Source organism: Pelophylax lessonae (assembly GCF_965119305.1).
Source record: "Pelophylax lessonae genome assembly, chromosome: 1".
NCBI lineage: Eukaryota > Metazoa > Chordata > Amphibia > Anura > Ranidae > Pelophylax > Pelophylax lessonae.
In genome coordinates this window covers 533,278,349-533,422,527 of record NC_138768.1, presented here as the reverse complement: position 1 = coordinate 533,422,527, position 144,179 = coordinate 533,278,349, and the positions used below count along the sequence as shown (strand labels likewise).

At 45.0% G+C, this 144,179-nt stretch overlaps 1 protein-coding gene across 9 annotated transcripts; it reads right to left on the bottom strand.

Annotated features, from left to right (window-relative positions):
• Nucleotides 1-23,695: 23,695 nt before the first annotated feature.
• SEC31A (SEC31 homolog A, COPII coat complex component) lies at nucleotides 23,696-138,254 on the bottom strand (the record flags this gene model as incomplete). 9 transcript variants are annotated; one of them, XM_082243636.1, is made up of 28 exons in its annotated part: nucleotides 23,696-24,254; nucleotides 38,214-38,285; nucleotides 40,185-40,304; nucleotides 44,696-44,956; nucleotides 52,183-52,238; nucleotides 59,309-59,359; nucleotides 61,693-62,019; nucleotides 63,690-63,822; nucleotides 64,357-64,452; nucleotides 86,381-86,539; nucleotides 86,666-86,839; nucleotides 86,922-87,067; nucleotides 88,339-88,465; nucleotides 90,434-90,612; nucleotides 91,410-91,485; nucleotides 91,726-91,803; nucleotides 96,520-96,558; nucleotides 97,669-97,743; nucleotides 102,250-102,483; nucleotides 105,839-105,991; nucleotides 108,071-108,232; nucleotides 116,007-116,106; nucleotides 116,299-116,441; nucleotides 116,527-116,667; nucleotides 121,395-121,490; nucleotides 123,597-123,795; nucleotides 126,035-126,158; nucleotides 138,176-138,254. In XM_082243636.1, 28 exons carry the CDS (start codon nucleotides 138,252-138,254, stop codon nucleotides 24,075-24,077), a joined length of 3,780 nt encoding a protein of 1,259 aa, XP_082099762.1. In that variant the 3' UTR covers nucleotides 23,696-24,074. The 9 variants fall into 9 exon arrangements, with proteins under 9 accessions (XP_082099762.1, XP_082099763.1, XP_082099764.1 ...); XM_082243637.1 differs by having other exon boundaries at nucleotides 59,309-59,347; XM_082243638.1 differs by having other exon boundaries at nucleotides 61,738-62,019.
• Between the last annotated feature and the right edge of the window lie 5,925 nt (nucleotides 138,255-144,179).

Here is a 144,179-nt window from a genome sequence, read left to right as displayed (position 1 = left end):
CTGCGGGTCAGGAGAAGCCAGCTCTAGGCTTACCAGATCATGGTTGCTTGGAACCTCTTGGGGAAGATTTGAAAGATCTATTTCCCTTTTTCTCAGTCCCGGAAGCATGGAAGTATTTTCTATGAGCTGAGAAGGAGGGCCCCCGTCTGCGACAAGGCTCCTTCCCTTTCCTAGACTGTGGCAGGAAAGTCCTCCCCCCCCCCCCGTGAAACCTTTAATGATGTCATCCAGGGTAGCCCCAAACAGGTGATCACCTTGAAAGGGCAGATCAATGAGGACTTTCTTTGAGGCTTTGTCTGGAAACCAATTCTTAAGCCACAGCACGTGCCTAACCACCACCGCAGAAACATTAAGTTTGAACAGCACAGGTGCTGTATCCAAAGCTGCATCACAAATAAACTGCAGGCCATGGACCAACTGGTCCGTTAAATCAACATAAGCAGTGGGACCCTGCTCACTCCCCAGGCCCTGGCGCAAAAGCTTGGCCCAGTCAGTCACAAAGGATTGCTTTGATTGCTCCCATTCCTTATAGATAAACCTATCAAAATAAGGCAGGTAAAGGAACACCTTAGCTGTACGAGGTGACTTGTGTGTACCAAAAGAGACAGCAACGTCTGTGGCCACATCAACCACACCCTCCATTTTTAAAGTTTCATGCACTGCAGTAATAAATGCGTCTACCAGCGCTTTCACATTCACTGCTGCAACCATGGAGGAATGGAGGAGTCATCCTCACTATCGGACAGATGGGGGGGCCTGATATCAGGTACCCCTGAACCGGCCACATCCACAGCAGCACCAGGCTCAGAATCAGATGAGACAAACTGAGCAGGAGTAGGCAGGGGAAGCTTCCTCCTGGGCCTTTGCCCACACGCCATTTCCACCCGGGATACCAAGGACTGTAGGACCGCTGTCAGCGAAACCATGGGAGCTGGGATTCCGAGGGGGTCAGTGGGGTAGATGTGACCCTGAAGCTCCATCAGGATAAGGGAGACTCTGCAGCACAAAAAGTTTTTTGGCACTAAAGAATCCCCCCTATGCTCAAGGTACTTATTAGCAGAGAGAGAAATCTATAGGGACCCCCAGAGGAGCGCTGCAATTCCGGCCCAGCAACCACCATAAATACCATCCTATTCATATATCCTGGGCAGAGAAAGAGGAGGAAGAAGAGGAGCCCAGGCATCACCATGCGGCTCTGGCCGTCTCCAGCATGTTGCCAGACTAAGGGAAAATGGCCCGGCTCAACTGAGGTTACTGTAGGGTGGGAGGAAGGAATCCGCAGGCCTGACCATTCCTGGAGTGTACCCACATCCACCCCAAACCACCAATAAGGGGGAGAGGGGGGACTTTATTTACCATTGCATGCCCATAGATTCGTCCCTTCTGGCATCAGGTACTACAAATCGTGCACAAACTCACAGACTACTCTCTTTTTGACAACCCCGCTGCAGTGCCTCTTAATTTGACCCCTATGTCGAGCAAGGAATATCATAAATCCCTACTGACGCATCTGCTGAATGCCGCTAGGGCATGTATTCCCAGTATGTGGAATCAAGCCTCCCCTCTGATATTCCAATGCTTTGCCAGGGTGAACGATTTTTAACATATGGAACACCTTATTGCGGTCATCAGAGACAAGACTATAAACACTGGCTATATTGGGACATGTTTCATTTCTTGGATGAATACTTAACATTTACTTAACTAACTAAGGGTATTCCGCTCTGAAAGCTCAGTTTCCTAAGCGTAGTTAACCCCACAGAGGTCCCCTTCCTTTCCTTGACAGCTAAATTCTAAGATGGAGTTCAAAACTCTTTGGAACCTCTTGGAGGGATTAGAAATTAAATTATTATCTTTTGACATGTCTTATTAGGTTGAACGGCAACTCATCTATATGCTGACATGGAAACATCGGGAAAGATAGTTTGCAGGATGTTAAACGGAAAAAAAACATGGCCAGTACATTATGTACAGTGTGCCACATCCTAAAATAGTCAAGAGTGAAAGAATAGAGGGAAATGGACTTTCTAGGCACGATAATTTAAAATAAAACACTTTTATTAATGATTGTCATAAAATCAAGAAACAGAACCCCCAATAGGGGGAAATACTGGTGGGTCAAAATAGGTGGGTCAAGGTTATGGTGGTTTATCCTCATCCGGGGGTCCTGATCTGCGGCGCATACACTGAAGATTCATTGGCTGGTTCCCTTCTATCAGAGGGACTATGTCTATCTTGGACTTAGTTATCCAATTATGTTTCTGCTCCCCAGTGGTTACCGCCGTTCGGCCTAGCATGCAGACAAATATTCTGTCTAAAACCTATCCACAGCAATTTATCTCTCAGTCTCGCCTCTGCAGATCATCAGCCGTATTTGTTTGGTATCCTTTCTACCTCGTCTTTTGTTGATACTCTGGCCACTGTGATTATCACATCTGCCTGTATAGGGAACTTGTATCCTAATAGCTCCGGAAGAAGCTTGAATTTTAAGCGAAACATGTAGGGCATCTGGCTACATGAACCTTCCCCTATGTGCAAGTTGTATCCACTCCACCAAAGGACGCTCTGCGTTGCCCTTGACAGCGGCTTTGAGTCATGCAGGACGTAACGTATAGCGTCCTTACTTACCATCTTGTTTGTATCATGCATTTTGTGTAACACTATTTGTATGCTTATGCCCTCCTGGCATGGTATATTTGTCCTGTTGTACATGTATTTTGACCCACCAGTATTTCCCCCTATTGGGGGTTCTGTTTCTTGATTTTATGACAATCATTAATAAAAGTGTTTTATTTTAAATTATCGTGCCTAGAAAGTCCATTTCCCTCTATTCTTTCACTCTTGACATTATCAGTAGAGGTTGCTAGTAGGGTTGAGCGGACACCTAGATGTCCGTGTTCGACGGGTTCGGCCGAACTTTAAAAAAAAGTCCGGGTCCGTGTCCCGGACTTTTACCGAACTTTTCCCGGACACCGAACCCCATTGAAGTCAATGGGGACCCGAACTTTAAGGCACTAAAATGGCTCTAAAACACCAAAGGAAAGGGCTAGAGTGCTGCAAATGGCAGCAAAACGTAATTAAGAGCATGGCAAGTGCTCTGCAAACAAATGTGGATAGGGAAATAACTTAAAACAACAAAAAAAAACAGAAAAATAAAACAATGTTCTTCTTCATCTCTGAAGGACGAGGCCCATATGGAGTAGGAGGGAGGTTGAGGTGGTGGTGGATGTGGCGGTGACATAGGCGTGCGCACAGGGTGTGCTGGGTGTGCCTGGGCACACCCTAATCACCTAGGGCACATAGCATTGCCAGTGAGGAGATGGGAAAGATCTCCCTGGGACCTGCTCTGCTCTATTTCTCCTTGCCTACAGGTACATGGCCCCGATACATTACTCTCCCTGCTGGCAAACACATGCATGTGTATTTCAACTTTGGGGTGCACACCTTAATGCAATAGGCTGCGCACACCTATGGGCGGTGTAGGTGGAAGCGGCGGTGGAGGAGGACCAGGGCCGGATTAACAGCATCATGGGCTTGGTGCTGAGGATTTTGAAGGGCCTTAAGGGCCGTGCCTTGCCATGCACCCAGAGGAGGAAGGGTGCAGCCATGCATGCCTAATTCAACATGGGATGCTGTCTCTGAAGCCCATAAACACATCCATGCATCGCCAACTGTCCCTCCTTGTCCGGCCTTCACGCTGTGTGGGGAGGTTCTGAGGGTGCTGCCTGGGGAAGCGAGCATAGAAGCCAGACTTCTGTGTTTACAAGTGACAGAAGAGCGGTAACAGTGAATATGGCCAACCCGGGGCCTATATAAAAGGTAGGGGCCTGGAGCTGCAGCTCCAATAGCCCCTACATTAATCTGGCCCTGAGGAGGAGGACGAGGTAGCCAACACTGCTTCTTTTCAAAAATTTTAAATGAGGGTACACCCCAAAAGAGTGAGAAAGAGCAAAAATGGAACAATGGGTGGGTAAGGTCGGTATCCATTGCTATTCTGCATAAGGTACGGAAAAGTCCCGTGGGATCCATGCCTGGTTCATTTTAATGAACGTGAGCTTGTCCACATTGTCTCTGGACAGGCGGCTGCGCTTGTCTGTTATAACGCCCCCAGCCGTGCTAAATACCCGTTCAGATAATACACTGGCTGCAGGGCACGCCAGCACCTCCAAGGCGTAAAGGGCAAGCTCAGGCCATGTGCCCAATTTGGAGACCCAGAAGTTGAAGGGGGCAGACCCGTCATTCACTACATGTAGGCGTGTGCACACATACTGCTCCACCATGTTGGTAAAATGCTGCCTCCTGCTAAGACGTTCCATCTGAGCTGCTGGTGCTGCTGTTTGTTGTGGCGTGCTGACAAAGCTTTTCCACATTTCGGCCATGCTAACCCTGCCTTCTGAGGTGCTGGCGGTGCCCTGGTTGCGTTGGCGACCTCCTCCTCCTCCTCCTCTGCCTTGTGCTTCCACTGTGGCCCCGCTGTCAGATGGGAATGCCAGCAGCATGGCGTCTACCAGCGTGCGCTTGTACTCGCGCATCTTGCGATCGCGCTCCAGTGAGTGAATTAAGGACGGTACGTTGTCCTTGTAACGGGGATCCAGCAGCGTGGCCACCCAGTAATCAGCACAAGTTAGAATGTGGGCAACTCGGCGGTCGTTGTGGAGACACTGCAGCATGTAATCGCTCATGTGTGCCAGGCTGCCCAGAGGCGACGAAAGGCTGTCCTCTGTGGGAGGTGTATCGTCCGTGTCCTCTGTATCCCCCCAGCCACGCACCAGTGATGGCCATGAGCTGGCCTGGGTGCCACCCTGCTGTGAACATGGTTCCATCTCCTCCTCCAGCTCCTCCTCCTCCTCATCCTCCTCATCCTCCAGAACTGTGCCCCTGCTGGACAATTGCGTCCCTGGCGTTTGCGTGTGCAGGAACCCACCCTCGGAGCCCCTTGCGAATGACTGCCCTGAAAGCCTTGGAAATGTTACCTCTTCATCCTCCTCCTCCTCCTCATCCTGTGCCACATCCTCTTCCATCATCGCCCGAATTGTTTTTTCAAGGAGGCATAGAAGTGGGATAGTTAAGCTGAGAACGGCGTCATTGCCACTGGCCATGTTGGTGGAGTACTCAAAACAGCGCAACAAGGCACACAGGTCTCGCATGGAGGCCCAGTTATTGGTGGTGAAGTGGTGCTGTTCCCGCAGAGCGACTCACGCGTGCGTGCTGCAGCTGAAACTCCACTATGGCCTGCTGCTGCTCGCACAGTCTTTCCAGCATGTGCAAGGTGGAGTTCCACCTTGTGGGCACGTCACATATGAGGCGGTGAGCGGGAAGGCCGAAGTTACGCTGCAGCGCTGCCAGGCGAGCAGCAGCAGGGTGAGAACGCCGAAAGTGCGCACAAACGGCCCGCACTTTCTGCAGCAGCTCTGACATATCGGGGTAGTTTTTAAGGAACCTCTGCACCACCAAATTCAGCACATGCGCCAGGCAAGGGATGTGCGTTAAACCGGCTAGGCCCAGAGCTGCTATGAGATTTCGCCCGTTATCGCACACCACCAGGCCGGGCTTGAGGCTCGCTGGCAGCAACCACTCATTTGTCTGCTGTTCCATGCTCCTCCACAACTCCTGCGCGGTGTGTGGTTTGTCCCCCAAACAGGCAAGTTGTAAAACTGCCTGCTGTCGTTTACCCCTGGCCGTGCTGAAGTTGGTGGTGAAGGTGTTACGCTGTCCGGATGAGGAGGCGGTAGAGGATGAGGAAGCGGAGTAGGAGGAGTTAGGAACAGGAGGCAAACTGAAGCGCCCTGCAATCCTCGGTGGTGGAAGGACATGCGCCAAATTGCTATCCGCCTCAGGCCCATCCGCCACTGCATTTACCCAGTGTGCCGTTAGGGAGATATAACGCCCCTGACCGTGCTTACTGGTCCACGTATCCGTAGTTAGGTGGACCTTGGCACAGATGGCGTTGCGCAGTGCACACCTGATATTTTCCCCCACTTGGTTGTGCAGGGAAGGGATGGCTTGCCTGGAAAAGTAGTGGCGGCTGGGCACGACGTACTGTGGGACAGCCACCGACATAAGGTTTTTAAAACTGTGCGTCTCCACCAGACGGAATGACAGCATTTCAAAGGCCAATAATTTTGAAATGCTGGCATTCAGGGCCAGGGATCGCGGGTGGGTAGGGGGGTACTTCCTCTTCCTCTCAAGTGTTTGGGAGATGGAAAGCTGAACGCTTCCACGGGACATTGTGGAGATGGTTGTTGGTGACCCAGGTGGTGGTGTTGCTGACAGATCGTCTGTTTGCGGGGTGGCAGGTGCCGGTATCACTACAGATGTGGCTGGAGCGGCCGAGACTGCAGCAGAAGAGGAAGCAGGATGAGCCAGAGACGTTTCTTGGTTTTGAAGGTGTGTACTCCACTGCAGCTCGTGCTTTGCACTTAGATGCCTGATCATGCAGGTTGTGCTCAGGTTGAGAAGGTTTATGCCTCGCTTCAAGCTCTGATTGCACAGGGTGCAAACCACTCGTGTCCTGTCATCAGCACATTTTCTAAAGAACTTCCACGCTAGAGAACTCCTTTGAGCTGACTTTGGTGCGCTCGTTCCCTTGCTGCGTTGGGCAGTAGCGGGCGTAGTGTCTAGGGCACGGCCGCTCCGCTTCTGCACCCTGCTCCCTCTTCTGCTGTGCTGGTGGCTCTGTGCGACCACCGCCTCTTCCTCCAAACTACTCAGGTCACCTGCATGACGTTCATTCCATGTGGGGTCGAGGACCTCATCGTCCTCCACATCATCTTCCACCCAGTCTTCACCCCTGCCCTCCTTGTCGGTCTCCACAATGCTGAACGCCGCAGCAGTTGGCACCTGCGTTTCGTCATCATCGGAGACGTGCTGCGATGATCCTTGCATGTACTCATCTTGAGAAATAAGTGGTTGGGCATCGCTGCACTCAATCTCTTCCACTTCTGGGGCAGGGCTAGGTGGATGGCCCTGGGAAACCCTGCTGACAGAGTCCTCAAAAAGAATAAGAGACTGCTGTATGGCTTGGGGCTCAGACTGCTGGCCTGATTTGCAAGGGGGTGAGGTGAAAGACGGTTGGACATTGGCTGCAGGTGCCAACTCTGACCTTTCTGCAGTAGACTGGGTGGGAGACAATGTGAAGGAACTGGAGGCACTGTCAGCAGCAAACCAATCTACTATCGCCTCAACTTGTTCTGGCCTCATCACTTCTAGGGGCGTTTGATGCCCTACCAAATACTGATGCAGGTTCTGTCGCCTACTCACACTTGAGGAAGGTGTTTCACTTGTGCGTGTAGCTGGCACAGATCGACCACGTCCTCTCCTTGCAACAGGAGCTCTACCAGCAGCACCACGACCCAGGCCACGGCCCTTATTTGACGGTCTCCTCATATTTCTGTAATTTAAGATCTTGCCCTAGAAAGGTTTTTATTGAATAGCGGAATAGGAAATATGATCCAAAAAAGTGTATGTATCTCGCACGTACAAAACCACACTAGGCCCCAATTACTATTGTTTCTACCCCTAAAAGGATGGATGAGGAGTAGGAGGAGTATGGAACAGACAGCACCCTCAAATCTTCAGAAGTATGAGATGAACCCCAAAAACTTGGAAAGGTGGATCTCACACGTACCGACACAGACTATCCCGCAATTCAATTGATCCTCAAAGGTTTTTATTGAATAGCGGAATAGGAAATATGATCAAAAAAAGTGTATGTATCTCGCACGTACACAACCACACTAGGCCCCAATTACTATTGTTTGTACCCCTAAAAGGATGGATGAGGAGTAGGAGGAGGAGTATGGAACAGGCAGCACCCTCAAATCTTCAGAAGTATGAGATGAACCCCAAAAACTTGGAAAGGTGGATCTCACACGTACCGACACAGACTATCCCGCAATTCAATTGATCCTCAAAGGTTTTTATTGAATAGCGGAATAGGAAATATGATCAAAAAAAGTGTATGTATCTCGCACGTACACAACCACACTAGGCCCCAATTACTATTGTTTGTACCCCTAAAAGGATGGTTGAGCAGTAGGAGCAGGAGTATGGAACAGGCAGCACCCTCAAATCTTCAGAAGTATGAGATGAACCCCAACAACTTGGAAAGGTGGATCTCACACGTACCGACACAGACTATCTCGCAATTGAATTGATCCCCAAAGGTTTTAATTGAATAGCGGAATAGAAAATATGATCAAAAAGAAAGTGTATGTATCTCGCACGTACACCACCACACTAGGCCCCAACTACTATTGTTTGTACCCCTAAAAGGATGGTTGAGCAGTAGCAGGAGGAGTATGGAACAGGCAGCACCCTCAAATCTTCAGAAGTATGAGATGAACCCCAAAAACTTGGAAAGGTGGATCTCTCTCACACGTACCAACACAGACTATCCCCCAATTTAACTGATCCCCAAAGGTTTTTGATTAAATAGCGGAATAGAAAATATGATCCAAAAAAAGTGTATGTATATCACACGTACACAACCACACTAGGCCCCAATTACTATTGTTTGTACCCCTAAAAGGCTAGATGAGGAGTAGGGGGAGTATGGAACAGGCAGCACCCTCAAACCTTCAGAAGTATGAGATGAACCCCAACAACTTGGAAAGGTGGATCTCTCTCACACGTACCAACACAGACTATCCCCCAATTTAACTGATCCCCAAAGGTTTTTGATTAAATAGCGGAATAGAAAATATGATCCAAAAAAAGTGTATGTATATCACACGTACACAACCACACTAGGCCCCAATTACTATTGTTTGTTACACCTCTAAAAGGCTAGATGAGGAGTAGGGGGGGTATGGAACAGGCAGCACCCTCAAACCTTCAGAAGTATGAGATGAACCCCAACAACTTGGAAAGGTGGATCTCTCTCACACGTACCAACACAGACTATCCCCCAATTTAACTGATCCCCAAAGGTTTTTGATTAAATAGCGGAATAGAAAATATGATCCAAAAAAAGTGTATGTATATCACACGTACACAACCACACTAGGCCCCAATTACTATTGTTTGTACCCCTAAAAGGCTAGATGAGGAGTAGGGGGGGTATGGAACAGGCAGCACCCTCAAACCTTCAGAAGTATGAGATGAACCCCAACAACTTGGAAAGGTGGATCTCTCTCACACGTACCAACACAGACTATCCCCCAATTTAACTGATCCCCAAAGGTTTTTGATTAAATAGCGGAATAGAAAATATGATCCAAAAAAAGTGTATGTATATCACACGTACACAACCACACTGGGCCCCAATTACTATTGTTTGTACCCCTAAAAGGCTAGGAGTAGGGGGAGTATGGAACAGGCAGCACCCTCAAACCTTCAGAAGTATGAGATGAACCCCAACAACTTGGAAAGGTGGATCTCTCTCACACGTACCAACACAGACTATCCCCCAATTTAACTGATCCCCAAAGGTTTTTGATTAAATAGCGGAATAGAAAATATGATCCAAAAAAAGTGTATGTATATCACACGTACACAACCACACTGGGCCCCAATTACTATTGTTTGTACCCCTAAAAGGCTAGATGAGGAGTAGGGGGAGTATGGAACAGGCAGCACCCTCAAACCTTCAGAAGTATGAGATGAACCCCAACAACTTGGAAAGGTGGATCTCTCTCACACGTACCAACACAGACTATCCCCCAATTTAACTGATCCCCAAAGGTTTTTGATTAAATAGCGGAATAGAAAATATGATCCAAAAAAAGTGTATGTATATCACACGTACACAACCACACTAGGCCCCAATTACTATTGTTTGTACCCCTAAAAGGCTAGATGAGGAGTAGGGGGGGTATGGAACAGGCAGCACCCTCAAACCTTCAGAAGTATGAGATGAACCCCAACAACTTGGAAAGGTGGATCTCTCTCACACGTACCAACACAGACTATCCCCCAATTTAACTGATCCCCAAAGGTTTTTGATTAAATAGCGGAATAGAAAATATGATCCAAAAAAAGTGTATGTATATCACACGTACACAACCACACTAGGCCCCAATTACTATTGTTTGTACCCCTAAAAGGCTAGATGAGGAGTAGGGGGGGTATGGAACAGGCAGCACCCTCAAACCTTCAGAAGTATGAGATGAACCCCAACAACTTGGAAAGGTGGATCTCTCTCACACGTACCAACACAGACTATCCCCCAATTTAACTGATCCCCAAAGGTTTTTGATTAAATAGCGGAATAGAAAATATGATCCAAAAAAAGTGTATGTATATCACACGTACACAACCACACTAGGCCCCAATTACTATTGTTTGTACCCCTAAAAGGCTAGGAGTAGGGGGAGTATGGAACAGGCAGCACCCTCAAACCTTCAGAAGTATGAGATGAACCCCAACAACTTGGAAAGGTGGATCTCTCTCACACGTACCAACACAGACTATCCCCCAATTTAACTGATCCCCAAAGGTTTTTGATTAAATAGCGGAATAGAAAATATGATCCAAAAAAAGTGTATGTATATCACACGTACACAACCACACTGGGCCCCAATTACTATTGTTTGTACCCCTAAAAGGCTAGATGAGGAGTAGGGGGAGTATGGAACAGGCAGCACCCTCAAACCTTCAGAAGTATGAGATGAACCCCAACAACTTGGAAAGGTGGATCTCTCTCACACGTACCAACACAGACTATCCCCCAATTTAACTGATCCCCAAAGGTTTTTGATTAAATAGCGGAATAGAAAATATGATCCAAAAAAAGTGTATGTATATCACACGTACACAACCACACTGGGCCCCAATTACTATTGTTTGTACCCCTAAAAGGCTAGATGAGGAGTAGGGGGAGTATGGAACAGGCAGCACCCTCAAACCTTCAGAAGTATGAGATGAACCCCAACAACTTGGAAAGGTGGATCTCTCTCACACGTACCAACACAGACTATCCCCCAATTTAACTGATCCCCAAAGGTTTTTGATTAAATAGCGGAATAGAAAATATGATCCAAAAAAAGTGTATGTATATCACACGTACACAACCACACTAGGCCCCAATTACTATTGTTTGTACCCCTAAAAGGCTAGATGAGGAGTAGGGGGGGTATGGAACAGGCAGCACCCTCAAACCTTCAGAAGTATGAGATGAACCCCAACAACTTGGAAAGGTGGATCTCTCTCACACGTACCAACACAGACTATCCCCCAATTTAACTGATCCCCAAAGGTTTTTGATTAAATAGCGGAATAGAAAATATGATCCAAAAAAAGTGTATGTATATCACACGTACACAACCACACTAGGCCCCAATTACTATTGTTTGTACCCCTAAAAGGCTAGATGAGGAGTAGGGGGGGTATGGAACAGGCAGCACCCTCAAACCTTCAGAAGTATGAGATGAACCCCAACAACTTGGAAAGGTGGATCTCTCTCACACGTACCAACACAGACTATCCCCCAATTTAACTGATCCCCAAAGGTTTTTGATTAAATAGCGGAATAGAAAATATGATCCAAAAAAAGTGTATGTATATCACACGTACACAACCACACTAGGCCCCAATTACTATTGTTTGTACCCCTAAAAGGCTAGGAGTAGGGGGAGTATGGAACAGGCAGCACCCTCAAACCTTCAGAAGTATGAGATGAACCCCAACAACTTGGAAAGGTGGATCTCTCTCACACGTACCAACACAGACTATCCCCCAATTTAACTGATCCCCAAAGGTTTTTGATTAAATAGCGGAATAGAAAATATGATCCAAAAAAAGTGTATGTATATCACACGTACACAACCACACTGGGCCCCAATTACTATTGTTTGTACCCCTAAAAGGCTAGGAGTAGGGGGAGTATGGAACAGGCAGCACCCTCAAACCTTCAGAAGTATGAGATGAACCCCAACAACTTGGAAAGGTGGATCTCTCTCACACGTACCAACACAGACTATCCCCCAATTTAACTGATCCCCAAAGGTTTTTGATTAAATAGCGGAATAGAAAATATGATCCAAAAAAAGTGTATGTATATCACACGTACACAACCACACTGGGCCCCAATTACTATTGTTTGTACCCCTAAAAGGCTAGATGAGGAGTAGGGGGAGTATGGAACAGGCAGCACCCTCAAACCTTCAGAAGTATGAGATGAACCCCAACAACTTGGAAAGGTGGATCTCTCTCACACGTACCAACACAGACTATCCCCCAATTTAACTGATCCCCAAAGGTTTTTGATTAAATAGCGGAATAGAAAATATGATCCAAAAAAAGTGTATGTATATCACACGTACACAACCACACTGGGCCCCAATTACTATTGTTTGTACCCCTAAAAGGCTAGATGAGGAGTAGGGGGAGTATGGAACAGGCAGCACCCTCAAACCTTCAGAAGTTTGAGATGAACCCCAACAACTTGGAAAGGTGGATCTCTCTCACACGTACCAACACAGACTATCCCCCAATTTAACTGATCCCCAAAGGTTTTTGATTAAATAGCGGAATAGAAAATATGATCCAAAAAAAGTGTATGTATATCACACGTACACAACCACACTAGGCCCCAATTACTATTGTTTGTACCCCTAAAAGGCTAGATGAGGAGTAGGGGGGGTATGGAACAGGCAGCACCCTCAAACCTTCAGAAGTATGAGATGAACCCCAACAACTTGGAAAGGTGGATCTCTCTCACACGTAACAACACAGACTATCCCCCAATTTAACTGATCCCCAAAGGTTTTTGATTAAATAGCGGAATAGAAAATATGATCCAAAAAAAGTGTATGTATATCACACGTACACAACCACACTAGGCCCCAATTACTATTGTTTGTACCCCTAAAAGGCTAGGAGTAGGGGGAGTATGGAACAGGCAGCACCCTCAAACCTTCAGAAGTATGAGATGAACCCCAACAACTTGGAAAGGTGGATCTCTCTCACACGTACCAACACAGACTATCCCCCAATTTAACTGATCCCCAAAGGTTTTTGATTAAATAGCGGAATAGAAAATATGATCCAAAAAAAGTGTATGTATATCACACGTACACAACCACACTAGGCCCCAATTACTATTGTTTGTACCCCTAAAAGGCTAGATGAGGAGTAGGGGGAGTATGGAACAGGCAGCACCCTCAAATCTTCAGAAGTATGAGATTGTGTTCACTGTACCCCACAAAGATTGAGTTCACTGCACCCCACAATGATTGTGTTCACTGCACCCCACAAAGATTGTGTTCACTGCACCTCACAAAGGATTTTGTTCACTGCACCCCAAAAAGATTGTGTTCACTGCACCCCAAAAAGGATTTTGATCACTGCACCCCAAAAAGGATGTTGTTCACTGCACCCCAAAAATGATTTTGTTCACTCCACCCCAAAAAGATTGTGTTCACTGCACCCCACAAAGATTGTGTTCACTGCACCCCAAAAAGATTGTGTTCACTGTACCCCCCAAAGATTGTGTTCACTGCACCCCACAAAGATTCTGTTCACTGTACCCCACAAAGATTGTGTTCACTGCACCCCAAAAAAGATTGTGTTCACTGCACCCCAAAAAGGATGTTGTTCACTGCACCCCAAAAAGGATGTTGTTCACTCCACCCCAAAAAGATTGTGTTCACTGCACCCCACAAAGATTGTGTTCACTGCACCCCAAAAAGATTGTGTTCACTGCACCCCAAAAATGATTTTGTTCACTGCACCCCAAAAAGGATTTTGTTCACTGCACCCCAAAAAGGATGTTGTTCACTCCACCCCAAAAAGATTGTGTTCACTGCACCCCAAAAAGATTGTGTTCACTGCACCCCACAAAGGATTTTGTTCACTGCACCCCAAAAAGATTGTGTTCACTGCACCCCAAAAAGGATGTTGTTCACTGCACCCCAAAAAGGATTTTGTTCGCTGCACCCCAAAAAGATTGTGTTCACTGCACCCCACAAAGGATTTTGTTCACTGCACCCCACAAAGATTGTGTTCACTGCACACCAAAAAGGATTGTGTTCACTGCACCCCAAAAAGATTTTGTTCACTGCACCCCAAAAAGATTGTGTTCACTGCAGCCCAAAAAGATTGTGTTCACTGCAGCCCAAAAAGATTGTGTTCACTGCAGCCCAAAAAGATTGTGTTCACTGCAGCCCAAAAAGATTGTGTTCACTGCAGCTCACACACAGAAAAATGGATGTGGATCACTGACACCTGCCTATCTCCAATCCCACACCACACAGCAATATCGATTGTAGTTTGTAGAACACAGTTTCCCTAAAATTCAGCAGACTCTGTCCCTAACAGGATTGAGAAGAGATCGTAGATCAGGATTGAGTGCAGATTCACCCCACCCCCCACACAGCAATATCGATTGTAGTTTGTAGAAGACACTGACCCTATAATTCAGCAGACTCTATCCCTAAAATGCCTACAACTCGCCCTGCCTAAACACTCCGACCTGTCCCTCAATTCTATCCGGACACAAATGGTTTTTTCCTGCCTATCTTTCCCTAATCAGCAGCCAGCACATTGATGTGTGCTCTGTCCCTTAGCTAAGCAGCAGAATGACGCTGCTGCGGCGGCTGCCTCGAACTTATAAAGACTTGGTCACATGCTTCAGACGGCCAATCACAGCTACTAAGACATTTGCAGGCATGGCTGGGATGGCTTAAGGCACACCAGTTAAACGATTGTTGATTGGCTGTTGAAAGCCCGCCATGAAAAGAGCGCCAAAGCATGCAAAACCCGGAAATAAAACGACCGAACACGGATTTTTACCCGAACATACAGTAAAGTGTCCGTGTCCGTGTTCGGGTAAAAAAAATCCAATTATTCGGTACGAACACGAATAATACAGTCCGTGTTCGCTCAACACTAGTTGCTAGTATTCTGGCTTTAAACTAGTACAAAGTTTAAAAAGGAACCCGGAAAAAATGTATAGGAGCTGCTATAGTTGACTTTACTTTGAAGGTGCATGTTGGGTCTGTCATATTTATCATTCTTTCCCTACTGGAGTGAGGTACTGAAAAATATGTTTATATCAATTGTCAGGATACCCAATATCTGAAAGCTTGTTCCAGAGTAATGACCCCCGATAGTAACTAGCTAGAGCGATTATATAGGTAACACAGCCTACAGTCAGTACCCAGATAAACAAGGCAGCAAGAGCTACTTGCCCCCCCCCCCCTCTTATTTCTTTCCTGAAAGATTCAGAAAATCCTCTTCTTTAAAGAAAATATCTTTTTTTTTTTTTTTCAAACGCGCTATAAAAAAAAAAAAAGAAAAAATGACAGTGTAGGATTTAGTAAAGATTCTTTAAGATCTAACATTTTAATTTCCCCTTATCCCGATTAGATGTTTGATGGCTGTCTTTTCCAATTAATAAAGACAATTTCTAGCAGTGATTTAAAGGTTACCCTTCAATGAAAGTGATAGGGAATTTTCTGCATTTTTTTATCTGATTTCAGTAGCTTTAAAATAATCAGATTGAAAAATTATTTGCATATGCTTGTTTATATAAACAAATCATTTTACACAAGTTAAAAGAGAACAAATAACATGCATAGAGGAAGGATTTTTTTTTTTTCTAATCTATTTTGGACATTTATAGGCCAAACGGTTTCTGCGTGGGTAATGACAGGGAAGATGCCTGTGACTACATTGTATAACAAAGGGTCAGACTACCCAAAACTGCCAATTCAGTTTTGGTAGCTGCTAGAGAGATAGATCACCTGCCAGTTTCTCATATCTCTCCAAGACTAGATTGGTGGTATATGTGCACTTGAGGTCCTGGGTCTGGACATTTGTCCGGGCCATTTTAAAGGTTTCTAATGCTCCCTGTTGGGTTTACTATTTAAAAGGTTTGTAACCCTAAACCATTGCCTTGCTGCCAGCCCCTCTCTTTTAATCCCCTATCCTGCATTGTATAACTGCTTGTAAGAAACAATGCCTCTAAATACCTTTTAGAGAAGTGTCTTTAGGTCTGTCATGTGACTCACGGCCGTTCTGATAACACAATCCAGGGCTACAGCAGGAGGAGCCGAGCTCTCCCTCTAAAGTCAGCCAGGAGTTACGTGACCGCCGAGCTGGCCGCTTAGCTCCTCCTGCTCTAGCCCTGGATTGTGTTATCAGAGTGGCTAGGAATCACACGACAAACCTAAAGACACTTCTCAAAATGGTATTTAGAGGCATAGTTTCTTACAAGCAGTTATACAGTGCAGGATAGGAGTTTATCAGAGAGGGGCTGGCAGTGACATTTGACTGGTTTATTATCAGTATGGGGGGGGGGGGAACAGACACACGGAGCTGACAGGCAAGGAGGGGAGAGGGGAGAGGAGAGCTACGGATGATAGGGGCATGCAGGCTGACCACGGTGATCAGGGCTCATTAGCCATGATTATCATGGTCAGCACAGAGAGGAGGACACAGGAAGTGGCAGGATCAGCCAGGTTTTTTACAGTTTCCACAGGGGCAGGTTAGACAGCACAAGCACTGTGCTGTTTAACCTGCTATAAAGGGAACAGGCTCTTTTTTTTGGGGGGGTAACAAACACTTTAGTATTATTAATAAAACAACAAGGGATCTCCCCGCTAAAGTGTGAAAAGCACCTGAAAAGCCTAGGGATAACTCAATCCACTATTTATTTTTGCCAGAGTTAGAGAGATCGGTATCAAACGGCATTGCTCAAATATCATCACTTGGGCTGCAGTGACTATTTTATAGGCACATTTTAACGGAACAAACAATTTATATTTTATTTAATTGCAGCACCTCAACTGCAGCCACTAAAATTACACCTATTGACAATATAAACTTTTTGCAAACCCTCGGTGTGTAAGTGAGGCACTCAGGCTGCAAGGAAGTGTAGTCCTGTGGTTGTTGCTGTGAGTGCTGGCTGGTAAGAAGCCCACCCACACCCCAGAAAATAACAGATAAGAGCAGAAGATCCCGGGAGCGCCACATCAGAATAAGACCTGCTGTGTGTAGACAAGTGGCAGTCTCAGCCTAGACCCCTGTCAGGCCACGACCCCAATGCATTTCACCCCACCCCCCATACATACATACATACATCCCCATGAATAAACTCCAGTGAAACGCGTTGGGGACGTGACCTGGCGGGGGTCCAGGCTGGGACTGCCACTTGTATACACACAGCAGGTCTTGTTCAGATGTCTAGCTCCAGCGAACTTCTGCTCTTATCTGTCAATATAAACTTTTTATCTATCTTCCACCTAAAGTTTCCTAGAGGAGAAAAAAAGGGGGAACAAGTTACTTACCAAACCTTCGGAGACCGCGCGGGCACCACTCCAGGCAGAACACCTCCCCATCTTGGAATGAGGGGAGCTGCGGGCCAGGGGTACGCTGCAACTCAGGCTGTGACCTGGCTGTGTGCGTCCTTGTGAGGTGTTCCACTCGCTGCCCAGCCCCCGTCCTGTGGGGCTGTGTCGCAGCTGACTGAGCGCGGAGCTACAGTCTGCACGTGCTCGCTGGCCAGACTGGGGGGACTGTAAAGATCTAGAATATCCAGTGCGTCACCCAGTCCGGCAGTTGATTGTAGTTCTCACAGGAACAACTTGATTGTAGAAGGAAAAAAACAAAAAAGGAACAAAGTTCCATCTAAAAATAGAAAAAAAAGGCTAGGACCAAAGATCCCAGCAAGGAGACTAGGCAGAAAAAAAAACTGAGATCCTAGAGCAAGAAGTGGGAGTATACTCCCTGGGACTGCCCATGGGCATAGTCAAAGCCATGTTAACTTTTGTTAACCCTTTTTCCGCCTTGTGTCCAACTCCTAGGAACAGCAGCATAACCAAATGGTCAATGAAAATATGAAGCTGTGTCTGTCGATGAACAAAAGAGAAAGTAAAGTTTTATCAGCCTAACAACAGAAGATTGGGACTCAATGAAGCAAGAAAATTAGATTTCAGACATGGGGTTATTGTATAGTCTCTTATGACATGGAGATGGCCTGAGGTGGATAATGCTTGTCCAAGCCCTAAGATTGAACATTACCTAGAGAAAGATAATATATTAAAAGAATTACTATATACATTTTTGAGAATGAAATTCGGTACACCAAGGCAAATACCACACCTTAGTGTCCTTTTAATGGGAGTTTTGTGGGTGCTTGTGCTTTGACTGACATTATTACTATCAAATTGTATTACAGAATGTGTTTACCTGTGCTTGAAATGTACGAACTGGCATTACACTATTTAGCACTATTCCTTAGTTTCAACAGGAATTAGCTTGTAAATTGTAGTAGGACAAGCATCTAGAACCGGAAGCATTAATACACCATACAACAAGCTTTATGCTATTGTCCTAAAGGAGTTGCAAAGGTAGAAAGTTTTTAATCTTTATGCATTCTATGCATGAAGATAAAAAGCCTTCTGTGTAAAGCAGCCTCCCCAGCACCCCCTAATACTTACCTGAGCCCCATTTCTATCCAGCGATGTCCACGAGTCCCTTGACCGTCTGGGAATCTCCCTCCTCATGAGCTGAGACACAGCAGTGGAGCCATTGGCTCTTGCTGCTGTCAGTTAGCCAATCAGGAGAGAGGGGGGGCATTGCCAAACGGCAGCTTCGCGTCTGACTGGACACATGGAGCTGCAGCTCAGGTCGGGTGCCCCCATAGCATAGGGAGGGGCCAGGAGCAGCAAAGAGGGACCCAAGAAGAGGAGGATATGGGCTGCCTTGTGCAAAACCAACTGCATAGAGGAGGTAAGTATAAGATGTTTATTTTAAAAAAAAAAAAAAAAACCCCAAGACTTTACAGTCACTTTAAAGCACACATTTGGGGGCAGACCTGGAGTGCTGAATTCAGATGTTAATGGGCATGCAGGATGTAGCCTTAAAACAGCTTTTAACATGCTTCAAGCAGTCCAGAAGTTTGTTAAGACACTGAAGTCCTGCTAAATATGGTGGTTTAAAGCTTCAGCCAAACCATTAAGATTGGTATTCAGCAGGCAGAATAGAGCTAAAGGGTGTTTCAAAACAGCTTCACAAAGCTACTTGAAGTTTGTAGAGTGCTTTGAAGAGAATCAAGTATGACACTGTCTCACAAACTGGCATTTACAAGCTACAAGTAAACTACAGTATCTCACAAAAGTGAGTACACCCCTCACATTTTTCTATTTTATACCTTTCATGTGACAACACTGAAGAAAATGACACGTTGCTACAATGTAAAGTAGTGAGTGTACAGCTTGTATAACAGTGTAAATTTGCTGTCCCCTCAAAATAGCTCAACACGCAGCCATTAATGTCTAAACCGCTGGCAACAAAAGTGAGTACACCCCTAAGGGAAAATGTCTAAATTGGGCCCAAAGTGTCACACCTGAGACCTTGTAACACTGACAAGTCACATGATACCGGGTAGGGAGAATGGCTAATTGGGCCCAATTTGGACATTTTCACTTAGGGGTGTACTCACTTTTGTTGCCAGCAGTTTAGACATTAATGGCTGTGTGTTGAGTTATTTTGAGGTGATTGCAAATTTACACTGTTATACAAGCTGTACACTCACTACTTTACATTGTAGCAAAGTGTCATTTTCTTCAGTGTTGTCACACGAAAGGTATAAAATATTTAGAAAAAAGTGAGGGGTGTACTCACTTTTGTGAGATACTATATGGTTGACTCTGTTTATTAGGATTCAAGTAGTGTATTGTTTCAGTACCCTTCAAAGAATACACATACAGTATTTCACAAAAGTGAGTACACCCCCCACATTTTCGTAAATATTTTATTATATCTTTACATGTGACAACACTGAAGAAATGACACTTTGCTACAATGTAAAGTAGTGAGTGTACAGCTTGTATAACAGTTTAAATTTGCTGTCCCCTCAAAATAACAACACAGCCATTAATGTCTAAACTGCTGACAACAAAAGTGAGTACACCCCTAAGTGAAAATTTCCAAATTGGGCCCAAAGTGTAAATATTTTGTGTGGCCACCATTATTTTCCAGCACTGCCTTAACCCTCTTGGGCAAGGAGTTCACCAGAGCTTTACAGGTTGCCCCTGGAGTCCTCTTCCACTCCTCCATAACGATATCACGGAGCTGGTGGATGTTGGAGACCTTGCTCTCCTCCACCTTCTGTTTGAGGATGCCCCACAGATTGCTCAATAGGGTTTAGGTCTGGAGAAATGCTTGGCCAGTCCATCACCTTTACCCTCTGCTTCTTTAGCAAGGCAGTGGTAATCTTGGAGGTGTGTTTGGGGTCGTTATCATGTTAGAATACTGCCCTCCGAAAGGTGGGGGATCATGCTCTGCTTCAGTAGGTCACAGTACATGTTGGCATTCATGGTTCCCTCAATGAACTGTAGCTCCCCAGTGCCAGCAGCACTCATGCAGCCCCAGACCATGACACTCCCACCACCATGCTTGACTGTAGGCAAGACGCACTTGTCTTTATACTCCTCACCTGGTTACGGCCACACGTGCTTGACACGATCTGAACCAAATACGTTTTTCCTGGTTTCACCAGACCACAGGACATGGTTCCAGCAATCCATGTCCTTAGTCTGCTTGTCTTCAGCAAACTGTTTGCAGGCTTTCCTGTGCATGATCTTTAGAAGAGGTTTCTTTCTGGGATGACAGCCATGCAGACCAATTTGATGCAGTGTATGGTCTGAGCACTGACAGGCTGACCCCCACCCCTTTAACCTCTGTAGCAATGCTAGCAGCACTCATACGTCTATTTCCCAAAGACAAACTCTGGATAGGACGCTGAGTACATGCACTCAACCTTTGTTCGACCATGACGAGGCCTGTTCTGAGTGGAACCTGTCCTGTTAAACCCTGTATGGTCTTGGCCATAGTTAGTCAGGTTGAAAAAAGACACAAATCCATCTGGCTCAACCAATAAAAAAAAAAAGAAACAGTAAAGAAAACCCAACCATACAATCCCATATACACAATCCTATACCTGCAGTTGATCCAGAGGAAGGCGAAAAAACCCCAGCAAAGCATGATCTAATTTGCTACAGCAGGGGAAAGAAATTCCTTTCGGATCCCCCGAGAGGCCATTGGATATTCCCTGGATCAACATTACCTATAAGGTCAGCTTGTGAGTTGGGGACATTCTGTAAGGAAGTTATTTCACTGCAAAGCTTGGTGCCATCTGCAAAGACTTATATGGTACTTTTAATCCCAGACCCTATATCAAGATATTAAAAAGTAGGGGTCCCAACATTGAATCTTGGGGTACACCACTGATAACTTTAGACCATTCAGAGTAAGAATCATTAACCACTACTCTCCGAATGCCATCTTTTAGCCAGTTTTCTATCCAATTACAAACTGATCTTTCCAAACCTGTAGACTTTACCTTACACATTAGCGGTGTGTGGGTAACTGTGTCAAATGCTTTTGCAAAATCCAAGTATACTACGTCCACAGCCACCCCTCTCCTCTGTCCAAGGTTTTACTTACCTCATAAAAAGAAAATCAGGTTTGTTTGACAACTTCTGTCTTTCATGAATCCATGCTGTCTGTTGCTTAAAATATTTTTTTTCCAGCAAGAACTCATCTATGTGATCTTTTATTAAACTCTCCAGTATCTTCCCGACTATAGAAGTTAAACTAACAGGTCTATAGTTACTTGGCAAAGACTTTGATCCCTTTTTAAATATAGGCACCACATAGGCCCTACGCCAATCCAGTGGTACTATTCCAGTCCTTAACTAGTCCCTAAAAAGTAGAAACAAAGGCTTTGAAATTACAGCGCTCAATTCTTTTAGGATGCATGGGTGGATGCCATCTGGTCCAGGCGCTTAATCCACCCTTATTCTGTCTAAATATTTCTGAACCATATCACTTTTGAGCCATTGTGGATCATTTAGGGCTGTGTCAATGCCGTCCTCATTATGGCCATGAGCTCCCCCATGCTCCTTTGTATACATAGAGCTGAAGAAAGTATTTAATAAATTTGCCTTCTCTTTGTCCCCGTCACCCACTCCAAATTATTTTGTAAAGGGCCTACATGCTAAGACCTAACCTTTTTACTATTAATAGATTTGAAGAATTTTTTGGGATTTGTCCTACTATCTTTTGCAATCTGTCGTTCATTTTGAATTTCTGCATCCTTGATTTCCTTTTTACATATTCTGTTATATTCTTTGTAACAATTAAACAATGATGGTGTTCCTTCATTTTTATATTTTTTAAAAGCTCTTTTCTTATTTATAGCTTTTTTAACTTTGGCCTGAGCCACATAAGTATAAAAGGCTATATACTGCTATATAGGCCAATATTGCCTCCCAGTCTAAATCCTGGAGAGCAGCCCTCATCCTTGAAAAATTTGCTCTCCTAAAGTTAAGTGTTTTTATATTTCCTGTATGCGTTGTTTACAGCTTACATTAAAAGAAATCATATTATGGTCACTGCTACCCAGATGTTCTTTTATATGAACATTATTAATAAGCTCTGCATGGTTTGAGAATACCAGGTCCAACAAAGCATCATTTCTAGTAGGAGCCTCAATAAACTGTACCATAAAATTGTCTTGTAACAGGTTTATACATTTTTGCCCTTTAAATGTTCCAGCAGTAAAATCCCCCATTATCACTGTCCCAGCCCTTTCCATCTGTGCCAGGAGCCGAGTCTCCACCTCCTCAATAATACTGGGAAGTCTATAACAAACTCCAGTGATAATCTTTGTATTACGCACACTCATGTATATTTCCACCCATACTGCTTCAGACTCATCACACTCCGTGCTGCAGCTCATTTTCAGGGTCTTGGCAATCTTCTTATAGCCTAGGTCATCTTTATGTAGAGCAACAATTCTTTTTCTCTGATCCTCAGAGAGTTATTTGCCGTGAGGTGCAATGTTGAACTTCCAGTGACCAGTATGAGGGAGTGAGCGCGATAACACCAAATCTAACACACCTACTCCCCATTCACACCTGAGATCTTGTAACACTAATGAGTCACAAGGAGTGTGCTCACTTTTGTTGCCAGCGGTTTAGACAATAATGGCTGTGTGTTGAGTTATTTTGAGGGGACAGCAAATTTACACTGTTATACAAGCTGTACACTACTACTTTACATTGTAGCAAAGTGTAATTTCTTTAGTGTTGTCACATGAAAAGATGTAATAAAATATTTACAAAAATGTGAGGGGGGTACTCACTTTTGTGAGATATTGTACATTATTAAATAAGAACTCCCAATTTTAATTAAAAGCATATTTCAAACTGATTAATTGTTAAAATCACTAAATGACCAGTAACATTTTTGTTATAGGCAGTCTAAGGTGACACCCTTAAAAAAAGCTGTCTGTGCCCACCCCTACATTATATCTTGGTAACTACACGGTTAACATGCTGCAGTGTAGTAGCTATTTCATCACTGATGCCGAGGTCTAGTCAATTATGACATACTAAAGAAAAGCAGGCCACACTCTGGAACAAAAATGTAAACCCTTGTACAGTATGTGAGATAAATATTTAAAGGACACCACCATGTATGCTGGCTTAGAAAGATTGTAGTTTTCTAAAAACTATAACAAGATTAAAGTATACATAAAATAGTGTTTAATGTCACTTTTCTGTAGGAGGATCACAGTTGCATCTAAAAACAGAATTCAAAGTGGAGCAGAATTCCCCTTACAGAATCAGAGATCACTGTGTTTGCCCTGATAACAAGTGTGTCATGAAAAATATATTTTTGCACATTTTGAATAAATGAATCACCTACTCAAGTAAACAAAATGACAGTAAAGCATTTGATATTTGATTTGGATCACATACTTTATTGTAGATGGCATGATTGGCAACCAAATTGTTTTCTGAAATGTGAACCATTAAATTAAAAAAAGCTCTGTTCAGATATTAGATAGCATAAATCTGGAAATCTGAATAGAGCGTCATGCTTTGAGTATTCTGTCAAATATAATAAAGCTCAGAGAAATATCACGGTGTGAAAATAAAAAACTCCTCACAAAAAAAAAAAATAATAATAATAAAAGGTGAATAATAATCTTCAGGAGTCACTGAGGTTTGAGTTCTGACACTTTTAAAAACATGCTAGTCCTTGGTCCGTCAACTATTACAAGGTGCAGAAGCTTGGTTTTCCTTAAGAAGCGCTGAAGTCTTTTGAGAGGAGAAAAATCACACTCCGAGCTTATTGGCTTGGGTAAGGACTACTTTGAGTACTGGCATAAAGGCAGACGTCTCGCTAAAGTTACTGGTGCTCACTATGTGGGTATGGATGTTAAGTCCCTCTGTGTAGTTGCGTGACTCAATACTTCTGGCAATGTTGTGTAAACCTGCAATTATTGCAGGGGATAGCTGTAAAAATGAAAAAAAATGGTTAATTTAAAATAACACTAAATCAACAACTCCACTTCAGTGACTACATTGGCCAGGGACTGATAAGAAGCTCTTGTATAGCTAGTGTGTTGTTCTGTGCATACTGGCCAAAAATGGAGAAATCAACTACATAGGCACTGTTAAATTCTTCTACACAACGACTAAACTGGATACAATAAAAACACACTGCAAAGAAGTCACTTTGGGGGAAATTGACTGGAATACTCAGAATCTGGTGCAGGTGTGCATGGTAACCAATCAGCTTCTAACTTCAGTTTGTTCAGTTAAAGGGGTTGTAAAGGTTCGTTTTTTTTTGGAATAAAAACAACATGTTATACTTATCAGCTCTGTGCAAGGATTTTGCACAGAGAAGCCCCGATCCTCCTCTTCTGGGGTGCCTCGGCGGCGCTCCTGGCTCCTCCTCTTCATCTGGTGCCCCCACGGAAAGCCGCCTTCCATGTGGGCCCCAGTGCGGGCGCGTTCCAGAGTCCTGCTGCTGCGTCCATTGACAAAGACAGCGGGATTTGGCCCTGCTTCCCACATCACTGGATTTGATTGCCCGCAGCAGGAGCCAATGGCTGTTTACCATAGAGAATTCTGCAGACCAGTTGGTCCCCGGCAATCTCAATGACCTTTGAAAGCCAGGCGCGATGTTATGATGTCATGTCCGGCCTCGGCAAATGTTTTTTTTTTATCAGGAAAGGCTGAGATCGCTAGAGGAGAGATGTCCTCTAGACCCCAGATCTCTCTGTAAAGAGGACCTGTCATGCCCTATTCTATTACAAGGAATGTTTACATTCCTTGTAATAGAAATGAAAGTGATTAAAAAAAAAAACGGGGGGGGGCGTGGCCGGATGTGAGCGAGGCTAGACGTGTCTGCCCGGAGCTCCCTGGATTATCCTGAATATCTCCGTTTTCGGTGGGCGGGCGACCCCCCTTTTTCACCCTGGTCGGTGGGTGAACCTCCGGGTGTGCTGGCGATGCCATCCTCGACCCCTAAATCGCAGCGGAAGCCGCCTACGGACCAGCGCCAGACCCGCTCTGCTAAGAGCTCGGGCTCCGCCTCCGCCATTTTGGCGCCGCCGTCCACCGCGAGGTGCTGTGGCGCTTGTGCAGGCATGGAGGATCGTCAGGCTGCGGATGTGCGGAGTCCCGGAGCGTCCCCACATACTGCTCCGGCTCCGGATACCGACCAGAGGGCGATTACCACACCGATCCTGGAGGCTATAGACGCATGCAAAGCGGCGCTCATGGTCAGGATTGATCATCTGGCATCAGAATGTACTCTCATCCGCCATGACCTTGACAAGATCAGGGGTCGCCTCACTACAGCGGAGGATAGGATCTCTGAGGTGGAAGACTGTTCTCATGCCCACTCTGCCCAATTATCGGAACTACAGGGCATAGTGAAGTCCCTGCAACACCGGGCTGATGATGCAGAAGACCGTCAGAGGAGGAATAACGTAAGAGTGGTGGGGCTCCCTGAAGGGGTGGAGGGGAAGAAGCCTGCTCCTTTTGCTGAACAATTCTTTAAACAGCTGCTCTCCCTGGAGGATTTACCCCCTACTTATGTGGTTGAAAGGGCTCATCGGGTCCCGGCCGGGGCCAGGCCGCCGGGAGCCCCCCCGCGGCCATTCCTGGTTAAGTTCCTAAACTACAGGGATCGTGACATGCTCCTCTCGGAGGCGCGGAAACATCCTGAGCTGCGCTTTGAAAATGCCCGTGTGATGTTGTTTCCTGATTTTTCTGCGGAGACCCAGCGGAAGAGGCGATCGTTTACTGAGGTCAGGAAACGCTTGCGAGCCAAAGAGATCACCTACAGCATGCAGTACCCTAGCAGGCTCCGGGTTCAACATAATGGCTCGGTCAAATTCTTTGATTTCCCGCAGGAGGTGTCGGAGTGGTTGGATGGCCTGCGTTAGCATCCTTATTGCTCTGTCTGGCTGCTATGATTCTGGTTCCCTACGTGGCTTCTATATGCTTTCCTGAGACTCCTGGCCCTATTTGTGCGACTGTCGCTGCATACCTCCTGAGTCCTTACCCTTGTTTGTCTTTCCCTATTTTTTATTTTTTTTTTGGGGTTCAGATCCGTTTTTTTTTTTTTTTTTTACTAACTGGATGCTGGCACACCGTCCCCCTTATGTGCCCTGGGTTGCCTGCGACGGTGGGGTTGTTCTGATTGGACGGCCCACTGCACTGATCACCATCCGCCAGGTCCAGGGGCTCCATGTGGGACAGTGACTGTCATCTAACTTGCCGAACTGTTGTTCACACTGGAGGACCATTGCACTTGTCGTTTTTTTGGGTTGTTCGGGATTCAAGCCACGTACCGGACTGTTTTTTCTGCTGTTTTGTTTTTTTTTCTTGTTTTATTTCTTGTTTTTGGGGTTTTTGGTATGATGGCACGGGTTATGTTACACCAGCACCTGAACTTGAATGCTCATTTATGTCTAGAGGTCATTATCAGTATTTGCTATATTTTTCTGCAGTACCCCCTAGGGTTCTTATTGCATTGGGCCTCGCCTCGGGTCCCACACCCATTTTTTCTCTATGCTCATGGCTGACAATGTTAGGTTCCTCTCCTGGAATGTGAGAGGTTTAAATAATAAGTTCAAGAGGGCCAGGGTCTTTCAGTACCTGAAATTGATTAAACCACATATCCTCCTCCTGCAGGAGACCCACTTGGACGGTAATATGATTCTTGCTCTTAGGAGACCGTGGACCCAGAGGGCGCTGCATGCCACCTATTCCACCTATGCCAGGGGGGTCTCCATCCTCATAAGTAAATCTTTGCCCTGCACGATCCAAAGGGTGATCTCCGATCCAGGGGGCAGATATGTGGCGGTACTACTAGATATTTACTCGGTCACAATGCTGCTGGTGGCGATCTATGTGCCTCCTCCTTTTGGGATACAATTATTGTATGATTTGATGGACAAATTGATCGATTATTCTCATCTTCCGGTGTTGTATATGGGTGACTTCAATGCCATCCTGGATAGTACGATGGATTCTTCCAACCCCAACCGCTCTGCCTCGGTGGACCTGTCCGGGTGGGCGTCCGCGGTGGGTGTACTTGAGCTTTGGAGGTGGAGGAATCCTATGTTGCGGGAGTACTCCTATCTCTCCACGACGCACAAGTCGTCTTCCCGAATTGACTTGGCGTTTGGGAATGCCTGCTTTCAATCCCTCTTGGTCGGAGCGGAGTACCTATCGGGGGGGGTGTCTGATCATAACCCGTTGCTCTTGACAGTGAACCTCCAATTGGGGGCTAGAGTGCGGGGTTGGCGCCTGGCGGCTGGCTGGCTCCAACAAGATCAGGTCGCCTCCCACCTGGGTGATTCGATCCGATCATACTGGGAAGAGAATGAGGATTCCGCGGACCGGCAGATGGTCTGGGATGCATTCAAGGCAGTGGCGCGGGGGGAATGTGTTTCAGCCATTAAGACGGCCAGGAAGGATCATAATAGCGAGGTCAGGGAGCTTCAGGAGGCGGAGAGACTGCGGGCGAGGGAACATGCGGACTCGCCATCTGATGCCAGCTATGTTGCGTTGCTGGAGGCGAGACGCCTTCTCTCCCTGCATGTCTCCGATCTTGCTCATACTGCGATCAACCGGACCCGGGAGTCGGTTTTCGCTCAAGGGGATAAAAATGGTAAATTATTGGCGATGCTGGTGGCCGACCAGAGGACCCCTGTTAACATCCCGCTGATCAGGAATAGGGATGGGGTTGTGCAGACTGATCCCCGAGACATACTGGCTACATTCCATGACTACTTTGAGACCCTGTATGCCCCGTTGCGGGATGTTGACCCCTCGGTGGCTGATGGGCTGCTGGGGAGTGTTGCCCTTCCAACTTTGACATCTGAGGATAGCGCCATGTTAGATGCACCGATTACGTCCGCGGAGGTGGAAAAGGCCATTGCGGCATTCCCGCCACATAAGGCTCCAGGCCCTGACGGCTTCCCTGCAGACTTTTATAAACAGTTCTCTGAACAGTTAGCACCCAGACTGAGTTCTTTACTACAACATTGCTTGGAGAGCGAGTCTCTCCCTCCCTCTATGCTTGAGGCATATATGGTTCTGTTGCCTAAGCCTGGTAAGGATCCTATGGATTGTTCCTCCTACCGACCCATAGCTCTACTGAACATGGATCTCAAGATCTTGACGAAAGTCCTGGCCACCAGACTGGCGGGAGTACTTCCTTCCCTGATCGACCCTGACCAAACGGGCTTTATGCCCGGTAAGTCGGTTGACACGAATATCAGACGACTGTTCACTCACCTTCAGATCCCAGGGGGGGACTCAGGCTCACGGGTGGTGGTCTCTATCGATTTTGAAAAGGCCTTCAACTCGGTCGACTGGTCCTTTATGCTTAAGACTTTGGAACTTATGGGCTTTGGGACTAAATTCCGGACGTGGATTAGGCTTTTGTACACCGGTCCTAAAACGGCTATCCGTCTGGGATTTCTTACGTCTCCCTACTTCCAGGTGGGCCGGGGAACGAGACAGGGGTGCCCCCTGTCACCGTTCCTGTTCGCCCTCACGCTGGAACCTATAGCTATAGCGTTGCGCAGCTCCCCGGCCGTCAGTGCCATCAGAGTGGGCTCCATTAAAGAATGCCTTGCCCTATACGCAGACGACATGTTATTATTCCTGGACGATCCGGGCCCCTCTCTTCGAGCGGCCCTGGCTGTGTTGGATGACTTTGGCAAGTGCTCTGGCCTTCGGGTCAATTGGGGGAAGTCCGCTATCCTGTCTGTAGATGATGGTGCCCGCTCTGCTGCGGCTGGGGACCTGCCCCTCTGCTGGGTTGATAGCTTTACCTACCTGGGGGTCAAAGTGACAAGTAGCCCTCAGGACTATTACCATCTTAACCTCCTACCCTTGTTGTCTAGACTACAGCAACATGTACAGTCTTGGAAGAAGCTCCCGCTGTCCCTCTTGGGTCGTATTAGTGTCCTTAAAATGAAATTTTTGCCAGTTGTATTGTACTTTCTCCGTAATTCCCCCTTATGGGTTCCCATGTCATTTTATAAAAAACTGGACAGTATCATCAGTTCCTTCCTTTGGTCACCGGGGGCTCCCAGGATTGGCCTACGGGCCCTCAGGGAGCCCTGGGGCAGTGGTGGTCTGGCACTCCCTGACTGGCGTAGGTATTACCTGGCGGGTCAGATGGTGTTTGCAAGACGATGGCTGCGGGCGGATGAAGGGGATTCGGCCACGATCCTGGAGGCAGCTCATCTGGGCTCATTTGAGACTCTCCGGTTGGCCCTGTTTAGGGGACTTGGCTCGGATCTCCCGTTAACGTTGACCATGAAAGCCACGGTGAGAGCTTGGGCGCAGACATTGCGCTTGACCTGTCCTAGCTATGTTGGCTTCTCTCCGTCTACCCCCCTGTGGATGAATCCTACCCTCCCCCACTTCCATAAGTTTCTTGACCCGGTGGTATGGGCGGTGAAAGGGGTTAAGACCTTGGGGGACATTACAGCAGCGGGGGATCTTCTTCCTTTTGACCGTTTGAAAGAAAACTTTGACCTGCCCAATCATTATTACTTTAGATATCTCCAACTGCGACATGCTTTCCGAAGCCAGTTTGCCACGTCTCACGTGGAAATGTGCCGTTCGGATCTTGAGTGTGTGTTAACTTGTGACACCTCGCTCAAGATCCTTTCGACTGTGTACAAGGATATGTTTAGACTGACCCCCCCTAGCATTACTAAATGTAGAGACAGATGGACGTTGGAGGTGCCTGACCTGCAAGGTGACGACTGGGATGAGGTCTGGACTGAACCCTTTAAATATCTGGTGTCCGCTAGGGACCGGCTCATACAATTCAAATTCCTGCACCGGATCTATTACACTCCGGCCCGCCTGGCCAGGATTTATCCGACCTCGTCCGCTGAATGCTGGCGTTGTTCTACTTCTCCGGCAGACGCGACTCACGTCTTTTGGGACTGCAGCCAGATCCAGATGTTTTGGAGGGCTGTGACTGACTGTATTAACGAGGTGTTGCTGACCCCGATTCCACTGACCTCGAGGGTCTGTCTCTTGGGTTTGGTGGAGGAGGTGGTCCCTTCGGTGGCCCACAGAACGTTGCTCAGTATACTGCTGTTTTATGCCAGGAAGGCGATCCTGCTCCATTGGAAGAAGGAGGCTCCTCCCTCGCTTTCTTTCTGGAGGGGCTTGGTCAATGCTAGCTTACCGCTCTATAAGGCGACATACTTATCTAGGGGTTGTCCCAAAAAATTTGAAAAGGTCTGGAGGGCGTGGGTTGACTCATCTTCATCAATTGGTTAACTTTGCACTTTTTGGGGGAGGAGGCTTGACGCTGGCCCTGCGTCCTGTTATCATGTTATGCCATTTGCATGTTGATTTGCTGGATTTATGTACTTTATTTTATATTGCTGCCTAGCCTGAACTATACTGCATGACAGCTGTGTTTTGGGTGTGCACTGAGGGGGGTTTGATTGGGTGCTACTGAGGGGTGCTCTTCTCTCTGGGTCGGAGCCGGCCTGCGTTTGTTTCTGGCGTGGGCCGGTGCTGACCCTGCTGGCCTCGGTCATCCGGGATGATGTTGGGGTGCTGGTGTCTGTTTTGGGGGGGGGGGGGGGTTTCTGGGGTTAGGTAGATGTTTTTGTTTGATGTCTGCCTTGTCTTATTGTAACCGTTGTTACTGTTTTCTTTTTGTATGTTCTTGAAAACTGAATAAAAATAATTTTCCAAAAAAAAAAAAAAAACGGAATTTTTGTAAAATCTTACCTGTAAAATTCCTTTCTCCGAGTCCTCCGACAGTCGCCGCCTCTTCATATTCGTCACAATGGGGTATTAGACTTTGCTCCGAAGGAGTAGCTAGGCAACAGAATATGTTAACATTAAAGCTTTTAACATATCCCACCCTCAAGGGGTGGTCCCCTCAGTCAATACCCTCCTACTTCCTGCAACCATATCTCAGTTTCAGTGGAATAGCAGTACAGTATATAACCAAAACCCCAAAAGAGGGGCGGGGGCGGCGACTGTCGGAGGACTCAGAGAAAGGAATTTTACAGGTAAGATTTTACAAAAATTCCGTTTTCTCTTACGTCCTCCGACAGTCGCCGCCTCTTCATATTCGTCACAATGGGGACGTCCCAAAGCAGTGCAAACATGAGGGGTGGGAAACGCATCCGCGCCGTAAGGCAACGCAGTCTCCGCATCAAAGAAAGGAACCTTACCAAAGGAAGGAAACCAGCTGGGCAAAAGGAAAAAACTTGCTCAACAGGAGCAACAACCCAGGAAAAACAAATAACCAGGGGATAAAAGACATATCCCAACAGCCAGGGATCCCAACAGGTGATCCTAGGGAACAGCCGCACTAAGAACCTTGCGGCCAAAGGAAGCATCCGCCGATGCCTGAACATCTACCTTGTAGAATTTTGTGAAAGTGCGTACGGTCGACCAGGTCGCCGCCTTACACACCTGGGCTACAGAAGCCCCATGACGACAGGCCCAAGACGTACTCAGAGATCTAGTAGAGTGCGCCTTCACAGGCACAGGGGGAACCTTCCCCTGCAAAGCATAGGCCTGTTCAATGGTCTGCCTGATCCATTTGGCGATGGTAGAGGCCGACGCCGCCATGCCCTTCCGAGGACCCTCTGGAAGAACAAACAAGGAATCAGTCTTTCGAAAAGACTCAGTCGATTTAAGGTAAACCCTTATCGCCCGAACAACATCCAAAGAATGTAGTCTCACCTCTTTCGGATGTTTAGGCTTCGGGCACAGCGAAGGCAAGACAATATCCTCATTGAGATGGAATTCCGAAACTCGCTTCGGAAGAAAAGAAGGATTAGGTCGCAAGACCACCTTATCCAAGTGAATAACCAGATACGGAGACTTGCAGGACAAAGCCGCCAGCTCCGACACTCTGCGAGCCAAAGTGATCGCAACCAAAAAGGCGACCTTTTTGGACAACATAGACAACGAGATCTCCCTGATCTGTTCAAAAGGAGCACGTTGTAACACAGATAGAACGAGATTCAAGTCCCAAGGGGGCAGAGGATCCCTCCTAGGAGGAACCAGATGCCGCACTCCCTGAACAAAAGTGCCAACCAAGGAGTTGGAAGCCACGGGACGTTGAAAAAGAACGGCCAGCGCAGACACCTGACCCTTTATCGTAGCCAGCGCCAAACGCTGATCGACACCTGTTTGAAGGAAGGACAACACTCGGGAAACCGTGTTGCGGGGTGAAAACCCCCTGGACTCACACCAGGCAAAATAGGCCTTCCAAGTACGGTAGTAAACCTTCCCCGAGGAAGACTTCCTCGCGTTGATCAAGGTATGAACGACCTCAGGGGAGAGACCCCTCTCCTTCAGGACCTCGGTCTCAACAGCCAGGCCGTCAAAGCCAGCGACTGTAAAGCAGGATGGTATATCGGCCCTTGAGACAGGAGATCGTCTCGAAGAGGCAGACGCCAAGGGGCGTCGACCGCCAGATTCACGAGGTCTGCGTACCAGGACCGGCGTGACCAATCCGGCGCCACAAGAATCACCGTGCTGCGTTCCGAGTGTAACCTGCGAAGGAACCTGGACAGCAACTGAATCGGTGGAAACGCGTACATCAGCTTGTACTGATGCCACGGGGCCACTAACGCGTCCGACGCGTCTGCCCGAGGGTCGCGCGTCCTTGCCACGAACCTTCTCACCTTGTTGTTGAGACGAGACGCGAACAGGTCCACATCTGGAAGACCCCACTTCGCGCACAACATCTGGAAGACAGCCGGGTGGAGAGACCATTCCCCCTGATCCAGGGTCTGGCGACTCAGATAGTCCACCTGCCAGTTCTCCACCCCCGGAATGTGAACCGCCGAGTCTCGGCCCAGGACAGAATGTCGGCCACTTCTCGGGCCGCTCGGGCACTCCTGGTGCCCCCTTGGTGGTTGATGTACACCGCCACCGCCGTGGCATTGTCCGTCTGCACCCGAACCGGGCAGCCCTGCAGCCGGTCCGTCCAACGATGAAGACAGAGATTTATCGCACGCAATTCCAGAATGTTAATCGGAAGGGAGGACTCCCCCTCCGACCAAGTGCCCTGGGCGGACAGAACGCCCAGAACACCACCCCAGCCCGACAGGCTGGCATCCGTGGTGATCACCGTCCACGAGATAGGACGAAAAGACTTGCCCCCCGACACCATCGGGGACTGGAGCAACCACAGAAGGTCCCTTCTGGTGCGATGGCCCAACGAGATTTGAAGATCCAGAGATTGAGGTCGCCCGTCCCACCTGGACAGGATCTCCGCTTGGAGACCCCGCGTGTGAAACTGGGCGAAGGGAATCGCCTCGAAGGCCGAGACCATCAATCCCAGACATCTCATGCACGTCCGCAGAGACGAGTACGGAAAGTCCCTGAGGGACCTGACTTCCTCCTGAAGAGTTCCGAGTTTGTCTTCCGGCAGGAAGACCTTCGCCTGAACCGAGTCCAGGATCATTCCCAGGTAGGGAAGACAAACCGACGGACTCAGTGTCGACTTTGGAAAATTTATCGTCCAACCAAACTCCTGCAGAGTTTGCAGCGTGACAGACAGGTCCTTCTCCAGACCCTGGCTGGTCGCAGACCGAACCAGAATGTCGTCCAGATACCCCAGGACAGAGATGCCCTGGGCTCTCAATAATGCCAGAACCGGTGCAAGCACCTTGGTGAAAACCCGCGGAGCCAAGGCGAGACCAAAAGGTAACGCCACAAACTGGTAGTGATCCTCCGCAATGGCGAATCGAAGGTACCTCTGGTGACCCTCGAAAATGGGGATGTGAAGATACGCATCCTTCAAATCGATGGAGGCCATGAATTCCCCTGGAACCAGGGCAGCCACCACCGACCGCAGGAATTCCATGCGGAACTTGCGAACCCGCACAGAGCGGTTTAGAGCCTTCAAGTCCAGAATTGGACGAACCTTGCCCTCCTTCCTGGGCACGGTGAACAGATTGGAATAAAACCCCCGAAATCTGTCCCGATGAGGCACCGGAACCACCACTCCCTGAGCCCTCAGGTCTCGCACCGCCAGGTGCAGGTCCCGTAAACGCTCTGGAGACAGTTGAAGATGTGAGGGAAAAAATCTGCTCTCCGGCCGAGAGAGAAACTCGATCTTGTAACGATCTCCTGAACCCACCTGTCCCGCACGCGGGCCAACCAGGGTTGAAGAAAACCGAGCAAGCGTCCCCCCACCCCAAAACTGGGTAAGGGCGCCCCTTCAGGCCGCACTGTTATGGGCAGCGGGTCCGGACTGACCGGACTTCTGTTTACCAGACCAGGGCTTCTTTTGAGAGCCTTGTCCCTTGAACGGTTTGCCCTTGTAGTGCGACCGAAAGGCACGAAAGGACCCCTGAGGGGGCCGAAAATTAGCATGCTTCTTCCCAGAAGCCCCCTTAGCCTTGGGGAAATGGGGCAAGAGAGTGCTCTTACCTCCGGTGATCCCCTTAATCAACACATCCAAGGACTCCCCAAAAAGGCGAGACCCATCATAAGGCAGATTGGCTAAGGTCTTACGTGAAGATTGGTCCACCGACCAACACTTCAACCAAACCAGGCGGCGAGACAACACCGCCACACTGTGTACACGTGCAGCCAATGGGACTAAGTCCAAGTCCACATCACACAGATACATGACACCCTGGTGGATGTGATCCACCATATCCAGGGTCGCCGGCGAGGCCGAATCGGCCACTAGGACGTGCCTAAGCATCTGCGTCCAACTTGCGACAGCCTGGGCCGCCATGAGAGAGGCAAACAGAGCTTTAAGCATAGAACCCGTAACAGAATAAGTATGACGGGCAAGAGACTTCATTCTTCTATCCGTGGCATCACGGAACACCGGGGAATCCTCTGCAGGAATCGCAGTGGATTTGTTCAAAACCGCAATTGCGTGATCCACCGGGGGTGGTACACACCACCGTTCATCAGTGGAAGGCGAAAAAGGATAACGCAGCTTGAACCTACTTGGCACAGCAAAAGGTTTGCGTAAATTGTGCCACTGTTCCTTAACAGCGCGCTGAAAATCATCATTGCAGGGAAAAACCTGCGGCGTCCTGCGTTTTCTCTGCGTCCCATAAGCCGCCAAGGCAGCGGGGGGACGCACCATCCTGCAAACGCAGCGTTTGTTTTATGGAAGCAATCAAGTCATCCATGATTGCAAGCTCTTCAGGCGAGCCAGGGGGAGAATTATCAACCCCCTCAACCTCAGCCTCCACCTCGGACCCCACTAGATCCAGGGAGGAGTGGGACCCCGATAAGGAGACCCCTGCCATAACAGCCCCATCACCTACACCCTCAGAATCAGAGGAAATAGAAACTCTGGGTCTTTTAGTAGATTGAGCAGCCACCAGCATCTGCACCTGAGCAGCAAGGCCGGCCACAATAGTGGCCAAATCCCCCCCTGGGGGGGAAACAGCGGTCCCCTGGCTTTCCACCAAGGTGGCAGGAAATTTGCCCTCCTGAGAATCCATTGCCCCAATATGATATGCCGGAGAATAAAGGGTTAACTGCCCCTTTAACAAGCGCGGCGAGCGCAGACCACCGCACCACACACAAGCACAATGAGACCCCCACAGGGAACAATAAACTGAACACAGGCAATGGATAGCAAGAACAGAAGGATAAAACCTGAGGAGACCCTCGCCGCTGCTGCTGCCTCGATCGGTGTACCCAGGAGAAGAGGAAGTGATGAGACCAGGGCGCTCTATTAAAGCCTATGGAAGGCTACAAGAAAATGGCCGCCATGCATGTAGAACATGCGGCCGGAGCGAGTGCAGGCAAAATGCCGAAACCGCCGCTCCTACAGTACAGTAATGCACATAACACCATCCATATATAAAAAAACATGGCAGATCGCCGCAGCGATCGCTGTATTGTGCCCAAACATGCCACAAAACATGCCCCACAGCACACAGCTTCTCACACTGAACAAGGCTGACACAGACAGTGTCACACAGCTCCCCCCCCCCCCCTGCAGCCCGCAGCATGCAGCAGAGTGATAGGGAGACAAACAGTGTGAACAGAGGCAGGATACACAGTCCCAGACTGACACCCCCCCCCAGACAGACAGGTCCCCACATAGATACACTTACCTCTCAATGGTGTGGGGGACCCGCACAGGCGAACAAGCCGCTGCACATGAGGCAGGGAGAGTCGCATACAAGACGCACAAAATGGGGGTTAAGAAACCGCACAGCGTCCAGTGAGGTAGCCACCTCACCAATCATCCCTGCACCGAACAGGGATGGGTCGTTCACTGTGCCAGGAGCGTTACCTGGCTGAACGCTCGATGGCAGGCTGGGAAGCCACCGATCCACGACCTGCGACCAGGGGGATCAGCCCGAGACCCAGCCCGCATGATCCTCTTCGTCAGAAGAAATAACTAATGCTGACAAAAAGAACAGCTAAGTAAAGAGAGAGAAAAAACTCAAACAAAAAATCAAAAAAGAAGAAAGAGGCTGGGGCACAAAGCCCCAGCACAGAGAGAACCAGCTACTCCTGACAAGCTAGACATTGAAACTGAGATATGGTTGCAGGAAGTAGGAGGGTATTGACTGAGGGGACCACCCCTTGAGGGTGGGATATGTTAAAAGCTTTAATGTTAACATATTCTGTTGCCTAGCTACTCCTTCGGAGCAAAGTCTAATACCCCATTGTGACGAATATGAAGAGGCGGCGACTGTCGGAGGACGTAAGAGAAAAATAATAATTTGAAGGGAAAGTGTAAAAATAACAAATAAAAATTAAATTAACAAAGAAAAAAAATTTACAGCGCAGAAGCGACCGCATACGTACGTCGCGACCACATATGTAAACGGAGTTTAAACCACACATGAGGTATCTCTGCGAATGTTAGAGTGGGAGCAACAATTCTAGCCCAAGAACTCTAACTCTAAAATCCACTCAAAAATCTAAATCCAATGTGCACTTGGAAGTGCCGCCGCTGTAGTTCTGACAGGAGGCTCTGCTGATTTCAATCATACAATCATGTACAAGCAAAAACTGTGATTTTTATTTTCATTGCATGCCCCCTTCAGATCTACAGCGACTGCACTTCCAAGTGCACTTTTAGTGCACAGCGGATTTGCCTTTAGTAAACAAACACCACTAAGTTTTGGTGAGTTATTGAATTCACATTGAGGGAGTGGTGGTCACAAGCACTGCATGACGGAGGAAATCATTTAAACATATGTGGACACTATTGGCGATTCATAATATGCACAGTTGTGGAAAAATTTTTGGGACTTTCATTTGCTTCTACTTCTCACTCCCTTATACAAGGTTATTACTTTGGATTGAATTGTATATGTATTTATTTTGTATTTATATTGGAGGTATGAGAATTTTCAGCACCGCCTAATGTCTGTTTATTTACTCTTTTTCAGCCACGGATTTGATTTAGTAAGCTTTTACAATAAGGCTATGTTCAAATCTAGGCGTTGCTATTTTTACAGGCATTTTTGTGCAGGCGTTTTAGGTTGACAAGTAGTGACCAATGAAAAAAAAAATAAAAACGCCTGTAATCTGCCAAAAAAGAAGCTCATGTACTTTGAGTGGAAGCGTTTTGCTTAAGGTGGCAGAACGCTCAGATGTGAACAGGAGCAAATTAAATTAAATGGGATTTGTCTTGTGCATTGGGCATTATTACAGCTGAGGCTTAGAGCAGAAAAAATGCCCAAAAATGCTTGAATGTGAACAGAGCTTAAAACCTGGAAGCAGATTGGTTTTCTATGCAGTACTGCACCAGATTTTGCACGCTCCAATTTTAGTAAATCCCCAACTTTGTGTCTCGCTACAACTAACACCAGGCAAAGGGAGTGCCAAATTCTATTATCAGGTTTAGTAAAAAAATTAAACAGCCCATTGTTAGTTTTTAGAGGAATTCACAGATCCTGATGCTTATCCCATCTATATAATAACATGCAGACTTACAGTTTGCTCTCTGAGCTTGTCGTACAGAGACTCCAGTCTCTTATTTGCATCATCCAACTTCCTTTTGGTTTGCTGGAAAGGCATACAAATATATTAAAACATGTAATAAAAGGTAGAGGAGTAGGATTCAAGAGTGGAATCAATACAACATAAGATCAGCAGATATTCATGACCCTGGAATCCACTGTGATTTAGCCAAAATCAATAAAGGACATGACAGAAGCTGCAAATGGCTCATAAATCCTTCTGACTAATGTATACGGTCATGCAAAATACATTAACATTTTCGTGTTCAACCTAAAACAAAGCAAAATTGAACTCAACTGTTTTTAAAAATTGCAGTATACTATGTGTCATAAATGACAGCAACTATAAGGCCTCTTTCACACATACAGATGTTTCAACCATTTTTCATCCATCCGTTGACAGATGAAAAAACGGAAATGAATGCATTCCTAAGGAAAAACAGATGTAAATGGATGATCATCCATTTATAATCCGCTTCCATCAACATCCATCTTTTTGAACGGATGAAAACCCTATTCCCTATTTCATCTGTTAAAAAAACGGATGAGGATAAAAAACTGATAACGGACGAAAACGGGTGACAAACAGATGTGAAACAGATGCTGACTGAAAAAAACTGATGAAATGAACAGTCCGTATGTGTGAAAGGGGCCTAAGCATTATTTATGATGATTATGCCATGTAATTATGTTACAAAAGAATGATTACTTAAAGTGATATTAATCCCTCAGTTTTTAGTAAGCACTTTCAGGAACTGATTTAATAACTTACCAAGTATGCAGTTGCTTTATCTTTTAATCCTTGCCTAGGTTCCCGTTCAGACCACTGCCCCAGGTTTGCAGTTTCAGGGTGGCTCCTTTCTCTTGAAGCTTTCTATGGATTCACCTTTGTATGCAGGGACTAGAGTTGCATCTCACTACACTGTGTGCATTAACAGACAAACATAGCCCCATAGGCTAGAGTGGCATGCCACTCCCCCTGTCCTTGCTCCTCCCTCCATCTCCTCCCTGCCGTGAGTTGAGACTGCACTGTCCACTGTTAGTGGTTGTAAATGCTCACATATACCCAGTGAAGTGACTGGTCTCAGGTAATATGAAACAATTCCTCCTACATAAGTTGTACCTGTCTATCTGCTTTTCTGTACATCCATTCAAAGTGCTAAATATTTAAAGAAAAAAGGGGATGGAGAGCTGACATTACACTCTGCAGAGCTCTGAGAACTAATTGGTGGGAAGGGACACACCCCCCTTCACACAGCACACAGGAACAGAGCTGAGGCTGTCAATCAGCTGGAGCTCCCTCCCAGTCACCTTTTTTCTTTTAGTGTCAGGAAAACTTGAAGCAGCAGACAGAAATTACACTCACTGCTTTTAATTGAGACAAGTACACACTATAGAGGGATATGCTTTGTTCCGATTTCATGTCTGAGGTTTACAACCACTTTAAACAGCCTTCTGCCATGCACAAATATTGCATAGTATCGCACATACCAACGTATGCAAATACCAATCACCAAAAATGACACTTAGTGCTCTAGATTGAGACAAGTACACACTATGGAGGGATATGCTTTGTTCATATTTCATGTCTGAGGTTTACAACCATGTTAATTCTTTTCTGAGAAGACCAGAAGTTCAGAGAATCAGATCCGAGAGGCAGTAGCTAGCATTGTAAGTTAGAAACTGCAAGTGCTGTGGTAAGAATTAGAAAAAAATTGTTTTAAACAGGTCTGGACTTGGGATGAAAAATAAAAGTATATTAGCTGTCATCACACTGGAACAGCAATAGTTGTGGGCAGAAAAAATGCCTTTTTGCAAGGACAAATAAACATGTCAAGGAATTTTTTTAGTGTTTTACATTTTGGTAAAGGTGCAATAATCATTTCCCTCTCCAACCCCACTCTTATTTCGAAAAATGCTCCAAAAGAAAGCCAATGTCACTTACTGGGTCAATGGCAGAGGACAAACATCTTTGGATCAGAGCCTCAAATGTAGTCTTCAAAATAAGATGTTCTTCAGGAATTGGGTTCTTGGTGATCTTTTCAGTCGAGAGGGTCTGCATTGTCTTAAAAAAAAAATGAACATTCAAAAACACTGCTAAAGTATACCATGCAATATATATATATAATACTACTATTGATATTATAACTCAATCACCATCATTAGTAAAATGAATATCCTTTTTTAAGCTAAAAAAAAAAAAAACATTACTAATTTACAATTACACACATTTATTTAAATTGTATTACTAACTTAACACATTTAAATCATGTTGTCTTTCTTTACTGGGATTTGATTTTTTTATTCAGTATTCTAAACTACGTATTCTACTTTTTTATTTTCTGTGTTACATGTTAGCCCTGATGAAAGGGGCAAAGGTACAGCCCACAAACTGTATTGACTTTACAAACAATTTGTAATTAAAATGAACTTGTATTCGAACGAAAAAATTACAGTGTGGTGCTTGAATTCTAAATAAGGGCTCTTTCACACGGTCCGCCTCCGTAGGCGGATCCGTGCTGCTCAGCAGGGATCGATCCGCGATCCCCGCTGAGCCGGCGGATGACAGCTCTGTCTCCGCTTGCAGTGCCCCCGCTGCTCTCTATGGGGAATCCCCAGGACGGATGGAAAATAGGGTTTCCATCCGTCCGGATTTCACGGACAGGATCGGATGCGGATGGCAGCGGGTGTCAGCGGACGGCAGCGGGTGTCAGCGGACATGTCTCCGCTGAAATCCGCTGCTCCATAGGGCTGAATGGGGCATCCGATCAGGTCCGCCTAAAAAACTGACAGGCGGATCTGATCAGACCGCCCGTGTGAAAGAGCCCTAAGGGACCGGAATATCAGTACATGGGGATAATTTGGAGGTACACGTGGAAAATTTGGTGGAAGATTCATCATTATATGGACTTCACATTTTGAACTTTATTGTTCATTTATAGTGAAGGTTTGTGGGTTGCACGGCATCTTTTGTTGCACTGATTAATCAGACACAGACAAGATTGTCCTGCAGAAGGAAGGTGTCATGAAGGACTATGGTACCTGAACAATAAAAGTTTAGGGAAATACAATCCTAGGAAGGAGGAAAGGTACAGCCTTAAGACAATACAGAAAGCAACAGTACCAGATGCAGGAAATCATGCTTAGGAGGCCTATGGCCACAAATCTTGGAAATGCCGATAATCCAGAGGGCAAACTGATCTAATCTGTAAAGTAGGGGATATTCAATCCAAAGAGAATTGTGAATAATGGGGATTAAACCCTCTCCCCTCAGCCTCTCAGTAGCTGCCTCAATTAGTTCCTTGAGGGAATTACCAAAGAGAAGCTTGCAATCAAAAGGCATGTAAAAAAAAAAAAAATGGGATATCTGACTTACTATAAAATCAATTTTTCTGATGTTCATTGACGGACACAGCTCCTGATTTTCTTAACCATTGGGTTATACTGCCCCTTACAGGAGTAGGACACTAGGCAGAAAAAGAACTTGGCTAACCCTTTGGGAAGTCCCAGGAGGTATACTCCCCTCTCTGCTATAGGTACTCAGTTTTGTTACAAGCAGTGTCAGAAGAATTACAACTCCAAAGAGGGGTGGGTGCGGTGTCTGTCAATGAACATCAGAGAAATGGATTTTACTGTAAATCAAAAATCCCATTTTCTCTGCTGTTCATTGACTGACACAGCTCCTGATCTCCTTAACCATTGGGACGTCCCAAAGCAGTGTTAAACATAAGGGGTGGGAAAAGCAAGAAAAAAAAAAACTCCCAAGGCTAAACCGTAGTCAACCAGGTAACAGGAGCTCAACCAAAACAACTGGAGCCCATCTTAAAAACATTACACCCCCAAAGAGGGAACAAGCCCCCTAAACAGCAGCCTGCAAAACCTTGCAGCCAAAAGAGGCATCCGCAGATGCCAACACATCCACGTTATAAAATTTTGTGAAGGTGTGCACCGACGACAAATTAGCCGCTTTGCACACCTGCGTTACTGACGCCTGATGAAGGAAAGCCCAAGAAGCACTGAACACCCACATAGAGTGCGCCTTCACAGGGAAAGGAGGAATCTGACCCTTAATCGAATAGGCCTAAGTCACAGTCTGTCTGATTCATCTGGTAATGGTCACCAAAGAAGCGGATAGTCCTTTTCGAGGCCCATCCATAAGCACAAATAGCGAGTCTGACTTCCTAAAAGATTCCATAGCTGCCAGGTACACCCGAATAGCCCGACCACATCCAAGGAATGCAATGCAATTTCCTTAGGATGTTTTGGTCTGGGACACAGGAAGGCAACACAATGTCCTCATTCAGACGGAAATCAGAGATCGCTATTGAAAAGAAACGACGGACAGGGGCGAAGAACCACCTTATCTTTGTGAATCACCACATAAGGGGAATGACAAGACAACGCCGCCAATTTCGACACCCTGCGCGCAGAGGTGATAGTCACCAAAAAGGCCGCCTTCTGTGATAGCGTAAGCAGGGGAATCTCCCAAATATTTTCAAAGGGAGGCATCTGTAGCGCTGGAAGAACCAAGTTGAGATCCCAAGGCGGTAGTGGGGACTGCACTGGTGGAGTCAAATGTCGAACCTCCTGAATAAAAGTACGCACCAGGGAGAGCGTGGCTAAGGGTCATTGAAAGAAGACCGCTAAGGCCCGACACCTGGCCTTAAATGGTACTCAAGGCCAATTTCTGCTCAACACGCCGTAAAGGAAGGTAAGACCCCAACCACCGAAAAAGAGCGAGGGTGAACACCAAGCGACTCACACCACGAAATGTAGGCTTTCAACGTACGATGGTAGATCTTCCTAGAAGTAGACTTCCTAGCTTTCAGTAGTGTAGGAATCACTGACGAGACAAACCTCTATCCTTCCAGTTCCTGGCTTTCAACAGCAAGCCATCAAAGCCAGCAACTGTAAAGCAGGATGGAAGATTGGCCCTTGGGACAGCAGATCCTCTGAGAGGTAGTCTCCAAGGGGCGTCGCGACCAGCTACACCAGGTCGGCGTACCAAGACCGGCAAGGCCAATCCGGGGCCACTAGAATGACTGGAATTCCTTCTGCCTCGATCCTGCGCAGGAGTCTCGGCAAAAGCTTGAGAGGAGGGAAGGTGTAAATCAGACGATACGTGCCCCAGGAAGCCACCAGTGTGTCTCTGGCATCCACTTGCGGATCCCGTGACCGTGCCACAAACCTGTGCACTTTCAAATTGAGCCAAGATGCCAACAGATCCACCTGGGGGGTGCCCCACCTGAGACACAGCTGATAAAACCCCTCCCGATGCCGACTGAGATAATCTGCCTGCCAATTTTCCACTGTGTATGGGGGAGACGGTGGGAACGAAAAGTTCTGCCCACCGAAGAATGCCGGCTACCTCCAGAGCTGCAAATACACTTCTTGTTCCACCCTGGTGATTGACATAAGCCACGGCCGTGGATATGTCCGATAGGATTTGCACCGGACACCCCTGTAGGCGATCCATCCCATGATTCAGGCACAGCCTGATCTCTCCGAGTTCCAGGACACTGATCGGGAGTCTGGACTCTTTCAGTGTCCAAGTTGCCTGAGCGGAGTTCAGACCCAGGACACCTCCCCCACCTGGACAGACTGGTATCTGTGGTGACCACTGTCCAATACAGGGGGAGAAAAGATTTGCCCTTGCAAAGAGCGGGAGAGCGAAGCCACCAGATCAGAGACCCTTTTGTTTTTCAGCTCAGCTGAATTTGATTGTCCAGAGGCTTCGGACACTTGTCCCATTTGGCCAAGATCTCCCTTTGCAGGGACCTTGTATGGAACTGTGCAAACGGGACCGCCTCAAAAGGAAGAAACCAGCAGGCCTAGCACCCTCATGCAAGTCCGGAGGGACGACCACCTGCTGGACAGCAAGAGATGAATCGCAGCATGCAACTTCTGGAGCTTGTCCAAAGGAACAAACTGGCAGAGTCCAGAGTCAGACCCTGATAGTCCAGTTTTGTGGAAGGAAGCAGCCGAACTCCCTCAGAGTTCGTATAGTGATGTCCACGTTGTCCATCAGAGCAGTAGGAGACTCTGCTCGCAAGAGGTAGTCATACAGGTAGCCCAGCAATGCAATCACTGTAGATTTGAGGGGGGACATGCAAGGAAAATAAAAAAACAGCATTTTTTTTCTTGCACGTGTTTGGATGATAGAAATCAGCAGCGCTTCCTCTCATTTCAGATCTCCCACTCAGATCTACGGCGACTGCACTTTCAAGCGCACTTTAGTGCACAGTGGAATTGGCTTTAGTAAATCAACCCCCACTGGCCTTATGTATCAAAGTATCCAGAGAAAGACTATCAGATTTTTTTTGATTTCTCGCAGTTAACTTAGAAAATGAAAGAATTTATACAAATGGCCGATATGGAAATCAGTTTTCCTGTCAGCCAATTTATTTGAACAAGTTCAAAAGTACATAAGTTTGTATGCTAAGTGAACATAATGACCTGAATGGTGTTCCCAATTGGTGCACCAGGAGCTCCCTCGGTACTCGGTTTTGAGGGATCAAAGTGCGCCCCAGGTTGTCCAGTGGGGGGTGGCACAGCAGAGAAAGCATTCTGTACTCCTGGTTGGCCACGAGGCATCTGAGAGGGCTGATAAGGAACTGAAGTGTCAGGAACTGGAACTTGCTGCTGAGATCGTGGGTCCGCCAAGGGGGTCATAATGGGAGCCGTTATTGGTGGAGGAGGCATGTAGTTATCCAGAACCTAAAGGGAAAAAAAAATAATAAAATACACTAGCAACAATAAGTTGAACAAACAGTTTCATAAGCCCTTTCTTTTTATAATGGACAGCAAAGCAAACACTATGCCGATCTTCAAATTTGAAGATCCTATTAAAAACTTGAAAAATAAAAACAATGTTGATACATTTAACAGAATCATATTGTACGGTTTCAGAATATTACCAAGTGGACTTTGATTGGCTCCTACTGCCAACACTTCCACAAGAACTGTACAGTTTTATATTTGCCTGTGATTTCATTACTCATATAAGATGTTAGTCCACATAAAACTGAAATCTCAGTTTCATATAAAGTAGTGATTTTAGAAATCTACATGCTTGCTATATTTTTTAGGAACTTTAGTTATAAGATCTCTCTTCTAGCCCACCTTGGAGCTATATGTGTTTCTGCCAACTGTAGGGTGTTTACTTTCCTACTCTTGTACAATATGCTACATAAAATTCAATAGAGAGACCTTGTGCCCTGAGAAACACAAGGCATGGCAAGATGATTAAACTATACAGCAGATGCTGACTCCCATGAAAAAAATTAACAAAACAGGTTAAGGTAATTCAGCAAGTGCTGAACAGAATAAAATGAAACAAGCAACAATTGAAGCACAAAATGAATCCTAAAAATGGGATCTTTGAGTTACCGTAAAATCCATTTCTCTGATGTTCATTGACATACACAGCTCAGATCTTCAAAACTGTTGGATTATACTGCCCCCTACAAGAGAAGAACACTGGGCAGAAAAAAAGTCTGGCTACGCCTATGGGCAGTCCCGGGGGTATACTCTCTCTCCCCGGCTATAGGCACCCAGTTTAGTTACAAGCAGTGTCAGAAGAATTACAACTTCACAGAGGGGTGGGTGCTGAGTCTGTCAATGAACATCAGAGAAATGGAGTTTACGGTAAGTCAAAATTCCCATTTTTTCTTTCATTAATTGAGGGACACAGCTTCTGAACTTCATAACCGTGGGGATGTTCCAAAGCAGTGTTAAACATGAGGGGTGGGAACAGTAAAAAAAATTCCCAAGGCTAAACAGTAGCCAACCTAGCAACAGGGGCTTAACCAAAACAACTGGAGTCCACCTGAAAAAAAAAACAATACACCCTCAAAGAGAATCAGGTCCTCTCAACAGCAGTCTGCAAAACCTTGCGGCCAAAAGAAGCATCCGCAGATGCCAACACATCCACTTTATAAAACTTTGTACCCGCGACCAAGTGGCCAACCTTTAAACCTGCATCACTGACTCCTGATGACTCAAAGCCCAGGAGGCACTAAGCGCCCGAGTAGAGTGTGCCTCAACAGGGAAAGGAGGAACCATACCCCTGATGGAATAGGCCTAAACTACCGTCTGTCTGATCCATCTGGAAATGGTCGCAGAGGACAACCCTTTACAAGGCCCATCCGTGACACAAAGAAAGTCTGACTTCCTAAAACACTCCGTAGCTGCCAGGTACACCTTAATTGCCTGGACCATATTCAAGGCATTCAAGGCAATTTCCTTCGGATGTTTAGACCTGGGACACAGGGAAGGCAACACAATGTCTTCATTCATTCAAATGGAAATCAGAAACAACTGACGGACAGGGGCGAAGAACCATCTCTGTGAATCACCAGGTAAGGTGAACGACTGGATAACGTCGCCAGTTCCAACACCCAGTGCGCGCAGAGGTGATCGGCACCAAAAAGGCCACCTTCTGGGACAGCTTAAGAGGGGGAATCTCCTGAAGATTTTCAAAGGAAGGCTTTTGGAGGTCCCAAGGCAGCAATGGAACCCGCACTAGAGGAACCAAATGTCAGACATCCTGAAGAAAAGTAGGCATCAGGTAGTGAGTGGCCAAAGGTCATTGGAAGAAGACCGCCAAAGCAGACACCTGGCCCTTGATGGTATGCCAAGGCCAATTTCTGTTCAAGGGCTGGAAGAAACTGTTTGGCTCACCTTACAATGCCGGCTAACTCCAGAGCCTCCAGGACACTTCTTTTGCCCCCTTGGTGATTGTCCAATTGAATGTGCACTGGACAACCCTGAAGACGCTCTGTCCAATGGTCCAGACACAGTCTAATTGCTCAGAGTTCCAAGACATTGATCTGTAGTCTGGACTCTTCCAGCATCCAGATCCCCTGAGCAGAATGCTTGCCGAGGACGCCTCCCCAGGCGGACAGGCTGGCATCCGTGGTGACCACTGTCCAATACAACGGGAGTTAGGATTTGCCCAGCCGAAGCGCCAGAGAACGAAGCCCCTAAATCAGAGACTCCTTCGTTCCCTGATTCAGCCGAATCCGATTGTCCAGAGAATGCGGAGTCTTGTCCCATTTGGTTAGAATCTCCCTTTGCAGGGACCCCATATGGAACTGTGCAAACGGAATCGCCTTGAAGGTAGACATCATCAGGCCCAGCACCCGCATGCAAGTCTGGAGGGATGACCATCTATTGGACAGCAGGAGATGAATTGCAGCCTGCAATTTCTGGAGTTTGTCCAGAGGAAGGAGCACTCTGACTAAGGCAGAGTCCAGACTCAGGCCCAGATAGTCTAACTTTGTGGACGGAACCAGGGCAGACTTCTGAAAATTCAGAATCCAGCCGAACTCCCACAGAGTTCGTATTGTTAACTCTAGGTTTTCCACCAGAGCAGGAAACTACGCTTGCAGGAGATAGTCCAGGTATCCCAGCACCAAGATCCCCCGTTGGCAAAGCAAAGCTAGCACCGGGGCTAACATTTATGTGAAGACCCTAGGAGCAGAGGCGAGACCAAAGGGTAATGCCACAAACTGATAATGCTCCTCTCCTACAGCAAAGTGGAGGAAGCGCTGGTGACTGGCACATATTGGAATGTGAAGGTAAGCATCCTTGATGTCAGTAGAGGCGAGGAAATCCCCCTGGATGCAGGGATGCCACCACCATGCAAATGGACTCCATTCTTAACTTCTGCACTTGCACAAAGCAGTTTAGCGCCTTGAGGTCCAGGATTTGAAGCACTTTGCCTTCCTTCCTGGAAACTGTGAACAGGTTTGAGTAAAAACCCTGAAAAAGTTTCGAAGTCAGAACTGGGACAATCACCCCTTTATGTAACAGGTCTTGTACCGCCTCAAACAGACCCTGTAGGCGGTCCGGGGACAGGCACAAGTTGTCCGGAAACAAGTGAAGACCTTCCCCCCCACCCCCGATACAGATGAGAGCGCACCATCATGCTGCAGGAGCCTTGTCCGTGGGTCTGGGAAAGCCCGCTCTCAGCTTGCCAGACCAGGTTCGTTTGGATCCTGCAGAGGAGGCCCTGAAAGGCTTAGAGTCCTTGTCCGTCAACCCAGAGGGACAAAAAAACTTCTTATGAGCTGAAAAGGAAGGCCCACATCTAGGACGAGGTTACTTGCCCTTAGTAGCCTTCGAAAGAAAGGTACTCTTACCCCATGCGAGACCTTTTATGATGTCATCCAGGGTAGCTCCAAACAGGCGATCTCCTTGAAAGGGAAGATCAGTCAAGGCCTTTTTAGAAGTCTGGTCTGCAGACCAGCATTTAAGCCAAAGGAAACGCCGAAGGACCACTGCCGAAAAGAGCCGAGCCACTAGGGGAGCCGCATCCAAAGAGGCATCACAAACTGTAGCCCCTGGACCAGCTGGTCCGCCAGCTCGCAAAAGGAAGGGGGGGGGGGAACTGTTCTCCCTCCAGGTCACAGTGTAAAATCTTAGCCCACTCGGTCAGAGTTTGCGACACTAGGGCAATGGTGAATGACGGCCTCATTTCCGAACCAGCCAAAGTGTACATAGTGCGGGCCACAGCCTACGCCTTCCAGTCAGCCGGAATCATGGTTGACTTGTTTAATCTGGAAACCGGAGGGTCCACCACCGGTGGCACAGTCCACAGTCCATGAGAAGGGACTCATCATAGGGGCAGTAAAGCGCTTAGAGACCCCACGGAGACATTTTAGTCATCCCCACTCTTTAGCAAAATTCTGTCAATATAGGCGGGGAAAGGAAACACCTTTGCTGCTCTAAAATGGCTTGTGAGTGCCAATGGCAACCTGTGCCTCCGTCGCAGCTGCATCCTGCATCTTCAAGGTCTCACGCACAGATAAAATCAATGCTTCCACCAGCACCTTTTCGTGCGTTGTTGCAGATATGGAGGAAGCATCCTAACTATCAGAGGATTCCAGGCGCGTGGTTGCAGACCCAGCAGGGTGACCCACGTCCACGGCGGACGAATCAGATTCAGGATCTGATGTGACAGATAAGGCAGGGGAAGGCGAGGGGGGCGCTTTTTGCTAGCTCGTCGCCCGAAGGCCACCCCCACCTGGGACACAAAGGACTCCAGGACCGCCGTCAGTGCATCGATAGATGGTTGGGGCCCGGAGGGCCCTGCAGCCTCAGAAAGGGGATCAGGTGGGGAGATGTGCTCCAAAGACTCCGTGAGTCACCTGGGGGACCCCACAAAAAGTGTAAAACACTGCAAGGGACAACCCCCATCGTGCTGGCAGCACCATCTGGTCGACAGGCACAAGCACCAAGCGATCTTTAGCAGAGAGGGAGAGAACCCCACCAGACTCACCACACAGCAGAAATAGGCATCTGCAGCCACCAGGAAAATCTGCACTGCACATGCGGCGATCAGAAAATGAAAGGATCCAGGAGTCAGCACCAGGGGATAAGGAGGGGCTCCCACCACCGAAATCACCGCCCACGGGGCTCCACTGTCATGGCTGCCGCTATTTTCATTGGCAAACCACTGCAAAATGGCCACCAGACTACACAAACATGACCGCCTTGTATAGAAACACTCAGGCTACAACAAATACAACAAAATGGTGGTCCCACACGGTACCACCCAGGCTTTAAGGACAGACCCATGCAGGACCGGAGGCCCCACCATGTACAACCCCCCCCCCCCTGCACAGTCAATGGTCCGGTCGTCTGGGGCATATCTCCCGGTCCCCATCTTCAGCATAGCACCCTGCCCCCACCCCAGGAGGTGGATTAGACCATCCAAGCAGCCCCAACATATGTGGAGGGGGCAGGTAGATGACAAGGGGGGGTGGCTGACGGGAAGGAGGGGAACCTGGGGGTCCGACCGTCCCAAGGAAGGGCCCACGTCCACCCCAAAAGCCTCCAGGGGGAGAGGGGGACAGCTACTCACCATACTAGGAACTAGATGGGCACCACTCCAGACAGAGCCCCTCTCTATCAAAATGGGGGCTGTCGAGCAGGAGGAACGCTGCAACTCGGGCCGAGACCCGGTCATATGCAACCTCGCAAGACGTTTAACTCGCAGGCCAGCCCCCATCCAGTGGGGCTATGTCGCGGCTTATCTAGCGCGGAGCTGAGGTCTGCGCGCGCTCGCTGGCCAGACTGGGGTGATCACTGGATCTAGATTATCCAGCCCCTCGCCCAGTCCGGCAGTTGACTGTAGATCTCACAGGAAAAATCCAGGAGAAAAAATCTAAACAAAAAAAATTGCCAGGACCAAAGATCCCAGCAAGGAACTAGGTCCTTATTCCTGACTAGGCAGAAAAAAAAAAAGAGTGCCTATAGCAGGGAGAGGGAGAATACCCCCTGGGACTGCTCATAGGCGTAGCCAGACCTTTTTTCTACCTAGTGTCCTACCCCTGTAGGGGGGCAGTGTAACGCAGCGGTTATGAAGATCAGGAGTGGTGTCTGTCAATGAATGGAAGAGAAAATGTATTTTATGCAAAACATACAATTTGTGTCTGATTATTTTAATAGACAAAAAGTCTTTCCCCACTCCAAACAAATTACTTTTGTTACATGTTTACCATGGTCTGTTCAACAGGAGCCCATCTAACAACCGCCTTTTGTTAACCACTTTAAGACCGGGGGGATTTGGCTGCTTAATGACCAGGCCCTATTTTGTGATTCGGCACTGCGTTATTTAATGGACAAATTATTGCGCGGTCGTGCGACGCTGTACCCAAACGAAATTGACGTCCTTTTTTTCCCACAAATAGAGCTTTCTTTTGGTGATATTTGATCACCTGTGCAATTTTTATTTTTGCGCTATAAACAAAAAAAGTGCGACAATTTTGAAAAAATAATATTTTTCACATTCTTTTATATGAAATTCTCAAAAAAATAAAAAATTTAAAAAAACAAACTTTTTTAACATTTTAGGCCAATTTGTTTTCTGCTACATATTTTTGTAAAAAAAAAAAAAAAAAAAATCGCAATAAGCGTATTTTGATTGGTTTGCGCAAAAGTCATTGCGTTTTCCAACTATGGGAAAGATTTATGTCATTTTTTTTTTTTTTTTTTTTTACTAGTAATGGCGGCGATCTGCGATTTTTTTGCGGGACTGCGACATTGCGGCGGACAGATTAGACCAGTGTTTCTCAACTCCGGTCCTCAGGGCACACTAACAGGCCAGATTTGCAAGAAAACTGAAATACATCGCAGGTGATATAATTTGCTGCTCAGTGATTTCAGTATTCTACTCTACATCTCCCCAAGGTAATACCTAAAATCTGGCCTGTTAGTGTGCCCTGAGGACCGGAGTTGAGAAACACTGGATTAGACCCATAACTGACATTGACACTTTTGGGGGTACCAGTGACATTACCACAGTAATCAGTGCTAAAAATATGCACTGTTACTGTAAAAATGACACTGGCAGGGAAGGGGTTAACATTACTGGTGATCAAGAGGTTAAGTGTGACCCTAGGGGCGTGATTCTAACTGTAGAGGGGCGTGGCTTGTGAGATCATCACAATATATGTAGCCTATATAGCAGGATCACATAGCCTCTGTGATAATCTAAGGGAGAATGACAGATGGCTGTGTTTACATCAGCCGTCCGTCCTTCTCTCTCAGCTGCGGGTGATCGCGAGTGGCCGGCGGCCATCGGAGCTGCCGGTCACACGCACTGGCTCCCCAGCTGACCAGCGGGAGTGCGCCGCCGGCGCGCTTTCCCCCTAGAGTCTCCTAAGCGAGCGATGTAGTACTACGTCGCTTTGCCCAGGAGCGGCTGCCTGCCGCAGTAAAACTGCGGTGGGCGGTCGCAAAGTGGTTAAATGGCCTTGCTTGAAAATCAGCAATCGATCAGCGCTTGCAGCCACCATGTCTGAATACAATAGCACAGCGGGAGAGATCCCCGCATCACACATTGTAGTGGAGATTTTTTTTCCCCTTCAACCCACTGGTTGAACTGAACAAGCAAAAAAACAAAAAAAAAAAAAAAAAGACAAAAAAAAACATACCTTTTTCTTTCCAGTTTTGGTCAGGGCAGGGGGATCATTCCATCCATTCAGTGGCCCTGTAAGAGAATTCTGTGGTCAGGTTTTAAGGCAAGTAATCAACTGTAGCAGCAACTAATTAAAAAAGATCCAAAAAGATCCTGAGAACAAATTTAAATGTGGGGAACAACAATGTAGGGCATTCGTTTGTTCACTATGTAAGGAAGCAGCTGGTCTTTTTGGGCTCTTGTAAACCATGATAAGAATTCACACCTGTGATTGTACTGAAACAGCTGCAGCAAGAATAAGTTTGTGGACGTTGGGAAGTGCTATAATAAAGTTGCACTGCTCCGATTGGGTCTGCTGCCTAGAAGTTAGCCCAGTCACAGGTAAAGACTGGTATAGGATATACTGTAAAAAGGGCCAGAGATACTATTAGATTGGATACTGGTACTTTCAATACAACGTTCAACATTCCAAAACCTGAAAACAGCAGAAAAGCATTCTACCCATAAAGTAGTGGAAACCGGTGGCCTGAATAACCCTATTTTATATCTCTCAGATGTAAGTGGCTGTATCCCCAGTCCAGTGTTCCCAAGTACTGTACTTGCACTTTGGAGTCTTGCTGCTGTTTTTGCATGGAACCTCAAAGCTTTTGCTGCAAGTTTTAAATTAAAGGATAAGTTCACCTTTAAAAAAAGAATAATAATAATAATAATAAATGCACATTTTTTTGCAGGCACATAAAAATAGGATTTTTGACTTACCATAAAATCCATTTCTCCGATGTTCATTGACAGGCACAGCTCCTGATATTAATTACCATTGGGTTACACTGCCCCCTACAGGAATAGGACACTAGGCAGAAAATAATTCTGGCTATACCCATGGGCAGTCCTAGGGGGTATACTCCCTCTCTCGGCTATAGACACTCCGTTTTCTTACAAGCAGTGTCAGAAGAATTACAACTCCACAGAGGGATGGGTGCTGTGTCTGTCAATGAACATCAGAGAAATGGATTATACCGCAAGTCAAAAATCCCATTTTCTCTTTCGTTCATTGATGGACACAGCTCCTGATATTCATAACCATTGGGACTTCCATAAGCAGTGTTAAACATGAGGGGAGGGAACAACAAAAAATTCCCAAGGCTAAACCAGGCAACAGGAGCTCAACCAGACAACTGGAGCCCACCTGAAAAAAACAATACACCCCCCAAAGAGGATCAAGTCCTCTAAACAGCAGCCTGCAAAACCTTGTGGCCAAAAGAAGCACCCGCAGAAGCCAACACATCCACTTTGTGAAAGTGTGCACTGACAACCAGGTGGCCGCCTTGCAAACCTGCGTCACTGACGACTGATGACGGAAGGCCCAGAAGGCATTAATCGACTTAGAAGAGTGCGCCTTGACAAGGAAAGGAGGAACCATACCCCTGATGGAATAGGCCTAAACCACCATCTGTCTGATCCATCTGGAAATGGTCGCAGAGGAAGCAGACAACCCTTTGAGGTCCATCCGTGAGCATAAATAAAGAATCTGACTTCCTGAAAGACTCCGTAGCTGCCAGGTACACTCTAATTGCCCAGACCACATCCAAGGCATGCAAGGCAATTTCCTTCTGATGTTATGGCCTGGGACACAGGGAAGGCAACACAATGTCTTCATTCAAATGAAAATCAGTGACAACCTTTGGAAAGAACGATGAAAAGGGACGAAGAACCACCTTATCCCTGTGGATCACCAGGCAAGGTGAACGACAAGATAACGCCGCCAGTTCCGACACCCTGGGAGCAGAGGTGATAGCCACTAAAAAGCCCACCTTCTGGGACAGCATAAGCAGGGGAGTCTCCCGAATATTTTAAAAGGGAGGCTTTGAAAGGGAGGCTTCTGTAGAGCTGAAAGCACCAAATTAAGATCCCAAGGAGGCAATGGAGCCCTCATTGGAGGAACCAAATGTCAGACACCCTGAAGAAAGGTACGCACAAGGGAGTGTCTGGCCAAAGGCTGTTGAAAGAAGACTGCCAAAGCCGATACCTGGTCCTTGATGGTACTCAAGGCCAATTTCTGTTCAACCCCCCCTTGAAGGAAGGTTAAGATCCAAGCCACAAAGAAGGAGCAAGGATAAACCCCCAAGAGACTCAATGTAAGTCTTCCAGGGCATCCTTGATATCGATAGAGGCAAGGAAATCCCCTTGATGCTTGGATGCCACCACCGTTCAAACAGACTCCATTCTGAACTTCTGTACCCGCACAGAGCAGTTTAGCGCCTTGAGGTCCATGATTGGACGCACTTTGCCTTCCTTCCTGGGAACTGTGAACAGGTATGATTGAAAAATCTGAAAACATTCCGAAGGTCAGACCCGGGACAATCACCCCTTGAAGGAACAGGTCTTGTACCGCCCCCCAAACAGGCCCTGTAAGCAGTCTGGGGACAGGCACAAGTTGGAAGGAAAAAACCTTGCCGTGGGACAAGAGCAAAACTCGATCTTGTAGCCAGATCGAATGACCTTGTGGACCCACTTGTCTTGCACCCGGGAAGTTCATGGGTCTGGAAACCAGCGAAGACATCCCCCCACCCCCGATACAGGTGAGGGCGCAACTTCATGCAGAAAGAGCCTTGTCCACGGGTCTGGAGAAGTCCGATCTTGGCTTGCCAGCCCAGGTTCGTTTGGATACAGAAGAGGCCCTAAAAGGCTTCGAGACCTTGTCAGTCGACCCTGAAGGATGAAAAAAAACATCTTATGAGCTGGGAAGGAAGGCTCGCGTTTACGACGAGGTTCCTTGCCCTTAGTAGCCTGCGGAAGAAATTTACTCTTCCCCCCTGTGAGACCTTTATTGATGATATCCAGGGTAGCTCCAAACAGGCGATCTCCTTGAAAAGGAAGATCAGTCAAGGCCTTTTTTGAAGTATGATCCGCAGAGCAGCACTTTAGCCAAAAGACATGGCGAAGGACCACTGCCAAAACAGAGAGGCGAGCCATCAGGGGAGCATCACAGAAACTGCAGCCCCTGGACCAGCTGGTCCGCCAGCTCAGGGGGAGCCGTTCTCCCTCCAGGTCACAGCGTAAAAGCTTAGCCCACTCGGTCAGAGTTTGCGACACTTGGGCAATGGTGAATGCCTGCCTCATTGCCGAGCAAGCCAAATGTACATAGTGCGGGCCACAGGCCCCGCCTTCCGGTCAGCCGGATCCTTAAAGGTCGGGGACTCTTGAACCGGAATCATGGTTGCCTTGTTTAATCTGGAAACCGGAGGGTCCACCACCGGTGGCACAGTCCACTTCCTAAGGGACACCTCCTAGGGGTAACGCCTAGTAAAGTGCTTAGGGACTCCATGGAGACGCTTTGGTTGTTCCAACTCTTTAGCGACAATTCTGTCAAAATAGGCAGGGAAAGGAAACACCTTTTGAACTCTGGATGGCTTGTGAGTGCCAAAGGGCATCTGCACCTCTGTCGCAACTTCAGCTGCGTCCATCTTCAGGGTCTCGCGCACAGATACAATCAGTGCATCCACCAATGCCTTTTCGTGCACGGTCGCAGACGTGGAGGAATCCTCCTCACTATCAGAGGATTCCAGGCGCCTGGATGCTGACCCAGCAGGGTGACCCACATCCGCAGCAGCTGAATCTGATTCAGGACCTGATGAGACAGAGGAGGCAGGGGAAGGCGGGGGGGGGCACTTTTCGCTAGCCCGTCGCCCGCAAGCCACCTCCAGCTGGGACACAAGGGATGTCAGGACCGCCGCAAATGTATTGGAGGGTTGGGGCCTGGAGGGGCCAAAAGGCTTACAGAGAGGATCAGGTGGGGAAATGTGCTCCAAAGACTCCATGAGTCACCAAGGGGAACCCACAAAAAGTGTAAAACACTGCTAAGGGACAAAACCCCCCCCCCCCCCACTGCGCTGGCAGCACTACCCGGTCGCCAGGCACAAAGCCCCAAGCGATCCTCAGCAGAGAGGGAGAGGACCCCACCAGACTCCCCACCCACAGAAACAGACACCTGCAGACACCAGGGGAACCTGCACTAAACGTGCAGCGATCAGGAAGTAAAATGATCCAGGAGTCAGCACCAGGGAATGAGGAGGGGCTCCCACCACCGAAATCGCCGCCCACTCGGGCTCCACTGTCATGGCCACCACTATTTACAATGGCAAACCACAACAAAATTGCAGCCGGACTACACAAACATGGCTGCCACACAGGCTACAACAAAATGGCGGCCCTGCGCCGCACCACAAGGCTTACAGGGATCCAAGAGGGAGACCAGGCCTCAAGGACAGATCCAGGCAGGATGGTGGGCCTTGGCAGAGGCCCCAACCAGGTACAACCCCTCCCTCGCACAGTTGATTGTCCGGTCCCCGGCGGCGCACCCACCCTCCCACCTCCCTTTTGCCAGTTAGCGCCTTGCCCGCATCCCAGGACAGTGGCCAGACCGCACAAAGAGCCCCAGAGGGAAGGAGGGGAACCCGAGGGTCAAACCGTCCCAGGAAGGGGCCCACGCCCCCCCAAAACCCTCCAGGGGGAGAGGGGGGGACAGCCTTTCACCATACCAGGAACCAGGCGGGCACCGCTCCAGACAGAACCCCTCTCCATCGAAATGAGGGGGAGCTATAGGGGCCAGGAGGAACGCTGCGACTCAGGCCAAGACCCAGTCAAGTGGGACCTTGCAAGGCGTTTTAACTTGCAGGGCAGCTCCTGTCCAGTGGGGCTAGGTTTTGGCTGACCTAGCGCAGAGCTGAGGTCTGCATGCGCTCACTGGCCAGACTGGGGTGACCACTGGCAGTTGATTGTAGATCTCACAGGAAAAATCCAGGAGGAATATATTTTCTATCTACAAAAATTTGCCAGGACCAAAGATCCCAGCAAGGAACTAGGTCCTTACTCCTGACTAGGCAGAGAAAAACCTGAGTGGCTATAGCAGAGAGAGGGAGTATACCCCCTGGTATTTTTGTTGTTCCCTCCCCTCATGTTAACACTGCTTTGGGAAGTCCCAATGGTTATGAATATCAGGAGCTGTGTCCATCAATGAACGAAAGAGAAAATGGGATTTTTGACTTGCGGTAAAATCCATTTCTCTGATGTTCATTGACAGACACAGCACCCACCCCTCTGTGGAGTTGTAATTCTTCTGACACTGCTTGTAACAAAACGGAGTGTCTATAGCCGAGAGAGGGAGTATACCCCCTAGGACTGCCCATGGGTGTAGCCAAAATTATTTTCTGCCTAGTGTCCTACACTCCTGTAGGGGGCAGTATAACCCAGTGGTTATGAATATCAGGGGCTGTATTAGTCGATGAACGAAAGAGAAAACTGCATTTATTATCTGTTTTTTTTTTGTAGGAGCCTGGAAAGCATTGCCCTGAACTGCAGCATCCTTTCAAAAAGTGACAGCTGGTACGAGGAACTTCTCCCCACTACTGCTGTCACAGGGAGAAAGGGGGTTCGGTGAGCAGCTGCTGCAGTGGGAACATGTTACGTGTTCCACCCATTTTAAATGTTCCGAAAGGTAAACTTATCCTTTAAACTTAAAATTAAGTGGTTTGCAGCTGATCAAAAAAAAAAAAAAAAACTGGCTATACAGGTGCAGAGATACAGCTAATATGTACACAAAACTGAATTTTATGTGCCTGGGTTTAGGTAGACTGATCCTTTGAATAAACCAATTTGTTAAACATAGAACCAGGTGAACCTTCCGTTACACTCTCCATTTTCCAATGTAATGTTAAAACATTAATGACCCTACAGAGAGGTTAACAAAAAAGGGTGGCAGAATTCCAATGTGGATCTAAATGCTAGAATATGCATACAAAGCATTTGAGTTTGAGAACATCTGGTGCATTAAAGTAGTAAGTATGTAAACAGCATTGGGAAGAGTGAAGGTGTGTAAAAATATCATTCTGTACCCAATTGTAACCTATATTGGCTTCAAGTGTGACTTTTTGCAAAGTGCACTCTCAAAATACTTTTCAAGTAACTGGGAAAACTTATTGTTCTCTGTTAATAGGTGAGCACTGAAACACTAAGCAGTGTTTATATTTTGTATAATGCTAGATATATGCACCTATTTATGAAAAAAACATTTTCCTTATTTGTTTATCTCTTTCTACAGGTTAAAAAGGACACCAACCAATCATAATGGTTCCCGATGATATTTTTCACCTATTTGGCGAAACGCGTCAAACCTTATGAAATACTGTGATTGTCCTTGTGTGGTTTCCTTGGTGTACTGTTTCAAGATGTAATGTATCCTATATATCCATTTATTATGTTTTTATCTATTTAAAATAAAGGTTTGAATATTTTACATCCCATGTGTGCTCCCTGACTGCCAGACCTTACCCATTAAAGTCCAATCTTTATAAATCCACTGTAACCCTTCTGGTCCTACATACACCCATACAGTGTGATTTTTTTTATTTTTGTTAACTGGGGAGACTAGTAGACTATAAAAATACCATGGATTAGTCATAAAATTATATTTTAGCTACATTATTACAAATAAAAATTAATAGACTGTTTTTTTAAGACACATACTGTTACTGTATAATAATAGCATTGTATCCAAATTAACATTTTAGCTGATCAAATTATGTGAAGGGAAATTTTTCATTAAAATTACAGTAGTTATCAATTTATAGAAAATTAAAGTCAACAATCATTGTAGATCCCCTAAAGTGGACCTCTATCCAAAAACAAGTAAACAAAAGGTTAGAAATGATCAGGTTTGTACTGTCATTTGTGTATCTTTTGGGGAGATGTCCCTTCGCTGTTTGTCCCAATAACAAAAACAGAAAGAAGAAATTTTTCCAGAATAAATGGAAAATCCTACTTTGGACAGCCATCACTCAGACAGGTGTCTCCACTGGGATATTTCCTCTCAGTTTTTGCAACAGCTCATTTCTTGATGACAACTGCCATTGGGTCAGCAATAAAAATCTGACAGATTAACCCTTTCACACCCCTTTATAAAAAAAGTTTTGGTTTGAGTTCAGCTTCAAGTGGGATCATACCTTTAATTTTAGATGATTGTACATAGGATGGTAAAAGCTATTAGTGTTAATTTTAGAAGGCAATGCAACAAATTTGAGCATTTTAGCAGATATCTACAAAAGTATTGCTAGCTGATTGGCCATTTGCTGCAGCACACTGTTCACCTTGAGGGTAAGTTGCCATATCTTGACCTACATCATATTCTACAGCATATTCTGCAGATGAAATGTAAAAATAATTTTTATAGTGTTAAGTTCTAATACTACTACACATTAAGAAACAACATAATAAACAAAGAATTTGATTTACAATTAAAGCCCAACTGAACCTTCAGTTGAAATCAGGTGAAAACATGGCAAGTGCACTAAAACAACAGGTGTTCAAAGTCTTACGTTTAGTTTTCTTTTTAGAAAGCAGCAACATCCTGAGTAGAAAAGCCTGCCCCATGTCCATATGCTCTCTGTGAGGAAGCAGCAGTCTCTTTGCAGATCTCGCACATACCACCTTTAGAAGAGAAAGCGCTCTCTAATCAGCAGGAAGCATGAGCTTTGCCTTTTGCAGAACTATATGTTTGACTCACAGAGAGCATGGCAGAACTCTGAAGAGATATCACTGCTTCTACACAGAGAGGAAGAGTTCTCATCTGCGCCATGCTGGCAGCGGACAGGCTTTTCTACTCAGGCAGTGGCTGTATTCTAAAGAAAAAGACCAAGACGTTTGCACACTTTCTGTTTTGATGCACCGGGACAACGTAAACTAAAAAGTTCAACTGGGCTTTAAAAAAATGCAACAGCTTTTACATCTACTGCTTTTCTCCTCTTTCAAAGATCATTAAACTGAGTAGGGAATCAGACTTAAGCTGGTCACCGACAGATCAAAATTCATCCAGTTCAGCAGGAATTTTGAATTTTGATCTGTGTATGAGTATGAGCAGGCTGGTTGTACTGACGTTGATCGCTCATTCGACATAAAGCGGAGCTCCACCCAAAAAGGAAAGTTCCACTTTAAGGCCTCCATCCCCTCCCCTCTTTAATGTCCCTTTTTTCCGGGGGGGGGGGGCGCTAGGTTCTCACAGGTACCTGATTTTGACAGGAACCTATCCCACTTCCACTCGGATTGCCTACCAACCGGAAGTTCTCCTCTCCCTCTTCCTCCCTGAAGTCTTCTGGGTCACATCACAGGTCCCAGAAGACTGCAGGACCATTCACAAGCCGCAAGCTGTCACAACTGGGTGCCCAGAAGCCTGTGCGAGAAGCCTGTGGGAAGAAAAGACTAGGGTAAGCACATCACTGGATCCTGGGACAGGCGAGGGTCTGTGTATTAAAAGTCAGCAGCTACAGTTTTTGTAGCTGCTGACTTTTATTAAAACACAAAAAAGGACTGGAGCTCCGCTAAGTACAACCAGCCTGTCGAGTTGTTTTTGTTTGATCACTGCCGGCAGCAATAGCAGTGATCACTCTATTCTGACGGTAGGGAAACGTCCCTCTGTCAGAATACAAATCTCCACTGGGATACCTCCATCAAAAAGCTGAATGTTTTAATGAGGGAATTGAGCAATTTTCTTTCCTGCAACCCGTGGTTGCAGGAAAGACAATTGCTTAGGCTGGCCATACACGGTTGGAATGTCTGCTGGGTCAGCAGGAAGCGCCTGAGATTCGAACCATTGGTGGGACAACCAGGTACAACCAGGCTGCCGGATTTGCATGTGATTATCACAAGCAGCTGCTATAGCCACTAGCGATAATCACTGTCTTCTCCCGGCGGGGAGCAGACAATGGCGCGGCAGTAGGGATTCCCCTGTCAGCGCGGTCTATGTTGATAGGGGAATCAAGCAAATTCCTTTCCTGCAACCCGTGGCTGCAGGGAAGAAATTTGATCCGTGTATGGCCAGCCTTATTGTATGGCCTGCTTTAGGGTCCTGTTTTCAGCATAGCTGGAAAATATCAATCAGTACCTTTCTTTATCTCTACTAGATAGCAGCAAACTCCTATATAAACCTATTGAAAATAAAATACTCATGCCACTTTTTAGACTGGGACCCGGCCCTTTTTTGACCAGTCTCCAAAACAAAGGGTAAACAGTTTACCCATCATATATAGGAGAATGAAAATCCAGTCTAAAAACAGATAGCCTTTGGTAGTGTTAGAGGTGTTTATGACATCAAGAAGTGCTGTTTTTAGGTTTTACCTGATGACAAACATGGTTCTACAAGGAGCAATTGCGGGTTATGCAATATCCTATCTTCACTGACTGGTTTTTAGATCATCAGAAAGAAAATCAACCATGCCTGTGTATCAATGCACCACATTCACTATTTCCAACATCTAGCTGCAAACGTTTTACACTATGTATATAAAACCTATTTGACTTGTACGCATCTTTCATAGCTGTATGAGAATAGTATGTGCACATTAAAACCCACAAAAACAATGCAAAGCACAGAATTCTAGGCAGCAATAAAAACATGCATTTCTGCAGGTCACGTCCTGGTAACATAGCAATAAGAGGAAATCCCATGCTCCCACTAAACCCCATTTCATGCTCAGACCTGTTCTCTGGGATGCAGGCAGTTCACTGGCGGCAGGCAGAGTACCTGTAGGTCCAGGAGGAGGCATTGCATAAGGTGAATTGACAGCTGGAGCCCCAGGTCCGCCATGCTGGAAGGATGCTCCAGAAGAATGAAAAGAGGAAGAAGAAGATGACACTTGAGAGGGCTGAGGCTGCACAGGATAGAGGGGCTGAGGAGAAGAGTGAGAAGATGAGCTGTAAGGAGAGCTATGGTAGGGAGAAGCAGACTGGATCGAAGCAGGTTGCTGGGGCTGATAGACAGCTTGTCCCCCACGATTAAAGGAATATTGCTGTGGCTGAGGATAGGCTACACAGAATAAAGAGGGAAGAAGAAAATTGTATTAGTAAAAAAATAAAAAAAATCTATGTTTATTCAAAATATACAGAAAACAATCATTCGAGTGGTACAAAAGGCAAAATCAAGAAAACGACACATATGATGCAGTCTGTCACCAGCATTAACGCAAACTGTTTTTCTGAGTTCCCTCTGTAACTTAGTTTTTCCTGATGGTATTTTTAATCTTCCTTTAACAGACAAAGCTGTGCAGCAAAAGTGGAACTAGAGGGTTGAGACAAACCATTTAACGTTGACACGGTACTTACTGTACTTTGATCATCTTTTATTAATGTATGTAAAACCTTTATCCCAAAAAGGGAAAACATAGTTTCTATAACTGCCTAAAAAATGTTAGTTGGCATTAGGCTTGATGATTCTGTTGCCCTTTCATAGATAGAGAGCCACCCTAAGACAAAAAGGTGTGCTACTGGCTGGAACACCATGTAATATTATAGGAAAACAGTCTTAAACAAAAAACTAATGGAGTCACCAACCAAATAAAGCCAATTATTTTTTTTAGTTTTGGATAGAGTGGACAGGGACCTAGAACACCTGTCACTTTTTTATGGTGGATCGAAAGAAAATCGTGTAATCTATGGCCAGCCTAAGACTGGATACACAGTTTCAGGTTTTTTTTTTCCCCCCTTTAGACCCGGTTCACACTAGCGCGACTTGCCTGACAAGTTGCGGTGGGTCGCCTGCCATTGATTAGCACAGGACTCGTTCTAATAGAAGCGACACAAGTCGCTCCGACTTAGAAAAAGGGTCCTGTACTACTTTGGTGCGACCTGGAAGCGACCTGCATGGACTTCAATGATATGAAGTCCGTGCATGTCGCGCCGAGGTCGCGGTGCACAGCGTGCACCGCGACTTCACAGGTCGCCCCAGCAAGTCGAGTCGCCCCTGTGTGAACGGGGTCTAAACCAGCGGGTTAAATGAAAAAACAAAACAAAACTGAGAGATCACTGCATAAACACAAACGATGTGTGAAGCAACGATCTCCCCCGCTAAGACACTGTATTCCGACCGCAGGGCTGTCCTCTTCCCCTACTACTGATCGAATGCTGGTTTTCCAGCATGCCCATTCAACAGAAGCCAGTCATTAGACCGGCTTATGTAGAACGGATGTACACACGTACCAAAAGTCGGACGGTTTAGCAGTGTGTGTACTGGGCTTTAAGCTTCCATCAGCTTTCCTCTTTGGCTAAGCCAAGATATACAAATCAAGGCTGGAAATGCACACATTTTAATTACATCAACTGACATTGTTTTTGAGACCAAGGAGAGGAGAGTTTCCAATAAGGAAGTGGCTGCTCTGGGCTTCAACAAAATGGTGGCCTCCAGGTAGAAACAGGAACACTACTGGAAGCAGCTTACAGCATTCACAAAGTTTGATAGCATAATTATTCTTGTTAAAGAACATTATTTGTTATCAAACTCTTATGGGTAAAGTTGCGCTTTAACACTTGATTGTTAAACGGGGCTGTCTAGTCTGCTACTCTAATCAATAAGATGTAAATGTCTCTATACTGAGCTAATGTTTTTGAGTTTCCTTATTTCAATAAAACTCATTCAGAAGTTGTTTGTTACAAGCTAAGCTAATGTCTGCTGTGATAAAAGAAGACACAAAGCACACATACTCTGTGGATAAGGTTGCCGTGGTCCCATGTTGTAAGGATTAGTGCTGGAATCTGGAGGGGGTCCCGCAGGTCCTGGTTGAGAAGGATACATGATTCCTGGCAGATTAAATCCAGGCTGTGGAGCACTTTCTCTCTGTAAACAAAAGGAAGACTATCCATTAAAATACAGAAAATCTCAGTTATAGAAAAAAATGCATATCTCGACCATGATTATTACATCATATTTTATACCATCGTTTAATTTGCTAGGAGCTTTCAATCCATTTTGATTTTCTTTGTATGATGCCCCAATCATGCACTCTTCTTAAGGAGAGCAGACGTGCTGTTAAGTGTTGTAAAAGAAAATATTGCAGCCTAGTATCCAAGCAGGGTCTTGTCATGAAGCCAACCTCAGAGAGCAGGTAAGGAGTAACACCCCTAAGCAGCGAGTATCCAGGTGATTAAGCATTACACAAAGACAAACTGTATATAAACTTTATGGGCATCTCTCTTGCCAAAACATGCTGTATAATGTTCTGTAGAGTGAGTAACTTAAAGATCTGGACACACTGCACTGTGCAAGGGATCAACACACGCACAGTGAAGATCTAAACAGAATAGGTCAACCAAAAAAAAGTGTGCAAAAGGGAAGAAAGCATCAAATCTGTGGAAGACCACAATGTAATACCTGTGTGTCAAAGGAGGAGAAGGCAGCAGGTGGAAAGCTGGTAAGGGCAGTAGGGTTTTTGTTACTCCAGGAAGTGACAGTAGGGGCAATTCTAGCCTGAAGTAAACAAAGAAATAACAAATCACTGGACAAACTAAGAGATGAGAACTAAATTTCTCCTTGGATATGTACAATAGGTTTTCATTTCTATTGTTAAGGGAGAAAGAGATTGACATGTAATCCTGAATCTCGGTCATGGATAGCCTTTAAAATGATCAGGTTCCCAACATACACAAAACAGACTGATGCTAGTAGACATATACAGAGGTTAACTATGTGGGTTTAGACAATGATGGAGACACAGTCAACCAAGAAACAATCCTTACCTGTAGCTTCTGCTAGTAGATATACACTTTAATAAAGTGTTAAGCCTGAAAGCCACTTTAAAGGGAAGCTTTAATGGTCTGTCTATAAGGTTACGTTTATGTAGCAGACCTTGCCATCCATCAGAAAAACTATCTGCTTTTCAGAGGTGTTTGATGGCCGGGTGGTGAGGAGGGGAGGAGTTTTAAAAGAGAAATGCAGGATACCAAAAAAAAATAAAAACGTACATATTCACCTATGTGGATGCAACATTGGTCCGAAGACTGAGAACTGAACGATCACAAAGCTGCTAACTCTGCACACAATGCCACTTATCTCTCAGTTCTCGGTCTTTAGTGAGCAGAGAGGCGGTGACTGTCAGTCACTGGCTCTTTGTTCTTCTCCAAGTTTCACTGGAGCATCAGGCTGGGGCAGGGGGGGACTGACCATTCGGGCACTCGGGCACTGCCCGAGGGCCCGGAGTCAGGGGGGCCCCATGAGAGGCTCAGTCCGCCCCTGGATGTGCCCACAGGTTATCATACAGGATAGAGGAGGTTTATGCTCTGAGGAGGCAGTGAGCTTTGGCATCCGTGCCGGCAGTTGATGCGGCTGTATGAGAGGACCCAGTGCTGGCTGGGATCAGAGAGCGATCATGGAGCAATGAGGATGATAGCAGTGACAGGCGCTTTGGCCACCTCTCCCCCGGGGAATTCAGCAGAGAGGCGGGGCCACAGTATGCATCCCTGCCAGTGGGGACAGCCGATGAGAGAGCTGGAAGCTGCAGAGTGCACATGGAGTGAAGTCATCTCGGACCTGCATGGTGTGCAGCAGCAGGTCAGTGTGTAATCACAGCAGTTTAGTGTTGTGTCTATAATCACCAGCCAGGCTTAGTGTTCCTTCTTGCCCAGTACCCATCTACAGGTGCTATTTCCTAGTGCACACTGATATCTACTGTATACACTGAGTACTGCTCAGTGTACAGATATCAGTGTTATAAATAGGGAATAGCACTTAGTGAGTTATATTCCTTATATGTTACACTGATATCTATATACTGAGTGTTATTCCCTATATAAAGTATAACACTTGGGAAAAAATAGTTTGTTTTATTCCTGCGATACGGATCTGTGAAGCACAAAAATCTAGCTGCTGCCCCCACTGCAACTAACCACCAGAGGTCATCTGGTTATAGGGTATTAAATATGGGTGGGTGTTGGCACTGCTAGTATTAAATATATGTGAAAAGATGACTAAACCTTAGTACAAGTGCAGTGGTGGTTGTATTCATATATGTGTACAAAAGATTAAACATGTGAAAAGTGCTGGTGCAATATATATTTTAAAATAATTCAATAAATTCTCCCCAGTGCTAAAGTCCAAGAATGTAAAGGCAACTAGGTGCAGTGTGCCTAGAAGGTAACTACTGTGCAAAGTCGCATATCAGTGAATATTGCACATAAACAAAAAACATGAAAAACATAGAATCCCTCCGTGTGTGGGGCATTCTCTTCCTTAAAGAGGTTGTAAACCCACTTTAAAGTCTTTTACCTATAGGTAAGCCTATATTAAGGCTTATCTATAGGTGCTACAAATATCTCCTAAACATGCACCATTTAGGAGATATTTACAGTGCATGCAGCCGATAACGTCATCAGCACATGCGCTCTGAAGGAACGGCCACCCATCCCATTCCTTCAGAGCCCTATGCGCTCCCGTACTCATGCGTGGGAGGGATGTAATCGCACCTCCGGCCAGTCAAATGGCCGGAGGACGCGAACAAGGAAGCAGGACAGCCGGACGTGTCGGACGTCCTGTTGTTGAGCGGGCGACACTGCGGGGGCTTCGTTTTAAGGTAAGTACTTCATAATGAGCTAGCATGTGATGAATACTAGCTCATTATACCTTTGCCTTTACAGGTTTTTTTTTTTATTCTCATTTTTTTTTTTTTTTTTGAGGGTTTACTTCCTCTTTTAAAGCGTATGTGATTCTCAAGGTAATAAATAGTCCATACAGTAGTGCTTGGTGACATAAAGTTCATCAAAGTCCCAGAAGAAATCTCCTGTGCTGTGACAGCTCCCTGTGAACTCACTCGTGATCCCCTTGGGGTTACTCTCAACAGATTGCAGGCCCCTTTGCAGGGGCAAACAGTCTTATGTGCATGCTTCTCAGGAATTAGTCCTCTGCCTTCAATAGGAGATGGTGAGCCTCTTTGCAGGTTATACAGACCCGTGTGTTTACCCCACTTAAACGGTTCCACTACCCTCATTTCCTTGCGGTAGTTTTAGCCCCTCATGGATAAATAGAAGAATCCTCCATAGTGCAGTATTCTCAAACAATATTTACTTATTATTATATAATTATATTATTTCATATTTATTAAATAAATCGTGCACTTACAGTTTCAGACTGAAACTGTTTACCCCTGCAAAGGGGCCTGCAATCTGGCGAGAGTAACTCCAAGGGGGTCATGAGTGAGTTCATGGGGAGCTGTCACAGCATAGGAAATTTCTTCTGGGACTTTGATGAACTTTATGTCAATGTATTGAATTATTTTAAAATATATGTTGCACCAGCACTTTTTACATATTTAATCTTTTGTACACATATATGAATACAACCACCACTGCACTTGTACTAAGGTTTAGTCATCTTTTCACATATATTGTGAAAAAATTATGGACTATTTATTGCCTTGAGAATCACATACGCTTGTAAGGAAGAAAATACCCCACACACGGAGGGTTTCTATGTTTTTCATGGTTTTTGTTTTTTTTTGTTTATGTGCAATATTCACTGATATGCAAATTTGCACAGTAGTTACCTTCTAGGCACACTGCACCTAGTCACCTTTACATTCTTGGATTTTAGCACTGGGGAGAATTTATTGAATTATTTTAAAATATATATTGCACCAGCACTTTTCACATTTAATCTTTTGTACACATACAGTGCTTTGCGAAAGTATTCAGCCCCCTTGAACTTTGTGACCTTTTGCCACATTTCAGGCTTCAAACAAAGATATAAAACTGTAATTTTTTGTGAAGAATCAACAAGTGGGACACAATCATGAAGTGGAACGAAATTGATTGGATATTTCAAACTTTTTTAACAAATAAAAACTGAAAAATTGGGCGTGCAAAATTATTCAGCCCCCTTAAGTTAATACTTTGTAGCGCCACCTTTTGCCGCGATTACTGCTGTATGTCACTTGGGGTATGTCTCTATCAGTTTTGCACATCGAGAGACTGAAATTTTTGCCCATTCCTCCTTGCAAAACAGCTCGAGCTCAGTGAGGTTGGATGGAGAGCGTTTGTGAACAGCAGTTTTCAGTTCTTTCCACAGATTCTCGATTGGATTCAGGTCTGGACTTTGACTTGGCCATTCTAACACCTGGATATGTTTATTTGTGCACCATTCCATTGTAGATTTAGCTTTATGTTTTGGATCATTGTCTTGTTGGAAGACAAATCTCCGTCGCAGTCTCAGGTCTTTTGCAGACTCCATCAGGTTTTCTTCCAGAATGGTCCTGTATTTGGCTCCATCCATCTTCCCATCAATTTTAACCATCTTCCCTGTCCCTGCTGAAGAAAAGCAGGCCCAAACCATGATGCTGCCACCACCATGTTTGACAGTGGGGATGGTGTGTTCAGGGTGATGAGCGGTGTTGCTTTTACGCCGAACATAACGTTTTGCATTGTTGCCAAAAAGTTAGATTTTGGTTTCATCTGACCAGAGCACCTTCTTCCACATGTTTGGTGTGTCTCCCAGGTGGCTTGTGGCAAACTTTAAACTACACTTTTTATGGATATCTTTAACCACTTTACGACCGGCGCACGACGATCTACGTCGGCACTCAGCCCCGGCCAGGCAAACTGACGTAGGCCTACGTCAGCACAATTTGCCGGCCCTGTGCGCGCTCCCGCGCGTCCCCGCCGCCGATGATGACTCGATTGGGTTCAGAACCGATCAGTCATCAGGTCCAGGCCAATCATTTTTGGTCTGGACCTGTTGATCGGTCCTGCCCAATCAGATCATCCTCTAAGCCTGTGAAATGTAAACACAGGCTTAGAGGAGATGTGCCCTCCCCCCACAACGGTCTTTTCGGATCCAGCGTGAGAGGAGAGCACATCTTACTGTGAGTACTGCACCAAGCACACCCACACACAGTTAGATAGGCACATTTCACCCCCGATCGCCCCCCCAATTAACCCCTACAGCACCTGACACAACACACACTATATACAGCATATAGCATATACCTATATACCTGTATAAGTGTGATTTGTAGCCCTTGCGACCCCCCCTTTTCCACTCAAATTACCCCCCACCCCCCCCTAATAAAGATTTAACCCACTGATCCCCCCTGAACCCCCCCTGATCACCGCCGTTAACCCCTACACCCTCTGTCACATCAGCACTAATACAAACGCAATATACGGTGTTATTGTATTTTTGTATTAGTGTCATTGTGATCAGAATTAGCGCAGGCGACTAAGTTTCTGTCCCAAGAAGGTTTAGGGTCCCCGCCACCCGCCCAATAAAGATTTAAGCCCCTGACCCCCCCCTGATCACCCCTACACCCCCTGCCATAACACACACCGTATACAGTATATAGCATTTTGCTATATACCCGTATAAGTGTGATTTGTGGTCAGGTCTAGCGCTTGCGACCCCCCTTTTTCCACTTGAATTACCCGCCACCCCCCCCTAATAAAGATTTAAGCCCCTGATCCCACCTGATCCCCCCCTGATCACCGCTAGTTAACCCCTACACCCTCTGTCACATCAGCACTAATACAAACGTAATATACTGTGTTTTTGTATTTTTGTATTAGTGTCATTGTGATCAGAATTAGCGCAGGCGACTAAGTTTGTGTCCCAAGCAGGTTTAGGGTCCCCCCCACCCGCCCAATAAAGATTTAATCCCCTGATCCCCTCCTGATCACCCCTACACCCCCTGCCACAACGCACACTGTATACAGTATATAGCATTTTCTATATACCCGTATAAGTGTGACTTGTGACCAGGTTTAGCGCTTGCCACCGTTCCTTTTATCCTTAGGATACCCGCCAGTCCCTTCCAATAAAGATTTAAACCCCTGATCCCCCCCTGATCACATCCCGTTAACCCCTACACCCTCTGTCACATTAGCACTAATACACACATAATATACTGTTTTTACTGTATTTTGTATTGGTGTCATTGTGACTTGAGGTTGCGCTAGCTAGCTAGTTTCTTTCCCAAAGGAGGTTTAGGGTCCCCGCCACCCCCCCCAGATCCCCAGCGCATAGTTTAGAAGTAACCCCTTGATTGCCACACACGCACGCACGCACGCACGCACGCACCTACACTTCCATTTCTAGTATAGTGTTTGAACAGATCAATATCTGATCTGATCAGAACTATACTAGCGCCCCCATAGTTTAGGGTTCCCAAAACGCGGTGTTTGCACGATCAGTACTGATTCCGGCCAGCACCTGCGTTTAACCCTTTCACCCAGGCAAGTGTAGTAATCAATAGATTACTGTCACTTGCAAAAAAACACAAGACACAAAACCGCTGTGTTAGCAGAGTCAGGCCTGATCCCTGCTAGCATTAGCAGTTTTTTTTGTAGCGCTTGAAATAGTCTTCGACAACCAGGTGCTTTTATTACCTGTGAGTCGCATCACTGTACGAGTAAATTTAGTTGCCAAAATGACCAAACGTTCGTACAGGGATGAAGAGCTTCTCAGTTATATGCTGACCGAGTCATCTGATAGCGAAGGGGAAGCTACAATGACCGAATTAGTGTCAGTATATGAACCTGATGACGGCAGCGGCTCCCTGACAGATAGCTCCGACGACAGATGGGTCCCTGTTAGACCCAGGCGTACCCGACCCCATTCTGAAGTTGTTGTGATGCAGGAATCGCAGGGTGCTCGTATGGAGCAGAGTGTGGGTACTAGTGCCGCTCATCCTTCTGGCGACCTGGCAAGCGCCAGCGGCCTAGTACAACCTGGACCTAGTACAACCAGCACTGCAGTAAGACCTGGTGACGTGGCGAGTCCCCTAAGTGCAGTTGAAGCTGGTGCGGTGGCTAGCACAAGTAGTGGCCCGCAGCCACCGCGTATTCGAAGACAGGCCCGTAGAGCCCATAGTGCCCTCCCTGATGCGCTGGCATTTCCTAATTGGCAACCCACCGATACTACAGCGCCAGTACTTCCCCCATTCACCGCCCAACCTGGAATCCACGTGGAGACAGCTGGTTTTACGCCCCTGAACTTTTTTGAGCTGTTCTTCACGGAAGATCTTTACAGATCTATTGTGGATCAATCAAATTTGTATGCACAACAGTTCATCGCCGCCAACCCAAATTCACACCTTGCCAGACAATTCGGCTGGAAACCTATAACGGTTTCCGAATTTAAGATCTTTCTGGGCCTTTCCCTCCACATGGGCATAACTAAACAGAGTGAATTGCGGCTATATTGGTCCACTAGCCCAATTCACCATATGCGCATGTACTCTGCCTCTATGTCCAGGACGAGATACGAGCAAATTCTGCGATTTATGCATTTCAGCGACAATGAACTCTGTCGTCCTCGGGGAGACCCTGCATACGATCGGCTCCACAAAATTCGGCCCCTCATAGACCACTTCAATCAGCGGTTTGCAGCCTTGTTTACCCCCGAACAAGTTGTCTGCGTTGACGAGTCCCTGATTAAATTTACTGGCCGCCTTGCTATGAAACAGTACCTCCCCAGCAAGCGTGCCAAGTACGGGGTCAAACTGTATAAATTGTGTGACAGGGCCACAGGCTATACAGTTAGTTTCCGGGTCTATGAGGGAAAAGATAGCTGTGTGGAGCCCCCCAACTGCCCAGACTACATAGGGAGCAGCGGTAAGATCGTTTGGGACTTGGTGTCACCCTTATCCGGAAAGGGGTACCATTTGTACGTGGACAACTTTTATACAAGCGTGCCACTATTTAGTCACCTTCTTGATTTACAAATTGGCGCATGTGGCACCGTGCGACCTAATCGCCGGGGCTTCCCCCAACGGCTTGTAGATTCCCGTCTTAGTCGGGGGGCGAGAGCCTGCTTGAAAACGGACAAATTACTTGCGGTGAAGTGGAAGGATACACGGGATGTTTATGTTCTGTCCTCCCTTCACCCAGACACGACGATCCAAATTCCTACGGCAACTGGCGTTGTGGAGAAACCCCTCTGTGTCCACGAATATAACCTTAACATGGGAGGGGTGGACCTTAACGACCAGCTTTTGGCGCCGTATTTAGTTGCCCGTAAAGCCAGACGCTGGTACAAAAAAGTGTCTGTTTACCTATACCAATTGGCTATGCTGAACGCCTTTGTCCTATACAGGGCGTCAGGACGAACTGGATCTTTCCGGGAATTCCAGGAAGAGATCATCCTTGCCTACCTGTACCCAGGAGGCATGCCTGCCCAACTTCCCCTTCCAGATGCAGTGAGCCGGCTGCATGAGAGGCATTTTTCACATGTCCTCCCGAGTACCCCTACCCAAAGATGGCCCCAAAGAAGATGTCGTGTCTGTAGCAAGCGCGGATTTAGGCGTGACACCCGTTACTATTGTCCCAAATGTCCTGACCAACCTGGTCTCTGCATCGGGGAATGTTTCGAGCGCTACCATACACTAGTGGATTATTAGCGTAGGGTACAGCACGACACAGTGTAGGGCACATAAACACAGGGTCTCGAAGGATGTTGGATGTCCATCGACATTTTGAGAGACCCAAGCTGGAAGAGAAGATCGCAGATGATCGCAGTCCCTCCCAAATCAAGAAGTAAAGGAACAGTTAGAAAGAAAAATAAAAGGATCCAAAAACTGTTGTGGTGTCAGTAATTTTATATGTCCTTCTACTCCTTCCTACTATACTTTTTTTCAATGTCCTTTGTTTGTTTTTTCATTCTTTTGTGACCTGTTTCTCTTGCAGGTCCCTCGTCGGCTACCACGCATTGATTTTATATATTCTGACACAAACAGCGTTTGCGCTCAGCATATATGGATACCTTTGCTGATAGCAGCTGTGGTGATTTTCTGATTTCAGCACTGCAGTTAAAATCCTATTTTGGTATACGTGGATAGCGCCGTGTATACCCATCATTAAATTCAGTGGGTGGTTGTTTGGGCGGTTAATGATGAAAATCCAAAAACTGTTGTTGTCAGTCATTTTATATGTCCTTCTACTCCTTCCTACTATACTTTTTTTCAATGTCCTTTGTTTGTTTTTTCATTCTTTTGTGACCTGTTTCTCTTGCAGGTCCCTCGTCGGCTACCACGCATTGATTTTATATATTCTGACACAAACAGCGTTTGCGCTCAGCATATATGGATACCTTTGCTGATAGCAGCTGTGGTGATTTTCTGATTTCAGCACTGCAGTTAAAATCCTATTTTGGTATACGTGGATAGCGCCGTGTATACCCATCATTAAATTCAGTGGGTGGTTGTTTGGGCGGTTAATGATGAAAATCCAAAAACTGTTGTTGTCAGTCATTTTATATGTCCTTCTACTCCTTCCTACTATACTTTTTTTCAATGTCCTTTGTTTGTTTTTTCATTCTTTTGTGACCTGTTTCTCTTGCAGGTCCCTCGTCGGCTACCACGCATTGATTTTATATATTCTGACACAAACAGCGTTTGCGCTCAGCATATATGGATACCTTTGCTGATAGCAGCTGTGGTGATTTTCTGATTTCAGCACTGCAGTTAAAATCCTATTTTGGTATACGTGGATAGTGTCGTGTATACCCATCATTAAATTCAGTGGGTGGTTGTTTGGGCGGTTAATGATGAGTAATACTACGCATTATTCCTGTGCTGATTTCTGATAGGTTCTCTTTTTTTCCGTTCAGCCCACAGGCTGCATGAAAAAAAAAAAAACCTATATGCCAAACAAGGACCAGCAATGTACTGGTACGTTGCTGGACTTTGAGTGGTTATACCAGGATGATGCCTGCAGATTTAGGCATCATCTTGGTATCGTTTTTTACAGCCAGCGGTCGGCTTACATGTAAAAGCAATTCTAGCAGGTAATTGGCCGCTAGACTGCTTTTACATGCAGTGGGAGGGGCCTCCCCCCCCCCCACCGCCGCCTTCCGCAGCCTTCCATGGTTTTTCTCTGGCTCTCCTGTCCCACCGGTTAACCCGAGAGTGCAGCCGGTGGTTCAATTATCTAACCATAGAGCTAATTGGAGATGAGAATGGCTCCAATCATCTCTATGGCCTAAGATGCCGGAGGCTACGAGCATTTTATGACTTCTGTTTCGCCAGAAATAAACAGGGCCATTGGGAAATTGGGAAAGTATTTTATCACACCAATTTTGGTGTGGTCAGATGCGTTAAGGTCAGAGGAGAGATCTAGAGTCTAAAAGACCCCAATTTTTTTTAAAAAGAGTACCTGTCACTACAGATTGCTATCATAGGGGATATTTAAATTCACTATGATAACAATAAAAATGATTTAAAAAAAAAAAAAATTAAAGGAAAGGTGTCAAAATAACATAAAAAAGCAAAAGAAAAAAAAAAAAAAAAAATTGAGCCCCCCCCCTTACCCCCGGTGCTTGCGCGCAATGGCGCACGCAAGCGGTGGTCTAGTGTCATATGTAAACCACAATTGCAGCATGCATGTGAGGTATCGCCGCGATCGCCAGATCGAGTGCAGTAATTCTTGCAGTAGACCTCCTCTGTAAGTCTAAAGTGGTAACCTGTAGAGACTTTTAAAGGTTTTCAAAAATGTACATACGTTTTTGTCGCTGCGCAGGCATGCGCAATTTTTAAAGCATGTCATGTTAGGTGTCTATGAACTCGGCATAAGATCATCTTTTAAATTTTACCAAAAAAATTGGAATTATATAGTGTATTTGTGCAATAAATTAAAAAAAAATGTATTTTTTTCGGGGTCCTGTACTCGGCTAGACTGCAAAAAAGTCTCACACATGGGGTATCCCTATACTCAGGAGAAGCAGCAGAATGTATTTTGGGGTGTCAGTTCACATATACCCATGGCATGTGTGAGCAATATATCATTTACTGACAACTTTGTGTAAAAAAAAAAAAAAAAAATATATATATATATATATATTTCCCGGAACTTGTGGCAAAATATAAAATATTCCATGGACTCACCATGCCTCTCAGCAAATAGCTTGGGGTGTCTACTTTCCAAAATGGGGTCATTTGGGGGGGTTTTGTGCTATCTTGGAATTTTAGGGCCTCCGAAACTGTGATAGGTAGTCAGGAGTGAAATCAACAATTTACGCCCTTGGAAAGCCTGAAAGTGGGGACTGGTTTTCGGGGACCTGTACTCGGCTAGACTGCAAAAAAGTCTCACACATGGGGTATCCCTGTACTCAGGAGAAGCAGCAGAATGTATTTTGGGGTGTCATTTCACATATACCCATGGCATGTGTGAGCAATATTTCATTTACTGACAACTTTGTGAAAAAAAAAAAAAATATATATATATATATATATTTCCCGGAACTTGTGGCAAAATATAAAATATTCCATGGACTCACCATGCCTCTCAGCAAATAGCTTGGGGTGTCTACTTTCCAAAATGGGGTCATTTGGGGGGGTTTTGTGCTATCTTGGAATTTTAGGGCCTCCGAAACTGTGATAGGTAGTCAGGAGTGAAATCAACAATTTACGCCCTTGGAAAGCCTGAAAGCGGGGACTGGTTTTCGGGGACCTGTACTCGGCTAGACTGCAAAAAAGTCTCACACATGGGGTATCCCTGTACTCAGGAGAAGCAGCAGAATGTATTTTGGGGTGTCATTTCACATATACCCATGGCATGTGTGAGCAATATTTCATTTACTGACAACTTTGTGAAAAAAAAAAAAAAAAATATATATATATATGTATTTCCCGGAACTTGTGGCAGAATATAAAATATTCCATGGACTCACCATGCCTCTCAGCAAATAGCTTGGGGTGTCTACTTTCCAAAATGGGGTCATTTGGGGGGGGTTTGTGCTATCTTGGAATTTTAGGGCCTCCGAAACTGTGACAGGTAGTGCAGAGGTGACATGCACAATTTACGCCATTAGAAAACCTGGGAGTGTTGATTGGTTTTCGCGGTCCTGTACACAGCTAGGCTCCCAAAAAGTCTCACACATGGGGCATCCCCATACTCAGGAGAAGTGGCAGAATGTATTTTGGGGTGTAATTCCACATATACCCATGTCATGTGTGAGAATTTTATCTTTTAGTGACAACGTTGTGTAAAAAAAAAAAATAAAAAAAAAAAATAGTAATATTCCCAAAACTTGTGGTAAAATATAAAATATTCCATGGACTCACCATGCCTCTTAGCAAACAGCTTGGGGTGTCTACTTTCCAAAATGGGGTCATTTGGGGGGGTTTTGTGGTATCTTGACATTTCAGGGCCTCCTAAACCGTTAGAGGTAGTGAGAAAATGCAATGAAAAATGTACGCCCTTTGAAATTCTGATGGTGGGGATTTGTTTTTGTGGTCCCGTACACAGCTAGGCTCCCAAAAAGTCCCACATATGTGGTATCCCTGTACTCAGGAGAAGCAGCAGAATATATTTTGGGGTGTAATTACACATATACCCATGGCATGTGTGAGCAATATATCATTTCAATGACAACTTTGTGTAAAAAAAAAAAAAAAAAAAATTTTTAGTCATTTTTCAAACACCTGTGACAAAAAAATGAAATATTCAATGAGCTCAACATGCCTCTCAGAACATTCCTTAGGATGTCTACTTTCCAAAAAGTGGTAGTTTGGGGGGGTTTTGTACTGCCCTGCCATTTTAGCACTTCATGAAATGAGATAGGCAGTCAAAAATTAAAGCTGCGTAAATTTCTGTATTTACACCATAGTTTGTAGACGCTATAACTTTTGCGCAAACCAATAAAAATACGCTCATTGAATTTTTTTTTGTCAAAGACATGTAGCTAAATATATTTTGGCCAAAAAAAAATACATAAATTGAGTATATTGGATATTTTTTAAAAGACAAAGTTGAAAATGTCATTTTTTTGCAAAATTTTCGCTCTTTTTTTATTAATATCGCAAAAAATAAAAAGCGCAGAGGTGATCAAATACCACCAAAAGAAAGCTCTGTTTGTGGGAAAAAAAGGACGTAAATTTCGTTTGGGTACCACATTGCATGACCGCACAATTGTCAGTTAAAGTCACGCAGTGCCGAGTCGTAAAATACCCCCTGGTCGGAATGGGGGTAAAATCTTCCGGGGCTTAAGTGGTTAAGAAATGGCTTTCTTCTTGCCACTCTTCCATAAAGGCCAGATTTGTGCAGTATACGACTGATTGTTGTCCTATGGACAGAGTCTCCCACCTCAGCTGTAGATCTCTGCAGTGCATCCAGAGTTATCATGGGCCTCTTGTCTGCATCTCTGATCAGTCTTCTCCTTGTATGAGCTGAAAGTTTAGAGGGACGGCCAGGTCTTCGTAGATTTGCAGTGGTCTGATACTGCTTCCATTTCAATATTATTGCTTGCACAGTGCTCCTTGGGATGTTTAAAGCTTGGGAAATCTTTTTGTATCCAAATCCGGCTTTAAACTTCTCCACAACAGTATCTCGGACCTGCCTGGTGTGTTCCTTGTTCTTCATGATGCTCTCTGCACTTTAAACGGACCTCTGAGACTATCACAGTGCAGGTGCATTTATATGGAGACTTGATTACACACAGGTGGATTCTATTTATCATCATTAGTCATTTAGGTCAACACTGAACTTCTGGAGAGAGTTTGCTGCACTGGAAGTAAAGGGGCTGAATAATTTTGCACGCCCAATTTTTCAGTTTTTTATTTGTTAACAAAGTTTGAAATATCCAATACATTTCGTTCCACATCATGATTGTGTCCCACTTGTTGTTGATTCTTTACAAAAAAATACAGTTTTATATCTTTATGTTTGAAGCCTGAAATGTAGCAAAAGGTCGCAAAGTTCAAGGGGGCCGAATACTTTCGCAAGGCACTGTATATGAATACAACCACCACTGCACTTGTACTAAGATTTAGTCATCTTTTCACATATATTTAATACTAGCAGCGCCAACACCCACCCATATTTAATACCCTACAGTATAACACTGACATCCATACACTTTGGCAGGGAGAATGCTCCTCAAATTGGTGGTCAGTGGAAAGAATGCTCCTCAAATTGGTGGTCAGCTCTCTCACTGGCCCGTCCGCAGGGGAAGGAGGAGGGGACAGAAATGCTGGCATACCTCGCTTAGGCAAGGTATGACAGAAGTGGGGACAGGGTACCTTGAAAACACAGGTATCCGCTCACCCCCGAAGGTGCCAAGTGTGGCACCGGAAGGGGGTGGGGGGAGAGGAATTAGATAAGCATAGTTTCCACTTTTGAGTGGAACTCTGCTTTCATTTTGGAAATGTACCACTGTTGTACTTTCTTTAATGTAAGTTTATTTTTCTTTATTTTATATAATAAACATCTATTTTAAGCATAGTGTAGAGAAATTCTGTGACGAATGCATGTAGTGTGGGCAGGGCAATATGTAAGTGGGGCTTTGTGTGGGTGAGGACACAGGGGGCCCCATGATCTCCTATTGCCCGGGGGCCCCATGAGTTGTCAGTCCGCCCCTGGGCTGGGGAGGCAATAGCTGGCTCAGGCTCTGAGGTGTGCTGCCGGTCCAGGCATCTGGGAGAATCCTGATAATAAAGTGATGTTCACCACTGTGACCCAGAAGAAAAGTATGGACAAAAAAGCTTTTGCCGTACCTCTTTTAAGCACTGCCTGTTTTAATCCGGCAAATTCTGCACTACCATGTAGTTATGGTTTTTGCCTCGACATGTGTGCACCCCCATCCTGCTACCTTACAGATTAAGGACGGGAAGTAAAAATGTAACAACCTATTTCTACAGACCCCCCCCCCCCCAAAACCACAAGTGTTATCAAGCCCTTATGGACAATTTATTTTTTCTTGTAAACGTGCATGTTTAAAAAAAAAAAAAATCAGTTTAAAGTGGTTGTAAACCCTCACATATACCCAGTGAAGTGACTGGCCTCAGGTGATATACAGTGATAAAATATATCCTCCTACATAAGTTGTACTTGATTATCTGCAGGCTTCTCTTCCCTACACCCCTTCAAAAGGGCAGAATCATGTTAACCACTTAAGTAAGCCCCGGAGGATTTGGCTGCTAAAAGACCAGGGGGTTTTTTGAGATTTTTTACTGCGTGACTTTAACGGACAATTGCGCGGTCGTGCGACGCTGTACCTAAACGAATTTGACGTCTTTTTCCCACAAACAGAGCTTTCTTTTGGTGGTATTTGATCACCTGTGCGATTTTTTGATCATGCGCTATAAACAAAAAAAGAGCGTAAATTTTGCAAAAATAACAATATTTTTCACATTTTTTTTATATGAAATTCCCCCAAAAAAATGTAAAAATCTAAATTTTTTAACATTTTCGGCCAATTTGTTTTATGCTACATATGTTTGGTAAAAAAAAAAAATAAATAAATAAATAAAATCGCAAAAAGCGTATTTTGATTGGTTTCCGCAAAAGTTATCGCGTTTACTAACAAAGGGAAAGATTTTTGTCATTTTTGGTGTTTTTTTTTTTTTAACGCGTAATGGCGGCGATCTGCGATTTTTTTTCGGTACTGCAACATTGCGGCGGACAGATCGGACCCTTGACTGACATTTTTGACACTTTTGGGGTTACCAATGACATTACTGCAGTAATCAGTGCTATACATATGCACTGTTACTGCAAAAATGACACTGGCAGGGAAGGGGTTAACTGTATTGGACAGGGAGGGGTTAAGTGTGTCCTAGGGGCGTGATTCTAACTGTATAGGGACATTGCTATTGGTGTAAAAACAAAGATCAACGGTCCTACATAGTAGAACCGTCTGATCTTCATTTTTACACCAGGGAGAATGACAGGCGGCTTGTTTACATAAGCCGCTCCGCCTTTCTCCCTTCACCGGAGCGATCGTAGTGTGACACGCACTGACTTGTCAGTGAACGAGCCTCGGCGGGCGCGCGCCCGCAATTGGCTCTCAAGTCAGTGACAGGCGAGTGACGTATCCATACGTCACTCTGCCTGGCCGGGGCTGACCGCCGCAGTATGTAGTCGTGCGGCGGTCGGCAACCGGTTAAGATCCTTCTCCATCTGTTAGCATCACAGTAGAGGGGGTGGAGAGGCTGTAGTTACACTGTGTGAGAGCTGATTGGAGGAAGGGCACACCCCACCCCACCCCACCCCCCCCTTCCCCCTCCACACAGCAAACAGGAGTGAAGGAAGGATATGAAGCTGTTTTCTGAATAGACAATCTCTATGTTGAGCTTCCTCCCCCATCACAAATTTATCTCACGTGTCAGGAAAACTTGTCAGAAGTGATTCATGCTGATAACAGAGGAACGAAGCACCAGAGAGAAATGACATTCGGAGCTTTGGAGATATATATGTGCTTCATTCAGATTTAATGACTGAGGTTTACAACCACTTTAACCTGCAAACATTATGTAAAATCTTTGTTCCCATAACAAACATTTAATGGAGCAAGCACCAAAATGGTTCAAAAAGCAGTATCAGTTTGCAAAACAGAATGCAGAATAGCTGTTTCAGTTAAGTCTCTGATTGAAATGTGCGGGGGGTCCTTTTATTAAGAATGGAGGAAGATAAGGAGAGAAAGAGGAGTCACTGCTGGTTCATTCAAGGTAAATTAGGATTTTTGCACTCGCTATAAAATCCTATTCTTGGAATTCTTAGAGGCATGAACTTGATGGTGGTACTGCTGCCTACAGGAGAAATGGACACTAGGCAGAAGAATGAAGGACAGTGATCAGGATTTAACCCCCACCTCCCTAGTTGTAGCAAGCAGTAAAAGAGAAAAAAGCATAGAATCCAAGAAAGGGATTTTATGGCGAGTGAGAAAAAAAATCCTAATTTTCTCCTAAATCTTCTATTGAGGGACACAACTTGATGGTAATTTAGCAACGTCAACCAAAAGCAGTCTAAACAGAGGGACGGGCACAACAAAACAAAATAGGCAAACCAGCCCAAAAGCCAAACACCAGACAAAAGAAAAATAATGGGAACTAAATAACTGCTTGCAGAACCTTTTTACCTATGTCTGTAAAATCATTGTGTCTGATAAGACAGGCACAATGACTTTACAGATCACAGAAAAATACATATAGAAAACCAGGTCACAGTGAATTTCAATGTGATTACTGCCGCTGGCTATAGCCAGACGCAGTGATTGTATTCCGATGGCAGGAAAACATGCATACACAAGAGCACAGCAGAAAAGATTCCCTCATTAACAATGATGGTATCAAGCCATTTTCTTTCCCATGAGTGAAATTGCGCAATTTCCGGCTACGAGCCCCTTGCAAACGTCACTTCTGGTAGCGGTGGAACGCACGCCGGAGCCAAGCCCCGCTGCGCACCGTCATTTTTAGGAGATCTACCGTTTTGTACAGTGCCTATTTTAATCATCTGAAATGTGAGTTTTATTCTTCTGTTGAGACCAATAAATTCCATTTTTAAGCAATATTACACTATTTGGGATTATTCCTTTCCTTTCTATATGGGGACCATCTGGTGAGATTGTACAGTGAACCCGCATTGACAGCCAGTTCTATCCACAGTACTTCACCCGGATTATATGCCGGACCATGCCTGTGAGACCCTTACGCTGTATAGTTTAACCACTTTAGCCCCAGCCCTATTTCGGACACTTTTTGTTCACAAGTTAAAACCAGTATTTTTTCCTAGAAAACTACTTAGAACCCCCAAACATTATATATATTTTTTTAGCAAAGACTCTGGAGAATAAAATGTCGGTCATTGCAAAATTTTTTGTCACGCGGTATTTGCGCAGCGGTCTTTAAAACGCCATTTTTTTGGAAAAAATTTGAAAAATCACATTTCACTGCATTTAAAAAATACTAAACAGTAAAGTTAGCCCATTTTTTTTGTATATTGTGAAAGATGATGTCACGCCGAGTAAATAGATACCAAACATGTTACGGTTTAAAATTGCGCCCCCCCGTGGGATGGCGACAAACTACGGTCAATAGAGATCTCAATCTGCGACGCTTTAAATTTATTTAACGGTTACCAGTTTAGAGTTAGAGTGTAGCTCTTTTTTTTTAATTATTGCCCACGCTCTGGCGATCGCGGCGATACCTCACATGTGTGGTTTGAACAGCGATTTCATTTGCGGCTCGACTTGCGTATACGTTTTTTTTTGTGCGCGAGCTAACGGTGACGGGGACGGCTAAATTTTTTTTTTTTTTTTTTTTCCTATTTATTTTTTCTTTTTTTTTAAACTTTATTACAGGTTTTTAAAAAAAAAAAAAATCTGATCACTTTTATTGCTGTCACAAGCAATGTAAACATCCCTGGTGACAGCAATATGTCGTGACAGGTACACTTTATGGAGGGATCGAGGGTCTAAAAGACCCTAGACCCCTCCACTACACTTCCCTGTATGCAAAACGCCGAAAACGGCATTTTTGCATACAGCCGTTTTTCAAATCTGCCGCCTTTTGCAGCACAGTAACCCGGACGTGACGTCATGGACGCCGCCTCCGGGTTACGTCATCGGAGACCCGATCGATGCCGTTTCCGGCATTCATCGGGACTCCATCCAGCCGGCGGACGTGCCGGCTGGGTGCTCGGGGCTCCCGGTGGGACGGTAGCCCCGAGCAAAGCCGCGGAAGGCGGCGGGAGGGGGGGGGACGTCCCCTCCCGCCCCCCCCGGGTAATGATCGAGCGGCTCCCGAGCCGCATCGATCGTTACCGACGGAAAGCCGACCGTCGGCTTCAAACAACGGTACCGGGATGATGCCTCTAGCTAGAGGCATCATCCCGGTATAACCACTCAAAGTCAGCCGACGTAGAGGTTACGTGACTGGTAGTAAAGTGGTTAAGGGTCCACACTGTCCGGTAAGTGTCAACTGCCTAGGGGAGAGGATCATCACCATCGCACCATTGTCGCATGCATTCATTTCCAGCACTTGAGCACCTTTTCGGGTTGTTTTTACAATCAAAAGACTTTCACTTGCCACTTGCTGGCTATTGCACCTTTGGCTTTTGATATTGGACTTTCATATGTCATTTATTCGTTCTATTTATATCAATTGCACTATTTATTAGGTGGTGATTTGCACTTCTAATATATACGTTAAGAGATTTCCATATATATTTATTTATCTATTTATATTTACTTGCATATTTTCTTGTATACTTAAGATTTTATGTGGTATTTATTTATATATGCACCAATCATTAATATTTAGCACTTTGAGCACTTTATAAGTAATTTTACACCCAAATCTGCGCTGTCTTTTCTATATTTGAATGAAAGAATATTGTTTGAAAATTTCACTTGCTTTTAACACTGTTTTAAAATTAATGTAATTTCTGAATGAAAACCACATAACCTGAAAATTCTTTTGACCAAGAGGTTTTCTATTCTGCTCCTTCAAATTTACCTGTCACTGTGGTCGAAAACAAATGTCAATTTGACCCCACTAAGGATTAGCAAATCAAAGGACCGTTCTTAAAATGAAAAATTTTTGAAGGAAGACATTGTTTTTGTATGGCCAGAATAAGTGACAGCAGGCGTCACCTGCCTATGACAAGGGAATTCTGTCATACATATCACAGTTCTGTCTGAAAATAGGCAAAACAGTCTTTACATTTTTTTTTTCCTTTAAATAAAAAATTTGATCTTCGAGTCTGATATTTACAAGATTTAACCTCTAATAGTATATACTGTATATCTCTTCTGTCTGTTATTCTCAGAGTGCATTAGAAATTTTTCTCTCTAACCATATTAGTTGGTTATTTATCTTTACCACTACATATAGATATTTAAGAATAAATTGCCTTTTTTTTTTTTAAACTTTACATATCAACTAAATTATATGCCACACATTAATCGAAACAAAAATTGGCCAACAAATTGATTATGAAAATAATCAATAGTTGCAGCCCTAATTCATTGGCCCAGATATTAGAACTCAGACATGATGTTATACTTGTGGCTGCCATCTGGAGGTTAGCTGAGACAGCAGCACAGATCCTGAAGCTGAATACCAAAGATATAAGTGCACATCACCACGGCACGACCATCTAGCCTTTAGATGCTGCAGCCACCCTGTCAAATAATCAGCCGTGATGTAGAATGAGCAGTCTGAGCACAATCATGGCGCATACTAGGGATGCACCGATCCGTTATTAGGATCGGATATCGGCACCGATACTGCCAAAATAGCTGGATCGGGGGATCGGTAAAATTCACCGATCCACGGGCCGATCCGGTTTTGCCGAGTCCCGGCTCAGCCGTTCCTTACTTGGTGTAGTAGTATGGGATGGGAGCCGCTACTTCCTGTATAGGGCTGGCTCACAGGCGGAGTGATATGAGATGCACTCCGCCTGTGAATGGAGGAGCCATACACATGAAGCAGCAGCTTTGCTCTGTACTGCAGCCACATGCATATTGTGTATGTGTGTAGTTCCGGATCGGTATCGGCAGATGCACAATGCCAGATATCGGTATCAGGGCAAGAAAAGTCGGATCGGTGCACCCCTAGCGCATACCCGCACAGGTAGACAATAGGGCAAAAAATAAACTGTGGCCCGGAGTCCCAGCAAATACCAATAATCAGAAAGGAACACACCTTAGCTGAACTGGCAGAGCAATGGTTCAGACCAGACAGACAAATAGTCTTTAGAAAAGAGCCAAAATTCACATACCCAGCTTACAACCTATATAGAATATAGGAAGACTAGAAGAGAAAAAGAATGAGGAGTATCAAGTCTCTCACATACTTACTGATCAGCCGCTGTAAAGAGATGCACTTACGTACAGATACAAGGAAAAAGCTCACACACCATTCATCCTACCACCAGCCACAACAGTTCGTTCCCACAAGGAAAACACAGCTAGAAATCCTAGATAAACTGTTCTGATCTGAATAGCAGATTCCTCTGCCAACTGGAACACTGATGGGTAGTCACTGCCAAATGAAGGCTCGTCACATAAAGACCACTAGTATGCTTTATATCTTCCAATTTTAATATTATAACAGAAAAGGAGAAATCCATACTCCTAGGGGGCTGCCCTTTAGATTTTTTAAATCTGTTCATCTTGGGCAGCAGGGAAAACCCTACATTGCTTAATTACCATCAACCTATGTCCCTCAATGGCCGATAGAGGAATATTTTTTTGCCCTAACCATAATAAATTAAAATATATATAAAAAAAAAACAAATTATATTTTAAGCATGATTGTAAACTGATCGGGCTTCTTATATTTTTATGAGCACTTTAGTTACAAGTGTCGCTCTGATGTGGTCATTACTTGCTCTCACCATTTTACATTGCAGAAATTGCAACAGTGGAAGGGAGACTAGTTCACCTGGCTTCAGAAAAGCCAGCTACGGTAAGCAATAGAGCTGGCAAATTTGGCAGGGAATATAACTAATAGACATGTTATGAAGAGCTAGAACTTGAATTATAGGCAAAGTCATGAGTCTCATAACACTTCCTTCGGTCAGTGCATACCTTTAATAATATAGGGGTATAGGGAGTGTGGCCATTACTCCTCCCAAATCAGAGCATATGGTGCTTAAAATGGTTGTAAACCCTTACATATAACCAGGGAAGGAACTATCCTCAGGTGATACACAGAGATGAAACAAATCCTCCTACATAAGTTGTACCTGCAGTCTTCTCTTCTCTACATCTGTTTAAAGTGCCTAATTCATAAGCTTGTTGGAGAATTCAGAAAAAAGGGGAAGGAGATGTGAAGTTACACTCTGCAGAGCTCAGCGAGGAGAGGTCTGACAGCTGATTTGAGGGAAGGGACACACCCCCTTCACACAGCAAACAGGAACAGAGCTGAGGCTGCCAATCTGCTGGAGATCCCTCCCCTGCCACCATTTTTCTCTTGGTGTTAGGAAAAATTGTCAGAAGCAGCTCATGCTGATAGCAGAGGAACAAAGCAGCAGACAGAAATGACTTGGGGTTTTTAATTGAGACAAGTACACACTATAGAGGGATATGTTTTGTTCCTATTTCATGTCTGAAGTTTACAACCACTTTAGGCAGCCTTTTACCAGGCCCAAATATTGCATAGTATGGGACATACCTTAACTTATGCAAATGCCAATCACCAGAAAGTCCAAATTTGCATAGGATAGGACATTTGTTGGGTCCAATGGAATTGGTTTAGTCTAAAATGTTTGTTACAGATTAGAATTGTTGCAAATCTCCAAAAGATTAGGAGATAAAGATTCAAAAGACAGTACTTTGTTAGGCAATCACTGTTCAGAAGCCTAATACCCTTGGGAGGAAACAAGGTGGTTTGGCTTACACTTTTTCACAGAAAGTGCAGCTGTCACAACCATGATCTGTGTGTATATATGTAATTGTTATCATGCATTAACTGGATTGCTTCAGATATTAAACGAACAACCCAAATATACAGTCAGCAGCACACAGCACTCAGAAACTTTACATGCTAATGCAGAAAGATAATGTAGGAAATAGCAGAAAGATAATGTAGGAAATAAGTTACAGGTCCATTTTTTATGAATTTGATTAAAATTATTAGGCATTCACAAACTAATTCAATACTATTTCAAATCAACAGGGCAATTTAGTGTGTTACCTGCGGGTAGTACTGGTTGTCTGCTGCAGGTTTTGCGTGTGTTGTCATGCGTTGTGGTAACGTAGCTGGTCCTCCATGGGGTGCAACATTTCCAGGGGTGGTTGTGCCACCTTCCCCTTGGGCTCGTGACAGTCTGTCCCGCAACTGCACAACATTCAGCTGGTCGGAGAAAAAAGAAATCGGAAAGCTTACTACTCCACAAACATCAGTCCGACAGGACTCCTCCTTATGCCTCCAACAGCAACATACTTTCTGCCTGAATACATAATCACAAAAATATCACACCTGGTTTGTGTTGTTGGGCAAAAATGCCATAGCGGCAGCAAGGCTGCCCTGTGCTGCCAGCAGGTTGGCATACTGACTCATCTTCTCGGCCAGCAGAACGCCAACATCTTGGGTGTCCACAGCCTGCATGATCTGCACAGATTTGCGTAGGATGACCACTTTTTCTATAAGATCCTGAATACATATAAAAAAAAAATTATTAAAAATATTTACATCTAAAAAAGTTATGTAGATCAATGACAGCACCCCCACCCACCTGTAGAGAGAGAGGACTTGCACCATCTTGGGCCTTGGTCCAGCAGGCGACCAGTTTTTCTACATTTCCAGCACAGATGTAGCACAGACAAGCTTGCGCTTGGACAGAAACATCACCTTCTTTCTCAAGTCGTGAGCCCAAAAGATCTGCAGGTAAAACAAGAAGAGTCAAACTCTGACAGCACATTAAACTGGCTATCTCTAAAGAAGGCAATTTGATTCTCAGGGTTCAGCTGATTGGGCTAATCTACTGCTGCAACACTGCTGTGCACTTCTTGGTGGGATTTGACTAAGGCTAATTAAATGTAATTCTGCACATCACTAGCATGTAAGTAGCCTACCTAAATCATTTAATGACTCCTAAAAAGAAAGGTTTGAAAGGATTGTAGTAGACAAAAAGTAAAACCTAATAAATTGCATTTGTCACACCTAAAATATGGTTTACCAAACTGGAACTCAAGCATATTTTGCAGTCTGGTCTGGGAGATTTAGTTTACTGCTATCGTATGTACTTAAAAACCAATTTACACACAGGGCTTTGAAGCGGGGCATAGATGGTGCGAATTTTAATCCTGCAACCCCAGAGCTACTGCGTTCTCCGATGGGGTGGGCTAAGGGAAGCCAACCAGAAAACTAGTTTGCCGTTAAATGGAGATACACAGTGATGCCCGCATACCTAATAGCTAAAAAGTAGACACAGAACCCTCTATTGGGATTTTTTTTAGGGCATAAAGGTAGTCCTAGTTTAAAACGTTTTGACAATATTTTTATTAACAATTAGGCATAGGTGAAACAACAAAAAAAGGTTTGTACATCACAAAACAAATGCGGTTAAACAAAATAGTGTGGAAGCAAGCACAGGAATAACCATATTTGACTGTCAGAGATGCATGATAGAAGAAAGCCCAACAAGTTTCAAAAAAATTTTTCTTCTTCAGGGGTAGTTAAGTTACAGTATAGAAATTTTCCTGGAAAAATAAGCCACACCTTTGAAAACCGCATCATTTAAAAACATCAATATGAGTTTGCCGCTGCATGCTGCCAAGAGTCCAACTATCAGTGATACACTAACCCTCATGGGCTAGGGGGGAAAAAAACTCAATAATGACCAATGGCCTCTAAAAAGAACCAATCTGAACTATACTGTTCTGAAACCTGTCAGTCAGAAAGGCCCAGGACAGGATGAGAAGGGGAAGAGCATCAGGGGAAAGAGGCAGATCTTAGATCTAATATGGCTGGATAAATGTTTGAGTGTTTAATGTTGGCAACTCAGCTTAATCCCCCCAAGAAGGGGGGCGATCGTGCAGGTCTATACTCGACTCAGCTAAAGATATAGCCCTGAAACCATCCAGTGTGGCCATGCAGCAGTCAAAATAATAGTGATAAAACATAAATAAACAGTTCTTAATATACCATACCGCATAAAGAGGCAAATTCTTCAGGTCTAGCATAGGTTAGCACTGCAGCCAAAGCCTCTCTCCAGTTTTTGAGATCGCATGACTGAACAATATCACTCCAGTTCTTAGTAACTACGGCAGTTATCAGCTAGGGGAAATAAAGATTAAAATGTGTCACTACAAAAGAAAGGAACACTCAAATATAACAGAAAATAGAAGTTAACATTTTAAATCAAACACATTCTTCCAGCAAGGATTTAAAATTCAACCTATAGATGTTCTGGTCTAGAGTGTTTGGTTTGCTTTGCTTTAGACACTCTTCCATTTGACGATCCGTAAAAATGTTACGCTAGCTCTACTACACTGCCCAATACCCGGCATATATGCATCACAGCAGAAGCTGGCCACATATTTTTTTAATCGCGGCTAAATGGTCCATAGCTCAAGCCTGGAAGACCCAATGCGTAGCCTTCCAGGGGGTGAAATCAAGCATGACCACCATGATGCTTCAAGAGCAAATGTCCAGTATTGTGAATGACTTGCATGCCAAATTCCTAAAGATTTGGGAACCATGGATCTCTCATGAGTTCCCTTCACTTCAACTGACCTGTTTGGGCCTTGTATGATTGCTCCCTTTGGGGCTTCCGAGTCCAAGTCACCCCTTCCCCTCTCTTCCCCCTATGGCCCTCTTCTCCTGATTCATTTTTTTTTTCCTCGTTCCCCTCTGCTCTCGTTCACACCGTCACCATCCACGGAGTGAGCTGAAGGAGAAGAGCCCCCCTCCGGTGACTGCACGTAGATTTTGGGGATAGGGAATTTTAGTAGTTTCCACTTTTCAGTGTCCTCCCAAAATTTCAGACTTCTGAAAATTTGGTTATTATGGTTGTGTTATTTATTACTCCGATTGCAATGTTTACCCATTATCTAGCCCCTGCGCAGGCGATTTACCAGCTTGTTTTTGTATTTCCGCGTTTACTCTCAAAACCAAAAACATATTGGAACAGAAAATGCAACCTATTGAAAGTAGATGATAAAGTAAAAGATAAGAGATCATCTTTGACAGATCTGAAATGCAATTGGTTGCCATGGATTACTGTTCTTTAGTACTGCTTGTTTTTTTCATTATTTAATGAAGTGCCATGCCATATCAGTTGTTTTTGCTTTTTGTTTCTTACTTCCATTTCTACAAATAACAGGAAGAGGAGTGCAACATTTGCATCACCATTAAATGCTCTGAGCCTATGGTCGGCAGTCTACTGAACATTGTTGCTGGAGATACTGAACACATGGCATGTCTCCTGGTTAATTTGGAAGTGCCTCGATTTGGGCTCCACTTTTATGTTGTCAACAGGTTTAGCACTGCCACCATGACAGTGACTGTTTAACTTATAAAAACTTGATAGGCCAGCTGTGCACTTTGGTTTGCTATGGTAAGTGGTTTTTAACATTTAGGTTTTGATGTATAGTGCAACCCACAGCATTCTATGTTTTTGTATTTCGGTTTGGCTTTACTCAACTGGCAATAACCCCTGTGATAAAAAATGAACTTGGCGCAAAGAGAACACAGGCACACAGAAAATGCCAATGTACAAGACAGGATGTGGAACTTTGAACAGTATACAGTGGCAGGGGGAGCCAGTGCCACGGTTTAATATGGCGGTCTGGGCCAGGTTTTCTGGATAGCAAGCACACTAATGGCTCAGGTGTGTGCTGCATTCATCTTAGAGCCAGGGTTAGAACTCAGGGCCCCACTCTCCCAAGCGGGTCAGTGTGTGTGAAGGGAGCTGTGAGGAGGGAGCAGCTAGGACGTGCAGACAAGACACAGAGCTGAGGTACAACGTGTGTTCACAAGCATTGGATGTGTTTGATTGTCAGGAAGACCAAACCTACTAAGTTGAGCAGTAAAGTTGCCTAAAGAGCCACGAAGCTCAAATGTTATTTTTTCTTGTGGTGTTGATGGTGAGAAACCCCTGCGTGGGAAGACTTCCATGTGAACATTTGTGTTACTTTTAAATAAAAGTTGTCAGGAAAAGCCCTAAAATGTACTTCTGGCGTATAGTAAACTCACTGTTTGGTGCTACCAATGAGCTACAAATTCCCCAAGTATAATACATACCCTGGTTATTTTGCTTTGTGTCCTGGCAAAGTACTTCTGTTGTGTTCTAGCTAGCAGATCAGGGCCACCAGCAATAGCCAGTATTATAGCATCAGCCATGCGGTTATCGTGCAGGCAGAGATCAACTGCACTTTCAAAGTTACCCATTAACAGAGCTTGAGTGATGAGTCCATCTACATCTGAAATTACAATGGAACGTCTCAGCAAAGGTAAAGATAATAGAATCTGTTCATCTAATTCTGAATCAAAATCAAATCAAAATTCAAAATCATCAAAAGTCTAATCTCCAAATACAGCTGCAGTGCTACCTACTGGTGAAACTATTTATTGCTTGTGCAGTTAGGATTTTATATGTACACCATTATGTCTGAATTGACAGAATTTGCCAAAAGGACTGAAATGACACTGAGCGCCCCACTGCTGTTCAAATTAGACTATAATGTAGAACACAGGTTACTATATACTCAAATAATGCAAACTTGACACTTCAGAGCTCAGAAGCCATAGGGACGCCTGCCACTGAAAACAAGTTTCAAGGCCACTGTGCAACTCAGGCTGGAAGGTTCAAGCGCTGCAGCCCTCCTCATATTGTTGTTTACTGCATAAACAGCAAAAAGGGTGCAAACCCTCCTAGTGCATTATCGTCAGAATTTTATTAAGAACTATTGTTCTGAGGAAGGGGTCCAGACCCCCGAAACACTTAAGCCGATACTGTAGTCCACACAATTTGCTGAGGTTGAAGAATGAACTTCTGGATTTTGTGTTTTAAGTTATACTATTCATCCTTCTTTATTTGTAAGAATATAATGTATTTTTATCCTAAAATGCTGAAGATAATGCACAAAGTGTTTGCACCGTCTTTGTTGTTTTTGTTGTTTATACAAGTTACTATATTAAGGTTTTAGTATAATCTGAGAGTTATAAAGCCCCTTCATTCCAAATGGATCCTGTTTGAGAAAATAAGTGATAACCTTACCTCCGCTCACGGATAAATTGAAGGTCTCGCCAGATGGAATGGTGTCCCCAACATCTGCTTTACTGACACTGAGATTCTAAGAGAATGTAAAAAGACAAAACACACTCTTATACTGCACGTAACTTTAAAAAAAATACTTAAATAGTGTATGGCAACATGAAAGCAATGCTACAATATTTATTAATTAAACCACCAGCAAACAATTTGAGACAACACACAGCGCTAGTTTGGCATTTCACGTTAGATTAACGCATGGCGTGGAAATGCACTTACTTTGACAATTCGTGACAAAAAAAGCATTCAATAAATACAGTACCTCCCCCAAGCTCAGCTCTTCAGTAGGTTCACTTCCTTCCTCATCACTCTCTACAGCCTGGTCAGAGTCTTTCTCAGCCTTTTATAGAATAGTGTTAAAGAAATAGAAATAGTAAGGGAGGATTAAAGATTAGAAAATAGTTGAAATCAATTCAAAATCATTGGAGAAAAAGATTGTATAATATCATGGTGGTTTGTGGCCATTCAAAAGGTGGATGCTCTACATAGAAAATGTATGTTAGGAAATATATAAATATTTGCAGCGTAGATTACAAGGAGTAAAATCACATTTGCAGTATTAATACGGTTTTCTATTCCAGCGTGGGTCATGTTTCTCAGTGTTCCTGTGCAAGACATCTCACCAATAGACAAAGGGAAGTGCCCGATTCTTAGGGATATTTGGGAACAGACTGCAGTCATCCAAAACCCTCTAGCATAGGACTACAGATCAAAAGATTGCGCAGATTACAGGACTGAAGAAAAATACTATGTTAATAGTCTTAACACTGCAGAGCTGGAAAGAAATGTTGCATCTCCTACGGGACACTACGCAAAACTGAGCATACTGTGTTAGGGGTGTTTTTATTTTTTTTAGCCTTTATGGGCTGGCCTCTTGATTTTTTTTTGGGCATAATGTCTAACCTCCTGTAGATGGCAGCATAACAATATAGACTCTACATTTTAGTGTCTGTAAATTAATGATAAATAGTTTAATTTTTTATTTTTTTTGGTAGGTTAATCCACTTTCCACCGAGCACCAACCTTAAATTTGATTTGTTTTTTTTCATAGGGATTACATATTGATTTGATTTTTTTTAGGGATCAGTTACATATTGATTTGATTTTTTTTAGGGATCAGTAACATATTGATTTGATTTTTTTTAGGGATCAGTAACATATTGATTTGATTTTTTTTATATGGAAGTAAAGTACAGTACAGTACAGTATTAGAAGACAGTTAAGTATACATATGGAGATTATTATGCATTAGAAAAGAGCAATTTAACATGGGTTATACTTTAGAAGGATTTGTCAAAATCTAGGTATTGTGTGGCACAGAATCCTGTACTCAAAAAATTAGAATATGTGGTTTTGCATACATGAATGAACATGAAAATCATCACTTACAGCACAGCCAAGCTAATTAATTAAAACTGGTATTCTAAATGCAGTCTAGGAAAGGCAATACCCAAGGCACTAAACATTTTTTTCATCAAGCCAAAACCATTAAAAAAAAAAAAACCTGGGAGTCACTATTATTATATTTTCAATTATTGTACACACCAACTCATCCACATTAATGGATGCCATCCTTGCTCAACCAGAACAACCATGCAACCAAAGGAGGATACCAAGAGCTGAATGCAGCATAAGTACAAATCTTTATTGAAGATTAATAAACAATGCAAAAATAAACCAAAAATGTCAATGAGACACATAAACCCATCACCTATTAAAATGACAAAGTTATCACAAATATCCCTGTCCAAACCGCAAAATACGCTTAAAGGAGAAGTGTGGAAAAACAAAAAAATACACATACATACTCACCTCCCTGCTGCAGTATCAGTTTGATGCTGCAGCTGTCCTCCACCGGCTCCAAGCCCAAGAACAGATCGATCACCTGACCACTGATCGCTCATTTCTAAGTCTACTAAGCAGAGAGCAGTGACGACCAGCCACCACTCTCTTCCAGCGCTCACTGGAGCACCAGGCTGGTGTGGGGGCAGAACCAGCTGGCTCAGGCATTCAGCAGTGCACTGAGAGGCTTACTGAGCTGACTGTCTGGCATCTGGGTGGGTCCTGAAATTATTGCCAGGATCCTTCCAGAGACTGGAACAGTTCTGGAAGGCCAGCTGACAGCAGGCTTTAGCCCGCTGTCTGCTGATTTTGAGTCCGAGGAAGACAAGTGCTTTCCTGGGACCCACAACAGATGTAGGACAAAAAAAAAAAAAGCTTTGATCACTTCGATTAAAGCATAACTTTAGCCACAGAGATTTATCTAAATTCCTGAAGAAAAAAAGGTTAACTCTTATAATGAGGTATAAAACGTTTACAGCTCCTCTATTTACTTTATGGTCTATTCATTCGTTTGCTGGAAACTACTGAGTAGCGGGTATAAGAACTGCAGATGCGACAGTGACGTGATCATGTAATCTACCCTACCTATTCCTCTCCCCTTGTCCAATCACAGATCATATTTAAACAACTGGAAATGGAATCCTCCAGATACAGAGCTTAGATCCATTTTACAATCCCAGCAACATCATGTATGGCATAACTAGTTCAAAATCCAGCATAGATTTTCACTTATTTCATGGAACCTGAATGGCTGTGACCAGAGTAATCCAGACTAGAGGAAAAACTAGTCAATCCATTTTCATCAGTGTCATTGGTGGGTTTTAATGACTGTTTATTTTTGCATTTCTTATGCCAAACCTGTCTGAATGCATGTTTCACTTATTTCCCAAGCTTAGCATAAATCAAGCCAAACTATATTCTTTGGGCTCAATGACCAGATCTATTCATGTATATCAGGATGCCACGCAACCAAAGCAGAAAATAATTCAAATGCATTTCTGTGCCTTGCAATATAACTTACATAGCCAAAAGAAAGTCGTATCTTATGTGAAGTAAGTCAACCTGTGATATTGTTTAAAACCCTATTATTACTGGATACACCATTTTTATTATTGATCAGCTATTCATTTTGAAAATTTTAATAAATGACCACATAAACTTTTAAATGGTTAGGGGTATTCAATAATGGCATACCACTCTAGACTGAGACACAGCTGATGCACCAGTTTGGGGGCCACTTTAAGCAAGCCATTTTTTAGTTTTGGGTGTATTTTTGAGCCTTTGACAATTTAAATGGCTTGGTGTCAGGGTTAGAGCCCATTCAGACAGGGGCAACATGACTTGCTGGGGCAACCTGTGAAGTCGCGGTGCACCGCGACCTCGGCGCGACATGCACGGACTTCATATAATTGAAGTCAATGCAAGTCGCCTCCAGGTCGCCCCAAAGTAGTACAGGACCCTTTTTCTAAGTCGGAGCGACTTGTGTCACTCCTATTAGAACGGGTCCTGTGCTAATCAATGGCAGGCGACCAACCGCGACTTGTCCAAGTCGCCTGACAAGTCGCACTAGTGTGAATGGACCCTTAGATAGCGCTTTGAAGTATGGGCAGCTGGCAACAAGGTAGATACAGATAAAATAAAATGTATAAAAAATAAAACCGTGATATACACATAATCAATGTGAAAATAATCTACAAAAACGTGATAGTCCAAAGTCAATAATATATACATAGAAATTCTTCAATGCAAATGTGGTAACCATCCACCTTGTAGGACTTTTCACTAGTTCTGCTTATCCACCACCATGTACGCACTCACCAGACACTCAGCCACAAATGAATGCAGCAAACATAGCTGGATTAGCGATCCAATCAGGAAGAGCAAGTAACAAATAATGGCAGTGAACGAAAAGGGCCCTGCAAAGCTAGGGAAATATTTGGGAGCAGATCTCGAGATTCCCTTTCATTCTGGAAATGTTCAATACACTGCCATTCTTTGTTACTTGCTCTTCTTGATTGGATTGCCCCCAGAGGGACAATTGTGGAACCATTTTTAATTGTTCTTCAGAATTAAGAATGGATGTACAGTGTGTTTGCTGCGATCATTTATAGCCAAGTGTCTAGTGAGTGCATACATGGTGGTGGATAGGCAGCAATAGTTACCAGTTCTATACGGTGGATTAGTTACCACATTTTCATTGAGGATATGATCATTTTTATGTTTATATCATGGACTTGGACTTTCACATTTTTGGAGATTATGTTCACATCTACTAGGTGTATACCACGGTTTTATTATTTATACTTTTTTTTATTTATTTTATCTGTCTGGGGCGTGGCACCTTTTATTTCACGATTTTAAGTTGCTCTTTCTGCATTGGAGACATTTTTCTTTAATTCCTTTATGGAAACTACCTTTCCCAAGAAAATAAATTAGGAGAAATCCCTCCTCGAAACACATAAGCAACAGCAATAAAAAACATAACAGGTATTATAACCCTTCCCCATGAGTTAATTACCGTATCCCTGTTGGAGAGATTTCCATTCTATTCTAAGCCCAATGACTACATGTCACATTGTCAAAATTAGGACAGCCGCTATTGCTAACTGTTTTTCTTTCACTACTTGGCAAGTTACTACACTAGAACAAGCAATGTCCTTGGTTACCTTGCACCTTCAAAAAAAAAAAAAAAAAAAAGTCTACAAGGAGTGCTCCTACATTTCTATCCTGAATGATTGAGGGGAGTGCCAATTTGCCATTATCAGATTAAAAATGTATTAGATCAAGGCCACCATACACCTCAAATAATAAGGCTGGACCTTTTACTATCATCAAGCGCCTATGCCTCTCAAATGACTCCCCTTCACATAGTAAGCAACTAAAGGACTCCAGTAAACTAGCATAAATTGTTGACTTCTGAACATAAAGATAAATATTAGGCTGCAACTTAAAGTGATATGCAAATGGCATTTATTAGTCAAGCTGGGCAATGTCATGCAAATCTAGAAAGTAAATTAAATTTAAAGAGGATAAAAGAGGTGGGATCTTTACTTTAGAAAACTAGTACATTACCTTGCCAAACGTCAAATTATTGTACTCCATAAAATGCAAAGCATGCCATAATTAACTATTGCAGCGTGCAAGTTGAAGGTTTTTACGCAACGTAAGAAAATATTAGAGGTAAAAAACAGGTTACATTTGTAATGAAACATACCTCTTGTGCTCCGTTAGTGTGGCTTAGGACTGAAGCTATCTGCAATGAACAAATTTGTAAACACTTAGATGATTTGCTCAGTTACACCAATTTCCTAGCTTTACATAAGTTGGTTTCTTTTAATAAACATCCCTCCCAAGAAGGCGAAGATGGCCTCACACTTTTTTCATCAGATGTGGAATTTATACCGATCCGCCATTACATCATGACCACCCATCTAAATATTGCTTTGGTCTCTCCCTTTTGCCATCAAAATAGCCCTGACCTGTCTTCAACAAATGGCCACCACTATACCTCTGAAGGTATGTTGTGGTATCAGGCACCATCCCATCAGCAGCAGATCATTTAAGTTCTGTAAGTTGTGAGGTTGGGCCTTCATGGATCGGACTTGTTTTTCCAGCACATGACACAGATGCCCGATAGGATTGAGATCTGGAAAATTTTAAGGTCAAGTCAATGCCTCAGACACTTTTGCCATTGCTCTAGTTTTAAAGCTCACATGTCCATTATAGTCACTTTTGCCTGCGGACACCATGGGCACCCTGACCGGTCTGTAGCTATGCGGCTCGATACACAACAAAATGTGATGCACCCTGTGTCCTGATGCCTTTCTATCAGGAACCAGCATTACGTTTTTCAGCATTTTGAGCTACAGTAGCTCTTCTATTGGATCGGGACATGGGTCAGTCTTCACTTTCCACATACATCAATGAGTCTTGGCCACCCATAATACAGTTGCTGTTTTTCCTTCCTTGGACCACTCTTGGTAGGTCCTGGCCACTGCAGACTGGTAACATCCAACAAGAGCTGTATTTTTGGGGTTGCTCTCGTCCAGTTGTCTAGGCGTTATAATTTGGCCTATGTCAAAGTTGCTCAAATCCTTACTCTTGCCCATTTTTTTCTGCTTTTAACACTTTAATTTTCAGGGACAACATGTTCACTTGCTGCCTCATATATCCCACACATTTTCAGATGAATTTGAAATGAGATAATCAAAGTCATTCACATTACCTGTCAGTGGTCATAATGTTATGGCTGATCAGTGTATAGAATAATATATTCTGAAAATACACAGTGTGTAGAGCAAGAGGGTTTATAGCTAAAGAGTTTTATAAATTATAAGCTTCTCCATGATGCACCAGTCAATACCTTTGCTCCAAGATCTTCCTTTCTGAATCCCAAAAGTTCTAAGTACTTGCCACGGGAATCGTCCTCAAAGTTTACCTAGGAAAGTAAAAATATCATGTAGGAAATGCTAGATCCCTTAAAGTTTACATCCTTGAGATCATGAGAAATGTTGTCAAGTTTAGACAAAATCCTTAAGACAGATGTTTTTCAGAGATTCCGACAGCTACTCATTGAGAACATAAAAATTCTGAAGAATGATTAATAATACAATGAATATATAAAAAGGTAGAGTCTCAAAAAGTCAAAATAGTTTCAAAAAGTAGGAAGAATATTCAGTAGAAAAAAAAAAAAAAAAAAAAAACTTTAAATCAAGGTTTTTTCTTTTTTTTTTTTTTTTGAAAACACATCCATTAATATAAGCAAAATAAGAGATATTAAAAAAAACAAAAAAAAAAAACAATATATATACCACCAAGAAAACTTTTACTTCATTGTTAGATTAGCAACCTTTATGAGGTTTACACTGGGGCCCTGTACTCTCTGTAAAATGCTCTGCTCAGTCCGTAAGTTCTGGTTACAGATCGGATCGAGCACTTGAACTGTCATCTACAATTATTTCACGATATTGAATCGAGAGTTTCGGCCAGCAAGCTTTGGAATCAACAATGTCAGAACACCTATGTGTGCATTACTCTGGAATACATATTGTTCAATACTAAGCAGGCTCAAAGATCAGAGGAGCTGCTGTGCCAGTACAAATAATTTGATCTAAGGGTCAATGTGAACAATTATTGAGATACTGTTGACTATCAAGCACAGTTTCAGCGGTCTGATGTGATGGACAGTCTCCTACTATGAGAAGAGTGAATGCTCTGACAACGTGTAATCAATATTACTAATTCAAAGAGGTCCTTGTCATCTTGAATGACATCATTTGTAATGTCAAGCCCTAAACATGAAGATACTATCAACAAGTGTGAAAATTAGGGGTGTTAAAAATAATCTTTGCATCGATGCATCGCGATGCGGCCTTAAACTATTCAAATAGGATGCTGAGGAACGGCCGCATCGATAAATGGACGACGTTATCCCGGCTCCCCCCGCCTCTCCCAGGACAGCCCTGCCGGCTGCCAGTGCACTCAAAAGTTAAAAAAATTAGTGTCAGTGACTTTGTTCCAGGGACCCTTCCTAGTAAGGGTTAATGTAAACTGATGCTTGATTGATTACCTTATTATCTCCCCATCTTTTCATCGCTGTCACTCTCGGCAGTCAGTCACGTGCCCTCTGGCTGGCCGATCTCCTCCTCCCCGCCAGAGGTAAGGAGTGCACGAGACTGACAGCGATGAAAAGAATCGGGAGATAATAAGGTAATCAGGCATCAGTTTACATTAACCCTTACTAGGAAGGGTCCCTGAAACTGAGTCACTGACACTAATTTGTTTTAACTTTTGAGTGCACTGGCAGTCGGGCAGGGCTTTCCTGTGAAGTGCAGGGGGGCTGCTATATAATGTAAATTGGCAGTGTTATGTCAATAGGGGGGCTGTGTTATGTCAATGGGAGGCTGTCTAATGTTAATGGGGGGCTGTGTTATGTAAATGGGGCCTGTGGGCAGTAATCGTGATGAATCGATAATCGTTCACATGATAATCATAATCAAATCGAATTGTGAGACCAGTGAAGATGCGCAGTCCTAGTGAAAATGGGGAATTACTGTCATCACTGACTATGATCTGTGAATCGAGGCAGGTTTCACATTTTGTTTCTCTGATCATATCAATGGAATGCATACAGTGCTTTGAGGACCAGGACCATTAAAAGTGGACAGATAATCTGAGTAACTGTTTAATTCAAATGAGAATTATATGATGTAGAGTATATGTATATTATTTGAGGAGAAAAGGCCCAAAGTAATTTGTATGGAATTTTATGCAATAAAATACACACACACAGATTTGCTTTTGGCTATACTTAAAAGAGTATGTTTCTATTTTTTTTAATTCTAGAATCATACTTAACTAGGTGGATGCAGCATCTGTCCCCAGGCACCTCTAACACTGAGAACCAGAGCGATCGAACACCACTGATCGCTCGGTTCTCATAGCTCTGTGAGCAGAGGGCTGCTGACTCCTCACTGGAGTTTGGGCTGTGGAGGAGGGCGGGAGCGGCTGGCTCAGGATCTCAGTGGCTCACAAAGAGGCTGAGCCGGGCGCCGATCCAGGAATGTGGGCGGATCCCGACTCCATGGTTGAGATTACGCCTGAGCCTGGACCGACTCTGTGACATCAGCACAGAGCGGACTTCAGCCCGCTCTATGCTAAAAATTGGTCAAGGAGTGCAGAACGATCTGCACTCCTGTGATCCACAGAAGTACAGCCATACAAGCTTTGGTTGTACTTCTCCTTTAAGCAAATAAAGCAAAAATTGATTATATTTTTCCCCAAAGGACATTGCTGATTTTTTCCAAACTATCTGAACAGGCAAGCAATAGATCTTTAATTAAACAGAAACTACAGATAAATGTCATATACTTAAATAAAAAAAGTGGCATTGCAATTATTTATTCAAAAAAAATATCAATAGATGTATTGGTGTACTCTGGAAAAAATTAGTACACCATTGGCTCTTGAAGTTGGTATTGCCTCCTGTTACAGAAATTACTTCTTGTAGGCATTTTGTAGAACTGCCCCCCAATCTCTGACATCAAAATTTTGGACCACTTTCCGTGCAAAGGTCCTTCGGTTGTAAGATGTTTGGGGTTTTGCTTGCATGAACTGCACCTCGTAAAGGGAATCAAATCAGGTTTTTACTAGGGCAATCCATAACCCTTTATACCTTCACTTTGAACTATTCCTTGGACATGCTAGTGTACCTTAGATATTTATAACATGGAAAGACCCATTTCCAATTCAACTTTTGGACAGATGACCTCACATTTTCATTAAGCACACTTTGATAAGATGCAGAATGTATAGTTGATTCAATGATTGCAAGCTGCCCAAACTCTAAGGTAGCTAAGCAACCCCAAACATTAACATTACCATCACCATGTTTCACACAGTTGAAATGTGGTCTTCGCAGTGAGGTAAACATCTCTACTGTTGCTGTAACCAAACTCTAAACTTTAATTGATCAGTCTTTAACAGATTGCTCCAGAAAGGCCTGGGCTTACCTATATGTTCAATGGCAGACTAATCTTGATTTGAATGTACACTTTTTCTTAAACAGAAAACACAGGCTGAATAGATGCAATCTCTTTTTGATTATACAGTAGATGAATGCACTTTGATCACAACTGTTGTAAGTGTTACCTGAACAGCCCACAATGACATTTTGGGGTTCTTCAAGATTTTTTTTTTTAGTATGAAACAGCCAGGTTTTGGGTTTAATTTTCTAGGCCATCCAGAAATTAGAAGTCATTTTAAATTTTTGCTACTAGTAGATATTTTTCCTTACAGTGCAATGACTCGTTACAAATGATTTGGTAATCTTTTTAAATCCCCTGCCAGACCCATAGGCTTTCAAAACCTTAGAGGTCTCTATTAATTTTGGCATGGTGACACACGCGTGCTAAACACAGAGCAACAGTGTGAATTGGTACTAAAGAAAAAAAAAATATGGAATACACAGTGTAATAGTGTATCACATGTAGCATGACTGATTTCCATGGGTAATGTATGTCGGTCATCAAATTCTTACATGTCGCAATTGAGTTTAATAAAATTCTATTTAGAATTATTGATACAGTGAGGAAAAAAAAAAGACGGACCTTAAAGCGGAGTTCCACCCAAAAGTGGAACTTCCGCTTTAGGTAGTTCTAACCACCTGACATGCCACATTTGGCATGTCATTTTTTTTGGGGGGGGGGAGCGGGTACCTAGTTTTGACAAGTACCCGCTCCCACTTCAGCTCGGAGCGCCGCGGCGCCCTGAGCGGAAGTTCTCCTCTCCCCCTCCCTCCCTGCAATCTTCTGGGACATGTCAGAGGTCCCAGAAGATTGCCGGCCAATCACGACGCATAGCGCAACTCGCACATGCACAGTGCGTACCTGGCTGTGAAGCCGCAAACTGTCACAGCTGGGTGCCCACACCAGTGATGCCGGCGCTGCAGAGCAGAGAGCGAGAAGAGCGACGTTCGGGTGGCCGCATCGCTGGACCGTGGGACAGGCGAGTGTGTGTTTAGGCTGGAACTCCGCTTTAAAGCTTTTGTTTTGGATACAGTGAGAAAGCTTATAACCCCTGTAATTTTTTTTTTTTGCCATTTGTGTTCCATTGGGAAAATTGTTCTTCACACCCTGTCCCATAGCCCAAACAGGAAGCAAGAGGAAATTCCTCCAACGTGAGAAATGCCTGGTCACCCCCAGAACTAATTTCCCCATTGGTCTAGTAAACTTTCACTTTTGGTTAGAACGATAAAAAGGACAGATAGAATGTGTGAATCTCCCTAACAAGGGTACAGACATCAGTAAAGAATTGACAGGTGGTCTAATCACTCCTCACTATTCAAAAACTTAAATAAAAAAAAAAATAAAATAAGAAAAAAAAAAAAAAGTTTTTACTTTTAGTTATACTTTAAAACACAATAAAGCTCAGCAATTGAACATACCTTTAGGAATGACCACACATTTTTTTCAAAGGCATTTTTGGCTTCATCAATTTTCTTCTGGCAGTACTCCAGAAAGGCTCCAGTGCTGACTACATCCTGTAACTTGTTTGATCGGTTAAGGAACTCCTGCTCTGTGACCACTTGACTGACATACACATGGAAGTGCTGGGCTTGTGGATGCTGTTGTGTTGGCTGAGTTTTCTCGGCTTCAAATGTTACCAGCTTGCCACCAAACTGTGCAGAGGGAGAGAGATAGATAAAAGAGAGGTCTTAGAACATATACACAAGGAACTGATCAAAAATCTCAGAACTACACAGTGACTTGCTTAAGATTTTCCCCCTGCTGATGGTCTAAAATCTTTTCAGTTCTAAGAAAACATTGCCTTTTGTCTTCATTGAACACTGTCAAAGACTAGGTGTCATAGGAAAGAATTTTCTTTATTAGGGAACATAAAACAACCATTGGTTATTAGTTACTAGATAAAGTTTCACTGGACATCCAGCTACATGACACAACAATCAGATTTTTTTTACACTTTGCAGCGGAGCAAAGAGTGAGAGGTGTCACACTAGTGGATGGAGGGCGGGAGCTGCCGGAACGTTTCACATGAACAAGCTGGTGATTGGTTGTTAGGACTGCCCAGCTTCCTAGAAATCTATAACCTGCTGGTGAATGTTAACCCTCATAACTTCGGCAGCTTTCGCCCTCCATCCTGTACTGTGATATGTCCTACTCTCCGCTCTGCAGTGGGGTTGGGGGGTTGTGCCGGAGGCTCCGGGGGGGGGCGTGGAATCAGCAATGCAGGTAGTGGTACATGTAGCGGTAGTGCAAGAAACCCACATGAAATCTTCTTAGGTTACTGATCCACAATGATCCCAACGCACTCTGAATGGCACCCCAATGCATCTTTCCTAACTTATCTGATTTGCATTGCTAAAATTAGTTATTGTGTGTTAGGAGGCACATTTGAATGGGCTGCTGTAACCCAACACATGCAAATGCATTGCAAATATGTAATTGGTACCCCCTAATATATAATGCTATAATATTAGTCTAGTCAGGAATACATCTAAGGGTTCATGGACAGTCTAGTCAAATGCTGAATTTTCCATTCAAAATGTTTGCAGCCGAGTTCAAATGAAAATGCAGCCTTTAAACATGCACCTCAAATGCAGGAAAGCAATGCCCCTGCACATAAGTTCTAAATCAGCTAATATAAAATAACACTACAAAATCCCAATTAACCGCAAATAGAAATATTACTACTAAGCTGTACAGAGCCCTCTGAAACAGCAAAGCAGTCACAATGCATGTTACAATAGTACATCTACAGCCTTGGCCAAAAGTTTTGAGAATGACACAAATATTCATTTTCACAAAGTCTGCTGCCTCAGATTGATCAGATGAATAGCAATTAATTGCAAAGTCCGATTGCCATGAAAATTAACCTATTCCCGAAAAAAAAGAAAAAAACCTTTCCACTTTAATTCAGCCCGGCCACAAAAGGACCAGCTGACATTATGTCACGTGACTCACGTTAACACAGGTGTCAGTGTTGACGAGGACCAGACTGGAAATCACTCTGTAATGCTGATTGAGTCAGAATAACAGAGTGGAAGCTTTAAAAAGGAGGACGGTGCATGAAATCATTGTTCTTACTGTTAATTGTGGTTACCTGAAAGGAAACACGTGCAGTCATCATTGCTTTGCACAAAAAGGGATTCAGAGGCAATGATATTGCGGCTACTAAGATTGCACCTAAATTAACCATTTATCAGATCATCAAGAACTTCAAGGACAGGGAATCAATTGTTGTGAAGATGGTTTCTGGGCACCCAAGAAAGCCCAGCATGCGCCAGGACCGTCTCCTACAGTTTATTCAGCTGTGGGATCGGGGCACCACCAGTGCAGAGCTTGCTAAGGAATGGCAGCAGGCAGGTGTGACTGCATCTGCGTGCACTGTGAGGTGAATAATTTTGGAGGATGGCCTGGGGTCAAGAAGGGCAGCAAAGAATCCACTCCTCCCCAGGAAAAACATCAGGGACAGACTGATATTCTGCAAAAGGTACAGGAACTGTACTGCTGAGGACTGGGGTAAAGTAGCGCTACTATCAGTCTTGTGTCAGACTAACAGTAAAGCATCTTGAGACCATTCATGTGTGGGGTTTCTTCTCAGTCGAGTGGGCTCCCTCACAATTTTGCCTAAGAATGCAGCCATGAATAAAGAATGGTACAAAAACATACTCCAAGAGCAACTTCTCCCAACCCCCAACCACCCAAGAACAGTTGGGTGACGAACAATGCCTTTTCAAGCATGATGGAGCACCTTGCCATAAGGCATCTGCGTGCACAGGGAGGCGAAGACTTTTGGAGGATGGCCTGGTTTTAGGAAGGGCAGCAAAGAAGCTAATTCTCACCAAGAAAAGCATCAGGGACAGATTGATATTCTGCAAAAGGTTTAGGGATTGGACTGCTGAGGACTAGGGTAAATTCATTTTCTCTGATGAATCTCCTTTCCAATTGTTTGGGGCATCTGGAAAAAAACCTTGTCCGAGGAAGAAAAGGTGAGCGATACCATCAGTCCTCTGTCATGCCAACAGTAAAGTATCCTGAGACCATTCATGTGTGGGGTTGCTTCTCAGCCAAGGGAGTCTAAGAATACAGCCATGAATAAACAATGGTACAAAAACATCCTCTGAGAGCAACTTCTCCCAACCATCCAAGAACAGTTTGGTGCCGAACAATGATTTTTTGAGCTTGATGGAGCACCTTGTCATAAAGCAAAAAAGCGATAACGAAGTGGCTTGGGGAACAAAACATAGAAAATTTTGGTCCATGGCCAGGAAACTCCCCAGACCTTAATCCCATTGAGAACTTGTCAAATCCTCAAAAGGCGAGTGAAAAAAAAAAAAAAACACCACAAACTTTGACATACTGCAAGCTTTGATTATGCAAGATTGAGCTGCTATCAGTCAGGATGTGGCCCAGAAGTTGATTGACAGCATGCTAGGGGGAATTGCAGAGGTCTTGAAAAAGACTGGTCAACACTACAAATATTGACTCCTTGCAAAAACCTAATATAAAAATGGTCAATAAAAGCCTTTAACACTTATGAAATGCTTGACTAGCCTGACAAGTCGCGCTAGTGTGAATGGGGTCTGAAGCAGCAGACTTTGTGAAAATGAATATTTGTTTCATTTCTCAAAACTTTTGCCCACGGCTGTACAGGTTTAATATTTGGGCACTTCTCTGCACCAATGGTCTACTGAATCAAGGTTGATTTTCTTTCAGGGAGACCGAACTCAGACAGCATGTGAAGGACTCTTTACCCTTGAAAAGTTTACTTAGAGGTGAAAACCTGGAGGTTCGTCAGGAACAAAGAGAAGAAAATAGGACAAGTTTTTTCACATTGCACTCACACTGACAACATCAAACATTCTCTCTGCCAAAAAGCACACTTCACCAGAAGGAAAACACACATACATTAAAAAGGCCACAGAAATGGTATACGTGTGCTTAATTTCACAACGATCAAAGTGTTATTTTTAATGACTCTGCTAGCTTTGTTGCAAAATAAAAATCACTTACAGAAAATGAAGCTCCGACAGGCCGGCGCAGCCACTTAGGAGGTTTCTTTAAAGGTATTACAGTACTCTGCTGAGTGGTCTGTTGAGGGAGCTGCAAAGGAGGAAGAGGTTGTCCGGTGCCAAATGGATCCAAGTTTCCAAATGATGAAGAAAGCTACATGGTATAAAACAAAAAAATACAACAGTCACATACTAAATGTACTAATTTGTAAAGTATACAATTTAAGGAAAAATCAATGACATACAACATAGGTCAGTAAAGCACACTTACTACAATGCATAACCACTTTGTACCCGGGCAAATTCTGATACTTGGCTACTACATGTAAAAATCAATTATTTTTTTTGGCTAGGAAAGTACTTAGAACCCCCAAACATTATATATAGGTTTTATCAGAGGCCCTATAAAATAAAATCAGGGGTGTTGCAATTTTTTATATCACATGGCATTTGCGCAGCTTTTTTTCCAAATGCAATTTTTTGGAAAAAAATACAATTTATTGAAAAAAGAAAAAAAAAAAACAAACTTACCCCAATTTTTTTTTTTTTTTTTTAAATTTGAAAAATGATGCTACCCTGAGTAAATAGCTAACTAACAGGTCACGCTTTAAAATTGCATGTACCCATGGAAAGGTGGCAAACTACGTTACTTAAATAGGTGACGCTACATAACGTCCTTACAGGTTACCAGTTTAGAGAGTTACACAGGAGGTTTGGTGCTAGGATTTTTCCTCTCACTCTGGAGTTCACAACAATACCTCACAAGTGTGGTGTGAGCACCATTTACATATGTGTGTGGGAGTAACTTATGCTTTCGCATTTGCTTGCACAGGGGGATAGGAGTGCTTGAAATTATTATTTTTTTTTTCTCAATTTTATCTCATGTGTCGGAAATACTTCTCAGAAGTGACCTCATGCTGATAACAGAGAAATGAAGCACCAGAGAGAAACAACACTTAGAGCTTTGGAGAAAGACAAGTAAACAACACAGATATAGATATATGCGATTTAGATTTCATAACTGAGGTTTACACCACTTTAACAACTTAAGGACCAAGCCTATTTTGTTTACAAATTAAAATCAGTATTTTTTGCTAGAAAATTACTTAGAACCGCCAAATATTATATATATATATTTTTTAGCAAAGCCTCTGGAGAATAAAAAGGCGGTCACTTTTTGTCACGTGGTATTTACGCAGCAGTCTTTCAAACGCAATTTTTTTCGGAAAAAATACATTTCACTGCATTTAAAAATAAACTAAACAGTAAGTTTCCATTCAGACTGGTACGGCTTGTCAGACGACTTGCTCAGCCTGACAAGTCGTGCACCATCGCTTCCATAGTGTAGTACAGGAGCCGTTCTAATAGGAGCGACACAAGTTGCTCCGACTTAGAAAAAGGGTCCTGTACTACTTCGGGGCGACCTGGAGGCGACTTGCATAGACATTCATGTTATGAAGTCTGTGCAAGTCGCGCTGCACGCGACTTCACAGGTCGCCCCCGGAGTCGGAGCGACCTAATGTGAACGGGGCTAAAGTTTTTTTACATATTGAAAAAGATGATGCTATGCTGAGTAAATAGATACCTAACATGTTGCGGTCTAAATTGCGCACACTCATAGATTGGTGACAAACTTTGGTACTTAAAAATCTCCATAGGCGACGCTTTAAAAAAATTTTAACGGTTACCAGTTTAGAGTTACAGAGGAGGTATTTTCTAGAACTATTGCTCTCGCTCTGGCGATCGCAGCGATACCGCACATGTGTGATTTAAACACCATTTTCATTTGCGGACGCGACTTACGCATGCATTTTCTTTCGTGCGTGAGCTCACGGGGATGGGGGCGCTTTAAAATTATTATTTTATTTAATTTTTTATTTTTAACACGGTTTTAAAAAAAATAAATAAATAAATCTGATTACTTTATTGCTGTCACAAGCAATGTAAACATCCCCAGTGACAGGTACTCTTTATGGAGGGATCGGGTGTCTTAAAAGACCCCCAGACCCCTCCACTGCACTTCAATGTATTCAAAATGCAGAAATCGCTGGGATAACGGCTGAGCGGCTGCTGAGCCGCATCGGCTGTTATCTCCTGAAAGCCGACCGCTGGCTCTATAAAAACGGTACTGGGTTGATGCCTGCAGGTACTTCGGTTTGCGGGAAGTGGTTAATATGATTATGAATATGAAGCAGATTCACAATTGAATGCAAGTAGAATATTAACGATTTACCTTATCAGCCTGCTTCTGGCTCAGATTGTCATTGCCTCCACCCATAATGGAATAAATACTAATGCGGCCATCAAAAGAAGCAGCAGAGAGCACAGCTGGGTTACGGGGACACCATTGGATATCAAAACACCACTGAGTGTTTGTTGGCAGTTCATATAAAATCTGGCAAAAAGCAAAGAATAATGACAAAAAAAGAATAAATTAATAAAGAATTGATTATTTCTGCATTCTTTTTTTTTTAATTTTATCCTAGTATAGTAGAATTTTCAATATGGCTTGATATTTCTTCAAAAAGCACTAGGATTTGTTTTCCTTGTCATCAACTTAAAGGGTTACTAAAGCCAGAACTCTGCATTCACTATATTTGGTCTCCCACAGTACACAGAACATGGAAATGCAATTATTTTAGTAAATATAAACTGCTAAATACCTTTTCTCATCAGCAGTATATAGCAGTCTTGTGATTTCTATCAGTGTCTGGTTAAAGCTTGTAGGAGGAGTTTTCATTCTATGACTGTCCAATGAGGCTGCATGACCCTCTGTCTGGACAGTGCTGATCACATGCACTCTCCCAAAAAAAAAAAAAAAAAAATCTGTAGCAATACACACCAAACTGAGCATGTGCAGAGTGGTAGATGGATTTGGGACTGTGGAAGAAAGGGAGGACCAGAGAAGACAGGTTCGAATAGCCTTTTTACACAATGCGCAGGATTACCTCCTTAGGTTCCACAGTGGGTAAAACAAGCATGCTTTACTGCATATACAGACTGATTTTACTGTTGTGGGTTTAGTAACACTTTAAAAGCAACAGTTTAAGTTACCCCAGACAGAGAGCTCGACCAGATTTTAAAATCATCACAAGGTCTGAACTTTGGTGTATCAGTAATAGGCCAGAAAATAGCACAGGTGCATACAGTACATAAAACTGACTCAATGGTTTGAATTTTGGTGCAGAAGAATCCAGCAATAGCAAATGAGAACAAACTCCAGTTTTGGCCCCCCCAGACAAATTGGTTTCAGAGGTATCTGGTAGCAGAAGTTCAGTGTCAATATTAATATGACAAATGACAAAGGCAGTCCCATAATAATTATGGCTGGTCTTCGATCTGAGCTCGATTTTCTCCTATATGTCAAAATCGCATGGCTATACCAAAGCAGGACTAAATTCACCAAACCTATTTTAACACACATAGTCATCACTGCAACAACCTGCAACAATGTTTGAAAGCATGAAAATGCAGATTTTAGGGGGAAAAAAAAACTCCCAAGTGAAAAAAGGTATTTTAAGTACACTATATTGTCATAAGTATTGTGACGCCTGCCTTAACATGCACATGAACTTTAACGGCATCCTTGTCCGTAGCATTCAATATTGAGTTGGCCAATTCTTCGCAGCTATAAAATATTCAACTCCTCTGGAAAGGCTGTCCACAAGATTTAGGAGTGTGTATGAGAATGTTTGATCTTTCTTTCAAAAGCCCATTTATGAGGTCAGGCACTGATGTTTCACGAGAAGGCCTGGCTTGCGGTCTTCGCTCTAATTCATCCCAAAGGTTTTCTATCAGGTTAAGGTCAAGACTTGCTTTGTGCACTGGTCCAAATCATTTGGTGGAGGGGGGATAATGGTGTGGGGTTGTTTTTCAGGGGTTGGGCTTTGTCCCTTAGTTCCAGTTAAGTTGTCAGCATACCAAGACATTTTGGACAATTTCATGCTCCCAACTTTGTGGGAACAGTTTGGGGATGGCCCCTTGATGTTCCAAAATGACTGCGCACCAGTGCACAAATAAAGTGCATAAAGACATGGATGAGTGAGTTTGGGCTGGAAGAACTTGACTGGCCTACACAGAGTACTTACCTTAACCCAATAGAACACCTTTGGGATGAATTAGAGTGGAGGACTGCGAGCAAGGCCTTCTCATCCAACATCAGTTCCTGACCTCACAAATGCCCTTCTTGAAGAATGGTCAAACATTCCTAAAGACAGACTGATAAACCCTGTGGGCAACCTTCTAAGAAGAGTTGAAGCCCTTATAGATGCAAAGGGTGGGCCAGCTCAATATTGCTCTAGGGACTAAGACTGGGATGCCATTAAAGTTCTTGTGCATGTAAAGGCAGGTGTCCCAATACTTTTGACAATATAGTGTATTTTTTATGCAGTTCTATTGACTGCAGTTCCCTCAAACAGCCCTAGATAAAGCCTAGTACAAAATAGGAACACTCCTAAAACAATAAATCTGTATTTGTGCACATTGCCTAAAATACCTCGGTAAATGCAAAATAAAAACCTCAAAAATGCAAAAAAAAAAAAAATGGGATTTTTGGCTTACTGTAAAATCCATTTCTCTGATGTTTATTGACGGACACATCTCCTGGTATTCATAACCATTGGGTTATACTGTCCCCTACAGGAGTAAGACACTAGGCAGAAAATAATTTTGGCTACAACCATAGGTAGTCACAAGGGGTATACTCCCTCTCTCTGCTATAGCCACTCAGTTTTGGTACAGCAGTGTCAGGAGAATAATATCTCCACAGAGGGGTGGGTGCTGTGTCCGTCAATGAACATCAGAGAAACGGGTTTTACGGCAAGTGAAAAATCCCATTTTCTCTTTCGTTCATTGACGGCCACAGCTCCTGGTATGCATAACCATTGGGACTGCCCAAAGCAGTGTTAAATATGAGGGGTGGGAACAACCAAAAAATTGCCAAGGCTAAAATTAGCCAACCAGGCAACAGGAGCTCAACCAAACAACTGGAGCCCACCTGAAAAAACAATACACCCTCAAAAAGGATCAGGTCCTCTCAACAGCAGTCTGCAAAACCTTGCGGCCAAAAGAAGCATCCGCAGATGCCAACACATCCACTTTATAAAACTTTGTAAAAATGTGTACCAACGACCAGGTGGCCTCCTTGCAAACCTGCGTCACTGACGCCTGATGACGAAAGGCCCAGGAGGCAATTAACGCCCTAATAGAGTGTGCCTTGACAGGGAAAAGAGGAACCTGACCCCTGATGGAATAGACCTGAACCACCGTCTTTCTGATCCATTCGGAAATAGTCGCAGAGGAAGCGGACAACCCTTTTCGAGGTCCGTCCTTGAGCACAAATAGTGAGTCTGACTTTCTGAAAGACTCTGTAGCTGCCAGGTACACCCTAATTTCCCGGACCACATCTAAGGCATGCAAGGCAATTTCCGTCTGATGTTTAGGCTTGGGACACAGGGAAGGCAACACAATGTCTTCGTTAAAATGAAAATCAGAGACAACCTTTGGTAGGAACAACTGACAGGGGCAAAGAACCACCTTATCCCTGTGAATCACCAGATAAGGTGAACATCAGGATAACACCGTCAGTTCCGACACCCTGGGCGCAGAGGTGATAGCCACCAAAAAGGCCACCTTCTGAGACAGCATAAGCAGGGGGATCTACCAAATATTTTCAAAGGGAGGCTTCTGTAGAGCTGAAAGCACCAAATTAAGATCCCAAGGCGGCAACGGAGCCCGCACTGGAGGGACCAAATGTCGTACACCCTGAAGAAAGGTACGCACCAGGGAATGTGTGGCCAGAGGTCGTTGGAAGAAGACCGCCAAAGCGGACACCTGGCCCTTGATGGTACCCAAGGCCACTTTCTGTTCAACCCCTCGTTGAAGGAAGGTGAAGGTTAACATTCGAGCCACGAGAAGGAGTGAGGATGAACCCCAAGAGATTCACACCACACAATGTACATCTTTCACGTACGATGGTAGATCTTCCTAGAAGTAGATTTCCTAGCTTTCAACAGGTTAGGAATCATCGACTCAGATAAACCTCTATCCATCAGCACCTGGCGTTCAACTGCCAAAGCCAGCGACAGTAAAGCAGGATGGAAGATCGACCCTTGGGACAGCAGATCCTCCCTGAGAGGAAGCTTCCAAGGAACGTCGGCGACCAGCCGCACCAGATCGGCGTACCAAGCCCGGTGAGGCCAGTCCGGAGCCACTAAGATTACCGTAATCCCTTCTGCCTCGATCCTGCACAGAAGCCTTGGCAGAAGCTTGAGAGGAGGGAAGGCATAAATCAGCCGATACTGACCCCACGGGGCCATCAGCGCGTCTGTGGCGTCCACCAGAGGATACTCTGACCGAGCCACAAACCTCTGCACCTTTCTGTTGAGCCGAGGCGCCAACAGATCCACCTTGGGGGTGCCCCACCGGAGACACAGCTGATAAAACACCTCTGGGTGAAGGGACCACTCCCCTTGGTCCAACGCCTGCCGACTGAGGTAATCCGTCTGCCAATTTTCCACCCCAGGAATGTTTATGGCGGAGAGGGCTTGAACGAACCTGTTCTGCCCACCTTAGAATGCTGGCTACCTCCAGAGCCGCCAGGACACTTCCTGTGCCCCCTTGGTGATTGACATAAGCCACGGCCGTGGCATTGTCAGATTGAATGCGCATTGGACAACCCTGAAGACGATCCGTCCAATGATGCAGACCCAGTCTGATCATTCAGAGTTCCAAGACATTGATCGGAAGTCTGAACTCTTCTAGCATCCAGATCCCCTAAACAGAATGCTTGCCTAGGACGACACCCCAGCCAGAAAAGCTTGCATCCATGGTGACCACTGTCCAATACAAGGAGAAGAAGGATTTTCCCAGCCGAAGCGCCTGAGGACTCCCGTCGTTCCCCAACTCACCTGGATCTGATTGTCCAGAGACTGCGGAGTCTTGCTCCATTTGGTCAGAATCTCCCTTTGCAGAGACCTCCTATGGAACTGTGCAAATGGAACCCCCTCGAAGGTAAATACCATCAGGCCAACACCCGCATGCAAGTCCGGAGGGATGACCATCTCTTGGACAGCAGGAGACAAATTGCAGCCTGCAATTTCTGGAGTTTGTCCAGAGGAAGGAGCACTCTGGCTAATGCCAAGTCCAGAGTCCCGCAGAGTTCGTATTGTGATCTCCAGGTTTTCCACCAGAGCAGAGGGAGACTCCACTCGCAGAAGGAGATCGTCCAAGTAGCCCAGTACCGTAATCCCCCATTGGTGTAACACTTTTGTGAAGACCCAAGGGAGGAAGAGGCGAGACTAAAGGGTAACGCCACAAACTGATAATGCTCCTCTCCCACAGCAAACCAGAAAAAATGCTGGTGACTGGCACATATTGGAATGTGAAGGTAGGCATCCTTGATATTGATAGAGGCGAGGAAATCTCCCTGATGCAGAGATGCCACCACCGTTCGAATGGATTCCATTTTGAACCCGCACAAAGCAGTTGAGCGCCTTGAGGTCCAGGATTGGAAGCACTTCGCCTTCCTTCCTGGGAACTGTGAACAGGTTTGAGTAAAAACCCTGAAAACGTTCCGTAGTCAGAACCGGGACAATCACCCCTTGAAGGAACAGGTCTTGTACCACCCGAAACAGGCACTGTAAGCGGTATGGGGACAGTCGCAGGTTGGAAGGAAAAAGTCTTGCCGGGGTACAAGAGCGAAATTCAATCTTGTAGCAGGATCGAATGACTTAGTGGACCCACTTCTCTTGTACCAGGGAAGTCCAGGGATCCGGAAACCAGCAAAGACGTCCCACCACCCCCTAAACGGGTGAGGGCGCACCTTCATGCTGAAGGAGCCTTGTCCTTGGGTCTGGAGAAGCCCGATCTTGGCTTGCCAGACCAGGCTAGTTTGGATCCTCCTGAAGGGCTTCCAGCCTTTGTCACTCGACCCTGAGGGGCGAAAAAACTTCTTATGAGCTCTATGACCAGGGGTTCCTTCCCCCCCTGTGAGGCCTTTAATGATGTCATCCAGAGTAGCTCCAAAAAGGCGATCTCCTTGGAAAGGAAGAGGAGTCAAGGCAATTTTTTAAATCTGTTCCGCAGACCAGCACTTGAGCCAAAAGACACGCCGAAGGACCACTGCCAAAACAGAGAGGAAAGCCATCAGGGGAGCCGCATCCAAAGAGGCATCACATATAAACTGCAGCCCCTGGACCAGCTGGTCCGCCAGCTGGGCAAAGACAGAGGGAAGCTGTTCCCCCTCCAGGTCACGGCGTAAGAGCTTAACCCACTTGGTCAGAGTTTGCGACACTAGGGCAATGGTGAATACCGGCCTCATTGCTGAACCAGCCAGAGTGTACATATTGCGGGCCACAGTATCCGCCTTCTGGGCAGCCGGATCCTTAAAGGTCAGGGACTCTTCAACCAGAATCATGGTTGCCTTATTAATCTGGAAACCGGAGGGTCCACCACCGGTGGCACGGTCCACTTCTTAAGAAGGGACTTCTCATAGGGGTAACGCCTAGTAAAGCGTTTAGGAAACCCACGGGGGACGCTTTGGTCCTTCCCACTTTTTAGCGACAATTCTGTCAAAATAGGCAGGGAAAGGAAACACCTTTACTGCTCTAGATGGCTTGTGAGTGCCAAAGGGTACCTGCGCCTCCGTCGCAAGCTTCAGCTGTGTCCTACATCTTTCAGGTCTCACGCCCAGATAAGGAGGAACCCGGGGGTCTGACCGTCCCAAGGAGGGGCCCACATCCACCCCAAAATCCTCCAGGGGGAGAGGGGGGACAGCTACTCACCATACCAGGAACCAGGTAGGCACCACTCCAGACAGAACCAGTCTCCATCGCAATGGGCAGGTTGTCAGCCAGGAGGAACACTGCGACTCAGATCGAGACCCGGTCAAATGCGATCTTGCTAGGCGCTTAACTCGCAGGCCAGCTCCCGACCAGTGGGGCTATGTCGCGGCCGACCTAGCGCGGAGCTGAGGTCTGCACTCGATCGCTGGCCAGACTGGGGTGACCACTGGATCTAGATTATCCAGCCCGTTGCCCAGTCCGGCAGTTGATTGTAGATCTCACAGGAAAAATCCAGGAGAAGAAAAATTCTATCTAAAAAGAAAAAACTTTGCCAAGACCAAAGATCCCAGCAAGGAATTATGTAGGTCCTTACTCCTGACTAGGCAGAATAAAAATGGAGTGGCTATAGTGGCAGATAGAGGGAGTATACACCCTGGTACTGCCCACGAGTGAAGCCAGAATTATTTTCTGCCTAGTGTCCTCCTCCTGTAGGGGGCAGTATAACCCAATGGTTATGAATACCAGGAGCTGTGTCCGTCAGTCAATGAACGAAAGAGAAATGTGCATTTATTATTCTTTTTTAAAAAGTGAAGTTATCCTTTAAAGCAGATCTTCACCTTCTCCACATTTCTGATACTCACCCGCCCAGCAGATCCAGAGTTGTCCTGCAAAATCCTCTTTGCCTCTGCCACCGCTCAGTTCCTGCACCACCATCTTCTTGTGTGACATCAGGAGGCTGCCGACTCTTCCAGGGTTCATCCGGCGAGCATCCCGATAATGCGCTGCTAGGCCTGCCCCCCTCCTCCTTTGTCAATAAATGACTATGCCTCCTGGGATATGTAAAGCGCATATCCCAGGAGGCACAGTGAGCATAGTGCATGTCATTCGCCTAGGCGAAGGGCCATACATGGGGGCAAAAAAAAAAAAAGAGCGCTATTTGCATTGTGGAGAGGAGGAGTGGTGGTGAGGAGTAAAGTTCAAATTGAGAGTGAAGATATGCTTTAAAACAATACACATTGGACAAGGCTGTGATTTGAGAATAGAGAAAAAGCAGCTAGCAGCTCACGGGTTTGTTTTTAAATTTTTAATACAATCAGCAAGCTATTTGTTATATTCCCAACAATAGTAATAATAGCAAAGCAGTAAAACCTGACTGTCTTACAGTGCAACCCCCTCCTCTTCCAGCCTGGAGATGAATGTACAGGAGGTTACAAGAAAATTGCACGAAGGCAAATAAATGTAGACTGAAGTAATAGTTAAAAAAATAAATAATGTATAAATGGATTGCTGGTAGTCTTTTATATCTGCCTATACTAAAGTTAAAGTGACTGGCACCTCAATAGCAGCTTTTTTTTTTTTTTTTTAATATCTCTTTAAGGAACTCACCTCTCCAGTGTTAGGATTTGAGCAAAGTATTTTTGAATCCTTTCCACAGCTCAGCAACAGTTCTGGGTCTGCTGCACTCCAAGCAATAGCCAAAATCCCCCTGAAATGAAAAGCATAAAATTAGAAAAAATTCTATGCCATGACACAGCCTCATTAATATAAGCACTCGTTGACAAACTGGCCAACAAGTCACACAAGAATTTTCAGTAAGTACTTATAATAAAGTGAAATTTGAAGACAGACACTTTCTCGCTTGAAAAAAATAAACACACCAAAAGAGCAGTGCTCAAACCTTGTATGATTTTCCATCACCCTTAAGGGAGAAGAAGCAAATCTGAGATCCCACATTTGAATGACAGGTAGCCGGTCGTCCTCTGATGATAAAACCATTTGGGTAGCAACATCAGGGTGCCATGCCATGCCAGAACAATGCATCTGATCAAGAGCAAAAGTAAAACAAAGTAAGAAAACCACAAAGGATCAAGGAAATGAAAAACATGTGTGTGAATGGCAACTGTACCCTATTGCTGTGGTCGCTGACTTTCAAAATTGGTTCATTTTTCCGGAGATCCCAGACAGTGGCCCGACCACTGGGGCTTGTAGAAGCTAGAATATGCTGAACTTGCCTGTTCCATGCAATACAACCTATGTCTTCTGGAGGCTACAAGAAACAATATAAAAAGATTTAAAGAAACATTTGCTATTGCATTAAATACACACTTTTCAAGATGAATGTCCACAGAATACCACAAAAGAGGTCTACCAACAAGGCCCATACAGATCGCTAGTGATAAAAAAAAATTGAATTTTTGTCTAACAGTAAAATCCTTTTCTCTGATGTTCATTGACGGACACAGCTACAGAATCTTCTTGGCCACAGACGCAGCCAGCTCTTTACAAGGTCCATCCCCAAGGACAAATAGTGAGTCCGATTTCCTCAAAGATTCAGTAGCCATCAGGTAAACCAGGTAAACCTTAATTGCCCGAACCACATCCAAGGAATGTAAGGCAATCTTCTCAAGGTGTTTAGGCCTAGAACACAAGGAAGGCAACACAACGTCTTCATTTAGATGGAAACCAGAAACAACCTTAGGAAGGAAAGACTGACAGGGACGAAGCATCACTTTTTTTCTGTGGACCACTAGATAAGGTGAACAACGCAGCCAATTCCGACACCCTGCGTGCAGAAGTAATAGCCACCAAGAAAGATCTTCTGTGTCAAAGCGAGCAGAGGAATCTCACACATTTTTTTAAAAAGGCGGTTTCTGAAGAACCGACAGCACCAAATTGAGGTTCCACGGAGGCAACGGAGACCTCACGAGGAAGCCAGTTGGCGGACCCCTGAATAAAAGTATGAATCAAGAAGCGCGTAAACAACGGGTGTTGAAAGAAAATCTCCAAGGCCGAAAACGTGGGCGTTGATTTATCCCTTTTTGGAGGAACTTCAAGATTCTAGCCACCAAAAATGGAACGGGGGAGATCCGCCGAGCCTCTCACACCACGCAATGTACACATTCCAGACGCAATGATCTTCCTAGAAATACACTTTCTAGCTTTCAACAGCGTGGAAAATCACAGATTCCGACACCCCTCTATCCCTCAGCAACTGGCTTTCAATAGCCACGCCGTTAAAGCCAGCGACTGTAATGCAGGATGGAAGATCGGCCCTTGAGCCAGAAGATTTTCTGTAAGAGGGAGTATCAAAGGAACATCGGCGACCGACAGTACCAGATCTGAGTACCAAGACCGGTGAGGCCAGTCTGGGCCAGTAAGATGACCGGAATCCCTTCTGCCTCGATTCTTCGCAGAAGTCTTGGCAGACATTTTAGAGGGGGAAAGGTGTATACCAGACAATACTGGCCCCAAGGGGCCACCAGAGCATCTGTGGCGTCGGCCAGAGGATCCCAAGACCTTGCTACAAACCTCTGCACCTTCCTGTTAAGAGGAGAAGCCAACGGGTCCACTTCAGGGGTTCCCCACCGGAGACACAGTTGATGAAACATCTCCGGGTGAAGTGACCATTCTCCCTGGTCCAACGCCTGCCGACTGAGGTAGTCCGCCTGCCAATTTTCCACCCCAGGAATACGCACAGCAGAGAGGGCACGAACAACGTGTTCCGCCCAACCTTAGAATGCCGGCAACTTCCTGGGCTGCAAAGACACTTTTTGTGCCACCTTGGTGATTGACATATACCACGGCCATGGCATTGTCTGATTGAATCCTGACCGGGCGCCCCAGCAGACAATTCGTCCAATGGGTTAGGCAAAGCTTGATCGGCTGAAGTTCCAGGATATTGATCGGCAGTTTGGACTCCTCCAGAGTCCAAACACCCTGAGCACAATCCGTGCCCAAGACGCCTCCCAACCTGGACAGGCTGGCATCAGAGGTGACCACCGTCCAGTACAGGGGAAGAAAGGATTTTCCCTGTCAAAGAGCTGGAAAGAGATGCAACCAAATCAGGGACTCTCTCGTACCCCGTCTCAACTGAATTACATTCTCTAGAGACTGTAGCGCCTTTTTGTGCGCAGCCGTAGTGGAAGAGTAATCATCCTCACTATCAGAGCACTCAGGGTGCGTGGACGCAGATCCAGTAGGGAGACTTGCGTCCGCAGCGGCCAAATCAACCTCAGAATCTGAGGAGACAGAGGATGCAGGTGGAGGTTGGGGGTGCTTTTTGCCCATCCTGTTTTGCAGAACAATATCTACCTTGGACACTAGTGACTCCAGGACTGCCGTCATACCAGACAAAGCGGACTGAGCCCCAGAGGCCCCCACAGCCTCAGAGTTGGTCAGATGGAGAAACATGCTCCAGGGACTCCATGGTGAACCCAGGGACCACCTTTGCAAATTAGAGAAAAACGCTACAAAAAAATCCCCACCGCCACACAGGCGGCACCACAGGTCCCAGCACACCAAGTTGCTGCTATAGCAGAACCGTTTACACCCATAGGGACTCCACCGGCCCAGGTACAGAGCAGAACGTCCAGCTGCACGCCGTGCAGCGATCAGAGAGAAAGAGGAAGTGCAGGAGTAAACACTAGAAGCCCACCGCCGAATCACCGCTCTGTAGGCTTCAAAAACATGGCCGCCACTTTATTCAATTGGAAACTACAAGAAAATGGCTGCCAGACTACACAAACATGGCTGCCGATAGATACAGCAGCCATCCATGACAAAATGGTGGCTCCTGAGACCCCCAGAAGCTAATAAGCAGGAAGGGGGGCCCCAGCCCCCACCAGGACCATCCATCCTAAAAACCGCTGGGTTTTTTTTACAGCTGATGGCGCGCTCTCCCCCGGCCCCCATCACCCGATTAACATCCCCAAAACAGCTAATCCTGTACGGTCACCCCATAGGGGAGGAAGAGAGGGGGGGAACTCCACAGCGGGACTCTGATAAATGTGGGAGGGGCCCACGTCCAACCCAACAGTCCATCAGTGAATGGGGGGACACTACTTACCACACCATGGAAACCAGGTGGGTGCCACTCCAGGTAGGCCACCGCACTATCTTGGAATTGGGGTGCTGCGAGGCCTACTCAGGCCACGACCAGGTCTGAGCGTCCTCGTGAGATAGTCCCCGTCCAATGGGGCTATGTCACGGCTGACTTAGTGCGGAGCGGAGATCTGGTCGTGCTCGCTGGCCGGACTGGGGAGACCATAAGGATCTAGAATATCCAGTGCGTCGCCCAGTCCGGCAGTTGATTTTAGTTCCCACAGAAACAGAAAATATTAAAAGAGGAAAAAAATCTATTTAAAAAAAGAAATAAATGCTAGGACCAGAGATCCTTGCAAGGAACTAGGTCCTTACTCCTGACTAGGCAGAAATAAAACTGAATGCCTATAGCAGGAAGTGGGAGTATACCCCCTGGGACTGCCCCATAGGCGGGGTCAATTTTTTTTCCTGGCTAGTGTCCTACTGTAGGGGGCAGCATAACCCAATGGCCAAGAAGATTCTGGAGCTGTGTCCATCAGTGAACGAAGGAGAAACATAGTTTTAGATACAAACTTAAAGTAGAACAATGGGCAAAATACAAAATTTGACATCATCTATATTGTTAGCATGATTAACTCTTCCCTGTCCCTATGCCCTCTTTAACCACTTCAATACCAGGCACTTTTATTTCCTGCCCAGGCCAATTTTCAGCTTTCAGCACTGTCACATTTTGAATGACAAATGTGCAGTCATGTAACAGTGTACCCATTTTTTTAACCTATGTCTCACAAAAATAGACCTCTCTTTGGGTGGTTTTGTTTATCACCACTGTTTGTTTGTTTTTTTTAACATGTTTTTCTTAGTTTCTGTTATAACATTTTGCAAATATATATATATATATATATATATATATATATATATATATATATAATTTTTTCAATTTTTTTTTCTTTTTTACACTGTGATTAGAGCAATACAAAATACTACAGTAACACTGTACTATTCTGGGGAAGTAATCAGCATTTTTTTTTTTGTACACATTATGATTGTTTATACCAGTGAATATCACTGCTAAAAGCAACCATTTCTACTGAATAGAACCAATTCATTCAGCGTATTTTGTTGTGGTTGGCTGTGATTGGTCACATCTAAATCACATGGTACAGATGGGCTGTGATGAGCCCTGTCTCTACCATGTGATCAGTGTGACCAATCACAGCTAGCAACACAGATAGATGGCATGAAAGGAAGCCATCCATTATTTACAATTGTCATGTTATCTGCTGTGATTGGTCACAGCGATCACATGGTACCGGCAGTAAACCGGTACACTGATCAGTCATGGGCTGTTTCTGATCATATGACGTTCACCCGGATCGTCGAATGTCCAGCCCAGCCGTCAATTGACAACAAGCTGGGCGGGAAGTGGTTAAGGTTAAAAAAAAAATAGAAATAATACCTGGTGATCCTGCCAGCAGAACCTTTGCAGATACACTTCCTTTGAAAGGGTGACAAAGCTCCTCCTATTCAATAGTCACCCTTGAGCCATTGTACATGCTAGGGCTACAGGTGGGCTTTGCTTAACACGTTGTCACCACTAATTGCAGATCCTCCAGGCAGTCAATCAGTAGCTGGCCATACCAAACTCCATATATTGACTTTATGGTTGACTGCAAGTCAGTGCACACTTCCCCGGTGCTTGAGGGCAATGTTACTTCTGCAGGATCTTGCATGTCCCAGGAAAATGGAATGCATGCCCTGATGAGGCCCACTCACTTTACCCTACAGCATCTGGCAGTGGGAGTGTGCAAGCAGGATTTTTAGTCTCTAACAATCTTTTGGGAACACATTGGATTCAATTGGTAGACAATAGTGTGCAAATTAGGAAAACATTTTAGCCTTCTGATGTACTTTATAAAACATAAGGAAACAAAATCAGACAACTTTGTTTACCTGGCTTTTAGCTCCTGGAGTCATAGGAACAGCAAAGTTATTCAAATCCCAAATGTAGATTTCAGACTCATTAGCACCCGATGCAACAAGGTTTGTCTATGGGGAAGAAAAAAAAAAATAAATAAATAAAAGAAGTAAAAAAAACTTGGATTAGAATAGACAACCTACTAGTATAGAAAAACTAATACTGGTATAAAAAAATAAAAAAAATTCTATTTGACTGAAAGTAGTGGCTGCCATGAGTTATTTTCAACAATTCAATATAAGCTTAGTTGAAAAATCTCCTTTCATGTTGCGAGTGCTGCCTGCTGGCCATTACTTTTACAACTTCCTAGATTCCCTGCATGCATTAGATTTTCTTCTCTACCGTTTATTTTCAGTTTGTAAGGACTAAAGATCCAAGGCCTCGGTTAGAAATCATGGGGCCCTGTGTACAGCTTACCAGATGGGGCCCTTCCTTTGACTCTGCCCTTGACACCACCCTTGGCCCTGCCCCGGACCCTCCTTGGACCCTGCCTGTTCGGTTTGTGTATGCATACACACGGGAGAGGACAGGGGTGGACTTGTGATGGCTCTACGGGTGGACAGATGTAAATAGACTTATGTCCATTTACATCTGCCTGACTGACTCTGATCTATCACGTTTAGGTCTGAACGCATATGGAGGTATGCTTCTGCATGAAAATGTGACAGGCGGCCTCGCTGTCTTACGATCATCAGCATTAGGATAATCACACTGCACAGCAGTGGCTATGGCTCAGTCACAGTGTGTCACATATCTATTGGGTGCAGAGTTTGTTATGGCTGTGCTATGCTACAGTCTGTAACACACAGTACAGCTATAAATGAACAAAGTCGGCACCCAACAGGTATGTGACACACTGTGACCGAGCCATAGACCTAGTATCAGCCTCCTCACATCAATCTCGGCACTTGTCCTGAGGGAGCGGAGCATGTGCAGAGCGGATCACTCCGCCAGGGATGGCAGCTGGCCAAACTATAATTGAGCAGCACAGCTTGCGCCCCAAAAATGATTAAAAAGACCCTGCAGTCCTTCCACCTCCTGGACCCCTCTGTTGATCTGCTGGGGCCAAGGCTAAGCATGTAGGAGCGGAGGGGGGTGGGGGGTTGTATTTCAGTAAGCCTTATTCCTTTATTTGGCAGAAATCATCTATAAAGCCGGCCAGCCCCCCTAGTTGAGCTCCTGGGACTTGGCCAGGTAAAACCGGACTGGTTGTACTGCCTTATCCGTAGCCCTCTACAGATCCCTTGGTACCTTCTGCCTGCAAGCAGTGATTGCGGTACTGATTCTGCCTCCTCTCTGCACCTCTGTGTGACATATCAGTGCCCACTCACAGGACATATGTGTCAAAGAATTCTAGGAAGAAAATGTGTGGGGATCTTCACAAGGTTTACAAACTTCAATATCATTCAGATTAATAGGAGTAGGCTATAAAATACATTTTAATTTCATGTGGAAATGAATATATGATTTTACATTGACTATAAATACTGAAACCACCGAATTCCACTTAACATGTAAACTATCCACATCAGCAGGAGACCATTAAGTTCAGCCTCCATGTTTAATCAGAACAGGGTTCCTTTTAGGAATTTGTTTAACCTAAATAATATAAATCAGAATTCTATGTTTCAATGCATTTGAAATAGTTAATTTGGCTCAAACAAACTATTTCCATTACTAAACGGGGTGGCCACTGTTTGTGCTGTAATACTGTATACTATGGTATCATTAGCAACATGCAGGAAGCAGCGCTGTGTTCTGTCACCAGTATAGTCTACTTCCCCTTTGCTACTGGAATTTAAGAGTGAGTAGGGCTGAGTGTGCTTCTGCACCATTCAGATGAAGCCTTGCATTTTAATAGACAGTAGATAAGCCCTACTCTCTTTAATTCTGGCAGTAGATGGGAAGTCGCACGTCCTGCTGGTGGAACACGGCAACGCTTAGGGTATGTAGCTAATGGCACTACAGTATATTACAGCACACACAACCAACGCCTGCATTGTTTAGTAATGAAAATGCTTCATTTGGGCACAGAAACCTGAAATTCTTGAAAACAAGGTTCTATGTAATATTCCTTCAATTTCAACAGATACAATAAAATAAGGAAACGCTCTATACCCACCCCCTGGCGGTTATAAGAGACATACAACAAAAACCATAAAATCGGAAGATCCAACCTGAAATGGGTTAACATCCAAAGCTCTGACTGGTCCCGTATGTTTATCTTGCTGTGCAATCACTACATCATTATTACCAGCCATAATTTGAGCTGGGTCGTAAAGAATTACATTTCCATTTTCTCCTCCAGCAATAATGACTCCTGAAATACTGGAATCTGATTTTATATTGTGTGGGGCCCAAATTAGCTTATGATATCTGAAAGCATATAAAAATTAAAATAGGTCATGAGGAAATCAATGGCACCAAGTGGAAAGAGGTACGATGAAATTAAAACATATCTGGATTATATAAGAAAAAGAAATAATGGATAAAAGCAGACTTAAGAAGTCTGTCCACTTAAAAGTCCAGGGCTATTTTTTATTATTTTACAAGCATGTTAAAATAACCACACTTGTTCCCACTGCCACCACTGATTGTGGAAGGGAATTCCACATCAAAACTACCCAAACAGGGAAAGAAAAAAAAAGAAAAACCCTACGCAGTTTAAGGCTTAACTGCTTCTCCTCGAACTTCATTAAATAACCTCATGTCTTCTTAAACGTCATAATGTTGACTAGTTTTTTTCCCCCCCCTATGCTAGAGTCACCATTAAGATATCTACATATTGCAATCGCGTCCCCTCTTATGCCCCTTTCACACGGGTGGATCGATTGGGTCCTCCAGTCAGTTTTGTCCAGGTGGACTCAATTGGACCCCCCATTATCCTCTATGGAGTTACAGATATAAATGGACATGGGTTTGTTTACACCTGCTGAAATACAATCTGACCCGATAAAAATAGGCGGATGAGGATCCATTCCCCATCTGTCTAGCAGATGGGATTGGAAGGCAGTCGGGTGTAAATGGAAAGTGGGTCTATTTACATCCGATCGTTCATAAAAGGAGTGTGGGCTGTGTTCACTCTGCAGATGCGGAGTGGGCGCAGGCCAGCCATCCGCCTGCTCAGGGGGGATCAATGGACGGATTCCCTGATGAGCAGGCGGACTCCTAGCAGAGTCTACCCCGTGTGAAAGGGGCCTTAATCGTCTCTTCTCCAATGAAAATAAATTTAATGATTGCAGATGTTCCTTATAATTGAGATCCTCCAGCCTCCTTATTAGCTTGGTTGCCCTTCTCTGGACTCTCTCCAGAACCAGTACGACCTTCCTGAGGACTGGTGACCAGAATCGGATGGCATGCTCAAGATGTGGCCAAACCAGAGTTTTGTAGAGTGGTAGAATTATAGTTTTATCTCTGGATAAAATGCCCTTTTTAAAAGGCATGCCAAAAGTCCACTGGCCTTCCTTGCTGCAGCTTGCCATTGCATGCTACTGCTGAGTCCAATAGGACCTCCAGGTCCTTTTCCATCCTCGATTCCCCCAGAGGTGCTTCCCCTTGTGTGTTCATGTTTTGTAGCTCCTAAGTGCATTACTTTACACTTTCCCACATTGGAACCTCATTTGCCATGTAGTTGCCCACCTCTCTAATTGATCAAAGTCTTCTTGTAGGGTTGCTATACCCCCCTGTGAGAATTTTACCCTGCGAAGCTTTGTGTGGTCAGCAAATACGGAGATTGAGCCATTTATACCCAGTTCTATGTCATTTATGAGCAGGTTAAACAGAATTGGTCCCAGGACAAAGCCTTAGGGTATCCCACTTACAACTCCAGACCATTCAGAAGATATGCTATTTAATCACCACCCTTTGGACACGCTCCTTTAACCAGTTTTTTATCTAGTTACATAACACTATCTTCCATACCAACAGACCCTAATTGGTAAATTAAGCGTTCATGTGGTACTGTATCAAATGCTTTGGTGAAATCTAGATACGCTACATCCACAATGATTACTCTATCCATCCACAGGGATTCCTCTGTCCAGATTACACATCACTTCCTCATAGAATGTTAATAAGTCGTTCTGGCAAGAATGGTCTTTCATATGTCAATGTTGGTTAATACTAATATTAGGAATTTGCTGATTAAAATAGTAAGTCTAAAAGCCGCACACGCTTATGAAACTGCAATGTAAAACTGCGGTACCAAAAGCAGTCCGTAGGTGAGGCTTCAAATATCTTTATAAGTTATTAATTTAGAGTTACCCTGAATGTTGGACCTAGAGTTATTGCTCATCATTTGCGTGCGTTTGCATTTGCTCGTGTGAATGACGTGATTACTTTAGGATTTTTTTAAAATTACTATTTCTTTTGCTAAAACCGTCTAAAAAGCCAGTTTCAGCCCACAATATAATGTTTACAGATTAGTACATTTTGGCAGATCAACAGATAGATGCTTTTCTGCACTTCTCTTACAATATCTTTAAAAGGACAAAAACATGGGGAAATATGCATGTGTAGAAGCATATGTGTTTTTTTACTTTTTGAAAAAAATATATATTGGTACACTTTCAACTCCTTAAATAAATCCTAAACATTTAAAAAGTAAATTTCTTACCTGTGAGAAGATGTATATGTAGCGCATGATTTCATGTCCAGTGAAGAGTCATCCAAATCTAGTTCAAAAATCTCCAAGGAGGCATTTGTGCTAAAAGTGGCATCTAGCTGCTGAGCGGAAGTACCTGACAAAATAAGAAATAATTGTGATGGAGCTCACACTGTGCATACTCAATATTGGTTCAATTAATTAAAAGGCACGTATCATTTTTGTTATAACTTGAATTAGGCTAGGTTTGTAGACATGAGAAAAAAAACTTGGGTACATATTTATAGTTTTAAAATAAGCTTGAAGTAATAACACAATGGATACAACTGGATTATCATAAAGCAAATCAGTGATTTAAAGTGAATTATTCAAGTTGGGTGGTTTAACTCAATTATATCTTCTTATACTTGCCTTCTCCCCCAACCCTTAGGGCTCTTTCACACGGGGGCGTTCCGTATGTCCGTATAGCACTCATCCCATCCGTTTGCGGGTGATATACGGACATAATGCATGTCAATGGGATTGCGGATGACCATCTGCTGACATCCGATTTGTGTCCTTTCAGTTCTGTTCTGTTAAAAAACGGAACGGATGCAAAATCGGATGTCAGCGGTGTCATCTGCTGACATCCGCAATCCCCGTAGACATACATTATGTCCGTATATCATCCGCAAACGGATGGGATGATATGCGGACATATGGAGCCGAAGAAGAAATCGGAGCGGCCGTGTGAAAGAGCCCTTAGAGTCGGTTCACACTGAGGCGACACGACTCCTTACTACTTCGGGGATGACTTGTGCATTACATTGCACCACGACTTCGGAGCGACTTGCAGGGACTTCACGTAATGGAAGTCTATGCAAGTCGCTCCGAGGTTGCCCCGAAAAAGTACAGGACCCTTTTTCCAAGTCAGATGATCAAACAAAATACTATAGAGCATTAACACAGGTTATAAGAGGAGGGCTAGCAGAAACAAATTGAGCACAAGATAAAAAAAAAACAATGACTAGCCACTAAAAAAGTATACCTTTTTGCTATAGGCAGGCTGTAATCTCTTGATGTTGATCTGCAGGCTGGAGGTTTTTGAGCCTTCACCTTGCTTATGATCACTATATGTCAGAGCTGACATAGTAAGGGCAAGATCAGAAATCCTTTTGATTAGTTCCTGATTATCAGTGGCAACATTGGCTGTGAATGGATCACCAGTAAGCACACAAAGGGTCAGATGCTGGCTCTCACAGGGGTGGACATTTATTAGGCCTATCCTCGGAGCGATGTCCTGTGCCAAGGATGCATTAAAGGAATTGTAAATGAAAAATAGAAAAACAAAACAAAAACATGTCTATACTTACCTGCTCTGTGCAATGGAATTGCACAGAGCGGCCGTAAACCTCTTCTCAGGTCCCCCACTAGCGCTCCCGGCCCCTCACTTCTGTCCAGTGCCCCAATGGGAAGCCAGTTCCCATAGAGGCACTCATGCGTGCTCGCACCCGAGCCCCGCTGTCTTTGTCAATGGACTCAGCCCCACCCCCTGCTTCATCGTCACTGCCTTTGATTGACAGCACTGGGAGCCAATAGCTCCCAGTGCCCCAGCAAAGCCAGTGAGACCCGCATGTGAGGGGAGAGAAGATTTGCAGACAAGCACTGCACGCTCGATCAAATGAGGGCTCAGGTATAAAAAAAAAAAACGGAATTTTTGTAAAATCTTACCTGTAAAATTCCTTTCTCTGAGTCCTCCGACAGTCGCCGCCTCTTCATATTCGTCACATATGGGGTATTAGACTTTGCTCCGAAGGAGTAGCTAGGCAACAGAATATGTTAATAAAGCTTTTAACATATCCAACATATCCCACCCTCAAGGGGTGGTCCCCTCAGTCAATACCCTCCTACTTCCTGCAACCATATCTCAGTTTTAGTGGAATAGCAGTAGAGTATACAACCAAACCCCAAAAGAGGGGCGGGGGCGGCGACTGTCGGAGGACTCAGAGAAAGGAATTTTACAGGTAAGATTTTACAAAAATTCCGTTTTCTCTTACGTCCTCCGACAGTCGCCGCCTCTTCATATTCGTCACATATGGGGACGTCCCAAAGCAGTGCAAACATGAGGGGTGGGAAACACATCCGCGCCGAAAGGCAACGCAGTTTCCACATCAAGAAAGGAACCTTACCAAAGGAAGGAAACCAGCTGGGCAACAGCAAAAAACAAGTGCTCAACAGGAGCAACAACCCAGGAAAAGGCAAAAACCAGGGGATACAAAACTTATCCCAACAGCCAGGAGTCCCCAACAAGGGACCCTAGGGAACAGCCGCACTAAGAACCTTGCGGCCAAAGGAAGCATCCGCCGATGCCCGAACATCTACTTTGTAGAATTTTGTGAAAGTGTGCACGGTCGACCAAGTCGCCGCCTTACACACCTGGGCTACAGAAGCCCCATGACGACAGGCCCAAGACGTACTCAGAGATCTAGTAGAGTGCGCCTTCACAGGCACAGGGGGAACCTTCCCCTGCAAGGCATAGGCCTGTTCAATGGTCTGTCTGATCCATTTAGCGATGGTAGAGGCCGAAGCCGCCATGCCCTTCCGAGGACCCTCTGGAAGAACAAACAAGGAGTCCGTTTTACGAAAAGACTCAGTCGATCGAAGGTAAACCCTGATCGCCCGAACAACATCCAAAGAGTGCAATCTCACCTCCTGTGGATGTTTAGGCTTCGTGCACAACGAAGGCAAGACAATGTCCTCATTAAGATGGAATTCCGAAACACGTTTCGGAAGAAAGGAAGGATTAGGTCGCAAGACCACCTTATCCAAATGAATAACCAAGTACGGAGACTTGCAGGACAAAGCCGCCAGTTCCGACACTCTGCGAGCCGAAGTGATCGCCACCAAAAAGGCGACCTTTTTGGATAACATAGACAACGAGATCTCCCTGATCTGTTCAAAAGGAGCACGTTGTAACACAGATAGCACGAGATTCAAGTCCCAAGGGGGCAGAGGATCCCTCCTAGGAGGAACCAGATGCCGCACACCCTGAATAAAGGTGCCAACCAAAAGGTTGGATGCCACGGGACGTTGAAACAGAACGGCCAGAGCAGACACCTGACCCTTTATCGTAGCCAGCGCCAAGCGCTGATCAACACCCGCTTGAAGGAAAGACAGCACACGGGACACCGAGTACGTGCGGGGTGAAAACCCCCTGGACTCACACCAGGCAAAATAGGCCTTCCAAGTACGGTAGTAAACCTTCCCAGAGGAAGACTTCCTCGCGTTGATTAAAGTATGAACGACCTCCGGAGAGAGACCCCTCTCCTTCAGGACCTTGGTTTCAACAGCCAGGCCGTCAAAGCCAGCGACTGTAAAGCAGGATGGTATATCGGTCCTTGAGACAGTAGATCGTCTCGAAGAGGTAGACGCCACGGGGCGTCGACCGCCAGATTCACGAGGTCTGCGTACCAGGACCGGCGAGGCCAGTCCGGTGCCACAAGAATCACCGTGTTGCGTTCCGATTGAAACCTGCGAAGGAACCTGGACAGCAACTGGATCGGTGGAAACGCATACATCAGTCTGTACTGATGCAACGGGGCCACTAACGCGTCCGACGCGTCTGCCCGAGGGTCGCGCGTCCGTGCCACGAACCTCCTCACCTTGTTGTTGAGACGTGACGCGAACAGGTCCACATCTGGAAGACCCCACTTCGCGCACAACATCTGGAAGACAGCCGGGTGGAGAGACCATTCCCCCTGATCCAGGGTCTGGCGACTCAGATAGTCCGCCTGCCAGTTCTCCACCCCCGGAATGTGAACCGCCGTTATCGCCGGGACATGAGTCTCGGCCCAAGACAGAATGTCGGCCACTTCTCGAGCCGCTCGGGCACTCCTGGTGCCCCCTTGGTGGTTGATGTAGGCCACCGCCGTGGCATTGTCCGTCTGCACCCGAACCGGGCAGCCCTGCAGCCGGTCCGTCCAGCGACGAAGACAGAGACTTATCGCACGCAATTCCAGAATGTTGATCGGAAGGGAGGACTCCCCCTCCGACCAAGTTCCCTGGGCGGACAGAACGCCCAGAACACCACCCCAGCCCGACAGGCTGGCATCCGTGGTGATTACCGTCCACGAGATAGGACGAAACGACTTGCCCCCGGACACCATCGGGGACTGGAGCCACCACAGAAGGTCTTTTCTGGTGCGATGACTCAACGAGATCTGAAGATCCAGAGATTGAGGTCGCCCGTCCCACTTGGACAGGATCTCCGCTTGGAGACCCCGCGTGTGAAACTGGGCGAAGGGAATCGCCTCGAAGGCCGAGACCATCAATCCCAGACATCTCATGCACGTCCGTAGAGACGATTGCGGAACATCCCGGAGGGACCTGACTTCCTCCTGAAGAGTTCTGAGTTTGTCTTCCGGCAGGAAGACCTTCGCCTGCACCGAGTCCAAAATCATTCCCAGGTAGGGAAGACGAACAGACGGACTCAGTGCCGACTTTGGAAAATTTATCGTCCAACCAAACTCCTGCAGAGTTTGCATCGTGACAGACAGGTCCTGCTCCAGACCCTGGCTGGTCGCAGACCGAACCAGAATGTCGTCCAGATACCCCAGGACAGAAATGCCCTGGGCCCTCAATAATGCCAGAACCGGTGCAAGCACCTTGGTGAAGACCCGCGGAGCCGAGGCGAGGCCAAAAGGCAACGCCACGAACTGGTAGTGATCCTCCGCAATGGCAAATCGAAGGTACCTCTGGTGACCCTCGAAGATGGGGATGTGAAGATACGCATCCTTCAAATCGATGGAGGCCATGAATTCCCCCGGAACCAGGGCAGCCACCACCGACCGCAGGGATTCCATGCGGAACTTGCGAACCCGCACAGAGCAGTTCAGAGCCTTCAAGTCCAGAATCGGACGAACCTTGCCCTCCTTCCTGGGCACGGTGAACAGGTTTGAATAAAACCCCCGAAATCTGTCCCGATGAGGCACCGGAACCACCACTCCCTGAGCCCTCAGGTCCTGCACCGCCAGGTGTAGGTCCCGCAGGCGCTCCGGAGACAGTTGAAGATTTGAAGGAAAAAAATCTGCTCTCCGGCCGAGAGAGAAACTCGATCTTGTAACCAGACCGAACGATTTCCTGAACCCATCTGTCCCGCACACGGGCCAACCAGGGCTGAAGAAAACCGAGCAAGCGTCCCCCCACCCCAAAACTGGGTGAGGGCGCCCCTTCAGGCCGAACTGTTATGGGCTGCAGGTCCGGATTGGCCGGACTTCTGCTTACCAGACCAGGGCTTCTTCTGAGAGCCTTGACCTTTGAACGGCTTGCCCTTGTAGTGCGGCCGAAAGGCACGAAAGGACCCCTGAGGGGGCCGAAAATTAGCATGCTTCTTCCCAGAAGCCCCCTTAGCCTTGGGGAAATGGGGCAAGAGAGTGCTCTTACCCCCGGTGATTCCCTTAATCAACACATCCAGGGACTCCCCAAAAAGGCGAGACCCATCATAAGGCAGATTGGCTAAGGTCTTACGCGAAGATTGGTCCACCGACCAACATTTTAACCAAACCAGGCGGCGAGACAACACCGCCACACTGTGCACCCGTGCAGCCAACGGAATCAGGTCCAGGTCCGCATCACACAGATACATGACACCCTGGTGGATCTGATCCACCATATCCAGGGTCGCCGGCGAGGCCGAGTCGGCCACCAAGACGCGCCTAAGCATCTGCGTCCAACTTGCGATCGCCTGGGCCGCCATGAGAGAAGCAAACAGAGCTTTAAGCATAGAACCCGTAACAGAATACGTATGACGGGCCAGAGACTCCAGTCTCCTATCTGTGGCATCACGGAAAATGGGTGAACCCTCTGCAGGAATCGCAGTGGCCTTGTTCAAAACCGCAATCGCATGATCCACTGGTGGAGGCACGCACCACCTTTCATCAGTGGCAGGTGAAAAAGGATAACGCAGCTTGAATCTACTTGGTACCGCAAAAGGTTTGCGCAGATCGCGCCATTGATCCTTAACAGCGCGCTGAAAATCAGCATTGCAGGGGAAAACCTGTGGCGTCCTGCGTTTCCTCTGCGTCCCATAAGCCGCCAAGGCAGCGGGGGGACACACTTCGTCCTGCAAACGCAGCGTTTGCTTAATAGAAGCAATCAACTCATCCATGATTGCAAGCTCTTCAGGCGAGCCAGGGGGAGAATTATCAACCCCCTCAACTTCAGCCTCCACCTCAGACCCCACTAGATCAAGAGAGGAGCGGGACCCCGATAGGGAAGCCCCTGCTAGAACAGCCCCATCACCTTCACCCTCAGAATCAGAGGAGAGCACAACTCTGGGCCTTTTGGTAGATTGAGCAGCCACCAGCATTTGCACCTGAGCAGCAAGGCCAGCCACAATAGTGGCTAAATCCCCCCCTGGGGGGGAAGCAGCGGTCCCCTGGCTTTCCACCAATACTGTAGGAAATTTGCCCTCCTGAGAATCCATTGCCCCTGTAATGCCAGACAACCAAGGGTTAACTGCCCCTTTCAGCAAGCGCGGCAAGCGCAGCCCACCGCGTCACACTAAGCACAATGAGACCCCCACAGGGATATGTAAACTGAACACAGGCAATGGATAGCAAGAAACAGAAGGATAAAACCTGAGGAGACCCTCGCCGCTGCTGCTGCCTCGATCGGTGTTCCTGGGAAGAGGAAGTGATGCTGCTAGGGCGCTCTATGCAAACCTATGGAGGCTACAAGAAAATGGCCGCCATGCATGTAAAACATGCGGCCGGAGCGAGGGCAGGCAAAATGGCGTCTTTTGGCGCCGAAACCGTCGCTCCACAGTGCAGTAATGCACACATGTCTGTATGTAAAAAAACAGAACCGATCGCCGCATCGATCGCTGTAAGTGCCCAAACATGCCATAAAACATGCCCCACAGCACACAGCTTTCCACACTGATCATGCTGACACCCATAGTGCCACACAACTCCCCCCCCCCCCCCTTGCAGCCCAAAGCATGCAGCCGAGAGATAGGGAGACAAACAGTGTGCATAGAGACAGGTTACACAGTCCCAGACTGACACCCCTCCAGACAGACAGGTCCCCACATAAATACACTTACCTCACCACGGTGTGGGGGACCCGCACAGGCGAACAAGCCGCTACACATGAGGCAGGGAGAGTCGCATACAAGACGCTCCGAACGTGGGTTAAGAAACCGCACAGCGTCCAGTGAGGTAGCCACCTCACCAAGCATCCCTGCACCGAACAGGGATGGGTCGTTCACTATGCCAGGAGCGTTACCTGGCTGAACGCTCGATGGCAGACTGGGAAGCCACTGACCCACGACCTGCGACCAGGGGGATCAGCCCGAGACCCAGTCCGCATGATCCTCTTCGTCCGAAGAACTAACTAACGCTGATAAAACAACAGCTAAGTAAAGGTAGAGAGAAAAACTCAAACAAAATATTAAAAAGAAGAAAGAGTCTGGGACATAAAGTCCCAGCACAGAGAGAGCCAGCCACTCCTGACAAGCTAGACATTAAAACTGAGATATGGTTGCAGGAAGTAGGAGGGTATTGACTGAGGGGACCACCCCTTGAGGGTGGGATATGTTGGATATGTTAAAAGCTTTATTAACATATTCTGTTGCCTAGCTACTCCTTCGGAGCAAAGTCTAATACCCCATATGTGACGAATATGAAGAGGCGGCGACTGTCGGAGGACGTAAGAGAAAAAGGGGGATGCTGACACCTAAAGGCAAGGAATGCATTAAGGTAAAAAATGTTTAGACTTTGCAACCACTTTAATAAATAGCCACCCCGGTGAGAGCCAACAGCTAACCCTTAGTGCGTTAACAGATTGCAGGCTTTTTATGGCTAATTACTGACACCATGAGACGCCAACATTTCAGGGCTAAGCAGACTGTAACCAGATAGATTGTCTTTTAGAGTCGAGACACTCACTGTCATAATAAACATTTTGGCAAGGTAGATTTGCTGGCAAAAAGTATTTTCTGATTCTGTATATTTACAACTCTAAATGCATTATACAATATTTAGAAGGGACAGTTTAACTTCGAGGCCTGAGTCATTCTTGACAAGTGGACAGAAGCTCCATAGCAACACAACAGGGATAGTAGGCGTTTTTTTATGTCTACTTGCAGTGCTAAATGACTCATTTTCCCAAATGAAATTTGGAGCAGTCTCTTAGAAGTACATAGATGTAACTAAAGAAGCACTCCACACTAAACACATAAGGGCATAGTTATAAAGCAGTGAATCGGACATTAAGCAAACATTCTCTGCAAGTGAATGTTCCAGGCTTATGCGTTTTATATAGTCGGAATTTATTCTTCTGTGGTTTAGTAAAAGTCCCATTTATGGCTTTATACATAGACCTCATATTTTATACCAGTGTTTCTCAACCTTTTTTTAGTTATGGCGCCCTTTAAAATTATGCACCCCACTCTAAAAAAAAAAAAAAAAAATAAAAAAAAAAAAATCTTAAAAAAATAAAAAAAATTAAAAACATTTTTTAAATATTGCAGCAACATCCACACATGTAGGACACGCAACATAAAAGTGACTCAAGCTGGATACACACTATCCAACTTTTGTGGTTAGATTTCCTTCAGATTTACCTTTCCTATGTAGTGCAAGGGCCTGCCAGATTGCATACAAATTGAAAGTGTTTAGGTTTGACCTCATATTATATGGTTTTGGTCTAAAGGAAAAAGTCTTCAGAAAATCTTATAGTGTGTATGGCCCATTATTCATCCAAAGCAACTACATCTTTGCAGACTGGTACCAACTAGTATTCTGGTGTTTCTCTCCTTCACTTAGCTAATGTGAACCCAGTGCTAACACAGAGGGGCCAGGGAGGGGCAAACAAGGATGCTGTTCAGGCACCTGATGTCTGATGACATCGCTGGTTGTTAGGACGCCCGCAGCTAGAAGGCTGTAATGGTGAACAATGAAAACCAGTGGCTTTGTGTAACTAAAAAGGCAGGTTAGATCCACGCGCTGGCTTGTATACAATTTTTGGCAATTTGTAGGCATTTTACATGTAGTGCTACCCTTGTAGGAGCTGCTGCACCTGGTGAGCCCTCTGTTCTTTACCTCTCCTTCTCAAGCACCCCAGCCCCTCTGACACATCAGGTTGAGTGTACAAACATACAATATTCACCTAAAGTAAAATAAAGTATCCAATAGTAGTGCTATAGCAAAGAAAACGGGTACCAAACACGTAGTAAAGACAAACTTAATATATTGCCACCCAATATGGTTGGTACCTAGGCAAGAATAAAATGGATTAATAAATGGTAATTACACTGTGTGGAATACAATGTGATAAATAGTGAGGACTAAGTAAAAGAAGACATTTGGTATCCAGGTTTATGACAGCAATAATAGTCCTAGACAGACTGGATATGCACTGTCCAAAAGACAAGTAGGGTGGTAGTGGTGAGGGCAGGGGAACAAAGATGGGCTTGCATTATAAATTATCAACGGAGGGGCAGTCCTTTGAGATCTTCTGCCACCTATCTTTGGGGCTCTTTAAGAGCATCTTTGCACTTGACATTACCAGTTAACCTGCATGCAGTATAGGTACAGTACAGGTATAGTATAGTCGTGGCAAGGTAGATGTGCAAGGTAAATGTGGTTCAGATGTAGTTTGGATGCGGCACAGGTTTGGTATAGGCACAGTCTAGGTTTGGAATAAGTATGGTATAGGGTGCAGTATGGGTACAGTATGACTTAGGTACATTTGGTTTACTGCTCTTATTGGCTAAATTCCTGCTATCAGTATAAGCAATAGGCGCATTGACCTCTCACCAGTCCCTGGGATGCTGCAGTGACATCCTGCTGTAGAAGGGGGGGCCTCCTCTGCCTCTTCCCGAAAGTCTCCTGTGATCAGCGGTGAGAAGCAGAGGGTGAGTAGACATCCAAGTCTCCCTGCGGCAGCAGAGCAGGTGCAGGTGCTGTGATGTGGGCAATACCGAGTTGTCCCCGGGGGTGTCCTTCCTCCCAGTCTCCAATTTGGATCTCTGCTGGTATGGTCTCCCGCTGGCAGATGAATATCCAGACCGAGGTACTCTACCTCAGCTCCCTCGGTGCCAAGAGGAAGAATTTCCTGGACCAACCTCTCTCCACTTCTCCTACTGCACAGTGCATATTGGGATAATCTAGACATAATATGGCTGCAGTCTCAAACTACAAATCTCAGTATTCTCAGCACTCCACAGTCTATAGGATTGCTTGGATTTAACACTACCCCTGCTGGCCAGGAGGAGAATAGCGCAGCATAACATTAACATTAAAAGAGAAGTATATTTTAATTTTTTTGCAGAATCATACTTACCTACATGGATGCAGCATCTGTCCCCCACTGGCTCTAAAGCCCCGTACACACGCACAGATCGTCGTCATACAAACGTCGGCGGACGAAAGATCTGCCGATTGTACGCGTGTTAGTATGGTGCCTCCGACAGCTGTCTGCACACAATCCGCGGACAAGAGTCTTTCTTGCAAACATGAAAATTTTTGTCTGCGGACACCAGAACGGACGATTGTTCGCCTGTCAGTACAGAAATCAGCCGACAGACCGCAGATTTGCAAGACTGGGCATGCTCAGAAAATAAAAAACACAGGGAAAGTTAACCATTACATGACATCACTTCTGCAGTCAGCTGAAGTCTGCGGACAAAATTCTTGTGCTGTCTTTGCACTTTTCAACAGACACCGACATCCCGGGGAGAAAAGACGAATATTTGTATGACGACGATCTGTGCGTGTGTACGGGGCTTAAGACTGAGAACTGAGCAAACACTGCCAGTTGCTCAGTTCTGATGGCTCTCTGTCAGTCATCGCCCCCTCCCTCACTGCTGGGCTGGGCTGTGGTGGGAGCTCACTGAGAGGCTGAGCCGGGTGCCAGTCCAGGCATGTGGGCAGAAATCCTAGCCTCAGATGATACACAGATATGAAACAAATCCTCCTATGTAGGTTTTAATTGTTTATCTGCAGTATTCTCTTCCATACACCCCTTCAAAAGGACAAAAAAGTGTGAAAATCTTTCTTCATCTGTCAGGAGCACAGAGGAGGCGGCCAAGAGGCTGCAGCAACAGTGTGGCACCACCCCCACCTGCGCAATGCAAAACTGTGTTCTGAATACCTGAATAGACAAGCTGTCTGCTGAGCTCTCTCCCCCCCCCCCCCAAGTGTTGGGAAAACTAACAGAAGAATGAAGCACAAGAGAGAATAGACACTTAGAGCTTTGGAGAGAGATGCTTTCCTTCCAATTTAAGAGAAACATCAATTAAGAGTGCACAGGCCTAGATAATTCTCACTGACACAAGAGATTAACAAGGGAACCTTCCACCAGTTGTGGGGTGGGCATGTTATCTTCTTTATTGTCTATCAATGCAGAAATGGCCCATCTGGGTGTCTGTAGGCGAGTACAGGTCACCCCCTATGGAATTCGTAGTACGGAGGGCCGGCTTATCCTTAGTCCGTTGTGTAGATAACTTCTTCTGAACTTTCTCCCAAGGTATTATATGTCAGTCGCTTTGGGGGCTGAATGGCTTGCTTGGTTCGTGTTCCCTGCGATGCAGTAGATTTAGCCTCATCCATTTCCATTGTGGTCATTGTTTCCAAGTTGATCCATCTTGACATCATCTGCTGTGGATGACACTATGAGGTCCTTTGGGGTCTCTAGTGACTAGTTTTGAAGCATGAGTTCTGGAACCTCAGATCTGTGGATTACCGCATCTGTTTCTTTGGCTAAAGCATAGTAGTTTCTGTTATGTGAAGAAGGCCACAGCCAGTCGATGCCCATCTCTTCTTCCTCATTGTCCTCTTCATTTTTATTATATATAATAAAGTGCAAAGTGCCTTCTTGTGGTTCAGACAATTTTAACAAGACTGAATTGAGACAAGGCCCCCATAGAATGCATTACGATAAAAAAAAAAAACTTCTGCCTTTAAAACTTCTTTAGGAACATACAATCGGTAATTTAGATGGGAGGTTTAACAGAAGAAACTCAAAAGAAGATTTTTTTTAACCTGTAACTTCCTCCATTAGAAAAACACAAGCCAAGCATACTGCAGATTCCAACATTGTCTTGTCATTGGAACCTAGCTAGCAAATCAGCTTAGTGGGGGATAAAAAAATAAAAATAACACAACTCACCTGTTGCGAGATATATAGGATGTTGTTGAGAGGGGCTCCAAGTCTGCATTGCAGTGCGATCAATCTCTTTGAGCTTCATTCTGTATTAAAGGACAGAAAACACAGGGATAAAAAAACTACCTGGGATTTTCTTTTAAAATATATACATACAAAAACACTTGTGGTACAGTATATTGTAGAATTTGTTCACATTTGACCTTATTTTCTAATGCCTTAACCGGCAACTAACTATGTTGCTAACTGTAACCAGATTTCCTTGGTAATTTTCTCAATGCAGAATGATAGAAAGAAAAAGAAAAAACTTAAAAAGTCACTTTGGGCAACAAGGTAAAGCCAGGATACCAGTATGAATAAAATACACAGCACATACAGTAGGTTAAAAGGAAAGGGTGTATTTATAGAGCACAGAGCTTTACATGCCTCCTCCACAAATCAATGGTTAAAATTGTTAGATCTAATATCTGGCCATTCTGCAATACTGCACATGCTCTTGCTTCCTAGAGCTAGAATTAAATGAACTTCATAGACAGCATGTCTCCTTGCAGGTCTATAATGAGATGAGTAGAACATGGATGGGTAAAAGAGATGTGCAGAAGTTCTCACGAAAAGTAGATGATGGTCTTCTGATTCAAACATCTATATGGCACAGCTTTTTCAAAGAGAACAGGGAACAGCGGTTGGGCAGGTTGGAAAACCTTACACGATTATTACTTTCCATTCTTCTAAGCGGGGATAGTGGGTTGTTCAGAGTGTTTACGCTAAAATCAAGGTGACCATTCTGTCTTAAGTTGGCCTGCACAGATGTCTGAGATGGTCAGATGATATATGCACAACCAACTATTCTCTACCGTGTATGCCCAGCCTAAACATAGATGGTCTCTTACAGTCAAATCTGGATAATATGACAGTTCAAAGTACAAACAAGTTCCTTATACCGCCTGCTGTGCCTAGATAGCTGCAGTTCTATTAGTACTGCATGATCAATAAGCTTTATGTGGTCCAGTACCCTATGTATCCACATCTGCTCTGGTAGACAGGACCTGGAGTATAGCAAAAGCAAGAAGGTAGACAAAACATAAACGTGCTCAAGCTAGTGATATTTTAATAAAAAATACATTTAAAAAAAAATTGGACTGTGGTTTTCCTTTCAAGTCACTTCTACAACTCTGGCAGCCTGAGGCAAAACAAGGCTTTGCATGTACCTCAAAAAGAGAGCATTTTTATCTTTGCATTGCAGTAGCATGTAGGCATATTTGCAATGTCATTGTATAAGTGGAATCCACCTCTCCAGCAGCCATGACTAATGTGTGAGCAATGGCCTAGGTCGTCCAGGTGTAGAGTCCTACTATAAAAAGATTAAGGCCCCTTTCACACAGGCGGACCGTTCAGATCGGCCTGTCAGTTTTTCAGGCGGATCTGAACGGATGCCCCATGCATCTCTATGGGGCATTGGATGTCAGCGGAGACACGTATGCTGACATCCGATCCGATCCGTCAAATCTGACGTAAGGAAACCCTATTTTCCATCCGTCCAGCAGATCGGATGAGAACGGACCGACGGTCCGCTCCCATCCGATTCCCCCATAGAGATGCATGTGGAACTGACAGCTGTGTCTCTGCACACAGTGCGGAGAGCAGCTGTCATTCTCCTGCTCAGCGGGGGATCGGCAGATCAATCCCCCGCTGAGATAAACGGAGTCCGCCCAATGGAGCGGAGTGTGTGAAAGAGCCCTTACTGCTCAGAAGACTTGCTGATTGCAAGCAGAACCTTTCCTGTTCTAGACATTTTTTATTGGACAGTTGTCCGTTTCCACTTACTTTCATTGTATTTTTAGCTGAAATAGTGCTAGTTAGAAAAATTACATTACTCCTGGAACTTCGTAACCTCAGCTAGCTAGCTCTAGGGGGCTAATGCTCATTCTAATTGAAGATTTGAACACTCTAGGGTTGATTTACTAAAACTGGAGAGTGCACAATCTGGTGCAGCTGTGCATGGTGGCCAATCAGCTTCCAGCTTCAGCTTGTTCAATTAAGCTTTGACAAAAATAAACTGGAAGCTGATTGGTTTCTATGCAGAGCTGCATCAGATTTTGCGCGCTCCAGTTTTTGTAAAATCAACCCCACTGTTATGGTGTTTTGTGTTGTAAAAAATAGTGCAGGTGCATCATTCTGTGTGTTGGTGTTCAAAATGTATAGGCTGCCTTAACGCACCTCAGTGCACAAAAATGCTTGCATTAACACTAAGATTTTTAAGCGGAACTTCACTCTCTCAGTCTACATTGACTATTTTTAATACTTATGCTTCTAGCATTAGTAAATATATAGGAAAGTACAGTAGAATATATTTACGTGTTATAAACTTTTTTTTTCTACATTTCTTCTGTCATTTTTTGGTTTCAGGCAAATTAAGTCCTACATCCCAGGAATCTTCGGGTCAGGAGGAGGGGTTTTTCAAAGCTAAGCAAAACCTCATGCCTGCATGTCTGAGCTAAGGGCAGATGGATTGCAGGAAGCAATTGCTACAGTGAACCTGTGAAATTAGCAGGGGTTACGCTCTTAGAGCACCCGCGAATTGTGCAAAAACAAACAATTTTGGATGTGGTAAAAAATGCCAATAAATAGGTGCAGGGCATTTGGGGGGCATCTTAGGGCGTTAAAAAGAACAAAACGAGAAACACAAGAATACTCAGCGAAACAGGATAGCTATACACAGTAAACTGTTATGATGCGGGAACGCTGGGCTGTATCTGCCGGAGATGCATCACAGGGCAGCAGCAGCAAATCAGCAGCAAGGAGAAATGAATAAATCTCTCGGATTGGCTACTTTCAAACCTTCTGCCTCTGAGAACAGGGGATTTTCACCATCCAAGCCGCGTTTTCCTCTACGGTTGCTTTGTGTTCTCTCTCTACAGTACTAAAAAATGTATACAGTATTATATTTTATATGGAAATTTAGCTGAATTTACGTTAATATTTATGTTACAAGATTAGTAATTTATATTACAATTATTAGTTAGATTCGAATGGAAAAAAACGTGAATGCTGAACTGCCACTTTGTGGGGGGGGGGGGGGGGGGGAAATCGACTGTACATGAATCATATGCACTCAAAATAGCTGCAGCTAGAAATGCTAGGGGGGTGTTTTTCAAAGTGGAGACATAGATAGATGGGTACGCTTGCGTTAAATATTAAAAATTAATTAAATGTCATTTTTGGTCTGTGGTCCTCACTTACAGTGTAGTTCTGCTTTAACTCATGCACAGGGGTAAATTGAGTCCTAACTAATACAAGCAATGATTTTCATCAAGGTGTGTGTCTTATGTTTTCTCTTATTTCCTTTAATTGCCTTCATAAATATATATCTTTAAATTATATGTTAATTTGCCACAGTGTTTTTAATTAAAAAGAGGAAGTAAACTCTTAACTTTTTTCTTTCCTTTTTTTCCCCCTGCAAAGTAAATGCATAATGTGCTAGTATGCATCGCATACTAGCACATTATGTGACACTTACCTGCAACGAAGCCCGCGATGTCCCTGCTGGCGGCCACATCCATCTTCACCCGTCTTCCTTTCCGGGTCTGTGGACTCCAGCTGTATTACGGGCCGGAGCTACGTGACGTCACTCCAACGCATGCGCGCAGGAGCTCTGAAGAAACTGCCAACGTCATCAGCTGCATGCACTGTAAATATCTCCTAAACGGTGCAAGTTTAGGAGATATTTACAGCACCTATAGGTAAGCCTTACTGGTAAAACAGATTAAAGTGGGTTTACAACCACTTTAAGATGAGCTTTATAATTACATCTGTTTGACATCTTTGCAACTTTTACGAGTTGCAACAAACAGAACAAGAAGTGAACAAGCAAACTACTGAATGGCAAGCTTACTTATGGAACAAGACGACTCAACTAAGTAGAAGTTTATATCCTGTAACAACAAACAAACACAGGGGCGCACGGACCTAGTGCATTATCATTTGGATGGTTTATTTAAAAATAGGGATTAAAAATACTCACAAACGAGTTCTTGCTAAAAGCATGTCACATAAGGAACGCAGTCCTCAGTAAAGGTATCCGAGGGTGAGTTGTCCCTTGGATTCTTGAAGGCTAACGCGTTTCGAGGCCTAGCCTCTTCCTCAGAGCCTAAAGGTGCACGTTTATATCCGTATGCTAATACAGGATCTCACAAAAGTGAGTACACCCCTCAAATTTTTGCAAATATTTTCATGTGAAAACACCTAAAGTGGAGTTCCACCCTATTTTTATACTTACCTCCATCTTCTCGCTCCGGGTCACCTGAAAAAGAAATGGATAATCGCATATTTTTTTTTTTTTTTACTTACCTCGTAGCGAAGAAAATATACTTACCTTACTTCCTTCTTCCTCCTTCCTCGGCCGCGGCCCGTCGTCACTTCCTGGCTCTGCAATGATTCCTGGGAGCTGAACGTCATAGCTCCCAGGAATCATTGCGCCTGCGCCGGCCCCGACGTCACTTCCGGGTCGCGCGCGTCATCCCCTTCTAAACAGCTTCTGGGCATGCCCAGAAGCTGTAGAGGGATGACGCGCGCGACCCGGAAGTGACGTTGGGGCCGGCGCAGAGCATCGTGGGACCGAAGAAGGCGGAAGAAGACGCCGAAGGGGATCTCGCTGGCTTCAAGCTGCCCACATCTGAGATGGCAGCGCTGGACAAGACGTTTGCAAGGTAAGTATTTGTCCTAACAGGTAAGTGCAACCCGGGACAGATCAGAGGCTAGCCATTGTGGAATGTACTAGCCCTGACCCCACTTCCGTCAGACCTCGCTGCAGGCAAGGTACATCAAAGGTTCGGCCTCCTACTTCTCCTTCTGCTTCCAGGCCATTTACCGAGTTCAGCGTGCTTCGTGCATGCGCAGTAGGGTCCAGGACGTGCAGCCGCAAGGCTTCTCTGCCGAGTTCCCTTACCGGCAATGGCAGCGGCAGCACCCGACGAAAACATCGGCTTCGGTGCAGACATCGCTGGATTCCAGGACAGGTAAGTGCCCTAATATTAAAAGTCAGCAGCAACAGTATGTGGAATTTTTGGAGGAGGGTGGGGGGGGGGTGGGGGGGGGGTTGTCCGCTTGTCTTTAGCAAACTGCTCGTGAGCTTTCTTGTGCATCATCTTTAGAAGAGGCTGCCTTTTGGGACAACAGCTATGCAGACCAATTTGATGTAGTGTGCGGCATATGGTCTGAGCACTGACAGACTGACCCCCCACCCCTTCAACCTCTGCAGCAATGCTGCCAACACTCATACACCTTTTTCCCAAACACAACCTCTGGGTATGACGCTGAGCACGTGCACTCAACTTCTTCTGTTGACCATGGCGAGGCCTGTTTTGAAGTGGAACCCGTCCTGTTAAACCGTTGTATAATCTTGGCCACCAGGCTGCAGCTCAGTTTTAGGTTCTTGGCAATATATTTTTATAGCCTAGGCCCTCTTAAAGTAGAGCAACAATTCTTTTTAACAGATCCTCAGAGAGTTCTTTGCCATGAGGTGCCATGCTGAACTTCCAGTGACCAGTATGAGAGAGTGAGAGCGCTAACACCAAATTTAACACACCTGCTCTCCATTCACACCTGAGACCTTGTAACACTAACAAGTCACATGACACTGGGAAGGGAAAATGGCTAATTTGGCCCAATCTGGACATTTTCACTTACTTACTTTGTACTCAATTTTGTTGCCAACAGTTTAGACATTAATGGCTGTTTGTTGAGTTATTTTGAGGGGACAGCAAATTTACACTGTTATACAAGCTGTAACTCACTACTTTACATTGTAGCAAAGTGTCATTTCTTCAGTGTTGTCACATTAAAAGATAGAATAAAATATTTATAAAAATGTGAGGGGTGTACTCACTTTTTTGAGACAATGTATGTAGACATTTTCACAGCTAAAATAAGATGCATGCCCATGCGTGACCAATTCTATTGGATTTCTATAATGACTATTTTCTGCAAGGGGAACTTTGTTTAAATCTATACA